The sequence below is a fragment of the Ambystoma mexicanum genome, chromosome 1q (genome assembly GCF_040938575.1).
Source record: "Ambystoma mexicanum isolate Mex_15411 chromosome 1q, UKY_AmexF1_1, whole genome shotgun sequence".
NCBI classification, from domain to species: Eukaryota; Metazoa; Chordata; class Amphibia; order Caudata; family Ambystomatidae; genus Ambystoma; species Ambystoma mexicanum.
The window spans coordinates 1,338,966,131-1,339,110,309 of NC_090922.1; positions in this window are offsets into that span (position 1 = coordinate 1,338,966,131).

The window sequence follows — 144,179 nt, forward strand, 5'->3', positions numbered from 1 at the left end:
TGGATCTTTTCTGAGACGAAAAAGTAATCCAAGATAGATTTTTGTGCGAGTCGTCTCCATGTTGGTTCGGCAGGTATGTCGCCGGCGGTGTTTCCGTTAAGCATTGCCAGGTCTCTGGCTTCCATTTCCACCATCCATTTTGCGGCCAAGTTATCCAGTGCATTAAGGACTTCGTTGTTTTTCCGTTAAATGTCCATGCAGTTGATGTTCAAGTCTCCACATATAATTATGTTGTGTGACTCATTTTTAAGCATTAGGTCGTCAATTATTGATGAGACTTGATCTATAAAGGGAATTGTGCCGGCCTGAGTGTGGTTCCAATATAGATTCAATAGATGGAAATGAATCACATTGTCCGGTTTAGGCCCTGCCGAAGCTATTGTTGTTACTTGAATAAATGGCAACAAATTTGAAGTGTTTATAATACGGCATCCAGACCTTTTTTTGACAAGTGTCAGCAGGCCTGCCGTGGGTCTTCCTCTGGTTTTTTTGGAGGCCGGATTAAATGCCACTTCATAGGTGTCCACGGTCGGACAGGTAGTTAGCCATGTTTCCTGGAGACAGACCACATCAAGCTCATCCGGCCAGGGATCTTCAAGGAGGTGGGAGAAGCCCCTGGTGTGCCAGGATCCAATCCTGAACTCCAGTTGCTCCTCTACCACATGGCATTATCTTCTTGAGGATCTGCATAGCGCTTCCGCCAGCCAGGACCAGTCTTTTTGATCAACGCTTGAGTTTTTAAGGGTTTTTGAGTCACCACAACTTTGTTCAGTGGCACCAGTACCTTTGATAGTGATCTTGATGTTGTCGTCTTTTGAGAGTTTTCCTATGTCATTCCCAGTGAGACTACAGGATGATTGCATTTTCTTATTGTCGGGTCCAAGGTGTAATTCGCTCTCACTAAGTATTTCTGAGTTATGGTACGAAGTGATTTCGGAGTCTCTATTTGAAGAAGACAGTTCTTGATGTACATTATCCGGTTTAGATTTATGAGTTTCTGTCGTATGATCCGTTTTGGCATTCTCAGACACTTCTGAAATGTCGTAGCCCATGGACATGAGTGCAGATGCAGCATACATGACAATATTCAGGACGATTCTAGATCTAAAATGGAGGATGACTTTATCATTTTGATCCTCGTTCTTAAATTCTACGGTCTTGATGTCGTCGGAACGAATCGTTCTAAGAGATGGCATATGCTGAAATAGGCATAGAACGTTTGTTCGATTTAAGATGAGATTGTCGCCATTTTCTATGCGTTCCAACCAGGCTTTGTGAAGTGATAAGCCTTTTTCGCTGCGTCCTTTGTCCATCCTGTTTGTTTAGCGCCATTCATTTAGGTCTAAGCCATGACCTAAATCCTTGGTCTCATGTCGAGCCGGTCTTGATCTAGTTTTGTTCTCTTTGTTAGGATCAGGCCCGTCATAAATTTTTCCTTTTGGGGCGCCATAATTTCTTAGGCCCTCTTACAGATCTAGAGCCCTTTTCGTCATCAGTTTAGAAGTTGGCTGCAAATGCACAAGAGCTTTTCGTCTGTCCTCCAAAGTTTTGAAAGTAGGACTCACAGGGACGGCATTCTGCATCTCCTGTACAGTGGACATTTCAGGTAAAGTACATATTCTTGAGGCTCCAGTTGGTAGTTGGATGATTTCCAGATCGTATTCATCGTTTGTTTTTTTTTGTGATTCAGGGGCAACTGCCTGGACATCTACTCCCGTGTCAGCAGCTAAGACCTCGGAATCCAGGTCCTCATACACAGAGAGATTAGTGAGGTCAATAGAAGTTTTGTCTGCAGGTTCAGAAGACAATGTCGGGATCTTACTCTTTACAGTTGCATTGTCAGTGGGAAGATCTTTTTTTCGGTGCAGGGCCTCGCTTATCTGTGAGAGTGTTGTTAACAGTGACGTTGACAGTTTTTAGGTTCCGGAGAAATTTTCTTGAGTTATTTCCAAGTCTCTGGTTTTTAGTTTTTTGATTTTTTGTTTTTTTTGTCTGTCCTGGTTTGGAGGCCCTTGGGCCTGATTTCTGAGATGTGGTTCCTTTAAATATGTCAAATATTTGACTTTTTGGCTCATCTGTTTGTGGAATTGAGGATACCCCGGACACACAAGGGACACCCGTGTCCGATGTAGATGCTGATGTCGAGGGTGTTTGTGGGTCCAGCGTCGCAGGGTTGTGTGAGCTCTTGCTACTTTCCAAGACACTAGCAAAGTTTGTTTGTTCGAATACGTCGTCGGTCGGTTTTTCTAGACCGAGGGCAGGGGCCTCCAGCAAGGATTTTGTGATGTCAGGTGTTGGACCCTGATTACACCAGATTGCAGGTGCTGAGTCGATCAAACTCCCCGTGGAGCTGGTCGGTTTGTTTGGGACCAAACAGTCAGCGTTTTGTGCTGTTGTTTTTAGAACTTCTGTTGGCTCGCCAGAGAGCTTTGTAGTTCCCAGGGCTTCTATAGTGATTTGCGGCCTCCAAGCTCCAGTGTCCTTATGAAGGTTGCTGGCAGATATGGGGACAGGGAGGTCAGTGAACAATTGCCCATTGTAGTTTTTATGGTGGCCTTGGGGCTCCAGTCTCGCTTGTTGGTTCGTATCCTGATGTAAGACCTGTTGGTGTTTTAGCGCGCTTAGTGCTTCTTTGGCGATCTCAGCCAGGAGTTTTCTGTCCAGTTTGTTGTTTTCTTTCTGATCTGTTAGTGTTTGCAAGGCCGAGGTTGTTTTGGCTTTTATAGTCTCGTTTTCCCTTTTTTCAGCGTTCAAATCTTTTTCGATGTTAATTAGTTTCGAGTTCATAAGCGCCACTAACGTTGACAGGTCCTTCACATTATCATTCAATTGCTCATAGAGCTTTAGAAAGGGGGCAATCGAAATTCCAGTAGATGACATTAATACTGATTGAAGATCTTTTATGCAAGTCGCGTCGAGCCTAACGTTTGAGCAGCAATCTTTTTTGTGTAGTTGAGCTTTAGATCTTCTGACTTTTGGATAGTCACGTTCTATGAGTGAAGAAACAGAAGAGCGGGTCTCAGACGAGGACAAACTGGAAGGGGAAGAATCGCTTGCCACGCCATTTTGTGTACTCATGTGTTTTACACTTCTAGAGTTAATTGGTCGCATTTGCAAAGTGTCATGCCTTTGAGGGGCCCGTGCTTGAGAGCAAGATAAACTGGGTGAAGCCGGACACACAGATTTTTCTTGGTGAGGCGGTGTGTTATTCAGAGTGAGCATCGAGTTTTGGTATAGGGTGGTCCTGTCTGCCCCTAATTGTGCATCGTGAATGGGCACTGAGGGTGTCCACTGTTTTTCTCGACCAGCTGGAGGGCTGACTCTTCTAGTTGCGAGGTTGCGGGCTCGGTTTATTTGTGAAATTCCCTGTAAGATCTTATTTACCACTTCAAGTGAGTCTCTCCTGTTGTTCATGGGTGCCGGAGAGGCGCATCCTTCACGTGGTGTGCTTAAGGGATGTGGGAGCGTGGCCAGGGGACGAAATACCTCCTCTTCCATTTCGCAGTTTTTCTCAGCATTGCCAAGCTCTAAGTCAGTTTGGGCACAAGCTTTCGAAACTGCTTTAAAAGGCGCACAGTGTGGGGGGCACATTCGTGACTCAGAAGTCTCTGACCGATTTAGGTCTAGTCCGCCCTCGATTTTATCAGTATTTCCACCGTTTTTCACTGTGTGGGCACGCCAAGCTAATACCATTAGTTTAGGCAAGGTAACTGTAGGAAGGTTTCCGGCATGGTGCAATATAGAGGGTGGTGAGTAAAGTGTAATCAAACTCGTACAGGGAGCACTGGGAGTGGACACAGCTTCCCGCTCCGTGTCGCACACATCCGACATAGGACTCCTCCAAGGCAGAGGCAGGGGCAGAGGCAGGCGAACAGCAACGGGGAGCAGCCCCGTCCACGTCCACAGATCTGGCCACAGGGCCGCACTCGTCAAGAGCGACCCCGACAGCCCCGACAGCCCCTCGAGCCAAGCCACATGGCCCAAGGTAAGCGGGGTAAGGCGGTCCCGGGTTTTCTGCCGTGTTTTCGGCCGTGAAGCAGTCTTCGTGACCGCCGGCCTCCTTCCCCTCACACCCCCCTCCTTCTCCAGACACGGTAACAACACTCGCAATGAGGGGTCTTTGGTACCCTCCACAGAATTGCATAGTGGAGAGCAAGGGAGAGGGGTGGGCAGGGTGCCAGGCGATGAAACATGCTTTGGGTGAGGGTGGGCACACGAAGACATGTCTGCAGATGAAGGCTTGGAAACCAGTGATGAAGTTAGAGGCTGAAGGGCGTTTTTCTTCGCCGTGTGGTTCTTAAGGCACGGCTGAATCGGCTGAATCGAAAGTAGGCCTGCATCTGCGTGAACTCCAGTGAGACACGCATGGAAGTCTTTTACAGGTTTCGTGACAGTGTCGTTAGAGAGAGTTAGTTTAGTACTTACACGAGATGTGGCCAATAATTCAGTGCAGTTGTGAACTGCCACGGAATTCCAGCGCCGCCGCTGCAGTCTAGTGTGGGGGGGGGCAGACGGTTGATGTCAGCTTTCCCGCGGTGGTAGGACAGAGTTTCTTCCATCGATGAAGAGCTACCTGCCCCTCACCCTCACCTCCACACCAGAACACCAAAACACACTGCGCACACCACGCGCTCCGCGTGTGTTGGGGGTTTTAAACTACTTCCTCCTGGAAGCAGTAGCAGTAATGGTAGACAGACTCCAGGTAACAGGTAAGGCAGCAGAAGAAAGAGCCTGGGCAGTCTCATGCTCACCAAAACACACTGCGCACACCGCGCGCTCCGCGTGTTTTTGGGGTTTTGAACTACTTCCTCCTGGAAGCAGTAGCAGTAATGGTAGACAGACTCCAGGTAACAGGTAAGGCAGCAGAAGAAAGAGCCTGGGCAGTCTCAGGCTCACCAAAACACACTGCGCACACCGCGCGCTCTGCGTGTGTTGGGGGTTTTGAACTACTTCCTCCTGGAAGCAGTAGCAGTAATGGTAGACAGACTCCAGGTAACAGGTAAGGCAGCAGAAGAAAGAGCCTGGGCAGTCTCAGGCTCACCAAAACACACTGCGCACACCGCGCACTCCGCGTGTGTTGGGGGTTTTGAACTACTTCCTCCTGGAAGCAGTAGAAGTAATGGTAGACAGACTCCAGGTAACAGGTAAGGCAGCAGAAGAAAGAGCCTGGGCAGTCTCAGGCTCACCAAAACACACTGCGCACACCGCGCGCTCTGCGTGTTTTGGGGGTTTTGAACTACTTCCTCCTGGAAGCAGTAGCAGTAATGGTAGACAGACTCCAGGTAACAGGTAAGGCAGCAGAAGAAAGAGCCTGGGCAGCCTTAGGCTCACCAAAACACACTGCGCACACCGCGCGCTCCGCGTGTGTTGGGGGTTTTGAACTACTTACTCCTGGAAGCAGTAGCAGTAATGGTAGACAGACTCCAGGTAACAGGTAAGGCAGCAGAAGAAAGAGCCTGGGCAGTCTCAGGCTCACCAAAACACCCAGCATCCAAATATTTTCTGTTAAATATAGCAACTAAGGGTTTGTGGTTGGTGCAAATGGTTAACCTCCTGCCATACAAGTACACCCAGAATTGTGTTATTGCCCACAGCACTGCCAGCGCCTCTTGCTTTATAACTGAATAGCACTCTTCCACCTCTTTAAGTACCCTAGAAGCATATGTAAATGTATGTCATCCTATTCCATCCTGTTGTATCATCGCGCCTCCAAGCCCAAATTCTGAGGCATCGGTATGCACTGTTATATGTGCATTATCTCTGAAGCCTTGCAACACCAGTGACTTCGTGATATCCTTCTTGATTCTCACAAACTCATCCTCACACTTTTCATTCCACTCAAACCGCACCCCCTTTCTCGTGAGCTTACTCATGTTTACTGTATTGCTCGCCAGACCTCTCACAAACTTTGCATAGTATTCAATCATCCCCAGAAAGGATGCTACTTCATCCCCAGAAAGGATGCTACTTCTGCTTTGTTTCCTGGAGATGCCATCTCTGTAATGGCTTTGACTGTTGTCACTTTTGGTGGAACACCATCACCGGAAATACTGTATCCCAGATAATCTACTTGTGTTCTCCTAAACTTGCACTTTTCTAATGTTAATGTTAAACCTGCATCTTCCAATTTTTTCAGTACCTGCTTTAATCTATCGTCATGTTGATCATGATCTTTTCCCCATATCAAAATACCATCTTGTTAGAAGTTTACGCCACTCACATACCCAAAAATATTGTGCATGACACGTTGGAATACACTGGCAGCTGAAATAAGCCCAACAGCATCCTGACACATTTAAACAAACCTGAGTGTGTGATAAACCTAAGGATGTCATAAGAGGAGGGATGCATTCTAACCTGATGATAGGCAGATGTGAGAACCAACAAGGAATACACCTTGGTTCCACTTAAATCAGTAATCATTTCATCGATCTTTGGTAGTGGAAATCTTCTGTGATAATATTCTTGTTAACTTGTCTAAGATCTATGCACAATCTTATGAAACCATTGGGTTTCTTCACAATAACAATGGGACTCACCCACTCTGAGACTTCTGATCTCTCAATTATACCTTCTTTGAGCATCCTTTAAATTTCCATTTCAACATCCAGTTTACATGCCAGTTGAACTGGCCTGAGTTTTGCAGCAAACGGCACTTGCGTTTTATCATATGAATGAAATTCTTTAAACATCCAACACCACTCTGGAACACTTTGGGAGCCCATTTAGCCACAGTAGACTCATTACTCATCTCTACATTATTTCTCAACCCTTCATTAGGTTCCTTTACCACCAAATTGTATCTGTTATACACTTGTTCTTCCCATTGGGGTCTAGTTTCATACGGAGAGCAGCCTGGCAGCTCCAAGACAATCAATTCCCCCCATCATTTGTCACATATCTCTTACTACAAGTAGATTTACTTTTGAAAGACATTTCAACATCCAACTCTACATCCAAGTCTCCAATTATTGTAATGGGGGTTTCACCATAGGCATTTGCCTTAACCTTTGCCTCCTTTAACACACAATTTCCCAAACTCTCCTCCCACGACTTTTTGCTGATCAAGGTGTAATCCGCACGACTATCAACCAACATTTCAATTGGAATACCATTGACATCAATTAGGGTCATGGGTTCTTAATCTCACAGACAGCATCCACCACCTGTATTACATCCAGTTTTTGGTAGACATCTGCTACATCATCAACATCCTCTTCAATAGTTCCTACACTGCCACCCTAAAATCTACAACATTTAGATAAATGTCCCTTCCTGCCACAGCGTCTACATTCCACAAGTATGGCTGTGCACTATTTATCTCTTGCCAGATGGTCACTGTTCCAAAATCTGTAGCAACTCCCAAAGAATCTGGAGCCTCCATGACCACCAGTTGATTCTCTGCAATTGGTTGGTAACCTCTCCCTCTTCCTCAAGACCTCCACTCACAATCTTTGTCTTTTCCTTTCTTCTTCCAGTCATTTTCTTTATCTCTGCTATAAGTATCTCCTTTTCCAGGCGCTCTGTTGCAAGACTTTGCCTTCCTCCCAAAGATGGCCTCTCTCTGCTCAGGGCCTTTCTTTGTATTGTCAGTAGCATCTGCTGCTGCCCTTCTTTGGCCAATCTCATTCCCCCCTCACCCACTTGCTAAAAACACCGAATGAACCCCTTACCTTGGAAGATCAAGACACCTTGCCTTGCGGTCAGGTGTCTGCGCAGGCTATGGCTGAGCTGACGTCCCCCAGAACGTTTGCACGGCTCGAATCATGCGTGTTGCTCGAGTCACTCAAGCTGTTCAGGCTGCGGGGCGAGGAGCTGTCCGCGCTGTGTATTGAGGCAGCCTACCATCGACCCCGAGCAGAAGTGGCGAAACAGCTCCAAACGACGTTGACAGCACAATCAAAAACACCCGAAAAGTAATTAAATACGGCAATGATTGTCAATAGAAAGCGTGGAAACCGCAGAAACCGTGGATACTATCAAACTTTCAAATGAGAGAAACATACAAGCTCCTTTTACTGCCACTATAGTCCCCGCAAAACATGTGGATCAGGCTCCAAGAATGAACAAACCTAAGCACTTGATGATCTGTGATCCTGACATGACATGACTAGCAAAGAAAAGGAGTTTCTCATTAACTGATATGAGCGAATTAAAATCGCACTTCAACTCAAAGATTTCTAAAACGCAGTAGAAAAGCGATTGGGAAACTGAAAGAAAAATGCCCTTCATTAGCCAAAGTCCATCTGACGAGCAGCTGCAAGCTCACTTGGCACCCACAGAAGTTACCGATGAAGATTTACTAAAATCAACAGCAAACATTGAGGGAGAAAATATCACTCCGACTATACCTGTTGTGGACGTGAAATTCACGACTTCTATTCCAATTACACAAGGCACAACAGAGACTACCACGGTAGCGGCCTCCCACGAGGCGGATGAAAAGCTTGAACATCCACATCTGACTGAAAGTGTTGACCCACCTCCTAATGTACTTGATTTGGATACCGTGTCTAAAATGTCAGCCTGTGCTCTACCCCAAACCGACCTTGAACAGAAGGAGCATGAGCAGATGAATAAGGAGAATTTAGACGAACTCCCCACATCAAGTGAAACCTGTGCAAGCAAAGAAATACTGTTTAATACATCAAACAAAGAACAAACTTTGGAAAACTATTCCTGAAGTATCAAAACCACTATTGGGCACAACGCTCAGTTTAGACCAACGGATCTCAAGAAACAAAAATTTGATTTAAAAGAAAACAAACACACCGAATGCTGTCAGGCTAACTGGTCCACTACAGTTGGAGACAGACCGGAGACGAAGACGGCTTCTTGTCTTCAGAACAGAAAATCAATACCGACAAATAACTATAGACTGCCAATTTGTTCATATAGCACCTCAGACTCATTATCTACAGAGAGTTCGGAATCTCAACCTGGATGCTACAGTACTCAAAAAAGAACATATACCACGATAGAAAGAAGACAGTCGCCCCCAAATCACAGACCACAACAAGATGCTGAGGACCACCAAGAAGCGGAAAAATCAAAACAACCCTTCAATAATTTCAGCTCTGACGATTACTCTCGTTACATCTTTAAAGCTTTATGAGACTCTAAGCGACAACTATAAGGACCTCTCAGGTTTGATGGCCCTTATGAATTCAAAATTGATTCATGTGAAAAACTTCACTGAAGCCATGAGAGAGAAGAAAGGAAGAGAAAAGGAACTAGAACAAATCATTTTGAAATCATTCATCGATGCACTTCAAGATGCAAATGCTGACAAAAACGCATTCTTAGTAGAATTTAAGGAAATAGTGGGCCAAGTAAAAACATGGCCCATAACAACTGAAAGAAAATGTGGTCAGTGCTGCGAGGCACCTGCAGAAATTGAACCGCTGACACTGCACACTTCACGAATAAAATTGACACAGAGATTGAAATCCTTGTGGAGCCTTCACAGGTCTGTGAAGATGAACCTCAGACTGAAAGCCAACCTCTGCCACCAACAGAGGGTCACTCGATAAAAATGGTAGTACAAGCCATGGTATATGGAAGCAGTGAGAAAGAATCAACACCAAAGACCCCGATAACAACTATACCTACTATCTCGTTGGAACCTCCAATGGGATCGCGAATGACACAAATGGAAACCCCTTCGCTATCGTCATTCCAAAAAGGCTAAAACACTGGATCAAAGACTCAGTCGATTGACGCCCACCAAACTGGATTCGTGAGTGACATAGGATGCAAATTAAACGTACAACTTTTAGATCTATTGAAACATTGTGCTGCTAAAAACAAAGAAAAAAATCTACCTCGCAAGCGTCGACCTAAAACAGGCCCACAATAGCATCGACCGGACTCTGCTTTGGAGAAAACTGAAAGAAAAGGGATGCCCAGATGTCCTACTGGAAGCTATCCAGGAATTGTTTTCAAACACAACTCTACAAGTAAGACTGGATAGATATGGCAACCTGTCAAAAAATAATTAAACATTGAAGGGGCTAAAGCAAGGCTACCCATTGGCAGCAACCCTGTTTAACTTCTTCCTTCATGATGTTAAAATAGACTTAACCAGTACAAAAACATTTCCACCGAAAATAAATGGTAGAGAAGTGGGATGGCTCCTCTATGCAGATGACATGATCGTGCTAGAGATGACCAAAATCGGCCTACAAAGAAAACTTCTATTACTCAAGTCCTATATTGAAAGAAATCACTTGAAGATAAATGTAGAGAAAACCGTCATCATGGTGTATGGAAAGACGGCCAGACAAAAACATCTAAAAAACATCTAAAAAACATCTGGTGGCTCGACAACATAAGACTCCATGTAGTCAAAGAAATGAAATATCTTGGAGTACAAATAAGCACATATAAAAGTGAAAGTCATTGGACACAAACATTATTGAAAAAGATACGACAGCTGACTGCACAAGGGAGAGCCATGGACAAAAGATTCGGGAAATTCTCACTGACGCCGATCTTGAACTTTTACAAACAAAAGGTAAAACCTGTTCTAATTTATGTAGCGGAAACCTGCCCGGGCATACAGAAAGAGACATGTGACCGTCGGGACGGGCATTTTTGGAAGAAGATCCTACAGCTCCCCCAAGCAATTCCAGTGGCCATCATATTTCACGAATTAGGCCTAACACTGCATGTGCCATAATTCAATGGAATAAGCTTGCACCATATAGGAAAGGGATAATAAAGCCAGGCCCCTTACAATTTAAATTTCTAAACAGCAGAGAGAACAGTGAAGCTGACCCTGTCATTAAGTTCTGGAAGACAGAATGTGATTCTATCATCACTGATATGGGACTATCGAAAGCAACCCTCTGCACAAATCCCATGCTAATCAAAACGAATATACTGGCAAGTGATTGGGATGCTACATCAAGAAAATCACCGATAATCTAAATTAAACAAGACCTTACCTGAGAAAACTTCCAAATAATTTCGACTGAAACTTGCTAATGCGATTCCGGCTGAATGTCCTCCAAAACAAAAGAACACCTTTAAAACGATATAAAAATGAGGACTCTGATGGTTGTAGATTTTGTGAAAAAGAGAGTGAAACATTGAAGCATCTCTGTCTCTTTTGCCCAAATTTGAAAGACTTAAGATCTACCCATTTGCTAACCGTGATATATAAGAAAGTTGGGCTAGATGCAGAACAATGGTGGGATCTCATATGCTGAATGGCTGATCAGAAAGTGAACTATGCCATTGCCAACTTTCTAAAATCATTGTTCCAAAAGTTGGAGTTAAGGACAATAAGGGATTTGGTTCTATAAATTCCCATGTGCACGCTCTGCCCCAAATCCACCACATTCTCACAAATTCCTTCTGGTACCAATAATCGCTGATCCCTATACAGAAGTCCATCCCCCTGAAGAGACTCCTCTACAATAAAAATGTCCTTGACACCTTCATCTCCCTGGATTTCAAGCTTGTCATCATCCAATAATGGTCGCTTGGACAACTCCTCCGTCACAGCATTATCCCTACGATTCACATGCTGCACAACAAATTTCAATCCTTGCAGCCTTGCAGCCTTGTAATCCATTTAGAAAAGCGCCTAAAGACGGCATCCAAATATTTAGTAAAGTTAGTGAGGCCGTCCGGCCCTGGAGCGCTTGAGGCGCTAACATTCTTAATAATTTGAAGTAAATCCGCTTTGGGGAAAGTGAGGTCCCATTTTGTTAGATTTGATGTCATCGGGGACAACCATTTCCCTTTTTTGCTGTACAGATTTTCAAAATGTGAGGTCCACCCTGCTTCTGAAACTGTTTGTCATCAGTGCACTTTGAAGAGCGCCTTCGTTGTTAATTAAGCTCCAAAATTCAGATGAGTTTTTGTTTCTCATCTTTTGCAGCATCAGTTCAGCATCGTTTTGGAGCATTAGAGCCTTGTGAGATCGAATCCAGTTTTTGTAATTCTGTTTTGCAGCATGTTTTCCTTGCAAAAAAGTTGTGGGGTCTCTGAATTTTATGTGTCTGATAGTTGCGCGAAGTTCTCTCTTTCTCCTCATAACCTCTACGTCAAATTTGTGTTTGTTTGCGAATCCAGGGTTTCTCGATCCATGTTTTTTTTCCACAAACAGTTTGAGAAGGTGGACATATTCCACTCCAAGGTCAGTCTTGATAAATGTCTCTGAGATTTTGGCGACTTCGTCAGGGTGGAGTGAGAGCCTCACTCGGTTAGGCTCTACCAAGATCCGGTGATTCCAGCATTTGTCAGGTGGTTGTTTCGCGACTCGCAAGGTTAGAATTATCATCTCATGATCGCTTTGAGTCATCTGCTTTACTACAAAAGACAGAGTTGATTGTTGGATCTTTTCTGAGACGAAAAAGTAATCCAAGATAGATTTTTGTGCGAGTCGTCTCCATGTTGGTTCGGCAGGTATGTCGCCGGCGGTGTTTCCGTTAAGCATTGCCAGGTCTCTGGCTTCCATTTCCACCATCCATTTTGCGGCCAAGTTATCCAGTGCATTAAGGACTTCGTTGTTTTTCCGTTAAATGTCCATGCAGTTGATGTTCAAGTCTCCACATATAATTATGTTGTGTGACTCATTTTTAAGCATTAGGTCGTCAATTATTGATGAGACTTGATCTATAAAGGGAATTGTGCCGGCCTGAGTGTGGTTCCAATATAGATTCAATAGATGGAAATGAATCACATTGTCCGGTTTAGGCCCTGCCGAAGCTATTGTTGTTACTTGAATAAATGGCAACAAATTTGAAGTGTTTATAATACGGCATCCAGACCTTTTTTTGACAAGTGTCAGCAGGCCTGCCGTGGGTCTTCCTCTGGTTTTTTTGGAGGCCGGATTAAATGCCACTTCATAGGTGTCCACGGTCGGACAGGTAGTTAGCCATGTTTCCTGGAGACAGACCACATCAAGCTCATCCGGCCAGGGATCTTCAAGGAGGTGGGAGAAGCCCCTGGTGTGCCAGGATCCAATCCTGAACTCCAGTTGCTCCTCTACCACATGGCATTATCTTCTTGAGGATCTGCATAGCGCTTCCGCCAGCCAGGACCAGTCTTTTTGATCAACGCTTGAGTTTTTAAGGGTTTTTGAGTCACCACAACTTTGTTCAGTGGCACCAGTACCTTTGATAGTGATCTTGATGTTGTCGTCTTTTGAGAGTTTTCCTATGTCATTCCCAGTGAGACTACAGGATGATTGCATTTTCTTATTGTCGGGTCCAAGGTGTAATTCGCTCTCACTAAGTATTTCTGAGTTATGGTACGAAGTGATTTCGGAGTCTCTATTTGAAGAAGACAGTTCTTGATGTACATTATCCGGTTTAGATTTATGAGTTTCTGTCGTATGATCCGTTTTGGCATTCTCAGACACTTCTGAAATGTCGTAGCCCATGGACATGAGTGCAGATGCAGCATACATGACAATATTCAGGACGATTCTAGATCTAAAATGGAGGATGACTTTATCATTTTGATCCTCGTTCTTAAATTCTACGGTCTTGATGTCGTCGGAACGAATCGTTCTAAGAGATGGCATATGCTGAAATAGGCATAGAACGTTTGTTCGATTTAAGATGAGATTGTCGCCATTTTCTATGCGTTCCAACCAGGCTTTGTGAAGTGATAAGCCTTTTTCGCTGCGTCCTTTGTCCATCCTGTTTGTTTAGCGCCATTCATTTAGGTCTAAGCCATGACCTAAATCCTTGGTCTCATGTCGAGCCGGTCTTGATCTAGTTTTGTTCTCTTTGTTAGGATCAGGCCCGTCATAAATTTTTCCTTTTGGGGCGCCATAATTTCTTAGGCCCTCTTACAGATCTAGAGCCCTTTTCGTCATCAGTTTAGAAGTTGGCTGCAAATGCACAAGAGCTTTTCGTCTGTCCTCCAAAGTTTTGAAAGTAGGACTCACAGGGACGGCATTCTGCATCTCCTGTACAGTGGACATTTCAGGTAAAGTACATATTCTTGAGGCTCCAGTTGGTAGTTGGATGATTTCCAGATCGTATTCATCGTTTGTTTTTTTTTGTGATTCAGGGGCAACTGCCTGGACATCTACTCCCGTGTCAGCAGCTAAGACCTCGGAATCCAGGTCCTCATACACAGAGAGATTAGTGAGGTCAATAGAAGTTTTGTCTGCAGGTTCAGAAGACAATGTCGGGATCTTACTCTTTACAGTTGCATTGTCAGTGGGAAGATCTTTTTTTCGGTGCAGGGCCTCGCTTATCTGTGAGAGTGTTGTTAACAGTGACGTTGACAGTTTTTAGGTTCCGGAGAAATTTTCTTGAGTTATTTCCAAGTCTCTGGTTTTTAGTTTTTTGATTTTTTGTTTTTTTTGTCTGTCCTGGTTTGGAGGCCCTTGGGCCTGATTTCTGAGATGTGGTTCCTTTAAATATGTCAAATATTTGACTTTTTGGCTCATCTGTTTGTGGAATTGAGGATACCCCGGACACACAAGGGACACCCGTGTCCGATGTAGATGCTGATGTCGAGGGTGTTTGTGGGTCCAGCGTCGCAGGGTTGTGTGAGCTCTTGCTACTTTCCAAGACACTAGCAAAGTTTGTTTGTTCGAATACGTCGTCGGTCGGTTTTTCTAGACCGAGGGCAGGGGCCTCCAGCAAGGATTTTGTGATGTCAGGTGTTGGACCCTGATTACACCAGATTGCAGGTGCTGAGTCGATCAAACTCCCCGTGGAGCTGGTCGGTTTGTTTGGGACCAAACAGTCAGCGTTTTGTGCTGTTGTTTTTAGAACTTCTGTTGGCTCGCCAGAGAGCTTTGTAGTTCCCAGGGCTTCTATAGTGATTTGCGGCCTCCAAGCTCCAGTGTCCTTATGAAGGTTGCTGGCAGATATGGGGACAGGGAGGTCAGTGAACAATTGCCCATTGTAGTTTTTATGGTGGCCTTGGGGCTCCAGTCTCGCTTGTTGGTTCGTATCCTGATGTAAGACCTGTTGGTGTTTTAGCGCGCTTAGTGCTTCTTTGGCGATCTCAGCCAGGAGTTTTCTGTCCAGTTTGTTGTTTTCTTTCTGATCTGTTAGTGTTTGCAAGGCCGAGGTTGTTTTGGCTTTTATAGTCTCGTTTTCCCTTTTTTCAGCGTTCAAATCTTTTTCGATGTTAATTAGTTTCGAGTTCATAAGCGCCACTAACGTTGACAGGTCCTTCACATTATCATTCAATTGCTCATAGAGCTTTAGAAAGGGGGCAATCGAAATTCCAGTAGATGACATTAATACTGATTGAAGATCTTTTATGCAAGTCGCGTCGAGCCTAACGTTTGAGCAGCAATCTTTTTTGTGTAGTTGAGCTTTAGATCTTCTGACTTTTGGATAGTCACGTTCTATGAGTGAAGAAACAGAAGAGCGGGTCTCAGACGAGGACGAACTGGAAGGGGAAGAATCGCTTGCCACGCCATTTTGTGTACTCATGTGTTTTACACTTCTAGAGTTAATTGGTCGCATTTGCAAAGTGTCATGCCTTTGAGGGGCCCGTGCTTGAGAGCAAGATAAACTGGGTGAAGCCGGACACACAGATTTTTCTTGGTGAGGCGGTGTGTTATTCAGAGTGAGCATCGAGTTTTGGTATAGGGTGGTCCTGTCTGCCCCTAATTGTGCATCGTGAATGGGCACTGAGGGTGTCCACTGTTTTTCTCGACCAGCTGGAGGGCTGACTCTTCTAGTTGCGAGGTTGCGGGCTCGGTTTATTTGTGAAATTCCCTGTAAGATCTTATTTACCACTTCAAGTGAGTCTCTCCTGTTGTTCATGGGTGCCGGAGAGGCGCATCCTTCACGTGGTGTGCTTAAGGGATGTGGGAGCGTGGCCAGGGGACGAAATACCTCCTCTTCCATTTCGCAGTTTTTCTCAGCATTGCCAAGCTCTAAGTCAGTTTGGGCACAAGCTTTCGAAACTGCTTTAAAAGGCGCACAGTGTGGGGGGCACATTCGTGACTCAGAAGTCTCTGACCGATTTAGGTCTAGTCCGCCCTCGATTTTATCAGTATTTCCACCGTTTTTCACTGTGTGGGCACGCCAAGCTAATACCATTAGTTTAGGCAAGGTAACTGTAGGAAGGTTTCCGGCATGGTGCAATATAGAGGGTGGTGAGTAAAGTGTAATCAAACTCGTACAGGGAGCACTGGGAGTGGACACAGCTTCCCGCTCCGTGTCGCACACATCCGACATAGGTGCGAACACACGGGACTCCACTCCAGACTCCACCCCCCCTCAGCGTCCACTGCCGAGTCAGACGCGGACTCCTCCAAGGCAGAGGCAGGGGCAGAGGCAGGCGAACAGCAACGGGGAGCAGCCCCGTCCACGTCCACAGATCTGGCCACAGGGCCGCACTCGTCAAGAGCGACCCCGACAGCCCCGACAGCCCCTCGAGCCAAGCCACATGGCCCAAGGTAAGCGGGGTAAGGCGGTCCCGGGTTTTCTGCCGTGTTTTCGGCCGTGAAGCAGTCTTCGTGACCGCCGGCCTCCTTCCCCTCACACCCCCCTCCTTCTCCAGACACGGTAACAACACTCGCAATGAGGGGTCTTTGGTACCCTCCACAGAATTGCATAGTGGAGAGCAAGGGAGAGGGGTGGGCAGGGTGCCAGGCGATGAAACATGCTTTGGGTGAGGGTGGGCACACGAAGAAATGTCTGCAGATGAAGGCTTGGAAACCAGTGATGAAGTTAGAGGCTGAAGGGCGTTTTTCTTCGCCGTGTGGTTCTTAAGGCACGGCTGAATCGGCTGAATCGAAAGTAGGCCTGCATCTGCGTGAACTCCAGTGAGACACGCATGGAAGTCTTTTACAGGTTTCGTGACAGTGTCGTTAGAGAGAGTTAGTTTAGTACTTACACGAGATGTGGCCAATAATTCAGTGCAGTTGTGAACTGCCACGGAATTCCAGCGCCGCCGCTGCAGTCTAGTGTGGGGGGGGGGCAGACGGTTGATGTCAGCTTTCCCGCGGTGGTAGGACAGAGTTTCTTCCATCGATGAAGAGCTACCTGCCCCTCACCCTCACCTCCACACCAGAACACCAAAACACACTGCGCACACCACGCGCTCCGCGTGTGTTGGGGGTTTTAAACTACTTCCTCCTGGAAGCAGTAGCAGTAATGGTAGACAGACTCCAGGTAACAGGTAAGGCAGCAGAAGAAAGAGCCTGGGCAGTCTCATGCTCACCAAAACACACTGCGCACACCGCGCGCTCCGCGTGTTTTTGGGGTTTTGAACTACTTCCTCCTGGAAGCAGTAGCAGTAATGGTAGACAGACTCCAGGTAACAGGTAAGGCAGCAGAAGAAAGAGCCTGGGCAGTCTCAGGCTCACCAAAACACACTGCGCACACCGCGCGCTCTGCGTGTGTTGGGGGTTTTGAACTACTTCCTCCTGGAAGCAGTAGCAGTAATGGTAGACAGACTCCAGGTAACAGGTAAGGCAGCAGAAGAAAGAGCCTGGGCAGTCTCAGGCTCACCAAAACACACTGCGCACACCGCGCACTCCGCGTGTGTTGGGGGTTTTGAACTACTTCCTCCTGGAAGCAGTAGAAGTAATGGTAGACAGACTCCAGGTAACAGGTAAGGCAGCAGAAGAAAGAGCCTGGGCAGTCTCAGGCTCACCAAAACACACTGCGCACACCGCGCACTCTGCGTGTTTTGGGGGTTTTGAACTACTTCCTCCTGGAAGCAGTAGCAGTAATGGTAGACAGACTCCAGGTAACAGGTAAGGCAGCAGAAGAAAGAGCCTGGGCAGCCTTAGGCTCACCAAAACACACTGCGCACACCGCGCGCTCCGCGTGTGTTGGGGGTTTTGAACTACTTACTCCTGGAAGCAGTAGCAGTAATGGTAGACAGACTCCAGGTAACAGGTAAGGCAGCAGAAGAAAGAGCCTGGGCAGTCTCAGGCTCACCAAAACACCCAGCATCCAAATATTTTCTGTTAAATATAGCAACTAAGGGTTTGTGGTTGGTGCAAATGGTTAACCTCCTGCCATACAAGTACACCCAGAATTGTGTTATTGCCCACAGCACTGCCAGCGCCTCTTGCTTTATAACTGAATAGCACTCTTCCACCTCTTTAAGTACCCTAGAAGCATATGTAAATGTATGTCATCCTATTCCATCCTGTTGTATCATCGCGCCTCCAAGCCCAAATTCTGAGGCATCGGTATGCACTGTTATATGTGCATTATCTCTGAAGCCTTGCAACACCAGTGACTTCGTGATATCCTTCTTGATTCTCACAAACTCATCCTCACACTTTTCATTCCACTCAAACCGCACCCCCTTTCTCGTGAGCTTACTCATGTTTACTGTATTGCTCGCCAGACCTCTCACAAACTTTGCATAGTATTCAATCATCCCCAGAAAGGATGCTACTTCATCCCCAGAAAGGATGCTACTTCTGCTTTGTTTCCTGGAGATGCCATCTCTGTAATGGCTTTGACTGTTGTCACTTTTGGTGGAACACCATCACCGGAAATACTGTATCCCAGATAATCTACTTGTGTTCTCCTAAACTTGCACTTTTCTAATGTTAATGTTAAACCTGCATCTTCCAATTTTTTCAGTACCTGCTTTAATCTATCGTCATGTTGATCATGATCTTTTCCCCATATCAAAATACCATCTTGTTAGAAGTTTACGCCACTCACATACCCAAAAATATTGTGCATGACACGTTGGAATACACTGGCAGCTGAAATAAGCCCAACAGCATCCTGACACATTTAAACAAACCTGAGTGTGTGATAAACCTAAGGATGTCATAAGAGGAGGGATGCATTCTAACCTGATGATAGGCAGATGTGAGAACCAACAAGGAATACACCTTGGTTCCACTTAAATCAGTAATCATTTCATCGATCTTTGGTAGTGGAAATCTTCTGTGATAATATTCTTGTTAACTTGTCTAAGATCTATGCACAATCTTATGAAACCATTGGGTTTCTTCACAATAACAATGGGACTCACCCACTCTGAGACTTCTGATCTCTCAATTATACCTTCTTTGAGCATCCTTTAAATTTCCATTTCAACATCCAGTTTACATGCCAGTTGAACTGGCCTGAGTTTTGCAGCAAACGGCACTTGCGTTTTATCATATGAATGAAATTCTTTAAACATCCAACACCACTCTGGAACACTTTGGGAGCCCATTTAGCCACAGTAGACTCATTACTCATCTCTACATTATTTCTCAACCCTTCATTAGGTTCCTTTACCACCAAATTGTATCTGTTATACACTTGTTCTTCCCATTGGGGTCTAGTTTCATACGGAGAGCAGCCTGGCAGCTCCAAGACAATCAATTCCCCCCATCATTTGTCACATATCTCTTACTACAAGTAGATTTACTTTTGAAAGACATTTCAACATCCAACTCTACATCCAAGTCTCCAATTATTGTAATGGGGGTTTCACCATAGGCATTTGCCTTAACCTTTGCCTCCTTTAACACACAATTTCCCAAACTCTCCTCCCACGACTTTTTGCTGATCAAGGTGTAATCCGCACGACTATCAACCAACATTTCAATTGGAATACCATTGACATCAATTAGGGTCATGGGTTCTTAATCTCACAGACAGCATCCACCACCTGTATTACATCCAGTTTTTGGTAGACATCTGCTACATCATCAACATCCTCTTCAATAGTTCCTACACTGCCACCCTAAAATCTACAACATTTAGATAAATGTCCCTTCCTGCCACAGCGTCTACATTCCACAAGTATGGCTGTGCACTATTTATCTCTTGCCAGATGGTCACTGTTCCAAAATCTGTAGCAACTCCCAAAGAATCTGGAGCCTCCATGACCACCAGTTGATTCTCTGCAATTGGTTGGTAACCTCTCCCTCTTCCTCAAGACCTCCACTCACAATCTTTGTCTTTTCCTTTCTTCTTCCAGTCATTTTCTTTATCTCTGCTATAAGTATCTCCTTTTCCAGGCGCTCTGTTGCAAGACTTTGCCTTCCTCCCAAAGATGGCCTCTCTCTGCTCAGGGCCTTTCTTTGTATTGTCAGTAGCATCTGCTGCTGCCCTTCTTTGGCCAATCTCATTCCCCCCTCACCCACTTGCTAAAAACACCGAATGAACCCCTTACCTTGGAAGATCAAGACACCTTGCCTTGCGGTCAGGTGTCTGCGCAGGCTATGGCTGAGCTGACGTCCCCCAGAACGTTTGCACGGCTCGAATCATGCGTGTTGCTCGAGTCACTCAAGCTGTTCAGGCTGCGGGGCGAGGAGCTGTCCGCGCTGTGTATTGAGGCAGCCTACCATCGACCCCGAGCAGAAGTGGCGAAACAGCTCCAAACGACGTTGACAGCACAATCAAAAACACCCGAAAAGTAATTAAATACGGCAATGATTGTCAATAGAAAGCGTGGAAACCGCAGAAACCGTGGATACTATCAAACTTTCAAATGAGAGAAACATACAAGCTCCTTTTACTGCCACTATAGTCCCCGCAAAACATGTGGATCAGGCTCCAAGAATGAACAAACCTAAGCACTTGATGATCTGTGATCCTGACATGACATGACTAGCAAAGAAAAGGAGTTTCTCATTAACTGATATGAGCGAATTAAAATCGCACTTCAACTCAAAGATTTCTAAAACGCAGTAGAAAAGCGATTGGGAAACTGAAAGAAAAATGCCCTTCATTAGCCAAAGTCCATCTGACGAGCAGCTGCAAGCTCACTTGGCACCCACAGAAGTTACCGATGAAGATTTACTAAAATCAACAGCAAACATTGAGGGAGAAAATATCACTCCGACTATACCTGTTGTGGACGTGAAATTCACGACTTCTATTCCAATTACACAAGGCACAACAGAGACTACCACGGTAGCGGCCTCCCACGAGGCGGATGAAAAGCTTGAACATCCACATCTGACTGAAAGTGTTGACCCACCTCCTAATGTACTTGATTTGGATACCGTGTCTAAAATGTCAGCCTGTGCTCTACCCCAAACCGACCTTGAACAGAAGGAGCATGAGCAGATGAATAAGGAGAATTTAGACGAACTCCCCACATCAAGTGAAACCTGTGCAAGCAAAGAAATACTGTTTAATACATCAAACAAAGAACAAACTTTGGAAAACTATTCCTGAAGTATCAAAACCACTATTGGGCACAACGCTCAGTTTAGACCAACGGATCTCAAGAAACAAAAATTTGATTTAAAAGAAAACAAACACACCGAATGCTGTCAGGCTAACTGGTCCACTACAGTTGGAGACAGACCGGAGACGAAGACGGCTTCTTGTCTTCAGAACAGAAAATCAATACCGACAAATAACTATAGACTGCCAATTTGTTCATATAGCACCTCAGACTCATTATCTACAGAGAGTTCGGAATCCCAACCTGGATGCTACAGTACTCAAAAAAGAACATATACCACGATAGAAAGAAGACAGTCGCCCCCAAATCACAGACCACAACAAGATGCTGAGGACCACCAAGAAGCGGAAAAATCAATACACCCCTCAATAATTTCAGCTGTGACGATTACTCTAGTTACATCTTTAAAGCTTTATGAGACTCTAAGCGACAACTATAAGGACCTCTCAGGTTTGATGGCCCTTATGAATTCAAAATTGATTCAGGTGAAAAACTTCACTGAAGCCATGAGAGAGAAGAAAGGAAGAGAAAAGGAACTAGAACAAATCATTTTGAAATCATTCATCGATGCACTTCAAGATGCAAATGCTGACAAAAACGCATTCTTAGTAGAATTTAAGGAAATAGTGGGCCAAGTAAAAACATGGCCCATAACAACTGAAAGAAAATGTGGTCAGTGCTGCGAGGCACCTGCAGAAATTGAACCGCTGACACTGCACACTTCACGAATAAAATTGACACAGAGATTGAAATCCTTGTGGAGCCTTCACAGGTCTGTGAAGATGAACCTCAGACTGAAAGCCAACCTCTGCCACCAACAGAGGGTCACTCGATAAAAATGGTAGTACAAGCCATGGTATATGGAAGCAGTGAGAAAGAATCAACACCAAAGACCCCGATAACAACTATACCTACTATCTCGTTGGAACCTCCAATGGGATCGCGAATGACACAAATGGAAACCCCTTCGCTATCGTCATTCCAAAAAGGCTAAAACACTGGATCAAAGACTCAGTCGATTGACGCCCACCAAACTGGATTCGTGAGTGACATAGGATGCAAATTAAACGTACAACTTTTAGATCTATTGAAACATTGTGCTGCTAAAAACAAAGAAAAAAATCTACCTCGCAAGCGTCGACCTAAAACAGGCCCACAATAGCATCGACCGGACTCTGCTTTGGAGAAAACTGAAAGAAAAGGGATGCCCAGATGTCCTACTGGAAGCTATCCAGGAATTGTTTTCAAACACAACTCTACAAGTAAGACTGGATAGATATGGCAACCTGTCAAAAAATAATTAAACATTGAAGGGGCTAAAGCAAGGCTACCCATTGGCAGCAACCCTGTTTAACTTCTTCCTTCATGATGTTAAAATAGACTTAACCAGTACAAAAACATTTCCACCGAAAATAAATGGTAGAGAAGTGGGATGGCTCCTCTATGCAGATGACATGATCGTGCTAGAGATGACCAAAATCGGCCTACAAAGAAAACTTCTATTACTCAAGTCCTATATTGAAAGAAATCACTTGAAGATAAATGTAGAGAAAACCGTCATCATGGTGTATGGAAAGACGGCCAGACAAAAACATCTAAAAAACATCTAAAAAACATCTGGTGGCTCGACAACATAAGACTCCATGTAGTCAAAGAAATGAAATATCTTGGAGTACAAATAAGCACATATAAAAGTGAAAGTCATTGGACACAAACATTATTGAAAAAGATACGACAGCTGACTGCACAAGGGAGAGCCATGGACAAAAGATTCGGGAAATTCTCACTGACGCCGATCTTGAACTTTTACAAACAAAAGGTAAAACCTGTTCTAATTTATGTAGCGGAAACCTGCCCGGGCATACAGAAAGAGACATGTGACCGTCGGGACGGGCATTTTTGGAAGAAGATCCTACAGCTCCCCCAAGCAATTCCAGTGGCCATCATATTTCACGAATTAGGCCTAACACTGCATGTGCCATAATTCAATGGAATAAGCTTGCACCATATAGGAAAGGTATAATAAAGCCAGGCCCCTTACAATTTAAATTTCTAAACAGCAGAGAGAACAGTGAAGCTGACCCTGTCATTAAGTTCTGGAAGACAGAATGTGATTCTATCATCACTGATATGGGACTATCGAAAGCAACCCTCTGCACAAATCCCATGCTAATCAAAACGAATATACTGGCAAGTGATTGGGATGCTACATCAAGAAAATCACCGATAATCTAAATTAAACAAGACCTTACCTGAGAAAACTTCCAAATAATTTCGACTGAAACTTGCTAATGCGATTCCGGCTGAATGTCCTCCAAAACAAAAGAACACCTTTAAAACGATATAAAAATGAGGACTCTGATGGTTGTAGATTTTGTGAAAAAGAGAGTGAAACATTGAAGCATCTCTGTCTCTTTTGCCCAAATTTGAAAGACTTAAGATCTACCCATTTGCTAACCGTGATATATAAGAAAGTTGGGCTAGATGCAGAACAATGGTGGGATCTCATATGCTGAATGGCTGATCAGAAAGTGAACTATGCCACTGCCAACTTTCTAAAATCATTGTTCCAAAAGTTGGAGTTAAGGACAGGACATCAGCAACAATAAAAGCAAAAACACAGACACATCGACGGAATGCTGTATGATAGACTGATTGCCATTTAATTGATTTGTTTTTATTTTTAAACTCCCAAATATTGTAAGAAAAACACTTTCATTTTAGTGAAAGATTTGGGAAAGAAGATTAAACTGAATAAAAATTGTAAAAGTTTGTAATAAACTAAATACAATTTTTAAAAAAAGATTAAAATAAATTAGTTGATCACTTAGATGTTCTTCTCGACAACATGGTTTAAATTGGCACTCGACTGCTAAGCCTTGCAACGCTGTAAGAAATTCTTTGATGGTTTCTACTCTCTTTTATTCCCTGGTGGCAAAGCAATATCTCGCTAGGATCTTGTTCTCTTTACTCTCATAGTGTTGGTCCAGTTATGATAAGATTATGTCAAATTAACTTGAATTTGTTCCTTCTTCCACTGTTGTTTCGGGGAGCCTTTTTAATACCTCCTGACCACCATGTCCTAAACAATTAAATAGTAGAGCATCCTTTCTCTCCATAGAGTACTTTGGACCATAAACCCCAAGGACGATTTATAAAATAAATCCTCCTTGTACTCTTTCCATCTAACAACATGCTCTCTGCAACCTTAAGGCAAGAAAAAAGCTGGACCTGTTATTTTTGCCTTGCCAAGTTGTGCTTTCTTGCTGACTTTTAAAATGGGGGTGGTTTGTGGCAGTGTGGTACCAGGCAAATGCCCTCACGCTTCTCAGAACAGTGTTTGGCATTGAAGTGGTTTCAACTTGTCACTGTACTTGTGTGAATGTATTTGCTGTAATCACTGTTGGTTTCAACTTGTAGCTGCAATCTCCTTGAGTGCTGCCTTGAAAGCATATGTGCCTCTTGTTGTGCTTCTTAATTTCAACTTTGTGTGTATTTTTCACCAACTTTGTATTGCATGCATTTTTTTATTTTTTATTTCTGTGCCCCTTAAATTTCACCAACTTCGTGTGCATCAACTTTCAATTAATTCTCTTATTTTTGTGGTGGGGAAGTTGTTATACTAACTCTGTGTATCCAAACAAGGTAGCTCTTCCTCTTCGCTTAGCTCGAAGTGCCACAGAGCGCTGTGCCACTGTTTTCAACAATGGACTAAAATGAGGTTGCTTTGTTAATGCGCGATGCAAAGAATACTGTGCCTGTCGCTATGGCAATGGTAAACACACCAAAAGATGGCCGCATGTTAGTGCGTGTTTGAGGGTCCTTTCCTCTGACACACTCGCGCATTATTGTTCATCCCATGGCAGCGCTAACTCATCCAGCCTTGCGCATCAGCTTCTGTGCACGCACACGCATAATGCAGGTTATAACTGCGGGCCCAAATTGTTTCGTTATGAGTCCAGGGCCAATTTTATGCACTTTACACTATGGGCCTCATCACGAGTTGGGCTGTAGCCCTTAAATGCGGTGGTAACAGTATTACAGCTGCATTTAAGGGCTGGCCCTATCACAAGATGGGTGCTAAATGGGCTGTTTTACCCCCAGCCTTTCTCTGGAGGTCAAAATTCCCTTATTTCGGCTGTATTACCGCCGGCTGTATTAGCCCGCATAATTAGCGCTGAAAATGCCCCATTGAATCCAATGGACCCAATGTGGAATGGGGATTTACCGTTAACACCCAACCCGTCATCCGGTGGTTATACCGCTGGACCACTCGGTGCTAGAGCTATTACAGTCGGGCTGTATTACAGCCGGGATACAGCCTAACTCATGATGAGGCAGCTTCACCCTCCTTAATCAGCCATCAATTGCCCATAGTTCTGATCATAACATTCCGACACTCTGGAGTTCTTGCTCATCTCATAGCAGTGTCTTCCATTGGAAGTGTTACATTTATGCTCCAGTAACTATATACAATATATGGTGAAAGAACTATATACAATACATTACAGAATACACTCAAGCAAAGGTCCCTAGGGAGATCTTCTATATATATATATACCTAACCTCTCAAGGATGATGTCATCGAAGGTACATATAGCACCTGCAGCGACCTTCTGTTTTTACCCATACAGTAGAAATACCTGCATAACCACGGGAATGAGTGTACTCAGCCTTGAAGGAACAAAAGTTGTAATAGCATGAGAAATTCTACTGTGGGGTATTTGGGAGGGCGATGAAGAATACGTGGGAGGAACATCCATTTGAAAGAACGTTACCAGGGGTAAGTTACTTGTTCTTCAAATGGATTGTGTCCTCCCATGTATTCCTCATCTTTGATAGACTCCCAAAGCAGTGTTTGATTTGGTAGGGGGAGTTGCATTTGATTTTAATGATTTTCATGAACCAAGTGCAGGTCTGATTTTCCAAAGCTACCATCCTAACCGAGGGAAGATTCAAGGCAGTAATGCTTTGTAGACGTGTGGATAGTAGACCACGTTACTGCTTCACAAATACTTTTTATTGGTACACCCCTTTGCAGGGCTGTAGAGGTAGCCAAGCCCCTGGTGGAATGGGCCCTTAAACCTTCAGGAGGATCCTTCCCTGCCAACCTGTAACATTCTGAGATGGCCAGAATGATCCATCTGGATAAGTTCAGTTTGGTAACAGCCTGACCCAGTTTGTGACCCGTATAGTCAATGAAACGTTGATCATCAATAAAGAGTTTTGGCAGTCTGGTGAACTGCAACATCACTTATCTTTATGCAGATCTACCTTACTGTTCGCCATCATACAAATTGTTTTGTTCTCACATTCAATAGACAGTCTTTGGACTAGGACTTGGTTATCATTCTGAGGGGTTCTAATCTGTGGCTGGGGTGGAATTACGCTTTGTTTAGGACCAACTCTGCAAACCTTGAAGCCCAAGTGTTCTGTGGAAAGTCCTCAATTGTGACCCGGGCATGATCCCAATCATAGTCAAGGGAACAACACAGAACACGAAATTGAAAGTGTATGTCAACTATTTATTTTACAACAAAATTATGCCAAGGGTTTAAGGAGGAATTCAACTATGACTAAAGAATATTCAAATAAAGCAAAGGATAAGCAGTTCCATCTTGCCATAGTTTTAGTCTATCCCTCTCTTCTGTTTAACTCTGTCTCCTTGTGGTTATATAATAGCAGCACTTGGGGTTTCAAATATGTCCACACATTCTTTCATGGCTTGCTAGTTCGTGACTTGGTCAGGATGTTGGCCCCTTAGGTGGCCAATTCCCCCTGTCGGGACTCAGGGGCCTCCTGGTTCTACAGTCAAAGTTCCAAGCTTGGGCGATGCTGCACCAGACCTGGGAATGGCAAGACTTCCCTAGGCCTGGGAATGGCAAGACCTCCCTAAGCCTGGGAATGGCAAGGCCTCCCTATGCATGGGAATGGCAAGACCTCCTTAAGCCTGGGAATGGCAAGGCCTCCGTAGGCATGGGAATGGCAAGACCTCCCTAGGCCTGGGAATGGCAAGGCCTCCCTAGGCCTGGGAATGGCAAGACCCCCCTAAGCCTGGGCATGGCAAGGCCTCCCTAGGCCTGGGAATACCAATACCTCCCTAAGCCTGGGAATGGCAAGGCCTCCCTAGGCCTGGGAATACCAAGACCTCCCTAAGCCTGGGAATGGCAAGGCCTCCCTAAGCCTGGGAATGGCAAGACCTCCCTAAGCCTGGGAATGACAAGGCCTCCCTAGGCCTGGGAATGGCAAGACCCCCTAAGCCTGGGCATGGCAAGGCCTCCCTAGGCCTGGGAATACCAAGACCTTCCTAAGCCTGGGAAGAACACAGAGCAGCAACCTGATCCCAAAGGCCACCCTGTGGAAATTCTGATGTGACATCCTGCCCAAGATCACACTCTGAAGGCAAAGCCCTGCCGGGATCTGCAGTTTCCACCCTTTTACAGTCCCTTTTATAGACCAGAGAGGATCTTAAGTGGACCTCCCACTGGCCCAGATGGATCAGCGGGGTTATAAACCGCAAAGAGCACACTGCTCTCAGAATATACCTTGCCCTGCGGGACCCAACAACAAGAAGCAACAACAACAGAAGGGCAACGGCTGGTATCCGGTGGAGCAAGAGGTCACCTGTTACAAAAGCCAGTGACACCGAAGAATCGTTCACCCAAGACACATGACTCCCAGGAGCCCCAGGCATATGGGAGTTGCACCGCTGGATCATAGTCTGGCCCCTGGCCCCGCGCAGTGTGATGCTAGACAACTGCACCGCATGCCAGCATCCAGCCACTTAGGTTTCCGACCCAGCACTAAATCTGGCACCCTGAAGGAAGTCCTTGCGTAGAAACTGCCTTTTTTCCTTTAGAATTGTTACCAAAAATGCGAAGAGTTTCGATGTCATAAGCCCATTTGGTCAAACGTGATGCCTTGGGCACCGGCTGACCCTGAACTCTCCGTGACCTTGACTTGGCAGGGTCACTTCCTTAGACATTCACATAACTCCATATAAGAAAGTTATTCACCTGTAATTCTGCATTGTCCTTTATCGCACAGCAAACATAAAGATATATTAATGTCCGTACATCCCTTTATTGAATGATATGAAGTATTGACTGTACCTTTGCAGTGGAAACCTTACAACTATAGTTTCGCCCCATTAGAGTAGCCTTGGGCATGGTGGGGGCGGGGGTCTCCATAAACGAATGGATACATGTAATCTTGTAGGCGCGCTCCTGCAATTATACCAACAAGTGAGTTTTTATAGGCGATCTTGACTGTATGTGATGGATATACCAGTGGATTATTAGTCGGTCAAGTGGCACAACGAGTAGAGCGCTCGCTATGCCACCCCTGCAGAGCCTGCAGACTCAAGTTCGAATCCCGGCAGGGCCAAACTCAGCCTTTCATCCTTCCGAGGTCGATAAATGAGCACCACACATCGTGGGTAATAATAAGCAGGGCTCAGGTACCTGAGGGTTCGTAACGCCATATAAATAAATGCCAATTATTATTATAAAAGTAAATTGTATAGACTGTGTAAGGATGATAATTTAAACATATGCATGCAGGTCAAACAAAGATTAAAGGATGTGAGGCTGAGGCAGTTAGGATGCACAATCCTAATTGGCCTCTCTTCCCCTGACTCCTCTCAGCATTCCCCCTCTGCAATAGCTCCCTTTCTTGTACAGGGATCTGGTGTTCCTTAATAGAAAGTGTTAAGATTCTAAATCTAGGAATGCAGGCAAGCTACTGCCCATGTACCTAACCCAGCTCCTTCATTCATGCTGTTGTTGGGTTGTCATGGCAATGCTAAGCTCTCAAATCACGCTCTGGCATTGCTGCACAAGCCACTTTGCATTCGGGTACAGTTTATACATACAAGGCAACAGGTTACAGGATGCAAACGGTGCAAGAATAAAAGGCACGACTGACTATTTCACAAGTGAAATGGAACAACTTACAATCCTGCCTAAGAGGGTGAGGGCTAAGTCAAGACTCGGGCACCACATGAGACCCTGCAAAGAAGCGTGATAAAGAAACATGCATGTATTCATTTTTTGGCACGGTATGCAGCTTGTAATTACATTTTTTTAATTGAAAGTTGATTTAATCAAGTAAACTTGATTTTTCAACATAAAATCTTGCATTATAAGTTTTAAAATAAAAACACACATCATTTATATATACCAAAAATATTACATGATCTGCTGTAAATTCAAATATACATATTCATAGTTTATGAACCAAATATAAAATATAAGTAACAAATATATAACCTAAAACTTATCTAGTGAGCGCCTTACATACGACTCAATGTACTCACTTTGCCTTGAAGCCCCAGGCTATAAAGATAATTCAATATGGCATATCTGACAATTTTTAGATGACTATGAAGTAGCAGATTCCAACAACGTGTTTGAGACACAATCATGTACCCAGAAAACAGATGTTCAAAATTTGCAATTCGTTTTGTTAGCAACATAGGGCATTCAACACATAGATGCTGCATTGTTTCTGTGGCGAGTTGACAAAACCGACATCGTACATCATTTTGTGTTATAATTCTGCGGGCACAAATATTAAGTCGAAATCTTAGGTAATCATTCTGTTGTCGGGAATGTGGGAACATAGTTAAATAACTTTCTGTTTCCCCATATCGTTTTAAGGCAAACGGGTTATTCTTGAATTTTTGGTACAAGTAGCATGCAGACCGAGTTTTTATCCAGTCGTCTTCCCATATTCGTTTTTTCGCCTTATCAGGATTTCCTAGTAATAATGCCAAGGAAAATCCTATATTGATAATGATTTTTTCAGCCTTACTTCTCCATGATACCGCAAAAGTATCGTCAGATCTTAAAAAGATATACTGATATAAGACCTAACAGGCCAGGTTGATTCACACTCATCATACATTTACGATATAGCGAGCATAGCTTCCACTTATAGATAGAAGTCCTAGCTCGTGGAGTTATTGAAAATTTACAATACTTGCTCCTAATTAGTCTACTTTGCGAGATGGCTGTCGTTAATCGCTGCTTTATATGCTGGTGATTAGCGTGCTTGTGTGTAGAATTACTTATATAGACTCCCAAGTACACATATGAGGAAACTGAAACGAGGTTAACGTTTTGTAGTGGCCATCTATACATAGTATTCTGCTGTTTGATTTTGCCGAATTGCATGATCTTCATTTTACTCAGATTGAAGGTGATACAGTTCCTCTTTGTATATGCATCCAAGGCACTCAATAGTGTACGTAACCCCTTGGGAGTCTTGGAGAAAAGCACCATATCATCAGCATAGAGCAGATATTTTACTTTGATCCCATACATTTTTGGTGAATCTGCCACAGTTATATCAAAGTTTAGACCAATATCTGAAATAAAAAAAGTAAATAAGGCTGAGGCTAACAGACAACCTTGTTTCAACCCACACGCGGTCTTGATTGAGTCAGACAAAAGACCCTCGCTGGATAATTTAATTTGAATAGAGGTATCTGTGTGTAAGTCTATAAGCCATTTTACAATGGACCATGGACATTTTTTATCCATCAATGTTTTAAAAAGGAGCTCACGAGGTACAGCGTCAAACGCCATTTTAAAATCTGTAAAGGCTATATAGAGTGGTTGCTGTTGTTGGAGTGCCTTCTGGATGATGCTCGTGAAAGTAATAGTGTTTACGGCTGTCCCATTACCTGGCAGAAACCCAGTCTGGAACAAATCTCGAAACATATTTTCATCCAGCCAACTGTTAAATTTATTCAGCACTAAACGTGCAAAAATTTTCCCCGGGTAGTCCAGAAGCGCTATTGGGCGGTAGGCAGCTGGGTCATCACGGTTTCCTTTTTTAAATATGGGTAGGATGATGGACTTCCTCCACGAATCAGGTATAACACCTGTCATGAGTATTTGATTGAATATCTGATAGAGAATCCGTTGTGAAGACTATCTGGACCTATTGCCCTAGAACGACTCAAATTTTTAATGCATAACTGGATATCATCAATTGAGATGGTAAAGTGATGAGACCTGTCTGAGGAAACTGTATTTGGGGTCAAATTTGTGAATGGCGAAAAATAAAGCTTGCCACAATAGGCCTTCCAAATCGCATTCGGGATGGCATTTATCTGGACTGCGTCCTGTGTTTTGTGTGTGGTCTCGTTCAGGCATGTCCATATGCCACTAGTGGACTTCTTGAGAATATGGCCCAACATGATCTCCCCGTTACGTTGATAGCGCAAAGATCGCTGGCCCTTTAGCCATGTTCTATAGGAGGCCTTAAGTAGTTTTTTTGCTAAGGCGCGATTGGCCATTGGCAAAAATCTTAAGTTACGTAAGTCTCTACGTAGGTCAGCTTTCCTGCACTGTAATGTAGGATCAAAGGGGTGACAGTGTTTGTGTCGAACGCTCAAGTCCGGCATTTTAAGCTGCTTGAACATTTGCATCACCGTAATATAACAATTGGTTGACCCTGATGACTCCAGGAGCGCATGATGAAACTGTTCTAGCTTATTCGGGTTCCATCTTACTCGTGTACAACTATTATTAACGAGATTTGAATATCCATGGGCATCTACCCTGGGCAGTGTTGCACCTGGGTGTCTCAAATAGCGCACAGCAAGCTTATTATGATCGCTAAGATTAGTTGTGACCATCTGCATGGACTGTACGTTATTTAAAAAATTCTTATGAACAAAGACATAATCAAGGGTTGCTTGCTGAGACCCCCTACTCCAGGTAAAATGAGCAGGAACATCCCCCACAATTGCACCATTCAACATCACAAACCCTCTTTCTTTCATGATGTTTAGCCAATTAAATTCATCAACCGCCCGCTCCTGTGCGCCTTGTGAGATCAAGTGGCGATTTAAATCCCCTTCTATTATAGTTTGACAAATATTTTGCTCAAGAGCCAAGCAGTTAAGAATCAAATTCAAATGCCCAAAGAAGGAATCTGAGGTAACATTTCTTTTGCTCCAATAAATGTTGACAATCACTAAGATCTCGTTATTTCTGTGCAGTCTTACGATCTGGAAATACACAGATGGGGAGACTAATTTCTCACTCACAATTCCTGATGCTTTACTGCTAGTAAAAGTCCACCACTGGGTCACCTCCTTCTGTTTTGAATGGCCAGAGTTATTATAATGGTGTGGCACACCCACATGGGGCATTCAGTAAGCCAGGTTTCCTGGAGGGCTATAAGCTCATATTGCGCCAGATCTTTACTTGCAAGGTCAAATAAGTGCTTATGCCCTCTGGTATTCCACGAAAGTAAGCTGCCTATGCTATCAGTTGCATTATGTTACGATCTTGAATTGAATTCATGTAATGTCGTCATTTTTGGAGCAAAGTTTACAAACTGTTGTGAGTCTCTATTCTTGATGGATTGATATGTCTTAATTTGTGTCTTTTCCATCGCATTACTTGTGATGAGTGGATCTTGGAATAGATAAAAGCCCAGTTCACATAAGGCTGCTTTAGATTGCCACAGAATATTCATCACAATAGTAGAATGGAGATGGATTCTAGCCTCAGATGGATCATTTATATTAGTAAATTCAACCAAATTGACATCTGTTGATGATAGAGCTGACAAGGACAGGATTTCACTGCATATATTCAGAATACTCGCCCGATTTAGTACATATAGGATAGGGATCTTAACGACATCTGATCACCAGACAGTGGTTTCTGAATTTGGTTTGTTGTCTGTTTCCATCCATGAAATTAATATTTGTGCCTTGGGTAATAGTCGAAAAATTAGGTCTAGAGGGTATATCATTACCTGGTACCACCCGATTAGCCGACTGTACCGGCCCCCTCAATAACTGACTCACATCTGGGTATCGCTGCATTTGACTGCTTTCAATACCTCGAGAACACTGACTAGTCTCATCAATATATGCAGCAATTGAGGATTTTATAATATCTCGGAGGTCCTGTGCCATTGGGATCTGAACAGGATTTTCAACCGGAGGCAGCTGAGCATGAACGTTAGTAATATCAGGTTGTTGAAGCAAAGGGACTCCTAAGGTATTTTCTGGTTGCAAGGGCATAGCTGAAAACAAATGTATGTCAGGTGAGTCAACTTTCAATATGGGCACAGGGCATGGATTAGATTCTTGTACAACTTGTATGTGGCTTTCACCAGGAATTACCGTTTTTACATTTCCCAATACAGTAGCCTCTGATCCCACACCAGAGCCCTGTGTCATCAAAGATCCTTCACTGCCCATTGGACCGGGAGGCACCCCTGGAATGTGAGACATGTAGGTCTTAATGGAAGTTCTAATTTCCTCTCTAAGTTCTGCTATGGCCAATTGGCTCAAACACCCATCACTCACTCCAGTAGGCAACCCAGTCTCTGTGTCATTAGGGCCCTCCGTGCATGGTCTTGTGCCATTATTTACGATATCTCCAGAGTCAGGAATGTTTGGTGTTTTTTGATGATTGTTACTCCGTGCAAATTCTGGGAGACTCATACCACCTGAAAGAGTGACCAGTTCATCCAGTGGCCCATACGGCATAAAGGTCTGAGCGGCCTGCTTGGGACATGATGTCACCAGCTCAACTTTTTTAGCATTAGTGATTAGTTCAAGGCCTTGTTAAACTTTCACCCTGATGCCCGTGTTCTGGTACCCCACCCCTTCGTGAATGATTTCTTGGGTATGGATGGAGCAGGGTCAATAACTACAGCCGTGATTTTGCCAGCATTTGTCTTAATAGGTATAGAGGAAAAAAGTGTATAGCTGGACGTTACTGCGGTAGTTACTGCGACCCTCTCCTGGACTTGAACATCAGTTTCAGTGTCGACGCTTTCAATGATATTTTGTTGTTCTGTACCTATGATATTAAGTACACATGTTGCAGGACTGTTAATAGCCAACGTTGGCTGTTGGTTACATCCATCATGATGTACAACACACATTCTTTCGTTGCATCCGATATCAGTCAGAGCACACAATTGTATACATGCGTCAACCTTAGAGCCTAGAAAAACAGACCGGTGAGACCCTTGATTAATAATCGGTCCCCTCACTCGGGCCTCATGTAAATCGGGGGATGACAAGGCACCAGCTTGAGCATCCTCTACATTAGTTTGGGTGGTCACCTGCCTCATGAGCGGAGATTGCTTTAAAGCCGCCAGGCTGCTGCAACATTGTTCTAATAAGGTGGTTTGGTGGTTGACTTTACCATCAAGAACTTCATAGAGTTTTGCTAGCGCTTAAAGTGCAGTGTTCATGGCACCCAGAGTATTGTTAAGCGCAAGGGCTTCCGGAAAAGAAAACCGCTTAGAGCAGTTTTTATTAATGAAAAAATCAGACTCCCGATTGGGTTCCTCAAACCTTGTCCGCCGGGGAGTTGGAGCAATGAATGAGGGTGATTCCTCGATACAATTGGAGCTGGACACTTGATCAGTGTCTGGGGAGGCCTGGTGACAGGTTTGTGTAGGAGTCCCCCCTTCCCCAGACCCAGCTAATTGATTATCAGTAGTTGAGAGGTTATCTCGCTGTAGCTGAATCAGGTCCCCGGTGTTTGAACATATGTATAGGACATCAGCAGAGGGGGAAATGGACCCTTCGGATGTGTTCATAAAGTCCATTGCCTCCTCATCAATCTCCCCTGCCATTGTAAGCACCTCATGAGCAGAACGCAATCGATGTTGGGCAGCCACAGAGCAACAGATAGGCTCCAGTATGGGCTGCATGCCCATGTCAACCAAGGGCAGGGGCTCCCCACAGGGCAGAAGATCCTCTAGGGCACAGGCTGTTACCAGATTCATAACCGTGACTTCACCTGAAGGGCATATCGGACGTAGGCATAGTGTCTCCAATACCACTCTCTCTCATGTTGTTCGCATCAGCTGACACAGTTGGCGCTACAAGCACACCAGAAACCGGCATAATGGCAACACTGCCACTCACAATCACCTCAGTCACTAAGTCATTTGGCAGCTCCGGCACAATCTCTGAACAGCTGGTTTGGGGCATTTAGTGATGGGAGCTCAGTTAGCAAACGCATACCAGAATGAGAAGCACTCTCCTTACTGGGCAACATTTCTTGGGTATAATGTAAGCGAATGTCAGATGAGAGAGACATTGAACGCTAAGGATTTTGTTTCTTGCGGCTAGTTCTACTGGCAATTTTAATCGCCGCGATCTCAACATTAAATAATTGCCTGGGATTAATTGCAGGCATACCTGAGGTTAGTTTACATTTTTTACTAACCGTTGTTGTCATTGTAGGTTAGAGAGCAACACTTCAAAAGGGCAGCCGCAGTCCGCTCACATGCGAGACAGCAAGACAGCCCACTCAGCAACCACTCTTGCAAAACGTGTGCGCGAAAACGTGCGGAAATGGTGGTTATAAGGAGGTTGCTGGGAAAAGGGCCGGCAGGAAGCAGACAATTTTGCCCAAAAATCCTCAATGACAGGGACTGATTACACAAGAAACAGTTCAGCAAAGTCCAGAGTTCACAGAAGCAAAGTAGTTCACAGCAGCAGTTTCGCTGTTGACACTGGAACAGAGTGGGAGACAGCAAGACAGCCCACTCAACAACTACTCTTGCAAAACGCGCCAGCTTGTAATTAATGCATATAGTTAAACAAAAAGATTGAACACCTTTTTTTGCATCAACTGATCAGTGTTAACATTGATTTATAGAATGTGGCCTGGTGGACAAATTATAAGAGGCCACCCTAGGTATAGTGAACAGGGGAGCTCTGGGAGGTTAGCCAAAACCCATTGAAGGTAGCAATGGAGAGCAGTGAAGGCTATTCCCAGGAGAGTTTGAGTGGGGTCAGGGGTCCACTCAGTGGCGCACACAATAATTCAATTTAGACAGAAATTTATGAAAAATACAATATTTATTCAAGACCTCCAACACACTAAAAAATTAAACAAGCAGGTGATATCACTCAGCACTCAATAAGAAACATGTATACACTCATCAAGTAAAGTGATGCAGTGAGATGGAACCAAGTCACAAGTGATATTCCCTAGCTTCAACACTCCAATCCCTAAGAAGAGTGGGGCCTGTGCCCAAATGTCACAATGCTTCGGCCAAGAATGCAACTGATGCAGGTAGGTTACTTGTGTTGGTGATTGTTCAAAAGAAAAGATGCAACAAAGTTATTTGGGTAAGTAAAATGTGTTCACTTTTCAGGGTCCACTGCTCAGATACGACGACCAAAAACCAATGCAATGGAAGGATACAAAGAGACGTGTTCTCAACATTATCCCATGCAGGACAGGGGGAGACAAATGCTTTGTGTTTACTTAGCCCCGTCTCTGATTTTCCCAGATGACTGGTTGTGTCGATTCAGGAGTTAGGGAGGTTGGTCACTGGAGGTTGCATTTCTTGCCGTTGGTTCTGGATCCAGGAGCAGAGTGCAACCCTTGGCGATAGAGAAATGCAGAGTGCACACATCTTCAGGACACTTCACAGGACGGGGAAAGGGGAGTTCCAGCAATAGCCACCACATGCAGATGACAGCAGCATCTGTCCAGTTGCGGTTGTAGAATTTCTTCCAGAGCAGGATCCCTTGAAGTTGGGAGGAGACTTATACCACAAGCTGGCGACCAAAGTCCTAGCCGCAAACACAGAACTGCAATGGTTCTAGCGAGGTAGCCCGCTGGAGAACTTGGACTGGTGGGATTAATCAGTCTCAACGCATTGATGAGCATCCATCATCAAGACCCTTCCAGCAGAAGCTCTCCTTCCTTACCGGAAGATCATCAACAGCTCTCTAACTCAAGACACCGTCCCATTGGCCCTAAAATCAGGACAAATCCTCCCTCTACTAAAGAAATCCACTCTGGATCCTGGCAACCTAGGTATCTATCGCCCCATCACCCATCATCCATTCCCTTTGTAGTTGGCCTTGTGTGGCGCCTCATGTCTATGTGTGCGTTTATGGAGTACTGCAGGTGTGCTAGCTGTGCTCACTTCTAATTAATAAACAGTGTTCTCTGTGTATAGGTCACATGCTAAGAGAGCGTGTATGAAATTGATTTACCTTCTATTTATTAGAACATAAGTTATTATTAACGTGTGTGCTGCCTTTTCATCTGCCACTGGTGACACTCATGAGTTATTCTTCTTGGAGTCTTTTTGGTTACAGTTGTACTGCACCTGGCTAACAAAGAGTGTTTGTGCTCTTATAAAACCTTAATTAATCTGCCAGTATAATGCTTGCATCTTTGGAATTGGTATCACGTGCCTTTGTTCAGCCATACCAATCCTCCCTTATTTCACTCTAACCTTGGCTCTAGTTGCCAGCCAGTCCCTGAGCGCTGCACGGATATGTGTTTTTGTCGATTCTGCCTTTTCAGCTTTTCGAGGAAGCCTTGAGGCCTTTGCTATTTCTGAGACATACTGTTGCTTCCATATTTAAGAAGATGGTTGCCTAACTACACTCTTATTTCTATTTTATTTATTTGCATTTTTAAAGCGCTCACACAGCCCGGGGGCATCGAGGCACTGTTACAGGAATATGTCTCTTAGTTGCCTATTCATAACACGCTTAATACCGGGAGGTTTCTAAGCACGGACCGGTGATCGAACCTGTGTTGCTTCTAAGCATGGACCCGGGGATCGAACCTGTGTTGCTTCGTGTGGTCTTGTTTCCAAGGCGAGCACGTTGCCGCTGAGCTACCCTCCTGGGACTTCTATGTTAGCGAGCTATAATTACGTGTTTTTCATGTTGCATTCACCTTGTACATTGGTTACGTTAGTGTGCTTTATCCCTGTGGATGCCATATCAATATTCTTCATGTTTAAATGCATATTTTACCTATTGCACATGTTTTTCATGTGGAGAGGATGCTTGCTTCGTGTCTAATACATGCGCTTTTACTGTTACAACATCAGTTTCAATGCTTTTGTTATCTTCTGTTTACATTGTCCCCAAGCCCTGTTGTACCAGCGGGGATAAGGGCGGAAAGGCTGTCTCAGGGAGAAACGTCTTTCACCTTTGCAATATTGTTGCAGGAAGGGGCAGAAGCTATGGGTGACTTATTAATTTGCCTTCCAACATATGAATGAGATGTGATGAGTGCAGTGTATATTTTGCAGTCATGTATGGTTAAATTCATGAATGTCTGTGCATGTGAATGACAGTCCAGTATGGATGGTGCAGTGTGCAGGTGTGTGTGTGTGAGTGAAAGAGAAAGCAGTGTGACTGTGTATGTTAGCATTTGTGCGTGACTGGGCATCCAGGAGAAGATGAGTGTGTTCCTGTATGTGTGGTCTGGGGGAGCAAACAGCAAGATGTGGGGGAGGGGAGGGGAGGCTCTGGAACACAGCTAGTACATATACACTAACAAAGCATTTTTACTAGCATTCTTGGCAAAACAAACCTGATGAGAGTTCTTGTCTTGTGTGGGTATGAGACACCATTGGATTTTCTTAAATTGGCATGGCATTTCTTACTGCCATTATCTGCAAATCCTTCATAATGAGGTGCCTTACGTGGCCATACTGGCCTACATCGGTGCGATAAGTATGGACATGCTGTCCCTTAATTGCACTCACACCAGAGTAAATACACCCCTCTAGGGAAGTAAGGCCAAGAGTCTATCTTGTAAGGCTAACACATTTTATCTTTCCAGAAATGAGGAAGGTACCAAAGAACTCTGCTCCCTGAACGGTCTTCTTCTGTCTCTCATCTGTTTCTTTCTCCTGCCAAACTGTCAGGCAGAAGCTTTTATAGTCCAGTCTTGCTGTAGTTGTGTCACTGTATATGGGCTATGGCTTCATCCCAAACCATCCTGCTTCCAGACAAGGGATGCTCCAAAGTCTTCCTTTCTTCACCTTGGAATGGATCCTTTAATAAAACAACTTCTTCTTTGGCTATGTCCTTGCTCTGTTGATTGAACTTTGACTTGTCTCAGGTGCTCTTCGGACATCTGAGAGATGCACCCAGTATCTCAACTCCTTCACACGGATGGTGAGAGGTGTACAGAACACCATCTCATCTGGACCTTGGAACCTGGGATTGTTCCATCGATGCACAACGTTTTTTACGTAGATTGACCCAGGCAACACAGGTCCAGTTGTGGCAGATAAGTTTGCAGTTGCTGTCCCTTCCAATGTGTCCTGTCCCTTGCTCCTCGGTGGCACAATCTGTCGAGAGATATATTTTATAGCACGTGTTGTGCTGTTAAATATTCCCTAAATTCCTCTCCTAGAACCATCGCTGCTTGATGTGCATCTGACACTTTCCTCACAGGGGATATGGGTGTTTGTATGTGCCTGCCTGTGATTATTTCATGTGGTGTCAAATGGTGGTTCTTACTAGGCTGTGTGCATAAACTGAAGAGGGCCAAAGGCAAACAGTGCACCCAGATTTTCTTTAATGTGGAACACAATTTTGACAGTTTACTCTTCAAAAGCCCATTGATACTCTCCACACCGCCATTAGCCTGAGGGTGGTAAATTGAGCAAATTCAATGTTTTATGTCCAATAGTGCTGTGACATGCTGAAATAGCACATTAAAGAAACATGTGCCATTATCTGATCTCAATACTTCTGTCATGATGCCTACCCCCAGGGACCCAGACCAAGTCCAGCAACCCCGGAAGCAGGCATCAAGTTACCCCAAGCAAGCCCAACAACCCCCGCTAGGGGCTATTTGGATGCAGTCCTAGTGCCTATGGCGCCAGGCTCATATGGAGAGTCAGTCCTGGTGCCATAGGCGCCAGGCTCATAGATTAAAACTTACCTGATGCAGACCATGATGCAAACTTACCTGATGCAGACCATGCTGCAAGAGCTCCAAGCCAAACGAGGCTTGGAAGGGACTATTTTACCTAGGGACTATTTTTTTACTCGGGTGGGGCTGGAGAGGAAACTTACCTGGAACTACTTTGGAGGCTATTTAAACCACGCCCGAAGAGCAGCACACGCTTCGCGATATTCTGCATCCATCAGCGTAACGCTCACCGTGCCTGCAAGTCTGCATCCAGTCTTCTGTCACGCCTGCCACGAGTTTGGAGCTCCTAGAAAAAAGGAGAAAGAAGGAGAAAAGGTTAGAACAAGAGCAATACCTTTGATCCTTACCTGAATTCCCGATCCATCCGCCTTCGAGATGGAAGAAAGAAGTTATTTTATGCGCGTCGCCTCGCCTGCTGCAGCGCCGAGCTGAACTCACCGGCCTTCGCAGCATCTTCACATTTCACCGCATCCTCCTGCATGTTCCCGCCGCACTCCGGCACCTAAGGAGAAGACAAGAACAGCAAGGTGAGCCAAGGGAATACACAGAGGAATACCCCCCATAGACTTACCTGATTTTACCACCGGGGGTACTATTCTTCTTCACGGGTCGGCGCAGCTTCCACTGCATCCTAGCCGATCCCCAGCCCCTAAGGGGAAACAAAAGGACAGCAAGGTGAAACAAGGGACTAACAAGGGGAACCCTCCTCACCACAAAAGACTTACCTGATTTTACCGCCGGAGGCATTATTCCCCGAGACTTCATACTTTCTCTCAGCGCCTGAATAAGGGAGAAAGAAACAGGTTACATATGGACATTATTTTATCAAACTGTGTTGGATAATACAAATCCTTACCAGAACATTACCGGTTGCCACGAGGTACTCTTCAGTAGGGTCAAGCTGCAACCTGCAAGGAATCGGACAAGAGTGAAAGTCAGGCATTTGAACTCTTACGAACTACATACTTACAGCATCTTGCAGGGAATATCGGAGTCAATATTGTCCTGGAACTCACCAATTCCTTCGAGCCAGTGAAGCAACTGGTTATCTACGCGCCCCTGCGCTCAATGCAGGATGGAGAGCTCATCTTTTCGGTGAGACTATATGAGGGGACATCCAAGGTGATCAGTGGGGAGAACAGCGGGGTGGGGGGATTTACGCTCAACTCCATGGGTGGTTAATTCCCTTTCTCCATTTGCAGAAGAATATTCCTACGGGCCAAGCAAACAAAGCTAGGTGGGCCAGTCCAATCCGTCATCTCGGCCCTACGCATCACATTGGTGGAGACCGCAGCAGTCCAGTCCAGATCGACGCCTCTGTGGGAGCCAGGTGAGTGTAACAGAACACGAAGCCTACCTACAAATTCCCACCCGGGTGTTATGAATACCTCAAAGACTGACCAATTGGCCCAATTACTAGGGGAACTGAGGGCCGAAGTGCATTCCGCCCGTCAAGAAACCAATGCCCTGAGTAGGGAACTGATTTTGTCAAAGGAGCGAACTGATGACCTTGCTAGGCAACTATTGCAAAGCCAGGCTGGACAAGCACCACTACCTGGTTCCGGGGGAAATCCAGCTCCTGTGTTATCGAGTAACCCAGTCAAATAAACCTACCTGGAAATATTCCATTAGCTCCACCCGAACGCTTTGCTGGAGATCCCAAAAGGTTTGCCGTGTTTATGAACCAATGCCGCTTGCACTTTTCATGCAGACCTGGAGCCTTCCCGAACGATCAAGCCAAGGTAGCCTTTGTATTGTCATATCTCAGCGGCAGTGCAGCTGATTGGTCAATTCCACTAGTTACTCAAGATGACCCAATTCTTTGGGATTTTCAGGGCTTTCAAACGAGCATGGAAAGACTATTTGCCCGGCACTCCCAAGGACAGGCCCTGGATAACAAACTTTTTTCCCTACGACAGGGTAACCAGGACCTTCTATCTTACATCGCGACCTTTAATAGGTTGATAGTGGAAACTGGATGGCCTGAGGTAAAACGAATCACGTTATTTCATCGAGGGCTTCGAGGAGAACTCAAGGATGTCTTGGGTCAAGTCGCGAACCCACCTCAAGACTGTGCTGAATATATAGACTTAGAGGTCCAGTTAGATCACAGACTTCAGAACAGAAAGGCTGATCGAGCCAAGTTTGAGAACAGGGTGTTGGTCAAAACCCACGCTAACCCCAAAGGAGCAGAGGCTTCAGAACCCATGCAAATCGGAGGGGTTAAAGGACCCTTAACCCAGAAGGAAAGAGAAAGGAGACGGCAAATGCAATTGTGTCTATATTGTGGAACTTCTGGGCATTTTCTACGGGATTGCCCTGTAAAACCACCCAAGAAGGTGGTAGGAGCTGCTGATAAAAGCCATATGGAGTCAGACTTGGGAAACAACCACGCCCGACAAGCGTAGAGGTCCGCTTGCCGAGCTTGAAGAAGGATACTCAGACCTCGCATTTCATCATACCAATGGTCCTCGTAGATCCAGGGCAGCCATCGCGTATGCACGCAGTAAGGGCATACATTGATAGCGGGGCCATAGGAAACTATGTGGACTACGAATTGGCTTCCAGGATGAATCTGCCTCTCTGCTGAAAAACCACCTCAGATGTCATCACCACAGTTGATGGAACTGAAATTGCTTCTGGGCCTGTAACCCATTCCACCGCAGAGATGACATTATTGGGTCAGGATGGGCATCGAGAGGCTATTGTGAGGCCCCACAGTTCCAAATAATACTGGGGATACCTTGGTTGGAAACACATAATCCTTGTATTGATTGGCGAGAGAAGAGAATAACCTTCCCGGATTGTGCGCAAACCTGTTACCCAAAAGAAATCTGAGCGCAGGCCTGGCCACAGCAACCACAGCAGTCATACAACTACCTCCTGAATACCAAGAATTCCAGGATGTCTTCCAAAAAGAACAGGCAAACACCTTACCTCCTCACAGATCGTACGATTGCCAAATCGATCTCATACCCGGTGCACAACCCCCTTGTAGCAGGATCTATGCCCTTACGGAACCTGAGAACCTTCACCTACGACAATACTTAGACCAGTACCTTGCCAATGGCTTTATTCGCCCATCTAAGTCCCCTGCATCTTCAGCTTTGTTCTTCGTGCCCAAAAAGGAAGGTGACCTCATAACATGCATAGACTACCGTTGATTGAACCAGATAACTGTTAAGAACCGATACCCATTGCCTCTGATCCCTGAACTACTAGACCAAGTGAAGGACGCTTGCATATACACTAAATTAGATCTCCGGGGGGCATACCATCTGGTACGTGTAAAAGAGGGTGACGAATGGAAGACTGCTTTCCGCACTAAGTATGGGTTATTCGAATACCAGGTGATGCCTTTCGGGTTGTGCAATGCACCTGCAGCCTTCCAATACTTCATGAACAATGTCCTTCGTGAACTCATTGACGTTTGTGTTGTCGTATATATCGATGATATTCTAGTATACTCCTCTTCAGAATCTGACCATGTGAAGCACGTCCGAGCAGTCCTTGAGAAATTGCGCCAGCACAAACTATATGCAAAACTGGAAAAATGTGTTTTTCATGCCACAGAAGTTGAATTCCTTGGGTTTATCATGACCCCAAAGGGAGTCCGAATTATCTCACGAAAGGTGGACGCAATCCTTAAGTGGCCATCACCAAGTTCAGTTAAAGGAGTACAAAGTATGCTCGGCTTTGCCAATTTCTACCACAGATTCATCCCGGATTTTTCACATGTTGTACATCCCATCACAGCACTCTTGCGAAAAAATAAACGCTTTATGTGGACTGAAGAAGCTGAAAATGCCTTCCATGAGCTGAAAGCGAAATTCACGTCTGCACCTGTATTAAAGCACCCGCACCCTGAACTTCCATACATAGTGGAAACTGATGCATCCAGTCTAGCCATGGGAGCTGTCCTGTCTCAAAGGGACCCTGAAACTGGCCAGCTTCACCCAGTAGCTTTTTGGTCCAGAAAATTCTCGGCACCTGAGTTAAACTATGCGGTTACCGATAAGGAGTTATTAGCCATTAAATCCGCCTTCAAGGCTTGGCGGCACTATCTTCTCGGTGCCAGGCATACCATTACTGTGATCACCGGAACTTACAGTATTTAAAGACAGCCAAGGCCCAATCGTCACGTCAATATCCGATGGGCATTGTTCTTTGCCGAGTTAGATTTCGTGATGACCTATCGAACAAGTTGTAAGAAAGGTAAAGCAGACACCTTATCCCGAATAGGGATGGGAGAGGCAGAAGTGAACCCAGAACCAGTACCTATATTTCCCGAACAAAGGATTCTTGGCATGACTACTCTACAGACTTTAGAGGACATTCAGGTAAAGATCCAGCAACTCTTTTATTCTACAGCCTTGCAGGACTGGGTAAAGAAAGGCTCGGACTACTCCATCACCAATGATCTGCCTTATTACCAAGGACGGCTATTTCTGCCACACAAGGAACTACAAGAGCTAGTCATTTCCCGTTATCATGATAATGGAGGGGCACCCAGGTATTGCAAAAACTGAAGCTAAAATTAAAAGACAATTCTGGTGACCCACCTGGCAAAAGGATATTAAATCATTTGTGATGTCTTGTGGCATTTGCGCCCAAAACAAAAGTCAAAAGAAAAAAACAGCTGGACTCTTACAACCTTTAGACATTCCGCCTACACCATGGCACACCTTATTGTTAGACTTTATTACTGATCTACCCCCATGCAATGGATTTAACACATTCTAGTTATTGTGCATCTTTTTTCCAAGATGGCCCACTTTATTCCTTTAAAGGGATTACCTTCTGCTTCAATCCTGGCCAAGGAGTTCCTTGAAAACATTGTTCGCAAACACGGATTTCCGTCCGTATTTGTCTCTGACCGGGGCAGTCAATTCATTTCACATTTTTGGAAAAAATGCTGTCAATTGGCGCAAATCGATGTGAGGTTATCGACCAGTCACCACCCCCAGACCGATGGTCAAACGGAGAGGACCAACCAGACTCTCGAACAATACCTGCGTTGTATGTTACATCAGACGGAGAGTAATTGGAAAGACATTCTTTGGATCGCCGAATATGCATACAATAATTCAGTACACTCTGGAACTGGACAAAGCCCCTTTTATACCTTATATGGGCACCATCCTCGAACCTCAGACCTTGACTCACTCCAAGACTTAGAAATGCCCGCAGTGGACCATCTGCACGTTACGATTACACAAGCCTTTAAGGAAGCAACTACACATTTAAAACAGGCGAAAGAAAAATACAAGAAATATGCTGATCGGCATCGAAGTGATTCTCCACAATACCAAATAGGGGACCAAGTATGGTTAGCCACAAAACATATACCTCTAAAGGGAACATGGACCTTTAACGCCAGATATTTGGGACCTTACTCTATTAAGGCCATTATCAACCTGGTGGCTGTCAAGTTGGACTTACCTGCTAATATGCAAATTCATCCCGTCTTTCATGTGTCACTTTTGAAGCCAGTACAACCAGGAACAAGACGAACCAAGCCACCAGACCCCATCCTTGTAGATGGAGAACCTGAATTTGAAGTTAAGAACATCCTGGACTCCAAGCTGATAAAGTCAAAACGTTTTTATTTAATCGACTGGAAAGGTTACGGACCACAGGAAAGGTCATGGGAACCTAGTGACCATGTTCATGTACCCCGATTGGTGAAAAAATTCCACCGAAATTTCCCAGACAAACCGAAACCACAGGGAAGAACGACTTTAGGAGGGGCCTTGGGGGTGAGTGCTGTCATGATGCCTACCCCCGGGGACCCAGACCAAGTCCAGCAACACCGGAAGCAGGCATCAAGTTACCCCAAGCAAGCCCAACAACCCCCGCTAGGGGCTATTTGGGTGCTGTCCTGGCACCTATGGCACCAGGCTCATATGTAGAGTTAGTCCTGGTGCCATAGGCGCCAGGCTCATAGATTAAAACTTACCTGATGCAGACCATGCTGCAAGAGCTCCAAGCCAAACGAGGCTTGGAGCCCCCTGGGGACTTCCAAGCCATTGCTATGGTTTTCTTCACAAGGATGCAGGATAAGTCCATTAGCTTGACTATATGCTTGTATTTACTTATTCTGGGGTGGGCTCCTAATAAGCAATCCTTCGGGTCCCATTTATATCTGGTAATGCCCCAAGTCGTGCAGGTCTGCTTGACTCTGGACCAGAGTTTCTTTGTCTTATTACAGGTCCAGAACATGTGGATCAGGTTGGCTGAGTCGTTGCTGCACCAGGGGCAATTTGGTGATGCTTTCTTGAAGCTAGCTACCCGCTGTTGGGTCATGTACGTTCTGTAGAGGACATTCATTTGTATCTGCCTGAATCTGGCACTGCGAGACTGCATATACTACTGCATATAGTAGTATTCTTTCCCATTCTTTGTCAGTTAGTGTAGTGGCCAGGTCGGTTTCCCACCTTTCCTTAAGTGCTGTGCTTTTGGGGTTGGGTTTGTCCATCAGTCGGCTGTAGAGCCGGGTCACCGGTTTCCAGCCATCAGCTAGTTCATACATCTCATGTAGTAGAGGATCTGGAGTGGGTTCCTCGGGCCAGTTGTCCCATTTTCTTCTGGCAATCTGTTTGAGTCGATGATACCACAGGAATTGGCCACTAGAGAGTCCCTCTACTGTCTGCATTTATTCCATGTCTCTGAATTTGTCCTCTTCAAACATGTCCCCCCATACGTAGATCCCAGCTCTCTCCCAGCTTCTCGCCACCTTGAGGTCTGCTGTGGTTTTGCATGCATCCACCAGGATGGGAGTATTGGGTGAATATGGATGACTCGACTGTAGGAGGGAGCGGGTCCTAGTCCAGATCTGTCTGCCCAATTTCGCGATCATGGGGACATCCTGTATCTGTTTCAGTGGGTTCCAGAGTGCCTCTTTGGGGAACAGATTGGAGGGTATCTGTCTTAATAGCTTCTCGTCTTGAAGCCACCTCGTCACGTGGCTGAGTTGCGCAGCTAGGTAATACATTTGAAAGTCAGGAAGCTGCACTCCACCTTCTTTGTGGCACAACGTAAGAATTGATGGGGGTAGTTTGTGTCTGGATGGGCCCCATAATAAGTCTTTGATTAGGGTTTCTAGCTTCTTGAAAAAGGACAGGCGGATGAAGTAGCAAATATTTGTGAAGAAGTATAAGAAACGAGGGAGGATTATCATTTTTGCAATGGCTGCTCGACCCATCATTGCGAGTGGTAGTTTCGACCAGAATTTCATGGAATTATGAAGTCCTTTCATTGCTATTTCGGTGTTGTGGTTGTTTGTGAGTTCCAGAGTGTGATGGATGTTGATTCCTAGGTATCGGAATGCCTCAGGCTGCCATTTTATCCCCACTCCTGGTAAGTCGTTTTTCTGCCAGGCCTCCGAGTTGGCCCAGCGGGAATGCACAGGATTTCGATCTGCTAAACTTGATCCCTGAGTAAAGTGCGTAGTTGTCGAGGACGTCTAGTATGACTTGTGCGTTTACATGTGGGTCTTTCATATACAAGAGTACATCATCCGCGTATAGGGATATTATGGAGTGTTGGTTGCCCAGTTCGATGCCTGCATCAAATAACTGTTTTCTAAAATAGATAGCGATTGGTTCCAAGCCTAAGATGTATAACATCAGTGATAATGGGCATCCCTGCCTGGTACCTTGCTGTATCTCCCAAGGTTTTGAGATCATTTCTCCAGTCTTCACTCTTGCCATCGGCGAGTTGTAGAGTAGCTTGATCCATCTCACAAAGCCTTCGCCAAATCCAAACTCTCTCAGCAGCTCAACCAGCCATTCCCAGAATATGGAATCGAAGGCCTTGATGGCGTCGAGTGAAAACACTGCAAGATCTTTGTCTCTCGTGTAGGTTTCCGCCATAGTGTGTTGAAGTCTTCTCAGGTTAACCGTGGTATAGCGTCCCGGGACAAAGCCGTTTTGGTCATCATGGATCAGGGTTCCCACCACCTTTGCGAGTCTATTAGCTAGAATAGTGGTCAGGATCTTGCTATTATAGTTTAGCATTGCTATTGGGCGATACGAGTCGCAATCCGTGGGTGGTTTGTTGGGCTTGAGCAGGGGGACTATGATTGTCTCCTTCATTGTGTTGGGGAGTATCCCATTCTCGTATGCCTCCATGAAGACCTCGTGCAGTATTGGGGTGATGGTAGCTTCGTAAGCTTTGTAGAATTCGGGTGGGAGGCCGTTGCTACCGGGAGTCTTGCAAGTAGCCCGAGACCTGATAGCCTCTGTAACATCTTCTGTGGTGATCTCCATTTCTAATGCCTCTCTCTGTTCCTCGGACAGTTTCAGGAGCCCAATCTTATCTAGGGTGGCCTTGATTTCTTCCCTGGGTATTTGCTTGTCGTGGGAGTATAGTCTGGAGTAAAACTCTGCGAAAGCGTTGTTGATGTCCTGTTGTCCCACTTTCGTCTATGATCTCTGTTGGAAAGTGCCTTGGCTGTTCACGTTTGCACAACCAGGCTAATAATCTGCCTGGTTTATCGGCTTCTTTGTGGGCCTTGGCGGTATTCGTTGTGAAGTCAAAATTGGCTAGCCTGTCCCAGAATGTGCGGCATTCATCGCAGATTTCTTGCAGAGTCGCTTCTAATTCCGGGGAGGCGTCAGAGCAGGTCCCAAGGTGCGATATTTCGGCTTCTCGTTCCTCTAGTGCCGCCATCAGGTGCTTCCGGATGCCACCAGCCCCCGATAACACCTCTCCTCGTGTCACTACCTTCATAGCCTCCCACAGCATACTCCAGCTTGATACGGATCCCTTGTTGTTATCTATGTAGCCCTCAAGTTTGGCGCCGAGGGCTTCCCTGAATTCATGATCAGTGAGAGCTGCAGTGGGCATTCTCCATGTTGGGATCGGTGGTCTGGGTCCCCTTAATTTCCATTGCATGATTAACGGCGAGTGATCAGAAATCGATCTGCCTAGGTATGCTGTTGTGTCTACCATTGAGGTTTGCTCCTTGTTGATAAACAAATAGTCAATCCTTGTGTGGATCTTATGTGGGGCCGAGTAGTATGAGTAACTTCTCTCAGTGGGGTGTTGTTCTCTCCAAATGTCTATCAGGTTGAGGTGTTCCAGCATATCATTAAGTGCTTGGGTGGCAGCGTTGTGTGGTTGATGAGGGGGTGCAGATCTGTCCATGTTTCCATTTCTGACGCAATTGAAGTCACCAACCCATATGAAGGTACCTTCCCTGTGGTGTGCCATTTTGGCGCATAGGGCTTTGAGATGTGAGGGAATTCTGTGTTGCACAAAGTAGGAGTTCACTATGCAGACCGCAGTATGCTCGATGGTTCCCCACATTATTAGGTACCTGCCTTCTCTGTCAGCATCCGAACCCAATAGTTGGAATGGTACGTTCGGGTTCACCCACGTGAAGACTCCTCGAGCATAGCTAGAGTAGGGTGCTCCTTTCGCGGTGCCTCCCCACTGTTCTGTCAACTTGGATGAGGAATCCTTCGACAAGTGGGTCTCTTGAAGCATTGAGATCGAGATCTTCTTTCTGCAGAGATAGGATTGAATCCGATTCATTCTCAAGTACGAGCCCATCCCTCGTACATTCCACGTTATCACTTTCAATTGTGTTGCCATTGGGATAGAGTGGTGTATCCTTTGTGTCTACCCATTCTGTTATTTCTCAGCGCTCTCTGATTTTCCCCGGTGGTTCCCAGTTCTCGGTTCTTAGTTTTGATCCTGTTTAGGGTCTGTGTTAGCCCTGCCCTCTGCCTTGCTGATTGTGGTGGTGTGAAGACTGTGTAACTATTGGAACATTTACCAAAACTGGAACTGGGGCGCCCAGCGACTGCGTTATCCTCGCGGTTCTCAGGCGCTCTCGCGCCGTCAAGACCCATCCGGGTATCGGGCTCGAACGGGGTCGGTCAGCAACTGGCCTGTCCTAGTCTGTTCATGGGGGTTAAATCCTGTGCCTGGTGTGAGGCCAAGCGAGAGCCGCATCTGTTTAGCTTAACTGTAGTGTAAGTTACCTCCTTGGTTGCAGATTGCTCATGTTTGCATTGGGGTTGCGGTGTGGCAGATACTTGTGTTTCATGCGTACCGGTGAGTGGGTTTCATCATTTGTCCTTGTGGTGGGTGTCTCCGCCCTCTGCAAGGTTGTTGTCTTCCATCCACATATTGGCGGCTGCTGGGGACTCTAAGAAGATCGCACGACCCTTGAAGGTGACCTTTAGTCTCGATGGGTAAAGTAGCATATATTTCAGGTTTAATTGCCGAAGCCTGGCTTTAATCGGCACAAATGAGTTTCTCTCGCTTTGTACCTTTGGGGTATAGTCTGGATAAACAGATATTTTGGCATTGCCCCGTTCTATGGGGCCATCCTCCCTGGAGTACCTCAGGATGGTTTCTCGGACCTGGAAATTGAGTATTTTGGCAATTATCGGGCGAGGATGTAAGCCTGGGGGGGGGGTTTCTTTAGGAGGGACCTGTGCGCCCTTTCAACTGCGAAGCCTTGTGTAAGTTTTTCTGCGCCAATTTCCTGTTGCAGCAGGGTCTCTACGTATGCTGTTGGGTTTGGGCCCTCATCGCCTTCCGGTACTCCCAGTATCCTGATGTTGCCCCGTCTAGCCCGTACCTCTGCCTCCTCAGCCTTGCCTCGAGGATGGCGACCTTCCTTTTGAAGTCCACAACCTTGGCTTTTAATTCAACAGTGTCTTCTGTCGTCTCCTTTATGGTTGCTTCGGAGTTCGTCACTCTTTCTGTTAAGTTCCTGGTATCTTGGCGCACCAGCTGGATGTCTGATCTGAATTTGTCTATCTTTGAGTCTATGAATGTGCGCAACGATGCAATGGCTTCTAGTACTTGGGATTGATTCTCAGCGGAGTCAGCTCCTTTTGTTTGTGTAGGTTCAGGAGTAGAGGGGTGTGAGTTGACTATGTTCTTTGTCTTGGTGGTGACATGAGTGTCCATTGTGGCAGGTTTCGATTTACTTCTGGCGGCCATGCTGAAGTCTGTATGCTGTGGCGCTGAGCTTGTCTAGAGAGGATCGCACTTCAATTCCCACTGTTGGCCCAGATGGAGGATCTTAGGGTCTGGTAGATGCGTGGGAGTTAATCTTTTGCGGTTCCCCAGTGAGTTGTGGTCCGCTTGTGATTTGCGGCGCCTGCGGTGTGGTAATTTGGATGTGCCAAATGGTTTATATGTCCCCTTATTTCTGCTGCATGGTTCAGAGAGTGCCCATTACAGGGGGACAGGTGTTTCCCACAACCGTGTGGGATCAATATCCTCTTACCCCTAGTGATCTCTAGGGGGAGCACCGTGGGCTTGTGGTCAAGGTGCCATGAGGCACGGAGCGAGGCGGTGGTTCCTGTAGCCCCCTTTGTTTTCCCAGATTATGCACCCCCCAGGCCTCCTCACCTCAGGGTCTTCGGTTTTAGTCCCCTCGGGGCTCGGCGATGCAGCAGCTGGTCGGGAGGTGAGGAGACGGTGCAGCGTCTCCTCGCGGATTTCCCGGTGTCGCTCGTAGGTGCAAGCCTTTCTGTAGCCCGGTGCGCTCTGACACACTCCGGTCAGCTGTGGTCGGCTGAAGGGGCAGTCGTGTCTGACTTCCCCGGCTGTGCCCTTCGTTGATGCCCGGCGTGTTACGGGCGGAGTTTCTTCTTCCCTCGGGGGCGGCCTTCGATTGTAGTGTGGTGAGCGGTCTAAGTTGCTGGGGTTAGGGGAGCCCAGCGATCTTCGGTGCCGCCACAGGGGTTCTCATTCACCGTGGTCTCAGTCGCTGCCCGTCTCTCCCTCTGCGGACGCTGCAGCGGGGGTTGCCGACTGCTTCGTCTCGGGTTGTGGCGGCGTCATACGATGGCCGCCATCTTAGGTGCAGGCGGGGACATGGGGGGCAGGGGAGTACGGGCGAGTTTATGGACGTTCTGTAGCTCTGATTCTTCAGCTGAACCGTTGTCCCATGCTGGGATTCGGTTCCTACGCCGTGGTAGTTGATTGCCACTTCAAAGGGATTCCTGCATTCAATGGAAAAGGATCAAGATGTGGCGTCTCGGTCGGAGCTCGGCGCCTCAGCCTCTATCCACCATGAGCTCCAGGCCACGCCCGCCAAGCATCCCATTATAATGCTTGTGGCCCACCGTACTCTTTTGGGTCAATACTGCTGTCAAGAGCCGTCCATCAGAGTGGGAAAACAAATAAAACTCCTGTGTGTTCTGGAGTTGCTAAAACAGGGGCCGTGCAAATAGCTTCTTTCAAGTCCACAAATTATCTAGTCATTTCTTCAGTCCATTCCAATTTACCATTTTTTGTCTTCTGTCCTTCTCAGAGACTTTTTAACAGCAGCCTTGTGTAGGCTGCGTAGTCTAGGATCCATGCCCTACAGTAATTACATCAGCCCAGAAATTGCTGCATTTTCTTGACATTAATGGGCCTAGGGGTGGGGTGTACTACAGACGCCCTATCTGGTAATATTGTTTTCCTGTTTGCTGAAATAAGTTGTCCCAAGTATAGTACCTCCTGTTGGTAGTATTGTAGCTTCTTTTTATCTGCCTTGTACCCTTTGTGAGCCAGCAATTGCAATAATGCAATAGAGTCCCTCCTGCACTGTTGTTCATTTTCACTACATACCAGCAGATCCTCCACATGCTGGATGATTGTGATAGGCACCTGACTAGTTCCCTAGTCGGCATGCAGTACTCTATTGAACATACTGTTACGCTCACCTGGTTCCCACAGGGGCGTCGATCGAACCCGGACAGCTGCGGTCTCCATCAACGTGATGCGTAGTGCCGAGATGACTGTGTGGACTGGCCCGCCTAATCTCGTCTGCTTGATCCGTAGAAGTATTCTCCTGCAAGTGGAGAAATGGATTTAGCCACCCGTGGATATGAGTGATAGCTCCCTCCCACTGTTCTCGTTCACCCTTCTTGTCACCTCCGATATCCCCTTTTATGAACCTCACCTTATGTATTTAAATGATGAGCTCTCCATCCTGCGTGGATTGCAGGGGTGCGTTGATGCCAGTTACTTCACTGGTTTGAAGGCGTGGGAGAGTTCCGGAGAGTATTGACTCTGAGGTTTCCTGGCAAAGTTCGGTAAGTATCAAGTTCATAGAGTTCAATATGTCCGATGATTCACTCTTGTCCCCCCTTCCTTCCTTGTCTTGCAACTAAGATTGTGAGAAGATACCCCTCGTGGCAGTTGGTGGTGCTCAGGTAAGAGTCTGTATTACCCGACGCCGTCCGGTAAATGTTGCCGGTGTTTAACGTGTTGTTTTCTCTCCCTTTGCAGGTGCGGCACAGAATAATGCCTCCGCTGGTAATCACGTAAGTCTATGATGATAAGTGTTTTATTTGTTGGTTTTCTCGGCTCACCTTGTTGTTTTCATTTGTCCCTCGTGTGCCGGAGTTCGGCGAAGAAATGATGGAGGCAGCGCCGAATCGAAAGATGCTCCGAGGACTGGTGAGTATGGCGCGGCACTGTAGCTGGAGATGCAACGCGTGCAGAAATGATGTTCCTTCCATTTCCGGAGGCGAGATGGATCAGAAATCAGGTGAGGAATTCGAAATAGTTTGTTTTCTAATCTTGTCCTTTTCTTTCCTCTTGGTTTTAGGAGCTCCAGGTTCGAGTCGGGCGTGGCAGAAGACTGGATGCAGACTGCAGGCACGGTGAGCGTTACGCTGCTGGATGCAGAATAACGCGAAGTGTGTGCTGTTGCTCGGGCGTGGTTTAAATAGCCTCCAAAGTAGTTCCAGGTAAGAAGTTCCCTAGAACCACGCCCGAGTAAAAAATAGTCCCTGTAGAAAAATAGTCCCATCCAGGCCTCACGTTGGCTTGGACACACTAGCAGTATGGTCTGCATCAGGTAAGTAAAGTCTATGAGCCTGGCGCCTATGGCGCCAGGACTGATTTCCATGATGAGCCTGGAGCCTAAGGTGCCAGGTCTGAACCCAAACAGTCCCCAGCTGGCGCTGTTGGGGTTTTAAAAGGTATCTGGATGCCTGCTTCCGGAGCTGATGGGCTTGGTCCTGATGCCCGGGGGTAGGCATCATGACAGCACTCCCCCCCAAGGCCCCTCCTAAAGTTGTTCTTCCCCTTGGCCCTGGTTTGTCTGGGAAGTCCCGATGGAATCTCTTCACTAACCGAGGTGCATGAACGTGGTCACTAGGCTTCCATGACCATTCTTGTGGTCCGTAGCCCTTCCAATCGATTAAATAAAAAAGTTTTGATTTAACCATCTTCGAGTCCAGGATATTTTTTACCTCAAATTCAGGTTCTCCATCTATCAAGATGGGGTCGGGTGGTTTGGTTAATCTTGTTCCTGGTTGAACTGGTTTTAAAAGTGAAACATGAAAGACAGGATGAATTTGCATATTAGAGGGTAATTTCAATTTGACGGCCACTGGGTTGATAATGGCCTTAATGGTGTAAGGTACCAAATATCAAGGGTTAAAAGTCTGAGTTCCCTTCAGAGGTATGTGTTTTGTAGCCAGACAAACTTGATCCCCAATCTGGTATTGTGGAGTTTCACTTCTATGTTGGTAAGCATTTTTCTTATATTTCTCTTTTGCTTGTTTCAAATGTTCTGTTGCCTGTTTAAAGGCTTGTGTAATAGTAGAGTGCAAATGACTAACTGCGGGCATTTCTAAATGTTGAGGCGAATCTAGTACAGAGGTTTGAGGGTGATGTCCATATATGGTATAAAAGGGGCTTTGTCCGGTTCCTGAATGTGCAGAGTTATTGTATGCATACTCGGAAATCCATAAAATATCTTTCCAATTACTTTCGGTCTGGTGTAGCATGCAATGTAGGTACTGTTCAAGGGTCTGGTTGGTCCTCTCCGTCTGACCATCGGTCTGGGGATGGTGACTGGTTGATAACCTCATGTCGATTTGCGCCAATTGACACCATTTCTTCCAAAAATGTGAAATGAATTGACTACCTCGGTCAGAGACCAATATGGAAGGAAATCCGTGTATTCGAACAACGTTTTCGAGTAACTCCTTGGCCAAAATTGAAGCAGAAGGTAATCCCTTTAAAGGAATAAAGTGGGCCATCTTGGAAAAAAGATCCACACTAACTAGAATGGTGTTAAATCCATTACATGGAGGTAGATCTGTAATAAAGTCTAAAGATAAGGTGTGCCATGGTGAAGGTGGAATATCCAAAGGTTGTAAAAGGCCAGCTGGTTTTTTCTTCTGACTTTTGTTTTGGGCGCAAATGCCACAAGACATCACAAATGACTTTACGTCTTTTCGCCAGGTGGGCCACCAGAATTGTCTCTTAATTTTAGCTTCAGTTTTGCGATACCTGGGTGCCCTTCCATCAGGGTGTCATGATAATTGGAGATGACTAGTTCTTGTAGTTCCTTGTGTGGTAGAAATAGTCACCCTTGATAATAAGGTAGGTCATTGATGACTGAGTAGTCAGGGCCTTTCTTTACCCAATCCTGCAGGGCTGTTGGATCGAAGAGTTGTTGGATCTTTACCTGAATATCCTCTAGTGTCTGTAGAGTAGTTATGCCAAGAATACTTTATTCTGAAATTATAGGCACCGGTTCTGGGTTTGCATATGCTTCTCCCATCCCTATTCGGGATAAGGCATCTGCCTTGCCATTTTTACAGCCTGGTCGATAAGTGATCACGAAATCGAACTCGGCAAAGAACAATGCCCATCGAAGTTGGCGTGACGATTGGGCCTTGGCTGTTTTTAAATACTGCAGGTTTTGGTGATCGGTGATTACAGTAATGGTATGCCTGGCACCGAGAAGCTAATGCTGCCAAGCCTTGAAGGTGGATTTGATGGCTAATAACTCTTTATCGGTAACTGCATAGTTTAATTCGGGTGCCGAGAACTTTCTGGACCAAAATGCTACTTGGTGAAGTTGACCAGTTTCAGGATCCTTCTGGGACAGGACAGCTCCCATGGCTAAACTGGATGCATCAGTTTCAACTTTGTATGGAAGTTCAGGGCGTGGATGCTTTAAGACAGGTGCAGAAGTGAATTTTGCTTTCAGCTCTTGGAAGGTCTTTTCAGCTTCTTCGGTCCACAAGAAGCGTTTTTTTTTTGCAAAAGTGCTGTGATAGGGTGTACAACATGTGAGAAATCCGGAATGAATCTGCGGTAGAAATTAGCAAATCCGAGCATGCTTTGTACCCCTTTAACTGAACTGGGTGATGGCCACTTGAGAATTGCGTCCACATTTCGAGAGTCCATTCGGACTCCTTTTGGAGTCAGGATAAATCCAAGGAATTCGACTTCCGTAGCATGAAAAACGCATTTTTCCAATTTTGCATATAACTTGTGCTGGCGTAGTTTCTCAAGGACTGCACGAACGTGCTTCACATGGTCTGATTCTGAGGAGGAGTACAATAGAATATCGTCTATGTATACGACAACACAGACGTCAATGAGTTCACGAAGGACATTGTTCATAAAATACTGGAAGGCTGCTGGTGCATTGCACAACCCGAAGGGCATCACCTGGTATTCGAATAACCCGTACTTAGTGCGAAAGGCAGTCTTCCATTCGTCGCCTTTCTTTACACGTACCAGATGATATGCCCCTCGGAGATCTAATTTAGTGTAGGTTCAAGCGTCCTTTACTTGGTCTAGTAATTCGGGGATCAGAGGCAATGGGTATTGGTTCTTAACCGTGATCTGATTTAATGCGTGGTAGTCTATACAGGTTCTGAGGTCACCTTCCTTTTTAGGCACGAAGAACAAAGCTGAAGATGCTGGGGACTTGGATGGACGAATGAAGCCATTAGCAAGGTATTGGTCCAAGTATTGTCGCAGGTGATGGTTTTCGGGTTCCGTAAGGGCATAGATCCTACTACATGGAGGTTGTGCACCGGGTATGAGATCGATTTGACAATCATATGATCTGTGAGGTGGTAAGGTGTTGGCCTGTTATTTTTGGAAAACATCCAGGAATTCTTGCTATTCCTGAGGTAACTGCACGACTGGAGTAGCAACTGTGGCCAGGCCTTGGTTCAAGGGTTTTTCCGGGTAACAAGTATGTGTACAATCCGGGAAGGTTATTCTCTTCTCTCGCCAATCAATACAAGGATTATGTGTTTCCAACCAAGGTATCACCAGTATTATTTGGAACTGCGGGGCTTTGATTAAATGAAACACAATAGTCTGTCGATGCCCATCTTGACCCAATAATGTAATCTCTGCGGTGGAATGAGTTACAGGCCCAGAGGAAACTTCAGTTCCATCGACTGTGGTGATGATATCCAAAGTGGTCTTTTTGCAGAGAGGTAGATTCATCCTAGTAGCCAATTTGTGGTCCACATAGTTTCCTATGGCCTCGCTATCAATGTATGCCCTTACTGCGTGCATGCGTGATGGCGGCCTTGGATCCACAAGGACCATTGGTATGATGAAGTGCGAGATCTGAGTATCCTTCTTCAAGCTCGGCAAGCGGACCTCTACGCTTGTCGGGCGTGGTCGTTTCCCGAATCAGGCTATGTTTGATTTTTATCAGCAACTCCGACTACTTTTTTGGATGGTTTTATAGGGCAATCCCGTAGAAAATGTCCTGAGGCCCCACAGTACAGACATAATTGCATCTGCTGTCTCCTTTTTCTTTCCTTTTGAGTTAAGGGTCCCTTGACCCCCACGATCTGCATCGGTTCTGGTGCATCTGTTCCTTTGAGGGTAACGTTGGGTTTAACCAATACCCGATTCTCAAACTTAGCTCGATCAGCCTTTCTATTCTGAAGTCGGTGGTATAACTGGACAACTAAGGCTATATATTATGCACAATCCTGAGGTGGGTTCACAACTTGGGCCAAAACATCTTTGAGTTCACCCCGAAGTCCACGATGAAATAATGTAATTCGTTTTACCTCTGGCCATCCGGTTTCCACCACCAACCTATTGAAGGTTGCGATATAGGTTAGTAGATCCTGGTTACCCTGTCGTAAGGATAAGAGTTCGTTATCCAGGGCCTGTCCCTGTGAATGTCTGGCAAATAGTCTCTCCATGCTCAATTGAAACCCTTGGAAATCCCGAAGAAGAGGGTCATCCTGGTTGACTAGTGGAATTGACCAATCTGCTGCGCTGCCACTAAGGTATGATAGTACAAAGGCTACTTTGGCTTGGTCATTCGGAAAAGCTCCAGGTCTGCATAAAAAGTGCAATCGGCATTGGTTCATAAACACAGCAAACTTTTTCGGGTCCACAGCAAAACGTTTGGGTGGAGCTAAAGGAATGCTCCCTGGTAGAACCATTTGCACAGGATTGCTTGCTGAAACAGGAGTTGGATTCCCCCCGAGCCCAGGTAATGGTGTTTGCCCAGCTTGGTTTTGCAGCAATTGTCTAGCAAGATCATCAGTGCGCTCCTTTGACACAATCAGTTTTCTCCTGAGGGCATTAGTTTCCGCCCTAAGTTCCCCTAACAATAGAGCTAGTTGGTCGGTTTCTGAGATTTCCATGACGCCCGGGTGGGGATTTGTAGATAGTCTTTGCGTTCTGTTATGCTCACCTAGTTCCCACAGGGGCGTCGATCGGACCCGGACAGCTGCGGTCTCTACCAACGTGATGCGTAATGCCGAGGTGACTGTGTGGTCTGGGCCGCTTAATCTCGTCTGCTTGATCCGTAGAAGTATTCTCCTGCAAGTGGAGAAATGGATTTAGCCACCCGTGGATATGAGTGATAGCTCCCTCTCACTGATCTCATTCCCCCTTCTTGTCACCTCCGATATCCCCTTTTAGGAACCTCACCTTATTTATTTAAATGATGAGCTCTCCATCCTGCGTGGATTGCAGGGGCGCGTTGATGCCAGTTACTTCACTGGTTTGAAGGCGTGGGAGAGTTCCGGAGAGTATTGACTCTGAGGTTTCCTGGCAAAGTTCGGTAAGTATCAAGTTCATAGAGTTCAATATGTCCGATTATTCACTCTTGTCCCCCCTTCCTTCCTTGTCTTGCAACTAAGATCGTGAGAAGATACCCCTCGTGGCAGTTGGTGGCACTCAGGTAAGAGTCTGTATTACCCGACGCCGTCCGGTAAATGTTGCCGGTGTTTAACGTGTTGTTTTCTCTCCCTTTGCAGGTGCGGCACATGAAGATGTGGAGAGTTATAGAATAATGCCTCCGGTGGTAATCAGGTAAGTCTATGATGATAAGTGTTTTATTTGTTGGTTTATCTCGGCTCACCTTGTTGTTTTCATTTGTCCCTCAGGTGCCGGAGTTCGGCGAAGAAATGATGGATGCAGCACCGAATCGAAAGATGCTGCGAGGACTGCTGAGTATGGCGCGGCGCTGTAGCTGGAGATGCGACACGTACAGAAATGATGTTCCTTCCAGGTCCGGAGGCGAGATGGATCAGAAATCAGGTGAGGAATTCGAAATAGTTTGTTTTCTAATCTTGTCCTTTTCTTTCATCTTGGTTTTAGGAGCTCCAGGTTCGAGGCGGGCGTGGCAGAAGACTGGATGCCGACTGCAGGCACGGTGAGTGTTACGCTGCTGGATGCAAAATAACACGAAGCGTGTGCTGTTGCTCGGGCGTGGTTTAAATATCCTCCAAAGTAGTTCCAGGTAAGAAGTTCCCTAGAACCACGCCCGAGTAAAAAATAGTCCCTGTAGAAAAATAGTCCCATCCAGGCCTCACGTTGGCTTGGACTCACTAGCAGCATGATCTGCATCAGGTAAGTAAAGTCTATGAGCCTGGCGCCTATGGCGCCAGGACTGATTTCCATGATGAGCCTGGCGCCTAAGGCGCCAGGACTGAACCCAAACAGCCCCCAGCCGGGGCTGTTAGGATTTTAAAAGGTATCTGGATGCCTGCTTCCGGAGCTGATTGGCTTGGTCCTGATGCCCGGGGGTAGGCATCATGACAAATACTTGGACTTTCACAGTACCCTTGAGGCAATCTCGTGTGCTCAAAACGCCATTGACCATGCATAAACACAGTGAGATACCATGAATCAGGGTGAAGTGGGATTGAGAAGAATGCATTCTTCAGATCCATGATCGTGAAGTATGTTGCTGTCTTGGGAATGCTACATAGGATTGTCGCCTGATTGGAACTATTAGAAACTCCTACTGCACCACATCATTAAGAGGACGTAGATCCTGGATCATCCTCCAACTATCTCCTATTGCTTACTTGACTGGGTGTATGGCCGTATTACACGGGGACGTGGATGGCACAATGATCATTTGCTCTTATAGAGCCTGAATAGTGCCATTTATCCCTTCCTCTGCTTCCCTTGACAACGGGTACTGCCGCACACTCAGCAGTACTACTCCTGACTTCAATGTAATCTGTACTGGGGTCACATCTCTCAATAACCCAACATCATGTGGATTAACAATCCATAATTGTGCTAGCACATATCGCATGTTCTCCTCAAAAAATAAAGACGGGGTCACCACTGCCATCAGGGGGCACTGTACCTTCATATACTGCACCATGATATCACAGGGGATGCAGATTTCCAAAATAATCTCCCTATTTTGCTCACTGTCCTCAACTAACTCCTCATCAGTCATTTCCTTCAATTGTACTGTCGGGTCTACAAATAGTACTCTGCGCCACTCACACCCATCCTGGTCTGTTCCAATGAGGACTACTCTTTTGTCTGACACTACTAGTCCTTGCAAATCTAATGACAATATTGTACCTGGCACCATTTGTCAGAAAATAAAATCTGTGGGCACTCGCCAACATTTTGTTGCGATTTGAGGCACTGCTTTTGCTAATACCTTGATACCATAGACAAATATGCCTGGGACCACAGGAACCCCATGGACTACTGACTTCTTTGCCATTGCATTGATTATTACCATTGCTCGCGCTACACTCTTCCTGGAGTGGAACACACTACCCCTTGATCTGTGAAGGATGTATTTACATTTAGTTTACTGAGCAGATCCCTACCCAACAAGTTAACAGGTAAACTCTCTGAATATAACAAGGGGGCTCGTACTACCTTCCCTCCCACTTTTATATCCAGCTCCTCAGTGTATGGAATTGTAGAAATAGCCCCAGAGAATCCCTGCGTTTCAATAGTTTTACCTGATAATGGAAAGTTCCCCTCCATAATGCATGATTTAGTTGCACCTGAATGAACCATAAATATAAATTGCTTATTTCCTATTTCTGTCTCCACCAAGGGCTCCTCTTCAGGATGTGCGGTTGTCAATAGGATTGGACACGCAATTGCTCTCTGTGGTCTGTCCTTATCAGAATATGTATTTGTCCTGGGGAATGAAAATGGGCCGCCCCCGCCATTGTAACTTCTGCCGCAATACCTGCACTGTGATGTTCCCAATCCTCCTCCCCAGGGCTTTATCCCCCCAACGCCTCCTGCTATTGCTCTTGAAATACTCCTCTTCCCCTTGATGCTCTTTCATATTGCCACTGTGGGTTGGGGTACTGTCCCTCCAACCCCATTGTCCCTGTCCTTCTTTGCCCCATGGTACCGTAATTGTGGCATTCACAATATGTTGAGTGTCTCCTGTCCTTTCCTCCTGACCAGTTCTTTTGGGTGACAACCTTATTTAGTTTCTTTTCCACTAGTTTTGCCTTGTCTGTTTGCTGCTTCTGGGCTGTCTTCCTGTCCCGCTCCTTGATTCTCTTACAATGGTGGACTATTATGCTTTGTATCTCTGGCCACCCTTTGACTTCAACTCCCACTATGATATCTAGTGCCTTCTGAGCCATTTTGGTAATCCCCTCTTTACAATAAAATAGAAAAATGGTACTGAGCGGTCCCATTGCTCTGCTGTCTCAACTCTCCACATTTCCTGTAACTTAAGAATAAACCTAACTGGGTCCTCATCGTCACCCATTGTGCACTGCATTAAAGAATGTAAGTCAGGGGTATCTGGGTACATCCTTGGTAGGGCATCCCATACCCTTGCCCTTACTTCATCAAAGGCTGCTCCATCATGTTCATTATCTGCAAGACGTATCCCAGGGTACCCAGCCCTTGCCCATATTTCCCCAGCTTGGTCTCCAACTATGGTGACCAGTAAACTCTTAATGTCTCCTAGCGCTAAGGATACCCCTGCTGTTTGTTTTTCAAATTCATAGATCCATTTACTGGCTCCGGCTGTAAGCTTGGGGGAGAGCTTTAATCAAATTATTTTTGGCCATTTGAGGCCATGGCACATACTGCGTTATCCCTACTCCTTTATGCATAAGAGGCATCTACATGTCTATTTTGTTTTCAACCCCTTTTTTAAAATATTTTTCTTATCTTGCACTACCACCATTAAATCTGGCCGATTTCTTGATCTATCCCTTCTCACTGCCTCCTCTGGCGGGGACGGGTTTCTTGTCGCTTTCTCTCTTTGATCTCTTTCTTGCCCTGCCTCTTCATTATTTCTAGCACCTTGATCTTCCCCTACATTTTCCCTTGGGCTTGTTCTACTTCTTGTCCCAGGACCGTTCATACCCTCTGCCCATCATCTTTTTTCGACAAACATTTCTCATTGCCCCAGGGTTGAATCTAACCAGAAAATCTCCTGACTTCCAATCCCCTATTTTCTTCACTGGTACCCTTATTTCTGGTGATACTTCTCCAGGTTCTTGTAACTGACTAACCTTTCCCGCAACGCTCTCAACTCGTTGTTTATATCTGCTTGTGGACCCCCTGGGTACACTGATCCTATGGGCATGTCGGCGCTTGTGGATGGGTTATATGGAGATGGAGGTGCAAAAGCACTTGAGTCCACCCCCCCAGTTGCTAATCCTGATCAATCTGTTGATGACATACTCTCTACCACTGGAGGCTTATAGACTGGGTTTGTATACCCTACTGCAGGTTTAGGCGTTATGCGGTATAGCCCCTTACATTGGATCTCTTTTTCATCTTCCTGTTCTTCTGTACCTTCGAATATACGCCAGATATCTAGAACCTCTTTTCTTGTTCGGAATTTTCTCTCCTTATATTATGCTGCTAAAAAGATGGACATTTGTTTTTATTTTTTTTTTATTTTTTTATTTTGCTGGCTGGTAAAATCAGCCTTTCAAATACAAAACACATGTAAACACATAAACATTTCCAAATACATCTGCCGTTTTCATTTGCACAGTTATTTTAAATAAAACCACAATAATTATATGAGATGCAAAATATAGTTATTTCATTGTGTGATTAATTTTTGTTGTTGTCTCAATAATAATACAAATCATATAATAATTAAAATATGTATGTTCCAAATTCCAAACAATGTTAATCAAATTTACTATTTGAATTATTACTTAAGTTCATTATCGTCCTTTGAAAAAATGGCATCTAGGTAATGTATTACGGCGATCCTAATCGCCAATTTCTTACTCCTGAACACTCTGAGCCATATTTCATTTTCATTCATTGGGACGTACAAACATAACAACTTGCTGAAATAGACTTTTCTCATTGAAATTAAAGCTGGACAGATCACTACTTCATGCTGTAGAGTTTCCTGACAATTCAAGTTATGACAAAATCGACAATAATCTCATTCTTTAGAAAGAATTCCTCTCCTTACCATTATTTCTGTTGTTGGTAGAAGATTGAGTTTAAATCGCAAGTACTGTTGTCTGATGTAAGGTGAGGGGAACTTTACCAAATAATCTGACATTACCCGAATTTATTTTTTAACCAAAATAGCTGTTCATCAAATTCCTTATAGGTGCAACATTTGGCTTTGTTACATATGCCAATCATATTGGTATAACTTCAACTTTGTTCGATCTGGGTTTGTTAACAACATTTCTATGGGAATGGATGCATCAGATAGCGCATCCAGTACACATCTTCTCCATTTATGTGGGAAGGTGTGAGCTGAGCCGACAAGATGGTACGCTACTGTGCTTAAGATGTTATTGTTTGCAGAACCTAATAACCATTTTCGAAATAGACTGCACATCTTCCATATTAGCTGCGCAAAAAGCGATACTAGACCCAGTTCAAATCGGATCATGGGAAGCTGAGTACATTTCAGAAGTTTTAGCACAGATTTCCAGAATTGAGCTTAACACAAATCCCAGATATTATGTTTCATTGGAAGTTTTGTCTCGACTCCCTACAATAAGATAGGCACGACTTTGGCTTGATAGAACGTCATTATGTGATTATACGAGAATTTGCCATATTTGAACACCAGTATGTTTGCCTGTGACTTCAAAGTTTGCAATTTGAGATTCAGTGTTGTAATGTAAGCAGCTTCAGACAGTATGTTATACATTGTTAGACCTAGATACTTATACTCTGGGACATTCAATTATTCTGTGTTTTGCAAGTGCCATTTGTATTTTCTTTGGGGAGTGTTTCTGTTTTCATGACAGATAACAATTTGAGTCTTTTCCAAATTAATGACAAGATTGTTTTCCAATGAATATGCAGATAATTTGTTCAGTAAGTTTTGAAGCCCACTAGGGGTTTGTGATAACAAGACAAGATCATCCACATATAACATGCAGGCTATGCACTGGGTGCCCAATTTTGGTGCATCACTTATGATGTTTAAGAATGATTCGCCCAGATCGAGAATGAACAGATTAAATAGAAAAGATGCCAAAATACAGCCCTGTTTGAGGCCTCTCCCTGTAAAGATTAATTTAGAGAGTAGGCCTTCCATTTGTAAGTCGAACTTGCAGGGATGTGTTGGTGTGTAGTTGCTTAATAATCGAAATCAGAGAGGAGGGACAGTCATAACAAGCTATTTTTTTGTATAGTAATTCACGATCAACAGAGTCAAAGGCCACACGGAAATCAACAAATGCCAAATATAATGGCTGGTTCCAGGTGGCACATTGAGATTTTAACATGTTCAAAATTATATTTGGTGATGTCCCTAGTCCAGACACAACACCTGCTTGAAATGGATCTCTGTTTCTTTGACTAGACGCCCAATTGTTCAAATCCCTGAGAACAATGCGATTAAAGATTTTTCCCGGGGCATCTAAAAGGGCAATAGGCCTGTAGCTCGCTGGATCAGACCTATTACCCTTCTTATAGATCGGCAGGATAATGGAGCGTTTCCATTATTGAGGTAATATTTGTGTTTGATTGATGTTAGAAAACAAGTTGTATAGTACGTCAGACCATATTTCCGGGTGCTGTTTTAAAGTGAAGTTCAAGAGACCATCAGGCCCTGGTGCTCTCGACTGGCTTGCTTTATTTATATACTAAAGAATGTTCTCTTTATCAAAGGTTAGGAAAAAAAAACTTGTCAGCGGTCTGTATTGTGCTTGGGCAACATTAATTTTTTGGTGGTGAGTATAAGTTTGAGTAATGTTTAACCCAGCCTGTTCTGAAACATTCGATTGGTGAGCAATTTGATGCCCTGAGGTTGATTGATTAATGATGGCCCAGATTTGTGCTGTGTTCTTCCCTGCTAATGCACTCAGCATTTTTTAGCCATCATTTTGATACAGTTGTCATGATCTCTGCTTCCAAAAGGTCAGGGTTTTCCCAACTCCCTTGGAAGCAGATCCATAACCCAGGTTCCGAGTGCCAACCAGTCCCAATTGGGACCTTTTGGACCCAGTCCTGGCGCCAGTGGCACCAGGCTCATAAATATGCCCAGTCCCAGCGCTGGAAGCGCCGGGCTCATAATGCTTGGGTGGACTTACCTTCAGCAGACCATGCTGCTTACTTGCCTGCCAGTTGAGCCTCTGATCCTCTTCTGTTTGGAACTACTTTTCCTGTTGGGTGGGGCTGGAGCCACTCCCTAGATTCAGAACACTGGAACTCTTCTGGAAGGCAGGAACTCTTTTCTTACCAGGAACTCTTTTCTTACTTAGGCGTGGCTGTGGAAGGAGACACCTAAGCACTACAGGAGGCTATTTAAACCACACCCGGTGGGTGAATCTTGCTTTGCGTTATTCTGCAACCTCTGCAGCAGAACGCCCATCGTGTCTTCTGCATCCGGTCCTGGGCCTAGGAAAAAGGCTTACCATCCTGAATCCAGTCTTCAGCAACACCTATAAAGACAAGAAAGAACAGGTTAGCATTTCGGCATCTGAAAGGCAAAGGCTTACCATCCTGAATCCAGTCTTCAGCAACACCTATAAAGACAAGAAAGAACAGGTTAGCATTCCGGCATCTGAAAGGCAAAGGCTTACCTACTCTTCATGCGCTCCGGAGGTCTTCACACTGCATTCCGGCATCTGAAAGACAAAAGTTTACCAACTCTTCGCACGCTCCGGAGGCCTTCGGCGCTGCATTCCGCATCAGAAAGACAAAACAAGGTGCGTTTAAAGACATTGGGGAACTTTAATACTCACGTGCCATTACTCCTTTCCACATCTAATCCAGTGGGTATTCCGGCACCCTGCAGCCGCTCCGAACTCGTACCTGCAAAATAAAAAGACAGTTAGAGCGCATAGTGAAGCAGGCAACAAGCGCTTACTTACGTGCTTCCAGGCGCTTCTATTCATCACACGGGCTCCATCTTCAACTCACTTCAGCCCGTCATCCGCCATCGCCGGAACCCTGCAAAACAAGAGACATCATTACTAAAGACTTTAAAGACATTTGAATGACTCGAAACTTACCGTTCGTGCAGTAAACGACGGACAGCAGTCCTCTGAAGTCAAGAGGCCTGCGCTACCTATCCAGTGAAGAAACTGGTTACAGCACCCTGCCCCGAGGCAGATGGAGAGCTCGGCATTCACTTACCTAAGGTGAGAGCGTTAACCTTTGGGGGTCTACAGGAGAGGAGAAGAGGAAAGAGATAGGGACACCCCAATAACCCCAGTTCATTAACCCCATATTTTCTATCTGCAGACATCTTACTCTACACGTCAGGCATACAGTGCACAGAGGTCCAGCCCAAAGAGCCAACCGGGTGCTACACATCACCTTTGAAGATAAGGTAGTCGCCCAGTCAAGACCGGCGCCTCTGCGAGAATCAGGTGAGCGTTACAGAACGCAAAGCCTACCGCAAAACTCTCGCCCAGGCGCTATGGAAACCTCGGATACTGACCCCCTAGCCCGGTTACTTGGGGAACTAAGGGCAGAAGTGCATGCAGCTCGTCAGGAAACGAATGCTCTAAGAAGGGAACTAATTATTTCCAAGGAGAGAACAGACAATCTTGCTAGACAAGTGCTACAGTCACAAACCGGACAGACCCCGTTACCCGCATCAGGGGCAAATCTTCCTTCAACATCCTCTATGAATCCAGTGCAGATCAACCTACCTGGGAATGTACCTCTGGCTCCGCCCGAACGATTTTCTGGTGACCCAAAGAGGTTTGCAGTATTTATCAATCAGTGCCGGTTGCACTTCTTATGCCGGCCAGCAGCCTTTCCAACTGATCAAGCAAAAGTAGCTTTTGTACTTTCGTACCTTAGTGGCAATGCGGCAGACTGGTCGATCCCTCTAGTTAATCAAGATGATCCGGTTCTCCATGATTTTCAAGCCTTTCAGCTTAGTATGGAAAAACTGTTCGCAAGACATTCACAGGGGCAGGCCTTGGACAATGAGCTTCTTTCGTTGCGACAGGGTAATCAAGACCTTTTGGCTTATATTGCATCTTTCAATAGACTAATAGTGGAAACTCAATGGCCTGAGGACAAAAGGATTACGCTGTTTTATAGAGGTCTACGTGGAGAGCTCAAAGACGTTTTAGCCCAAGTAGTGAATCCCCCACAAGACTGTTCGGATTATATAGACTTGGTCGTTCAAATAGATCACAGGCTGCAGAACAGGAAGGCCGATCGTTCCCAGTTTGATGCTCGAGTATTTTCCAAACCGCCAACTCCTTCCAAAGGAGTAGACTCCGGGGAACCCATGCAAATAGGGGGTCTGAAAGGTCCTCTAACACAAAGGGAGCGGGAAAGGAGGAAACAGTTGCAATTATGCCTATATTGCGGAAACTCAGGGCACTTTCTTCGAGACTGTCCGGTGAAACCTGCCAAGAAGGCAGTAGGAGCTGCAGTTACCAAAGTTACAAACTCTGAGCAGGGAAACGACCTCGCCCGACAAGAATAGAGGTCCTCTTGCCGAGCGTGAAAACCAGTTCCGTGACCTCGCATTTCGTGATACCTATGGTCCTCATTAGCCCTGATAATCCGGATCGATTACATGCAATTGAAGCTTACGTCGACAGCGGTGCCATCGGCAATTATGTGGATCATGAAATGGTTTTGAGGATGAATCTAACTCTTTGTCCCAAGGCTGTAAAGGACGTCATTACTACGGTGGATGGTACGGAGATAGCCTCCGGGCCAGTAACGCATACCACTCAAGAGGTGACGCTAGTAAGTCAAGATGGACACCATGAGAAGATCGTGTTCGATGTGATCAAGGCCCCTCAGTTTCAGATTATTCTAGGAATACCTTGGTTAGAGAAACACAATCCTCTGATCGATTGGCGAGCAAGAACGGTCCAGTTTCCAGAATGTGTCTCTACTTGTCACCCTTCACCTGGTGTTGCACTGGCCGCAATTTCTTCAGAGACTCCCCAGTTACCTCCCGAATACCTAGAATACCAAGATGTTTTCCGGAAGGATCAGGCTAACTCTCTACCTCCTCATAGGTTTTATGACTGCCAGATAGACCTGATACCTGGATCTACTCCTCCTTGTAGTAGAATTTATGCCCTCACCGAGCCTGAGAACCTTCACCTTCGACAATACCTGGATCAATACCTGGCAAATGGGTTTATTCGTCCTTCCAAGTCCCCTGCTTCTTCAGCTTTGTTCTTCGTTCCAAAAAAGGAAGGAGACTTTAGAACTTGTATCGATTATCGCTCCCTGAACCAGATCACCGTTAAGAATAGATATCCGTTACCTTTGATCCCTGAACTCCTGGACCAAGTCAGAAAAGCATGCATATATACAAAACTGGATCTTAGAGGAGCTTACCACTTGGTACGAGTAAAAGAGGGCGATGAATGGAAGACGGCCTTCCGCACCAAGTATGGGCTATTTGAATATCAGGTCATGCCCTTCGGACTTTGCAATGCCCCGGCCGCCTTTCAATATTTTATGAACGATGTCCTCAGAGAGCTCATAGATGTATGTGTTGTTGTTTACATTGACGACATCCTCGTTTATTCTTCATCGGAATCTGAACATCGGAAAGACGTGAAAATGGTCCTCGAAAGATTGCGTCAACACAAACTTTTCGCTAAATTGGAAAAATGTGTTTTCAACGTGACTGAAGTTGAATTCTTGGGATTCATATTATCACCTGGCGGAGTGCGTATGGATTCAAAGAAGGTCGATGCAGTTCTCAAATGGCCATCACCATCCTCCGTAAAAGGTGTGCAAAGCATGTTAGGCTTCGCTAACTTTTACCGCAGGTTTATCCCCGAATTCTCTCGAATAGTCCAGCCCATCACTGCCTTGTTAAAGAAAAACAAACGTTTTGAATGGTCTACCGAGGCGGAACAAGCTTTCCAGGATTTGAAGACTAAATTTATCTCTGCACCAATCTTAAAACACCCTCGCCCCGAACTCCCCTACATCGTGGAAACTGATGCTTCAAGCCTTGCCATGGGGGCAGTTCTATCACAAAAGGACCCGGTAACCAATCAGTTGCATCCCGTGGCATTTTGGTCCCGCAAATTCTCGCCTCCTGAAATCAATTACACGATTACTGACAAGGAACTTCTGGCTATCAAGTCTGCCTTTAAGGCTTGGCGGCATTATCTGCTGGGGGCCCGACACACCGTTACTGTGATTACGGATCACCGAAACCTGCAATATTTGAAGACCGCAAAAGCCCAATCCTCTAGACAACTCCGTTGGGCATTATTCTTTGCCGAGTTTGACTTCATAATTACCTATCGACCTGGTACAAAGAACGGTAAAGCCGATGCCCTTTCTCGGATGGGAGTGGAAGAACACTTGGTCAACCCTAAACCTGTACCAATCATTCCCGAACAAAGAATTCTGGGTGTAATCGCCACAGAATCCATAGAGGAAGTTAAGGATAAAGCCAGGCAACTTGTAACTCCAGCAGACATACAGAATTGGCATCTGCAGGGAAAGGACTTTGCAGTAAAGGACAACTTATTGTATTTCCAAGAACGATTATACCTACCCAGCACAGATTTACAGAAAAAAGTAATCTCTTGTTATCACGACTCTTTAATGGAAGGTCATCCCGGTATAGCCAAGACCTCAGAAAAGATCAAGCGCTACTTCTGGTGGCCGTCTTGGAAAAAAGATATCAGAGACTTTATAATGTCCTGTGGAGTATGCGCCCAAAACAAGAGTCAAAAGGAAAGACCAGCAGGCCTCTTACGCCCTATTGACATCCCACCTCGCCCTTGGCATACGCTTTCTATGGACTTCATCACCGATCTACCTCCATGCTCCGGATACAATACGATTCTAGTAATCGTGGACTTATTCTCCAAGATGGCGCATTTCATTCCGCTCAAAGGCTTGCCAACAGCAGCAACTCTGGCCCGAGAATTTCTCGAAAACATCGTCCGACTGCACGGTTTTCCTTCGGTTCTAATTTCGGATCGAGGTAGTCAATTTATTTCTCATTTTTGGCGAAGTTGCTGTCGGTCGGCTCAAATTGATGTGAGACTATCGACCAGTCACCACCCTCAGACCGACGGACAAACCGAGAGGACCAATCAAACTCTGGAACAGTATTTACGCTGCATGCTGCAACAAACTGAAAAAACTTGGAAAGATATCCTTTGGATAGCCGAGTATGCCTACAATAACTCTGTCCATTCGGGAACTGGGAAAACCCCGTTTTTTTCTTTTGTACGGCAGTCACCCTCGAACCTCGGAGTTGGATCCCCTCCAAGATCTTGAAACACCAGCAGTAGACTACCTGCATTCTACAATCACCCAAGCCTTTAAGGAAGCTGTTTCTCACCTTCAAAGGGCTAAAGAACAATACAAGAAAGGAGCAGATCAACATCGGAAGGAAGCCCCTCACTATCAAGTAGGGGATCAAGTCTGGTTATCCACCAAATATCTATCTCTAAAAGGGCCACGCACATTCAACCCAAGATACCTTGGTCCCTATTCCATCACTACCATAGTAAACCCAGTAGCGGTCAAGTTGTACTTGCCCCCGCACATGAAGATACATCCGGTCTTCCACGTCTCTCTATTAAAACCCGTGCAACCTCAAACCCGACTAACCAAATCTCCAAAACCTATCCTAGTGGATGGAGAACTCGAGTTTGAAGTCAAAAGCATTCTGGACTCCAAGATCTCCAAATCTAAACTATTCTACCTAATTGACTGGAAAGGCTACGGCCCCCAAGAGAGATCCTGGGAACCTGCTGAATATGTCCACGCTCCTCGCCTAATCAAAAGATTTCACCGAACATTTCCTGACAAGCCAAAACCCCCGGAGAAGCCCGGTTTGGGAGGGGCCTTGAGGGGGGGTACTGTCATGATCTCTGCTTCCAAAAGGTCAGGGTTTTCCCAACTCCCTTGGAAGCAGATCCATAACCCAGGTTCCGAGTGCCAACCAGTCCCAATTGGGACCTTTTGGACCCAGTCCTGGCGCCAGTGGCACCAGGCTCATAAATATGCCCAGTCCCAGCGCTGGAAGCGCCGGGCTCATAATGCTTGGGTGGACTTACCTTCAGCAGACCATGCTGCTTACATGCCTGCCAGTTGAGCCTCTGATCCTCTTCTGTTTGGAACTACTTTTCCTGTTGGGTGGGGCTGGAGCCACTCCCTAGATTCAGAACACTGGAACTCTTCTGGAAGGCAGGAACTCTTTTCTTACCAGGAACTCTTTTCTTACTTAGGCGTGGCTGTGGAAGGAGACACCTAAGCACTACAGGAGGCTATTTAAACCACACCCGGTGGATGAATCTTGCTTTGCGTTATTCTGCAACCTCTGCAGCAGAACGCCCATCGTGTCTTCTGCATCCGGTCCTGGGCCTAGGAAAAAGGCTTACCATCCTGAATCCAGTCTTCAGCAACACCTATAAAGACAAGAAAGAACAGGTTAGCATTTCGGCATCTGAAAGGCAAAGGCTTACCATCCTGAATCCAGTCTTCAGCAACACCTATAAAGACAAGAAAGAACAGGTTAGCATTCCGGCATCTGAAAGGCAAAGGCTTACCTACTCTTCATGCGCTCCGGAGGTCTTCACACTGCATTCCGGCATCTGAAAGACAAAAGTTTACCAACTCTTCGCACGCTCCGGAGGCCTTCGGCGCTGCATTCCGCATCAGAAAGACAAAACAAGGTGCGTTTAAAGACATTGGGGAACTTTAATACTCACGTGCCATTACTCCTTTCCACATCTAATCCAGTGGGTATTCCGGCACCCTGCAGCCGCTCCGAACTCGTACCTGCAAAATAAAAAGACAGTTAGAGCGCATAGTGAAGCAGGCAACAAGCGCTTACTTACGTGCTTCCAGGCGCTTCTATTCATCACACGGGCTCCATCTTCAACTCACTTCAGCCCGTCATCCGCCATCGCCGGAACCCTGCAAAACAAGAGACATCATTACTAAAGACTTTAAAGACATTTGAATGACTCGAAACTTACCGTTCGTGCAGTAAACGACGGACAGCAGTCCTCTGAAGTCAAGAGGCCTGCGCTACCTATCCAGTGAAGAAACTGGTTACAGCACCCTGCCCCGAGGCAGATGGAGAGCTCGGCATTCACTTACCTAAGGTGAGAGCGTTAACCTTTGGGGGTCTACAGGAGAGGAGAAGAGGAAAGAGATAGGGACACCCCAATAACCCCAGTTCATTAACCCCATATTTTCTATCTGCAGACATCTTACTCTACACGTCAGGCATACAGTGCACAGAGGTCCAGCCCAAAGAGCCAACCGGGTGCTACACATCACCTTTGAAGATAAGGTAGTCGCCCAGTCAAGACCGGCGCCTCTGCGAGAATCAGGTGAGCGTTACAGAACGCAAAGCCTACCGCAAAACTCTCGCCCAGGCGCTATGGAAACCTCGGATACTGACCCCCTAGCCCGGTTACTTGGGGAACTAAGGGCAGAAGTGCATGCAGCTCGTCAGGAAACGAATGCTCTAAGAAGGGAACTAATTATTTCCAAGGAGAGAACAGACAATCTTGCTAGACAAGTGCTACAGTCACAAACCGGACAGACCCCGTTACCCGCATCAGGGGCAAATCTTCCTTCAACATCCTCTATGAATCCAGTGCAGATCAACCTACCTGGGAATGTACCTCTGGCTCCGCCCGAACGATTTTCTGGTGACCCAAAGAGGTTTGCAGTATTTATCAATCAGTGCCGGTTGCACTTCTTATGCCGGCCAGCAGCCTTTCCAACTGATCAAGCAAAAGTAGCTTTTGTACTTTCGTACCTTAGTGGCAATGCGGCAGACTGGTCGATCCCTCTAGTTAATCAAGATGATCCGGTTCTCCATGATTTTCAAGCCTTTCAGCTTAGTATGGAAAAACTGTTCGCAAGACATTCACAGGGGCAGGCCTTGGACAATGAGCTTCTTTCGTTGCGACAGGGTAATCAAGACCTTTTGGCTTATATTGCATCTTTCAATAGACTAATAGTGGAAACTCAATGGCCTGAGGACAAAAGGATTACGCTGTTTTATAGAGGTCTACGTGGAGAGCTCAAAGACGTTTTAGCCCAAGTAGTGAATCCCCCACAAGACTGTTCGGATTATATAGACTTGGTCGTTCAAATAGATCACAGGCTGCAGAACAGGAAGGCCGATCGTTCCCAGTTTGATGCTCGAGTATTTTCCAAACCGCCAACTCCTTCCAAAGGAGTAGACTCCGGGGAACCCATGCAAATAGGGGGTCTGAAAGGTCCTCTAACACAAAGGGAGCGGGAAAGGAGGAAACAGTTGCAATTATGCCTATATTGCGGAAACTCAGGGCACTTTCTTCGAGACTGTCCGGTGAAACCTGCCAAGAAGGCAGTAGGAGCTGCAGTTACCAAAGTTACAAACTCTGAGCAGGGAAACGACCTCGCCCGACAAGAATAGAGGTCCTCTTGCCGAGCGTGAAAACCAGTTCCGTGACCTCGCATTTCGTGATACCTATGGTCCTCATTAGCCCTGATAATCCGGATCGATTACATGCAATTGAAGCTTACGTCGACAGCGGTGCCATCGGCAATTATGTGGATCATGAAATGGTTTTGAGGATGAATCTAACTCTTTGTCCCAAGGCTGTAAAGGACGTCATTACTACGGTGGATGGTACGGAGATAGCCTCCGGGCCAGTAACGCATACCACTCAAGAGGTGACGCTAGTAAGTCAAGATGGACACCATGAGAAGATCGTGTTCGATGTGATCAAGGCCCCTCAGTTTCAGATTATTCTAGGAATACCTTGGTTAGAGAAACACAATCCTCTGATCGATTGGCGAGCAAGAACGGTCCAGTTTCCAGAATGTGTCTCTACTTGTCACCCTTCACCTGGTGTTGCACTGGCCGCAATTTCTTCAGAGACTCCCCAGTTACCTCCCGAATACCTAGAATACCAAGATGTTTTCCGGAAGGATCAGGCTAACTCTCTACCTCCTCATAGGTCTTATGACTGCCAGATAGACCTGATACCTGGATCTACTCCTCCTTGTAGTAGAATTTATGCCCTCACCGAGCCTGAGAACCTTCACCTTCGACAATACCTGGATCAATACCTGGCAAATGGGTTTATTCGTCCTTCCAAGTCCCCTGCTTCTTCAGCTTTGTTCTTCGTTCCAAAAAAGGAAGGAGACCTTAGAACTTGTATCGATTATCGCTCCCTGAACCAGATCACCGTTAAGAATAGATATCCGTTACCTTTGATCCCTGAACTCCTGGACCAAGTCAGAAAAGCATGCATATATACAAAACTGGATCTTAGAGGAGCTTACCACTTGGTACGAGTAAAAGAGGGCGATGAATGGAAGACGGCCTTCCGCACCAAGTATGGGCTATTTGAATATCAGGTCATGCCCTTCGGACTTTGCAATGCCCCGGCCGCCTTTCAATATTTTATGAACGATGTCCTCAGAGAGCTCATAGATGTATGTGTTGTTGTTTACATTGACGACATCCTCGTTTATTCTTCATCGGAATCTGAACATCGGAAAGACGTGAAAATGGTCCTCGAAAGATTGCGTCAACACAAACTTTTCGCTAAATTGGAAAAATGTGTTTTCAACGTGACTGAAGTTGAATTCTTGGGATTCATATTATCACCTGGCGGAGTGCGTATGGATTCAAAGAAGGTCGATGCAGTTCTCAAATGGCCATCACCATCCTCCGTAAAAGGTGTGCAAAGCATGTTAGGCTTCGCTAACTTTTACCGCAGGTTTATCCCCGAATTCTCTCGAATAGTCCAGCCCATCACTGCCTTGTTAAAGAAAAACAAACGTTTTGAATGGTCTACCGAGGCGGAACAAGCTTTCCAGGATTTGAAGACTAAATTTATCTCTGCACCAATCTTAAAACACCCTCGCCCCGAACTCCCCTACATCGTGGAAACTGATGCTTCAAGCCTTGCCATGGGGGCAGTTCTATCACAAAAGGACCCGGTAACCAATCAGTTGCATCCCGTGGCATTTTGGTCCCGCAAATTCTCGCCTCCTGAAATCAATTACACGATTACTGACAAGGAACTTCTGGCTATCAAGTCTGCCTTTAAGGCTTGGCGGCATTATCTGCTGGGGGCCCGACACACCGTTACTGTGATTACGGATCACCGAAACCTGCAATATTTGAAGACCGCAAAAGCCCAATCCTCTAGACAACTCCGTTGGGCATTATTCTTTGCCGAGTTTGACTTCATAATTACCTATCGACCTGGTACAAAGAACGGTAAAGCCGATGCCCTTTCTCGGATGGGAGTGGAAGAACACTTGGTCAACCCTAAACCTGTACCAATCATTCCCGAACAAAGAATTCTGGGTGTAATCGCCACAGAATCCATAGAGGAAGTTAAGGATAAAGCCAGGCAACTTGTAACTCCAGCAGACATACAGAATTGGCATCTGCAGGGAAAGGACTTTGCAGTAAAGGACAACTTATTGTATTTCCAAGAACGATTATACCTACCCAGCACAGATTTACAGAAAAAAGTAATCTCTTGTTATCACGACTCTTTAATGGAAGGTCATCCCGGTATAGCCAAGACCTCAGAAAAGATCAAGCGCTACTTCTGGTGGCCGTCTTGGAAAAAAGATATCAGAGACTTTATAATGTCCTGTGGAGTATGCGCCCAAAACAAGAGTCAAAAGGAAAGACCAGCAGGCCTCTTACGCCCTATTGACATCCCACCTCGCCCTTGGCATACGCTTTCTATGGACTTCATCACCGATCTACCTCCATGCTCCGGATACAATACGATTCTAGTAATCGTGGACTTATTCTCCAAGATGGCGCATTTCATTCCGCTCAAAGGCTTGCCAACAGCAGCAACTCTGGCCCGAGAATTTCTCGAAAACATCGTCCGACTGCACGGTTTTCCTTCGGTTCTAATTTCGGATCGAGGTAGTCAATTTATTTCTCATTTTTGGCGAAGTTGCTGTCGGTCGGCTCAAATTGATGTGAGACTATCGACCAGTCACCACCCTCAGACCGACGGACAAACCGAGAGGACCAATCAAACTCTGGAACAGTATTTACGCTGCATGCTGCAACAAACTGAAAAAACTTGGAAAGATATCCTTTGGATAGCCGAGTATGCCTACAATAACTCTGTCCATTCGGGAACTGGGAAAACCCCGTTTTTTTCTTTTGTACGGCAGTCACCCTCGAACCTCGGAGTTGGATCCCCTCCAAGATCTTGAAACACCAGCAGTAGACTACCTGCATTCTACAATCACCCAAGCCTTTAAGGAAGCTGTTTCTCACCTTCAAAGGGCTAAAGAACAATACAAGAAAGGAGCAGATCAACATCGGAAGGAAGCCCCTCACTATCAAGTAGGGGATCAAGTCTGGTTATCCACCAAATATCTATCTCTAAAAGGGCCACGCACATTCAACCCAAGATACCTTGGTCCCTATTCCATCACTACCATAGTAAACCCAGTAGCGGTCAAGTTGTACTTGCCCCCGCACATGAAGATACATCCGGTCTTCCACGTCTCTCTATTAAAACCCGTGCAACCTCAAACCCGACTAACCAAATCTCCAAAACCTATCCTAGTGGATGGAGAACTCGAGTTTGAAGTCAAAAGCATTCTGGACTCCAAGATCTCCAAATCTAAACTATTCTACCTAATTGACTGGAAAGGCTACGGCCCCCAAGAGAGATCCTGGGAACCTGCTGAATATGTCCACGCTCCTCGCCTAATCAAAAGATTTCACCGAACATTTCCTGACAAGCCAAAACCCCCGGAGAAGCCCGGTTTGGGAGGGGCCTTGAGGGGGGGTACTGTCATGATCTCTGCTTCCAAAAGGTCAGGGTTTTCCCAACTCCCTTGGAAGCAGATCCATAACCCAGGTTCCGAGTGCCAACCAGTCCCAATTGGGACCTTTTGGACCCAGTCCTGGCGCCAGTGGCACCAGGCTCATAAATATGCCCAGTCCCAGCGCTGGAAGCGCCGGGCTCATAATGCTTGGGTGGACTTACCTTCAGCAGACCATGCTGCTTACTTGCCTGCCAGTTGAGCCTCTGATCCTCTTCTGTTTGGAACTACTTTTCCTGTTGGGTGGGGCTGGAGCCACTCCCTAGATTCAGAACACTGGAACTCTTCTGGAAGGCAGGAACTCTTTTCTTACCAGGAACTCTTTTCTTACTTAGGCGTGGCTGTGGAAGGAGACACCTAAGCACTACAGGAGGCTATTTAAACCACACCCGGTGGATGAATCTTGCTTTGCGTTATTCTGCAACCTTTGCAGCAGAACGCCCATCGTGTCTTCTGCATCCGGTCCTGGGCCTAAGGAAAAAGGCTTACCATCCTGAATCCAGTCTTCAGCAACACCTATAAAGACAAGAAAGAACAGGTTAGCATTTCGGCATCTGAAAGGCAAAGGCTTACCATCCTGAATCCAGTCTTCAGCAACACCTATAAAGACAAGAAAGAACAGGTTAGCATTCCGGCATCTGAAAGGCAAAGGCTTACCTACTCTTCATGCGCTCCGGAGGTCTTCACACTGCATTCCGGCATCTGAAAGACAAAAGTTTACCAACTCTTCGCACGCTCCGGAGGCCTTCGGCGCTGCATTCCGCATCAGAAAGACAAAACAAGGTGCGTTTAAAGACATTGGGGAACTTTAATACTCACGTGCCATTACTCCTTTCCACATCTAATCCAGTGGGTATTCCGGCACCCTGCAGCCGCTCCGAACTCGTACCTGCAAAATAAAAAGACAGTTAGAGCGCATAGTGAAGCAGGCAACAAGCGCTTACTTACGTGCTTCCAGGCGCTTCTATTCATCACACGGGCTCCATCTTCAACTCACTTCAGCCCGTCATCCGCCATCGCCGGAACCCTGCAAAACAAGAGACATCATTACTAAAGACTTTAAAGACATTTGAATGACTCGAAACTTACCGTTCGTGCAGTAAACGACGGACAGCAGTCCTCTGAAGTCAAGAGGCCTGCGCTACCTATCCAGTGAAGAAACTGGTTACAGCACCCTGCCCCGAGGCAGATGGAGAGCTCGGCATTCACTTACCTAAGGTGAGAGCGTTAACCTTTGGGGGTCTACAGGAGAGGAGAAGAGGAAAGAGATAGGGACACCCCAATAACCCCAGTTCATTAACCCCATATTTTCTATCTGCAGACATCTTACTCTACACGTCAGGCATACAGTGCACAGAGGTCCAGCCCAAAGAGCCAACCGGGTGCTACACATCACCTTTGAAGATAAGGTAGTCGCCCAGTCAAGACCGGCGCCTCTGCGAGAATCAGGTGAGCGTTACAACAGTACAGCCTTATGAATTCGTAACCAATTCTTATGCCTGGTTTTTAATTGAGTTATGACTGCTCCTCTGATGTTTAATGGGAGTTTCAGGACTTGTCATTTTTTTTAACGAAACAGTGTTTTCACTTCCTTATTAAATACATGTAAAGTTGGAGCTTTAGTTACCATTGGTTTGTTTGTCTGACATTGAAACAATTGCATTAGATCATGATATACAATTTGTTGACATTGGCCCACATTTGCTTTATGCAGCTCTAGCGCGTAGAATTGGTTAAACCTTTTCAAGGATGTTTAACTCCATCGCAATCTTTTACATCCAGGATGAACTGTTATAAGGTTTGCCGGGCATTTACCTCTGGTGTCATTTACAAGTTCTGGTACATTCCAATTCATTAACAAGCTGTTATGATCGCTCAGAGTTGTGGTACTAATACGCAATTTGGTGATTTCTGCAATAACGGGCTGATTCACGTAAATGTAATCAATAATTGCTGAGGTATTATCTGTATACCAAGTCGGTTGTGGGGGTATGTCATCTGAAAAAGTACCAATCAACATCTGGAGACTGTGTGATTCAACAAAATGATTCCATAATGTTAGTCTGCTACTAGGCTTAGATGTTCCTAGAAAGGCAAATTGAAATCCCCAGCTATGATTACATAAGTTATGGTTTTGTCAAGGCAAATTAGATCCATTAAGCAAGTCACGTCTCTCATAAAATTATGGTCAGAAATGCCAACAGGGTTCCAATACACGTTTATCAAAGCATATGATGTACTACCAATATTGCGCTTTATCATCTGCAAGAACGGATTGGGGGATATCCAATTCTCTGTTTTGAACGCCAAATTTTGTCTAATAGCTATGAGTAGCCCAGAGGTTGTTCTGCCATGCTTAGATTTTCGAGCTGGATTTAGGTGTATAACATATTTATCCCAAATTGGGGCCGTAGTTAGCCACTTCTCTTGGAGCAATGCTATGTCGATATTCTCAATATTGAGGTTGGAGTTGTTTATAAGATGTTGGACCCCTCTTGTATTCCAACTGATAAGCGAGACTAGAGTTTGCTTTGTAGACTGGCTTAGTTAATGGACATTTTGATTAGAATGACAATTGCAGGACTTTTTAGCAGATTCTCTCAAACTCAGGTCAGCATTATGTATGTTACCCCTCCCTTGATTGACTACAGAGAACAAGGGATTTGCTGAGGGAACTTTTGAAGTTGAGGTGTTTACATCTATAATAAATCCTAAATCATGTAAACAATTTTTTGCCAACCAAATCGTGTTAAGAACAACTCTAGAGTTTATCCATAATCTGGCCGAGGAGAGTATTTGTGCATCTTCAAATTCAACCAAGTGAATCTTGACAGAATTTATGTCCTCCAATTCTGGGATTTCTGAAAAAATTGCAAGAATAGACTTACGTTTTTGATTGAGCTACGTCCGACCTGACATTGGTAGTAGGAGGTGTTGCTAGAGTTTTCAGGTCAGTAGAGTTTGTGATGGCTGTTTCTATTAACCGATAAATCTCTGGGGCTAGTGCCGAAATTATATTTGTGCCTCCAGGTTCAGAAGTCAAGTCTACTGCTCTTTCTCTAGGTGGCAGCACAAATTGCATTGCATCAATGCGAAAGCTAGGTTGAGCAGAGATGTGTGTTGATGGTATTTGAACTAGAAGACATCCTGAGGGATCATTGGATTGCTTTGAGGCCAGATGTGAGCATTTTGGGATTGTATCTATTTTATGTACTGAGCAATCATGTGGATAAAGATTACGGCCAGTTTCACAATAAGTGAGATGTTTTTGCATTGGTTGAGCAGTCATATAAGCGTCAACGGCACGCCAGATCTCTTGTCTGTGTGTTTCCAAAATCTGCTATGAGGACCCATGTAAAAGAACGTCATGTTCATTTCGATCTTTGTTTTCTTGAGAGGACACAAATGGAGCAGGGCTGGTTCTATTATCAGCTGGCATAACTGTGGCCTCAACTGACTCGACATGAGGACCATATGGTGAAGAGATCAAAGCAGTGTTGTTCTTGGCATTATCTTTTTGGGCCAATGCCTGTAGTTGATATTTCTTAGAAATGGCATTTGAAACCAGTACTGCACCTTTCTGAGGGTGAGTTATTGTCTTAATGAGTTGTTTAGTTTTCAGCAAACAGTCATTTTTAGAAGTAGCCATGATTTTTATTTTCTTCGTTTGACCTACTGCCTTTTTTTGATTTGTGTTGGATTGACATACTTGTAGGGCCAATTTTCCCTGTACAGCTGAGGACCCGGGGTCTGGATTCCGTTCTTCTTCCAGCTCCTTGGATTTTTCCACTTCCGACCCATTTTCTCCCAGGCTCCTGAATTTGCCTTCACCAAGTTTTATTTCTACCACGTGATGGGGAAATTTATTTTGTGGATGGGCTTGTGGCCTTTTTAAGAAAATATAGACAATTTTTTGGTGTGTTTTTACTACTCCAATATTTACATCCTTGACTGGTTGTAGCACTACACCCATTATTGGTCTTGCCTTGAGAAAGACAGGGGCTATTTTTGGGCCATCCTTCAGATTTGGTGAGGTAGTAGCCATGGCTTGCTCATTCATCAATTTTTCCGTTTGTGAGCCTTTTGATGTCTTAAGGCTCATTTTTCTTTCTCCATCTACAACTTCTTTGGAGGTCTTGTCTTGTTCCGGTTTATTTCTTTTGGTTTCTATTTTTGAGTTGTGCGTTATATCCAGTTCAACAATCACATGATTTCCCTCTACTGCTGGAATTTGTATATTAACAGGTTCATCCAGGAGGGAATTTATAGTAAATTGTTTTTTTTAGCATTCATTTGATTTTGTAATTTGTGTTCCTGTTTTTTTTAAACTATTTTTCCTCTAAGTCTTTTCTGCCTCCTCGCTTCTCTCTTTCTTTCTTTTTTTCCACCTAGAGATGTACTTCGTGGACAAGCTTGCTTTTCCTCTTCTATTTGGTTTCCCATTTGGCCTGGGGAACTGACTGATAGATGTTTGTTTATTGGATCTTCATCTTGAAAATCTTCCCCCACATTGGCCAGTCTCTGTAACTCCTCCAAGACAGACTCTGAGAGTGGAGTATCGTCCATCTGTGAGTTTTCTTCGTCCACACGAGCCTTTAGGCCCGTTTCCATTTTTTATTTTATTCAAGAATTGTAGTTACATCAAAAGATCTTGTTTCATGGTTCTATCTGCCTCTTCGAGTTTGTTTTCGGATGCCAAGGATCTTTGAATAGCAGAGAGGTCCAAACCTTGTTTCGCTGATTCCAGCTTCAGCTCCTTTAGTTGTTGCATGACATTTGTATTAATGACATTACAGCAGCCAACCAGCGCCCCCTCCAGTGAGGTTACTTCCTGTGTCAATTCCAGCAGGGAGCCAGTTTGCGACTGGACTTCACCCTTCAACAATTCGAAGACAGAGACCAGCAAGTTTAATCCATAGTTAAGTGCACTCAAAGTGTTTTTGTTTGAGTTAGCTCCAACTTGAGCCACTTCTGCTTGCTGATCACTTGTGTCCAAATATGTTTGTGCTTCTGTTGGATCTTCGACTTGGCCAAGATTTGACAGCTCTTGATTTTTGTTCGTTTCAGAAAGATTCAGCTTCCTCAGCAATTGATCACTTGTATCCAGGTTCAATGATATCCTCGCAGAACAACTATTTCCTCTAGGTCTTTGATTAGGACTAGACGTGTACTCATTGTCTATATTCGGGTCGACTTCACTCAGCAGTCTTTTCTTCCCAAAGTGCTCTTCTATTTTCTTTTGTATTTTTGTTGTGGTGATTGTAAATTCCAACCCTCTTTTCCAGTTTTCTGCCAAGGTAAATTCATCTTCCTGTGCTCCAGTAGTTCTTGCAGGTGTAGAAAGGGAGGAATCTATATGAATTTGCACATTCACCTGCTGTTTCCCAACAATTGGCAGCAGATCCCTCTTAACAGCCTCTAAAGAGCCTTGTAGGCTACCAGCGAGGGGACTGCTGACTATGTTGGGCTCCTTCCATTCTGGGGCTCTGAGATCGTCTTGAATTGGGTTACTTCGCAGCTTCATGGCCGCTTCTGTCCTTAAATGACAATACGTCAATTAGTTGATAGGTTTAACTCCTTTTATTCAATTGCAAGAGAGCCTATATGGCCCCCAAGTAACAAATGGGTGCCTAATTAGATGGATATAAGGTTCCTTGATTTTAAATGCTCTGTGGTTTCAGGGTTACTGTTTTATTTTTCAAGCGGCGGAATCAAAGGAAGAAAGTTCCAACAGTCTTCCGCCGCGTGATTAGAGCACTATAGGGACTTGCTCCACATAATAAACAGTTGACAACTCGTGCGGCTCCAAGGCTACGAGCCAGGAGTCACCGCACAGATTTTCAGTCAGCCCCCATGAACGCAATACAGCTTTTGGATAGCGGGCATGGTTTGTTCAGATTTAAGTGTTCAAGCGCTGAGAATCACAATTCACATTCACAAGACCTCCAACAGATCGTCCGCCTGACACTGGCAGAAATTGTTAATGTAAATAATGGCAAAGGGGTCATATGAGGAGTGAATAATGGAGGACTCCCAGCCCGGTCCCAGCCAACAGTGCAATGCGGGTAATACCAACTACGTCCACACTCAGCAACCCTTTGAGATATAATAGGTCCACAAATGTAAGTAGAGGTGCAGTGCTTTACCTTATATACATGTTGTAGTTATGGTTCTGTGTTTTTAACTAGGGCAGCGTCCAATTCCAGCTCCAGCAAAGCAGCAAACAGCGAAACAGTAGACAATGCACCCTTGACAAGCGCAAATTTAACACTGCAAGGGCGTTACAATCTGCTTTTTGTATTCCGCTTCCTGGAGGGGGCGGAGCTACAGACTTTGCACTCCTTAAGGCAACAGTGCCCAGTTGAACATGCTGTCTACGATGTCCACGGTCACACTCACAAGGTCCAATAGAGTTCAATGCAGATTCAGTGCAGCTCTCTGCTCACAGGCTCCAATGCCACGATACTGGTAGTGTCCAGTGAAAAAGTAGACGATGCGCCCTTGACTAGCACGGACAAACGCCGCAAGGGCGTTACAATCTGCTTTTTGTATTCCGCTTCCTGGAGGGGGCGGAGCTCCAGACTTTGCACTCCTTAAGGCAACAGTGCCCAGTTGAACACACTGTCCACGCTGTCCACAGGCACACTCACAAGGTCCAATAGAGTTCAATGCAGATTCAGTGCAGCTCTCTGGTCATAGGCTCCTATGCACACAAGACTGTTAGTGTTCAGCAAAACAGTAGACGATGCGCCCTTGACTAGCGCAGGCTTAAAAGATGGACATTATTTCTAGCATGTTTCTGTTATAGGAGCCCTGCTCTGGCCAGGAGCAGAACATCCCCCCATCCTTTATTTCCAATACCCATTGTTTGTGATATTTATCTATCCTGTCACACTACAGTGACAGGACCCTATGCATGTGTTTTATTGGAGTTTCTTCCCCCATAAGGTTGTGCACGTTCCTAATGCTTCACTTAGTCCTTACTACTATGCTGTACACGCTGCTGCTTGTTACACAGAAATATAGATCAACCTACTTTTCCCCCAACCCCCTTTTTTCGTTTCCACTTTGATTGCACACACACACACACACACATCCACCTTCCTTCCTTTTTTACCACAAAAGACAGCAAGATAAGATATACAAAAATAATTGACTAAAATCCAGGCCCATTCCTTATACCAAGCCACTACTTTTTTCCCTTATATCCTTGTTATACCACCTTCCCAGCTTTTTTGAATACGCTGAGGATCCCATTGCTTTTATCATCATAAAAGAATAATGGGCGGTACTACCTTCTCAAGCTATTATGGCCGAGGCTCCCTTTCCACTGTCTTTATACGCTGAGGCTCCCTTTCCTCTCAGTCTTTATATGTTGAGGCTCCCTTTCTTCTCAGTCTTTATACGCCGAGGCTCCCTTTTTCCATTATAAAAAGTAGAAAAACAGAAATGCAGGACAATTTCAATACATAAACCACCTCCTATACAATCTATTCCTTAACACATCACCTGAAATCCTATCCAATCTATACCATAACACATCACCAAAAGGTCCTATTCAATCTATTCCATAACACATCACCAAACGTCCTATTCAATCTATTTACCTCGTACATCCAACATACTGTCATACATTCATACATACATGTCCCCTTGTTGATATCACTAGTAAAAGTATACTCACTTATGTGTGTTCACTCGGGTTGCCTCCGTTACGAAGTCCCAATGCTGGCCTGTCTTTCTCTCTGGAGCCACGCCCTGCTTCAGTGAGTGGAGAGGATTTCTTTTAAAATGGCTCCTACTAAAACTATTTCAGGAAACACGTGTTTTTTGATTTGGGGACCGGTCTCTCTAGATAGGCGTAACTCCTTCCTGGTGACTTTAGGCCGGGGCTTCACAAAGTACAGGGGCGAAATTGAGATCATGTCAGGAAAGTAACCACTGTAAGGGTGGCCCTAATTATAAGGGTATCCCTAATTATAAGGGTGTCGCTTAATTACGCTCAACCAGAGTAAATACACCCCTCTAGGGAAGTAAGTCTATCTTGTAAGGATAACAAATGTAATCTTTACAGAAATGAGGATGGTAGCAAAGAACTCTGCTCCCTGAACGGTCTTCTTCTGTGCATCATCCGTTCCTTTCTCCTGCCAAACTGGTGCCAGGCAGGAGCTTTCATAGTCCAGTCTTGCTGTAGTTGCGTCACTGGATACCGGTTATGGCTTCATCCCAAACTGTCCTGCTTGCATACAAGGGATGCTCCAAAGTCTTCCTTTCTTCATTGTCAGCGATTTCTGTCAGACCATGCTGCTGTACATTTGCTAGCTTATGCAAAAATACACTGTAGCTCATGCTTTCCTTCATTTTACTACCTATAAATATTTATTTTCTAAAAACATTTTCCCGTTATTCTCTCCATATTTCGCTCACTCTACTTATATTTTTGTCTGGTCCTGTAATCTCCTTTAAACCTTATTTTCATAATTCTGCATGTTGTGCATCAAACCTTAGCCTGCATGGGTTTTGGACAGACAGCAAACAGCTGGTGAGTCACTTCGTGTGCTGCACATTGCGAAAGCCAGTAGTCTTATTTTTAGCACAGGCTGCATTCTTTCTGGGAGAGAGCTTGCCTGTACTGTGCTTTAACATTTTAGAAATGCATAGCATTTTGACATTTACAAATCTGTCCAGCTAATAGTTAATTGTGCTTTCTATTTTAAACAATAACTGCCTTCTTTAGTGCCTGCCCATGTCTGTGTATATGATTATATTTACATGAGAGAGCTTTCCCATTGCCCCTCCTCCCCCTGGTCCCTTGTAGTGCCTAGATGAAGTCAAACGAAGTCTTGCCTAATACTAAAGTGCTTGGGGGTGAGCGAGGACACTAGCTCCTTCCCAACAAAAGCCAACATGAGTGTTCTGACTGTTATATCTTGCTTCAGCCAGCATGGACATGGTAGGGCAGAGCCAGCATGAAAATATTTCTTTGTGCTGGCATATATTCAATGTGTTGGGACATGCTCATGTGTTTCCTTACAAAATCCCTTGTAAACTGTGTGGCTTTTTACCCACTTTTTGCCAGAAAGTATGATATAAAATGCACCATTTTAACACAGAATTTAAAAAGACGTATAGCGGGGAGAATCCTGGATGATCTATCCTCCAGGTTTCCTATTGCACCCATCCTCTTCCAGTGAGGGGATGTCTGTTTGGATCTCAAGTTGGTTACCCAGTGCCCATGACCTTGTAGGGATGCTCCTTCCCACTTGGGCTTTACTGGTCATCCGAATTTCCCTACTCCAGATCAAGTACGCATTAAACCAGCAGCACTCTTTCCTCTGCCGCAGTTGGTCTCATATGCTATACTGGCCATGGTTCTTTCTTCATTGGAATTAGCCATTGTCAGTATTATCTGTCCACAAATTCTAGTGTAGTGATCAATAATGTTACATTTGCCTTTGAACAGATTTTTCATTCTCCCAGTCTGGGTACACTACACATTCCGGCACTTGCTTCATCTATAGGGACAAAGCTTCCCCTGGTTGCCCATCAATTGGGGAGGGAGTTATTATATGGGGTATATTCTACCCGCAGTGCATCACACCCCCACTTTTCCCGCTCAGTCCCATGTTAGGAGAAGCACTGCCTGGGGAAACTTTGTTGCAGGGGTGGAATATTTGATACCAGCCCCTGGGGTTAAGCTAAATAGAGACGGTTTGACACAGCAGTCACAGCTAGTGGAGGATATTGCAAATGCCATTGCATCCTCCTTGACTTTGTTGTCCCCTGAACAAGTAGCAGTCTGAACTATGGTGCTTCAGAACCGTATGACTCTAAATATTGTTTGGGCCTCACAAGGAGGCGTCTGTGGAGTCGTGAAGTGCAAGTGCTATACTTTCATACCAAATTATGCAAGCAGTATTTCTGATATCATCACCCACATTTGTCATACTATAAGTCTTCTTCACACTAGTCCAGAGGCTACCTGGACCTTTGGGTCATGGATTGTAGCTCTATTTGGGACCCTTGGATGTGTCTATTGCTCAGATCTGGCTTGCAGCCTTAGTTATAATTCTAAGTCTGTGCTGTTAGTCAATGGTTTGTAAGTGCCTCTATTATCCTTTATGCAGTACCCGTTCTGAAGTTTCGCAAACTGCTCAAGTGCTTTACTGTCATGCTACTGAAGATGCAATTTGTTATGATATGCCGGGTTGTGATGTTTGTTCCCTTGGAGATGTTTGTAATGAGACTGAAGTGAATGTCTCATAGGAGGAGACTGTTTTGGAATGTTTGGGTAGGAAGTGAGAATTGCACCCCTATTGCATATTACTGTATTATTATGTTGAGTAGGTGCTGGCAACTGCCATGTTTAAATAACTGTTTCTTGCTTGAGTGAAGCGAGACTGGAGATTGTACTGCACGTGGCTTTGCAATGAAGGCCCCTCGCTTAGTGTGTAGGAGTGCTTTTCTTCACTTCTCTTGCTTATAATGGGTTTCCCTTTTTGCACATGTGTGTGTTAAGCTCCCGCTTTCTTAGGAAAAGTTTCATTATTAGACGGTGTGAGAAACCTGAAGTTGTCTCACTTATTAGTCCACGGTGATCTGTCATACAGGTGACCAGGACACGGCCATCGCTATTGGATCCAGTTCCTGGAGGGTGGACCAGTGCGGGAGGACACCTGGAGGGGGGTCCTCGGGGAGTGGAAGTGGGACACTGATGGGTGAGATGCGGTATTGCCTTTTTCATTACCTCTTTTCCCCATCCTACCCTGTAGGATACTCAGACACTCTACCCCCACCCCTTTTGTGACACAAACACTTTTGCACACCACGAAAGAAAACGGACAAACACCAGAGCCGTTTACCTGACATGTCCCACCACAAGGGTCAGGCAAAGTCAGGCATTGACCAGAATCGCACTCACCTGACGGCCCTTTCCCTTCCCCACAGGGATAAAAGGTGGAGCATGAGAGTACACTACGAACAAGGAAGACCACACAACTAGAGTGCTTACTCAGCACGGCAGTTCAAGAGGAGGATAAAGATGGAGGAAATCAAGAGGTTGACAAAGAGAGACGCAACCTTGCCCTTTCCAAGCCAGGCTCATGAAACCTCCACAGAATGAATCGTAAGACCAAGAATAGCCAGCGTGTGTTGCAGCAGATGTCAACGGTACACAGGGCCCTCCTCTGCTGATAACCAAGCCAAGGAGAGACGCTTTCCACTGTGGTAGTGGCCTTGAAGGGCCCAGCCATTCATCACAGCCTGTGAGTCGAGAGGAGAGACGATGAGAAACGGAACTGTGTTGAACGAAAGTTGAAAGCGGCTAATTGGAGAACGTACAAAGAACTGTTGATACGAAAGGGGAAAACCAGCTACAGAGGAGTCAGGCACCACGTGGGTTATATGATATTTCTTTTATTTATATTTATTTATTTATTTATTTTGGGTGCTCACTCGGGAAACTCTGGGCGACTGTGCTGTTGGTGAAACTACCGTTATCAGAAGGCCTTGGGAAAGGGCGCGAGAGAGGTTGAAGTGGTCATACCGGGGGGCTCGTGAAATCACCTATACAGTCGAAAATCTTTGACTGATAGATGATTGTGAAGCTAAGGGAAGGGAATCCGTCGTCAAAAGAACTGTTCAAGAAACTGTGTGATTAACAAAGTTGGCAAGAGTAAACCCGGCAGAGGGATGCCGATAGAGAGGGGGCGAAGCCAAAAGTCCCAATGAATACTGTGTTGTCAAGAGTGAACCCGGCAGAGGGATGTCCACAGTGAACTGTTTAAAAGGACATTAAACTTTGTGAATCTCACAGAAGAAATTGTGTTGAAAGCCGTAGTGAATCCGACAGAAGGAAAGCAAACAGTCGAGAGGGGTCTGAGCACAGAAGAGGGGGATCTAGGGGTGAGAAGCCATTACCCCACCGACACGTGAATGTAACAAAAATCTTTTGTAATACAAGCCAGGATGAACCCGACGGAGGGAAGCTGATATTCCAGAGGGGTCTGAGCCCGGAAGAGGGGTCCCCATGGGTGAAGAAGTATCACCTCCAGTGCAATCAGGAAAAACTGTTGTTTTATTATTTTTGTACACCATCAGACCCTCGGAAGCAAGAAAGTTAACCACCGAAGGTACTGATATTACAAGGAACTCTTTGGTGGATCTGAGCCCAGAAGAGGGGTATCCAGCGATGAGAAAGCATCACCCAACACAAGAGGCGAAAGGAACTTTGGTTTGTTATTTCTGGAATATATCAGGTCCTCGGAGACAAGAGACTTTTTGTAGAAAAGAGACTTAACCAAAGTCTCTGATAGCTGAGAGCGGAACTGTTGGCTCATGATGGTAAAGCTCGAGCGTGTGCTGCTCAGGAGTCCTGCCTTGTACCATGCTCAAAACGTGGGGAAGGGAGACCCTGACTACCGCATCCCGATTTATCATTTGTGAACACTTTTCTTTCTTATGTACCTCATCCCACACTCTTTGTTTGTATTTAGCGTAAAGATTGGCAATAGATTTTTCTTAGTATAGGCCATTTAATTTTGACAAGACGCCACTGGGACTGCCTTATTATTATTTGATGGTTGTAGCTTGCTCCCATCTTTGATTTTGGTTTAGATTCAGCGTTTTTCCAACCCGCATACACAGTTTAATAAACACCCTTGAACTGTGATCACTTTTGTCTGTCTTTACTGTTTCCACCATGAGTTCCTTACAATGGACGTAGTCATATTACAAAAGTTCTCGCTTTACTCAGAGCGTGTGTGAAGCTCTACGGAGTATATTCACCGTGACTAAATATATTACGTTATGCTGCCCTCCCCAATAACACTAACTAGCATGACAGAGTGCAACTGGAATCAAAGGCTTGTATAATGAGGCTTTGTTCTCTGCCAGTAACACTGATTACAGGTGAGACATTGCCCTGTTAGGACCACGACTTCCATGTGTACCTTTGGTTATAAGAGAGCGGTGCATAGAGTTTACGGGCGGGTTGGGTGGTTTAATTGCTGTGGTGCTAACATTTCCAGATGTTCCAAATTTGGTCAACATATTCTCATGTATACTGGTCACTGCTAGATGGTTCAAAGTAATACATCTGTGCTTTCTTTTCAGTCCCCATGCACCTCCGTGGGCAATGTTTTATTGCATTTTCACCCTTATTTTGACAAACAATTGGGGCTGGTTTACCACAGGGATACATGGAAAGCCCAATCCTTTTTAGCCATGACTTCAAAGAAGTTGTTATATTTGTTCAAATGGTTTGCGAGACACATTGGCAACCTGCAACTCCCTATTGATGTTTCCTATGAATCGCTTGACCATGCCATTGGCCTGAGGCCAGCGGGGTGTGATTTTGCAGTGCTTGAAACCCCTGTATTGTGCAAAGTTGGCAAAATGTATGCTGGTAAATGGCAGGCCATTGTCTGATTTTTGTAATGCCATATGCCATCAGTATGCGATCCAGTGCTGGTATGACAGCCTCTGCTGCCATAGAGGAGATGATCTGTACCGCCGGGAATCTTGAGTATTCATCCATCACCACCAGTGCTTACGTGCCATCCTGCATTGGACCAAAAATGTCAATCGCCACTTCTTTCCATACTCCTTCGGGTAATGGTGACATCTGCAATGGATTTGGTTGGGGAAGTGGAGCTACCACGCAAGAAACGGCACAGTTCTTCAGGGTTTCCTCAACCTGTGGGCCCATCCCGGGAACCATTTCTTTTGAGGAAGCAGTTTCTATGTGGACACCCCTTCCCTATGTTCTGCATGTGCTAGATCCACAACTTGCTGACACAGTGACTTGGGAAGAACAATGTTGCACCCTTTCATGATGACATGATCTGCAGTGACTGTGGGCTCATCCTGCACCATCATCATGCGTGCGTATGACATTGTTCTTAGCAATGGCATCTAGTTGTTTTTCCATTTCCTTGGCATTACTCATCTTTCCCTGGCTAAAGCACTGAGTGATGATGGCAAGGGCTTTGTCTGTTGCTCATTCATGTTAAAGCATCCTCTGCGCTACCGGGAACGGCTTTATTTGATGGATGACGCAAGTCTTCAACATGAGGTGTTCCAGTCGGGTGACGTGAGAGATTATCAGCCATTTTATTTTATCCTTGCCAGGTCTGTGTCAGATAGTGAACTTGCAGTTTTGTAATTGGAGGCCCCTTCTCGCTATGGCGGAGGCATCCACGCTTCCGGGTTCCCGTAAATGGTGAGAAGAGCCTGGTGATCCATGGCCACAGTGAAAGCCTTGCCAAACAGGAATAGATGGAAGTGCTCACAGGCCCAGATGACCGCCAGGCTCTCCTTCTCAGCCTGTGAGTACTTTTGTTCTGTGGATGTCAATCTGCGACTGGCATAAGAAACAACTCTCTTAATGTGTGGTGTCTTAGGGTCATATTGAGCCAAGACTGCTCCAAGGCCTATGGAGCTGGCTTCGACCGTCACCTCTGTCTCTTTGGAAGAACTAAAATGCGCCATGTTAGTGGCAGATGTGATGTTTGCTCTGATGGTCTCAAAACTGTACCCACACTCCGGGGACCACGTGAAGTTCTGGTGTTCTCTGGTCAATTCTCTGAGTGAGGCACTAACTGTGGCATAATTCTCCAGGTACCAGAGCAATAGCTTGCAAGACCTAAAAATTATCGGAGATCTGATATATTTGTCGTACTTGGGGTCTCTTTTAAGGCCTTAACTTTGTCAGGGTCGGGCGAATACTGTTAAAATGGAGTTCTAAACTCTGACCTGGTGGCCAGATGTTTAGGAGGCCACCCTAGTTTAGTGGAACAGGGGAACCTTCTGGACAAGCCAGCCCAATCTAGGTAGCTTGACAGGTGGTCAGGACTAAGTCTCAGGAGGGGTGAGAGTGATCAGAAGCCCACAATGAGCACACACAGTAATGAACCATGAATGACTCTTAGACACGTGCATACAAAAAATATCTATACATTTATTGTCGGACAGACCAATAGACACAAATAGACTTCAATTATGTAAAAACAGATACCACACAAACGTTATACTAGATAACATATATACAATACATTTCCTAATGCGACAAAGAAGTAAAACACAGCCACCACCTGTAAAGAGAAGGGTGAATGAACACACTAGGAGCACTAGATAATTCTTCAGAGTCGTTCCCTAACTTTCGAGTCCAGCTCTAAGAAGTGATGAGTCTTGTGCTCAACAGTACACTTGTAGAGGAGCTACTGGATGCCTCTTCAAGAAGTCCAGCCCCCATCCTTCCAATATGTTAGAAGCCAGAAATCACATCATTTACAACACCAGTGATCATGCATATCCCACGAAGAGTCTTCCAGAAAAGGTATCCATTGAGAAAACCCTATCTGATGTAACCCCGTAGAGATGACAACCTCTTGGAGGAGATCCCCGAAGGAATATGAAGATGAGAGAAGGAGAGGTTGGTGATGTCCCAAGAAGCAAGCTTGACACACTGAGAAGAGTGGCTGAAGGAGAGAATGTATAGAACTTATAGAATCTGATGACAAAGTAAAATAATCGAGTAACTTTCATGTGCAATGTGAAGATTACACGTGTGAAAAGCACTGCAGAAAATGTGTAGTGTGCCGCCCCGCACGCTGTGATCCCTGCGATGTCAGCTCCTGCCACTAACGTGGGTTGGAGCTGATGCTGCAGTGTGCTTTTCTTTTTTTTTCTTCCGTGTCCCCCGCTTTCCGAAATGCTAAGCGGGGGACTGCCTCGGAACCCCCTGCCCCCATTACTGCACCGAGGTGGAGCGGGGGACACCCCCGCAACCCCCGCTCTGCTTGGGTGCAGTAAATGTCACCCTCATTCTGTGCACCTCCAAAGTCGCAGTGACTGCGGGGGTGCACAAATGAGGGCGACATTTTAGTACAATACCTTAAAAAAGCTTCTGAGAAATGGCAACATAGTCGAAGACTTAGGGAAACCATAGTTTCCCAGTACTGACATCTGAAGGATGAGTAATTTTCCCGTAACAAGTGAGCAAAAGCCCAGGGGAGCGCAGTTGAAGGCTGTGCTTCACTTGCAAAAATCAGGATAGGGTAGCCAAACAAAAGCAAAAGGTTTGGGGGGGGTTCATAAGTGGAGATACAATTACACATTGATGACATCTTTTCTAACACATACCTTGGTCAGAAAATATGTGCCCAAAGAATTTTAGAGTGCTTTGTTTGAACTCACACTTGCCATTATTTAAAGTCACCCGGGCGGCTTCATGTGCCATGCAGACTTGGTATAGGGTGCAATTGTGCTTCTGAAAGGTCTTGCCACATACTAGAATGTTATCACTATAATTCAAACAGTTTGGGATATTTTTTATGACCTTATGAATTTCCTCTTGGAATATTTAAGCCGCCGAGGATATCCCAAAACCCAGCCTCCAGTAGCGATAGAGCCCCATGTGAGTTATGAAAGCGGTGATATATCGTGACGTTCCAGCTGGTGGTAGTCTTTGTTAAGGTCCAGCATCGAGAACACAGTCGCTCAGTTGAGAAGAATTATGTCAGTGATTCTGGGAGCCTGATATCACTCTCATTGTATCGCCACATTTGGATGTTGCATGTGTGCACAAAGTCAGATGGACCCTTCAGCTGATTTCTCCGGGACGGGTACAATGGGTGATACCCGTGGAGTGGGCCCCACTGCCGGCTCGATGATGTTGAGATCCAGTAAGCGATAGAACTCCTCTTCTACCTGCTTTTGGATGTTTATTTTTATGTCCCTATAATGCTGTGCAATGGGTTTGACTGTTGGGTCAATGTGGAGATGCACCTTACAGTTCTTTAGTTTTCCAATGCCTTTGAAGAGATTGGGGAATGCCCTTCACCACATCCCCGTCCGGGCAAAGATATTTATGAGCCATTGATGTGGACCTGGCCCATGCCCATGCGGAAACTTAGGATGCACCCACTATTAGCTTTGGTGGCGAGCACATGTATTTGGATGCCAGCTGTGTGGGACTTGTGCGTGCAGACTATGTGAACACTCCTTTGCACTGCAATGGGTTGTTGGAGCCGTATGGGTATATGTCCACTGCCGATGTTCTTAGCTTTGGCGGGTGTGGCAGTCGATTGTATGGGCCTCATCACGACTTGGACGGTAATGCCGGCGCTATTAGCGCCGGCACTATCTGCCCTACCGCCGAACCCCCTGGCGCTAATAGCGCTGGATCACGAGTTCGGTGATAATGGTATTCCCCATTCAGCCCATTCGGGAATGCCCCATTCCCCATTGGGCTCAATGGGGAAATTTCGCGCTCATATCGCCGGCGGATTTCCCGCCGGCGGTATAAGCGCAAATTTTCGGCGGATTTCCCCCCAGCTCAGAGCTGGGGCGAAATCCACCAAAGCCCTGATTTGGCGGACCCTTAAATCCGGCGGTAATAGCGCTACCGCCGGATTTAGGGCTTACCGCCAAAGTCGTGATGAGGCCCTATATGTCTTCACCAAAGTCGCTCACTTTAAATTCACCTGAGCCCCCTCATTTGCACAGAGAAAGCAGAAAAACATGTGTTGTGATTAAGGAAGCACTAACGAGAACAAGTTACCCGATGAGCGTCTTATTTAATATTTTAGTGTCCTGCTACTATGCCACCCTAAAACGAAGAACTCCTTGGCGTGCCTTAACGTCAAGGTATTATACACCCCGCCACTGGGAACATGGAAAAGTCGTCCGTTTTAAATGCTCTAATATTTATTGTTTAAGGTAACGTGAACAGATGAAATAAACACTGCTTTAAAAACATTCATTTTAAATTTTAAATGAGTTTTCCTTTCAATATGTGCTACCTTGGTTGACCGTTAGATGGCAGCGTTCGCTCGTTAGTCGCGCCACGTCTTTCTGCATGGTGAGAATTTTTGTTTCTTCACCGAAGGTGGTCTTAAAATGGCAACATAGAATAACTTTTGTGACCCCAAGGGTAACGGCGCAGGAGACCCTAAATTTCTGAGGGCGCAGCCTTGGGTGAGGACGGCCTGTTGCTACTGAAACAAGCAGAAAGCAAAATGCTCAGGTCTGAACATCAGATCCATTAGTCGCTGAATATGCATGACACATTTTTGCCGTTCCATTGTAATACTTTTGACTTGAGGAGCATTTTGCAGGATCACAGCAGGGAAGTGCTCTTGTAAAAAAAAAAAAAGAAAAAAGAACAAAAACCTCCAGTGTAGAATGGTGGTCAAACTCAGACCTTCCAAAAGAGTATCTACATTTATCAGTCAGTCCAATGCAGGCCAGTGGAGTAAGTGACCAGCACTAGCCTTTCAAGGCTTTAATGGGCCCTACAATGCCCATCTAGGCTCAACTTTCTGTTCAAATGTTTTGGACTGGAAGAATATTTTTGAAGGTCATACCCACAGTAGAATCGTGAACTTTGTTGTCTCTGTATATATATTATGCTGACATGGTATTTGTATTTTTTTGTATTTGTTTAATATTCATATCGCGCATCAAACCCTGAGGTAGCTAGGCGCTTGAAAGCTTAGGGGTTACATACATAAGAAGGCAGACAAAATACAATCAGGTGTAAGGACAATAAATGGGACCCTGGTTACAGGTGGGTCACATCAAAGCCATAGATAGCAGAGAATCGATAACATACAGCAAAGCGATATCATACATAGTCAAAGCAATATCATACATAGTCAATGAACGGTATCTTAATGGTGAGGCGTGATGCTCAGCCAATTTCTTATGCTGGCTTTGAAGGAGAGGAAGGAAGGTTCCTGTCTGAGAGGGATGGGGATGGAGTTCCAACGTTTCGCAGCTTTAGCAGGGAAGCTAGCACCTGCGGCAGTTTTGAGATTGAACCTTGGTACCACCAGACTATGGGATAGGGAAGATCTGGTAGTGTGTGTAGGTTTGTGTATACACATTTTGTCTGCCAGATATTACGGGCTGAGTTTGTGAGGCATTTGTGCGTGATGGCCAAGGGGCCTAGTGTGATTCTGTCACGGATGGGCAGCCAGTTGATGTTGTGTCTAGGAGTGGATATATGACAGGATTTGGGGAAACTGAGTGCAGCTCTCAGTGAGTTATTTTGGAGTACCTGGAGCCTATTTAGTTTTTGTTCAGAGGAACCAAGGAATAATGTATTGCAGTTGTCCAGTTTAGATAGAGCGAGAGCTCTAGCTAGCGTTAGACAGCTGCTTGTGGAAAGATAAGATTTACAACTGTAGATCAGTTTGTTAGTGTAGGCCGTGGAAGACGCAACACTGCTGACCTGCTTTTTAAGAGAAAGAGTTGAGTCAAGGTAGACCCCCAATGTTTTTATCTCTTTGGAAACGTGGATGATGTTACCGTCAATGACGAAAGAAGTGTATCTGGTGCCTGAGTGCCGACGATCATTAACTCGGTCTTATTGTCATTGAGGCATAGACTGTTGGTGGCCATCCACGCTTGGATTTCACTGTAGATGTTGTTTAGCAATTTCGAGTCGTGATCATAGCAGCCAGTGAGTGGGATGAGGACTTGGGTGTCATCTGCATAGTTGATGTAGATGACACCCAGGTTGTCCAGGCGGTCAAAGAGTAACTTTGTAAATATATTGTATAGTGTGGGCGACACACAGGAAACCTGAGGTATGCCATAGAGTATTGGTGTAGGATCAGCTGAGGCAGACGGGGAGAAGACTCTTGTAGTCCAGTTTGAAAGGAAGGATTTAATCCAGTCGGATGCATTGGTGGAGAATGCTGCCACTGTTTTAAGGTGCTTGGTAAGAATTTGGTTGAAGGCCGCAGAAAGTTCTAGGAGTAGGAGGACTGCTAGCTTACCTATGTCCTTCATCTCGTCCATTTGGATCTTTAGATCTAGGAGGGCTGTCTCAGTTCCATGTCTGGGTCTGAATCCTGATTGTCTGAGACCAAGGAGTTCATGGATCTGGATTTGCAGATAGGCCACCCGCTCCAGAATTTTTAACAGAAACGGGACGGTGGTGATGGGCCTATAATTAGTTGGGACATTAAGGTCGAGGGTTTTTTTAGGTTGTTGGGTACCTGATTGGATGAGAATGAGGAGTTATCAAAGAGTTGATGAAAGGGGCTAGGTTTTTAGCTCCCTCTTTAATGATGAAGGCTTGGCAAATATCTCCTTGGCAATGGGAAGGTTTTAGACTCTTTATGATGTCTTCAACTTCCTTTGGAGTCACTTAAGAGAAGGTGAAGGGAGGGCAGGAATGTGGGGTTTTCGGATGGTCACCGGCAGTGTGAGGATCGATAGTGAGGCTTGCTTTTTTGGCTTTGATCTTATTTTGGAGTAGAGTAATTTTACCTGCGAGGGCTTTCTGGATTTTGTACACCATTCTGCATTTTTGATGCAGTCTTGTGTAGGTGGTGCATGGGATTCGAGCGCTTTTAAGATACTGAAGAGTTCCTTAACACTGGATTTGGCATTATGGATTCTGGAATTATATGTTTCTTTTTTTGCAGAAAGGATAGCTGCTTTGTAGATAGTGGAGATTGACGTAAATGCAGTTTTATTGTTGATAGTGGGTGATTTGCGCCAGGTGGATTCAGCAGATCTTTTAATGTTTCTGAGGTTTTTTATTTCGGGGGTGAACCATTTATTGAGGTGGGCCAAGGGTTTGGCCTTCCTGAGTTTCAGCAGAATCCATTGCTGACTTAAGAGTATTGTTGTAGAGGTCTACAAAGTTAGTAGGGTCGAGCTTGTAAATTTGAGGGGTTGGATGCTGTCTATGGTGATGTTGGAACAGTTTCTAGAGAGTGAATGCATTAGCTTTCAAAGTCCCATAGACGTCTTCATTAGATGTTAGTGACATAGCTAAACATAGTACACATACACTGGACAATTCTACTAAATGTTTAATTTAACCTTGGTGGGTGGCGATAGAACATGCATGGGATGTCCTGCATAGGTATACATCTGGCATAAGGGGATGGCACACTTTGAAACAAATTCACAGTTCTAGCAGTGATGGGGCTCACACTTCAACAAGGAACATGTTAATAACAAAAATGTGTCGCACATAATATCCCTACAACAGTAGACAGGTGTTTTGCTGCCAGGTTTTTTTCCAATTCGTTTTTTAATGAAAAATAATAATTGAAAAACTCATAAAAAAAAAACAGCTGGGGGTGGGGAAGGGGATAAAAAGGTTAGGCGGTTGGGGATCAAATAGGAAAGGGGGTAGGGGGGCCCTAAATATAAAAACAAATATTTCAATGAGATTTTCCAATGAAAAATGTTAGTTATAAATCGAATCGAAAAAAATAAAAAACCTGGTGGTTTAAGAACATAGAGCCCCCTGCAACAATTAGCACACGCAATCCCTAACGTGGGCCCAGTAAGTTCAAAACATTAACGCTTAGCCATGTTACCCTAGAAACACACACAACTTGAAGTCAGGGTGCGCTGCTTCGCATCTACCCCGCACAGGGACTAAAGACAGATCTGTGTACAATGAATTGCTGCAGGCAGCCTACAGCTTTTCTAAAAAGCATTTCTCTATATCTCCTTGACAACCCCACCCAAGCAATCGTCTGCAGAGACTTGAATGTCCACTCAAACCTTAGAATATGTGCAATACTCTTTATGCTAAAGCATTCATTCAGATATAAGCGCGTGGTCTGCAGCCTCCATGCAGTATCAGGACCCGGCAGTGACTTCACTAGAGTTCCTCAACCTTACTGGATAGATACAATGTGACCACTACAAAGTAGTTCCCAATATCCAACGCTAACTCAATGAGATTTATACTTGGTAATGGCGTACTGGCTTTCACAGAATGTGGAAGATTGAAAATATGTTGTTGGGGCAAACTCCCATGTATGCCAGAGGGCCACTAGGAGTTCGCCGACTCTTAGAAGTCCCAACAGCTTCCTCAGGATAAATGGAGGACTCAGTCAACGGCAAGTTCAAACGGTGGTTTATTACAGACAAATCAAACAGGGATCATCACAGGAACAGGGAAAGTCCATGCACCTCACGACTTCTCCTGGCTCGCAGGCCAGTTTTGATGCAAAATTACGTCACTGATCCGTCATTACTGGGCCTTTCTCTAAAAATCTATCGGCCCTCCTAATTGGATACTGAGCCTGTTAGCACCTATAGTGGACACTATACATGTTATTCTACTGGCTCTCTCATGTCAAGTGGCTCTGCCTGGTCCATCCCCAAGTCACTTTCTATAACAATGTTGCAGTGTGGTGGGCTTACCATTGGTTCTGACCCGTTGCTACCCACCCCTAGGATACTGAGCTGTGGTTGACTAGAGCGGACGACCCCAGGCCTGGGATCTGCAAAGGTTGTAAGAATGACTATTTGTCTGCATTGTAACTTGTGTGTACCACAGTCTATGAGAGTGCTTCTTGGCTTGGTGCAACTCTTCTCTCATATTGTAGTATATTTGTTGCAGTCTTCTGTCTGGTAGCCTGAGATCAGCTCTCTTTCCCAGCGCTGGCCACTGTCTATTGTCTGCTTCGGCCGGGTCACGTGTTCCGAGACTAGAAATTTAAGCTGTGCAGCTCTGAATTGTGAGGAATTATTCATATTTAGTGCAGCTGGTGCTTTTGTCGTCTAACTAATGGAATGTCATCCGTATCTTGTGGTCTTGGCAGCGGGTCATGTCTCACACGTTTTGCTCTTTGTCCAGCCTGACTTCAGCTCAGCTCAGCTCTTGCTGAGAGGCCTGTGGTCTGCTGTAATCTTCCTAAACCATTATAATGCGGTTTCTACAATATCCATGCTACACTACATCCTCCATAGGTTAGTCAGGCTTGCTTCTGCCAGGTCCCATGGGTGCTCCTGCAGTTCCATAGGGTTATTCACATGTAAGCATCTGCAAGCCTTGCTCAGGATCTCTTGCGGTTTCGGCGTTGCTGCGTTTAGCTAATGGCAAAAATAATAAAGCAATGACAGTATGTATATGTGTCTGTCCTCCAACTATAGAACTGTAAACTCGTGTTCTTCATGTATTCAAGTGTGTGTTTTTGTTCCGGAGTGCGGATGGCGCGTGTGCTTCATGTCTAATGCTGCTAAGTCGTGGTGTCTCTAACGATGTCAGCAATCATGGCTTTTCGGTGTGCTCTTGGTCTGAAGGGCTGGTTGAGGGTGTATGGCTGGCTGAGGTGGTATCTCTCGACATACATGTCAACCATTGGTCCTTTGGGAATTCGTCCAAAATAGAATGGGTGATTGCAGTGTTTCCTGGCCTGCTTGCGCGTCATGAATTTTGTAGGAGGGGGTAGGCTTCCCCATCCGTCTTCAATGTTACCACTGGATGAGTGGCGCAAAGTCCACTTTTCTCTTACTTTGACTCGTGATTCATAATGGTTGCCAACCATTTGAGCTAGACACCCCAGATCGCCGTTGTCAATATATTGTGTCCTTGGCCATGAGGGGTGCTGAACAGTAGTGCCCCACAGCCATTGCTGAGAGGTCGTACTAGCAGGATGTGTTTGGGAGCTATTAAAGTGATTGCCTTGGCAACCCTGGCCATAACGTTGGTGATAGTGTGTTGTAGATCCTATATCTGTATTCAGACCTTTGTTTTATTGGGTTACTCATCTTCATCCACGTAAACTCCCAAGTGCTTCTGGTATTTGTGCAGCCACCGTTCAATACCATCATCTCGGATCCTGTAGTGTGAGCCTATTCTGTGTAAAGTGTCCGTTTTGTGTTTCAAATAGATCAATCTATGAATGTTCTTTCTTTCTCGCAGCGCCTGGCATGTGGCATCAACAGGGAAGAAACAGTCATACTGCAATCCTTTTTTCACAAAATGTATATTTTTAATAACAAATGGATAGTATTAGTGGGGATAGAGCACCCAAGGCATATTAAAGACACAACAATACAAAATGAGTATGGTCCAGTATGGACAACTGGATCTCAATGTGATAACACAAATGGTATACTGCTGTTTTAGGTGGATCAAAAACAGTTATGCAGTCACAGAAGTAGAACATAAACCCACATCAATGGACATGTATACAAAAGACACAAAAACAATGCTTCCAATGTACATTGTTTGAATAGTAATATCGTCGACACAACGGTGTTTCGGCCTAAAAGGAGCTGTGTAATGCAGCTATGTGAGCAGGCCTTCATCAGGACGTGTGGTAACCTTGGAGGTAGTCCTGGAGTCTCTATCTAAGAACAAAAAAATAGGGAATTGTCAGTGGAACTGTGACCTCGAATTAAAATGAAAGATTGCAGTATGACTAACTGTTTCTTTCCGGTATTAGATTGGAATTGTTGCTTTACCTCCCACCCTGAAATTTTGGTTCAGTTTATTTAAGTATTCCCTCCTGGGTTTTTCAGGGCTCTGCCAGGTGCCCTTTATTTAATTTAATGTGGCATCAACATACATCCCTTGTGGGCATTCCTTGCAATTAATGAGATGTACAATACTGGATGATTTGCAGTTGTGTGTCTCTTGTATCTGTATTGTTTGGTTCTGTGGGGCTGTTCTGACAGATTCAGTGCCGATGTGTTGTCAGAGTCTGCACCCCCTAACATTGCACAGGTGTGTTCCAATTCCCATTTGCTCTTGATCTTGTGGAAATGCGCTACTGTGCAGGGATCATGATAGATGTGTTGATTGGCTGTATGCAATTGACTGGGAAATCTCTTTCTTCTCATCATCCCTGCTGAATACAGGCTGTATGTCCTTAACAACTCTATTCAGCTGAGTTAGTGCTGGATCATAGGTGCCTACCAAGTGTATTTGTTCTGTAGCTCTGCTGACTCTGTATTATAGTAGGTCATATCTTGGTATTTACAATGTACATTCAAATTCCTTTCCTGGCTGAGTTTTCTTTTTGTATGAAGGATGTAGAGGGTGTGGCGAGTTGAGAGTCCCTTGGCTTCCTGTTGGAACATATGCATTGGCACAGGGAGGACCTGGCTGTTGATAATAGGCTGTTTTGTGTGGCTTGAAAGAAGGCTTGTCCTCTGAAGGTATTTTCGACTGTATGTTGGTCTACTGTATATAGCTGTTTCTAGGTGTCTTTTCCTTCCAACAGACACAGTTTGCACTGGCCATCATACTTTGCACTGGCCTTCATTCTTTGCACTGGCCTTCTTTCTTTGCACTGGCCTTCATAATTTGCACTGGCTCCCGATAACAAAAACATCAGCTAGCCTCCAAGACTATGTGCATAGTTTTTAAAAGTCCCTCACACCCCACAGCAAACCACCTGTTCCACAACTAAGCTCCTATATCTCTTGGCGGTCAACAAGATTGAGGCATGACAGGATATTGAAAATGCCATTTAAAAGGAGAGAGAAACTAGGAGGTCGCTCCTTCCCAGTCAACGCGATCAGGATTTGTAACACCCTACCTTTGATCTCTGTAGAAAATCCAACTTATTATCTTTCCGGAAAAAATGTAAGACCTTCTTATTTAATTTGTCACCATAAGTAGGCCTTTCCTTTTCCTTCTCATGCATAATACCTCATTTCTATAGCGCCGAGATACAAACACTGGCGACTGCTGCGTTCTGTAAACCCCCCACAGAACATCACATCAATATCACCCCTCAGAGTCATGATCCAATGAATTGGCTGCATATTATGAGGACAATGATACTTTAAACATGACACTGCGGATGTTAGTACATAATTTGCACAGACCACAGGTTATTCCAACATTACAGTAGGAAAAAGGTACCCTTACAGCTTTCGGTAAATTGGCACCAAAGTGAGGAACTTTATGGACTACGTTGAATGACAGATGGGTGTTAGTGATCCCTCAGCAGGGAAAGGTATTTTACATTGGGCCAACGGTTCCGGGGGACAAGAGCGGGCACAGGTTATAGCGCATGGGATGATGGAGAGGAATTAAAACAGATTGGGAGGATGAGCATTGAATTTTCAGCCTTGTTCGAAACATGACATAGAAAGGTTACTGTGATGGATCTGGATAATTAGTCCCTTCTCCCCAGAAGGGAGCCACCCCCTGTGAGGCTAGGGAGGTGAGCCCACTCCACAAGACCCTCCCTAGGGCTCTGGGCAAGTGGGACATCACTAGGAAAGACTCCTCCCTCGGGGACGAGTACTCCCAGTCCAGTGAGGGCCTCTCTGAAAGAACCATGTCATCTGCATACATGGGATTGGAAAACACTGCATGCTCCCTGTGCTTTGTTACAAGTACCAGCAATCATCCTTCCTCGCTAATGGCCTCAGGTAATGCTGACTGGTATCTTAGAGCCGCCGTAAATGAAGGACACATTGTTCTGATTGTGATGACGTATGTTGTTAGGGAGAATTCTCATAAATGTGCTAATTCCCTTCACCTTGGAGACCCCCAGCAACTTTGCTGGATTTTGAGGACTTGATTTTTTTTACCTGGAGAGAGTGTGTTCTTTGATTGTGGAGTTTTAGACAACTCCATTGGCATCATCTTTTCATATGTGTCACACGGCACCCTCAGTGCAGTGACACAGGGAAGCCTTTTAGGCTGTTCCAAGGTTTAAATACCTTCTCTGGGATACACTACTGTTTCCCAGAGAAAGTAAAGTGAAATTGACTTTACTAGTCCTTCCAAATTCTTAGACCCAGCACACACCATCTTACAATGGAGTGCTGGAGGGGTTACATAGTATCCCCTGTGTTTAAACACTCTTGTAGCAGTCCAATGCTACCCTTTCCTCTTGAAATGGCTGGTGGCAGTGGTTTTACAACGAACTACCATGATTTTTCCTGACCGCGAACACCGGTAGTGTTAAATCGCAGGAGCCATGTTTTTCAAGATGGCGTCTGAGCACCCTTTGTTTAAATAGGGCCCCGTCTTCTTTTTTCGCCATTTGCTTTTGGAAAGGTCCTTCTAGAGTTTGTCTCTACGTGCTAAACCAGGTTTGGTCCCATTGTTCGTATGCCTTTGGCAAGCTTCAGGACTGATGACCGCCTCTGGCGCCCGAGTTTCTGGGGTGGGCCGGTAGTGATGGAGGTGCCCGAGACTCCCTGTGCTTAGTCTCCTAGGAGACCCAAATGCACTCTGGCGTGATTGGCTGGCTGACTGTCCTTTGAGACTCCATGTGATGGGAAGCGCTGAAGCACCAGCTCCATTGTTATCAGTTCCTGAGCTTCAGTGAATTATCTGTCGGTAGGGGCCTGAACTACTGGCAGGTCAGGCCTGCCAGTAATTCACTGCCCCTACCGGCAGCCCTGGTGTGAGCCGGTCTGGAAACAATGCCAGAGCTGGAATTACCGGCTGTTTTACTGCCATTATTTCTGGACTGGCTCACTTGTAATAACCCCCTAAGTGTTTGAATTGAAGTCAACAAACCTACCACAGAGTCGCAGGACTTTAACCAGTCCCAGTGCCATAGGAGGTGGCATCAAAGAGAACACTTTCCAAAAGGATCCTGAAAGGATTTTTACCCCTGAAGGAATTGGTAAACCACGCAAAGAAATAAAACACAAGGAATTGCCTTTTGTTCCCCAGAGAGGGGGAAAACACAAACTGTATTTTAACTGACACACTATACTCAGGACTGGATATCGTGTAGGGGTATCCTAATTGATGTTTTGGGACTGAGAGAAATACTCCAAGAGCCAGGCAGGCGGAAGTACATGCCCAGGTGATTCTGCAAGCATCCTTTTCTTTCTAGAGTCTAGGTTTTTCTAACGTGGTGTAGGGCCAGTTAGGAATGTGGACTCTTTATTTTGGACTGCGACGAGCACCCTTAGCTTTTGTTTTTAAGGCAGGGAATTTCCCTCATAGTGATAGGGGCTGTTCGGCATTTTTCTTTTGTTTTGAAGTAACACCTATCTGCTGCGGGACGTTGTTGTCCCAGTCCTGCTCCTGGTTCGCCACAGCCCCTTAATTCAAAAAGGGAGGCTCTGTGGCAACATTTCATTCGTTTTTCGCAGAAACTCCATGGATTGAAATATGTGTTGTTTATAGGGTGTGCTTTCAGCAGAGGACCCGAGGCATTCCCGGCTAGACATTATACTGCATTGACACTGGTTAAACACTTATTTTCTAATTCCATTTGCCTCCTTCCTGTACCCTCTAGCGCCAAGATGCCTTCGGGCGCATGCTGCGCTTTATAAGTCTATATAACGTAACATAACTTATTGGATGATATTCTCACTCAGTTCTGAATTCCCAATAACATTACTTCCGACAGTGGCACACATTTTACTGCAGCATTCCAGGCATTATGTCATTTGATGCACGTAGAACAGAAGTCCATCTATGTTCTCCTGCAGGTGGAAGGACAGGGAGACAGGCTCAAGCAGGAATTTAGGGAAGACAGGCGTAAAATACTCTGCGAAGAAGAGGACCAAAGGCATTTGCATTTACCTTTTAGTTTACATACATTAAGAGGAAGAAAACATCCTGCCATGAAGTATTCCTCTTTCAAAGTATTGTTTGGGAGGGACATGCAGAGCACCAAATAACTATTGCCTCTAACCCAGGAGGTTGCAAAGGGGGTCATGGGGATTATATACAGGAATTGGTGAGGGGGTTACATAGCATTAGACAGGAGGTGTGGCGGAATAAAGAAACATCTGACCAGGTGACAGCACATTGCACTGAGAAAACAACAGACGCGAGGGGAAAGGAATTAAGAAATGTGGTTATTTCCCAAAACACTGGAAGACAGAAATGACTGACGCAATGCCTCCACTTGTTTGCAGCAAAGATATGTGGGAAGGGCCAGGAATGTCAAAAAGCTCATAACACGGCTAAAAAGACTGAGGGTTGCAGTGAACAGTCAGATCAAGATGCCAGCTGTGGGCGAGAAAGAACACTTTGTGTACCATGCAAACAGGGAAGATGATTGAGAAAAAAGGAGCATTTACTGACCATCCTGGGAGGATAGTTCAGGAGCAACGTGCTCGCCTTGGACAGGTTCGATCTCCGGGTCTGGAGCATTTACTGACCACCCTGGGAGGATAGTTAAGGAGCAACGTGCTCGCCTTGGACAGGTTCGATCTCCGGGTCTGGAGCATTTACTGACCATCCTGGGAGGATAGTTCAGGAGCAACGTGCTCGCCTTGGACAGGTTCGATCTCCGGGTCTGGAGCATTTACTGACCATCCTGGGAGGATAGTTAAGGAGCAACGTGGTCGCCTTGGACAGGTTCGATCTCCGGGTCTGGAGCATTTACTGACCATCCTGGGAGGATAGTTCAGGAGCAACGTGCTCGCCTTGGACAGGTTCGATCTCCGGGTCTGCGCTTCGAAAACCTCTGGGTATTAAGCGCGTTATGAATATCCAATTATCATTATAATCTTGAGGATTTTGTCCACAGCAGAGGCTGGGCATGGAGAGGAACACAATTGTTGGGCCATTGAGGCTGTTGCCGATTGTTATGGTTGTGACCACCTTCCCTGCTTGATGACCGCAGTGGGGATGGAAAGTATACAATGGAACTATCATTGTGATTCTGTGTCACGTTTGACTCTGGTGGCAAAATGTATAATGCAGAATGAGACCTTCACAGTGGAAGAAAAGGTGTTCCTAAGTTTATTATGGGGACTATCGCCTGAATAAAGGGGGGATTAGCTTGACATAACCTTAACATTTTAATGAATTCAGGATGTACATTTTAGACCAAGAGGCAGATGGGTGGCCTTGGGAATGACATTAATGGCTTTCAGGGTAGCGATAAGGTTGAAGGAGAAAGTGCAGGAATAGAATAGTGGAATAAACTTCCAGCAGGTGTTAGGATGTGGAATGATGAAGATTATGTAGTTTGATGGACGACAAAAGATGTAGTAATAGAGTATGAGAAAAGATGGAAATTCAGAGTGTGCATATGTAGTTTGTTCAACCTTATGATGCCAGTGAGAACAGTAAGTCTACTTAACAAACCAACACTTTTTTAATTTCCCTGCAGCATGGGGCCAAAGAGCTTGTGCAGAGAAGCAAACATGCTTTATCTCTGCTCACCACCATTTAATACTTCCATGAAGAGCAAGCATTGGCCTAATGGCATTTATGAACAAGCTGAAGGCTTTGCAGAGCCTGGGGCGGCCGCTTCCCCAAAGCTGATTTGAAGGAAATCCAAAATGACAGAGCAGCCTTGTAAAGAGGCCTGGCTTTGGTCCCCAATGTCCCAAATCAAACACAGGTGAATCTATTGAAAGTAGTTAATTGCAGCCCTTCATATATTCACATCCACAGGTGCAGACCTTCACAGAAAGCCCAACCCAGGGAGAGTGGTTACGTGGTATGTCGGCTCAGCATCCCAGCCAGGAAGTTTAGTGTTTGGAAAAGGGAGAGGTGAGCTGATGATTTTTACAGGAGGCCAAGGAAGGAGTTTGGAGAGACAGTGAGAGAGAGGCAGTGGTCGGGGATGGGAGGGGAGAACAGTCGTCAGGGGGAGGTAGTTGGTTTCGGACAGCAGGAGGAGGGTGCAGCAGAATACCAGGAGGAGGATGGCGCTGAACATGACCAGGAAGTGGTTGGAGCAAAGAGGCAGGAGGACTTGCAGGAGGTTGGTGAGCTGATAGCAAGCCAGATCAGGAAGGAACGGCAGAGAATACTTGACCGAAGGCAGGGGGTACAGAAGATAAGTCTGTGTGGGGGGGTTACGATCCCATGGTAGGAGGAGGAATGATAATGTGACCTGCTTTGAGGAGGAGCAGGATGAGAACAGGAGTACAGAGGCTGCAGAAAGGGAAGAAGTTTGGATTCTAATGAGCGGGATTGATAAGGCCCTCTTGGAAGCCGAGGGAGGCCATCTCAGCTAGCTCTGCCTTTAAGTTAAAGAGAAGCTTCACGTGAAGCTTTATTTCATGTCTGAGCCTCAGCAGCATCTATGGGAGCTTGGGGGATATCTCAGGGGTAAGATGCTCACCTTGGGAACAAGGCGGTGCGGTGGAACATGAGTACAATACCTGTCCATGCTTGGAAGCTAAAGGAGCCCGACATGAAGATGGAAATAAATGAACACTACAAAAAGTTACAAATAACAGAGGAACGGAGGTAGTTGCCTCCCACCATCAAATAGAAAGGAACAGGAGAAACCCGAGGTTTTTTACACGAGTGACAGGATTACGCTGAACCCTGGTGAACTTTATGAGGGAACCGTTGTACTGTTGAAACTGTTGAGTAGTGTAATGGTCCTGACAGCTGTGACAAACACACAAAGTACATAGCAATGCTTTACTGGAATAGAAATTGGACACATAAAGCATACTGACATTTTGAAATGAATGTACCAGTGTGGCTGCAGTGGAGCAAGCATGTTTGGGGGAAGGAATGGTGTGATGTGTTGAATATTTATTATTTTGAACAAGTGTATGACACCAATACAACACAACTGCAGTATATTGGAGACATGAGGTAGTTATTGAACAAGGAATCAGGAGCCAGATTATGGATGTTTGTAAAAAACAGTACAAGGACAGCTCCGGAAGGGACACCAAGTGAGGATGAGGTACTGATTTTGAGGGCTACTATCAGAAACAGAAATGGCAGTAATACTGTCCAGCCTTAAACCCACCGCATGCAAGGGGGACATCTGCCCAGCAGTGAATGTTAAGGCTTGTGCGGCTCAACTCCTGGCAATAATAATGACATTTCCCAGTTTCATAAAACATGCATGGATCTCCTCCCTTTTAAAGAAGGCATCTCTTGATCCAGCTCTGCCAGAGAACTACCGTCCCATTACAAGCATAGGGTAGCATATATCCAGATTCAGGGTCTTTTGGAAACCCACAATCTTCTAGGATGCACATAGTCGGGTTTCAGAAAATCACACAGCATGGAGTCCACTCTACTGGACCTTCATTCCAACATCCAACATCATTTCGAAGAGGGCAGTACAGTTATGCTTCCAGCCTGCTTCCCTTCGCATCATTTTCGTCGATGCTCCGCACCTCGGAGCATATTAGCTGAAATTACCCGTGCGTTTACATCTGGCGCCCTACCTCTTCCTGTGAAGCCCACTAACCTTGGGGCAAGGCCTCCACGTATTGTGCCGAACTCGGCCATTGATCTGCTCTCTTCAAGATGGCCGCCCGCATCCTGTACCTGGCCCATCTGCAGTTCAATGCTGCAGGACCCAAAGCCGAGTTGCGATTGGCTGCCGTCTAGCATTAATCTGCCAATCCTGAACCGGCAGGCGAAGCCGGCCTCTCTCGAGCAAGGCCCGCGAGATTAAGGCTCTTTCCTGTCCTGAGCCTGTCCAGGGCCAGGAACTCTGCCGGTGTGTCTGCACCTACACTGAACCCCCCAGCAACTTATCAGACAAGCGGTAAGAAGCCTAGACCAACCGCCAACTACGGAGAACTAGCTTTCGTCTTGCTCGCACCCTGAATGCACGCAATGTTAATTCAGTCTACCTTCTCCTTGGCTACCGCATGCTGCGCTCCCTGCGCCTCATCAGAACTTTATTAGCACCTCAACTTTGTCTTCCCGCCACCCGTTGCGGCTGATATTCATTACATGCTGTAGTCATTCTGCATGTTTACCTAGCACGTACCTGATGTGATTATTACTTACTCCGCAACTGCACTGCAAAATTGACTGGGCCTCATTCCGAGTATGGCGGTAAGGGATAGCGGCCACCGGTAACGAGACCGGTGGCGGTATTCCCTTACCGCCATACTCCGAGTTCCCTCTGCGCCCTCGCCTTTAACGCCTGCTTTGAGCAGGTGTTAAAGTCGAGGGCGCAAAGGGGCCTCCAAGCCAATAACGGTGACCGTAATGAACGGTCACCGTTATTTGCATCTTCCCCATTCCCATTGAGCCCTATGGGGGCTCATTTGGGAATGGGGAAGAGCCTTGGTGAATGGGGAATTACCGCCCCGCCAACCTTGGAATGGGGCGGTGATTCCGCCATCCACCAAGGCGCTGCCGTTCCGGGTACGGCATCAACCAAGGCGTTAATAGCGCCATTGGTTAGCGCCGTACTCGGAATGAGGCCCACTGTCTTTCTATCACACAATGCCCTTGCTCTGCCCTACAAGCATACCTAAGCCATGCTTCTCTAAGATTCACTATTTAACATACCTACTTGCTAGGTAATTCCTCGTGCTGCATAACACCTACTGCCTGTATACTGCACTTTATTCCTATGCAATTTATCAATCTAGGTGAACCTTTATTGCCTAATTGCATCTACTTGAAAATGCCTTTTTAGCCTCTATTGCGAATTTTAGAATATTGGTGACCCTTTACTGCGCTATTGCAACGATTTGCGGTATTATGATCGCCTAGAGACCACTCCTGCCACTAATGCTTACACCCTATGGTCGCTCCCAGACCATATTGTAATCCTGCTTTGCCCTATGGTCGCTCACCTGCGCTCTTGCCAATGCTGCTCGCAAGCTATATTGACATCACTTGTAGTCCACTGCAATCTATGAATCTAGCCGAATCCCTATTGCTCAAAATCATCAGTTTGGAAATGCCTTTTTAGCCTTTCTTGTGATTCTTGAATCTAGGTGACCCTTACTGTGCAATTGTATTGGTTGCTGCATTATGGTCGCTCCTAGACCACTTTGTAATTTGGTTGTAACTTTTGGTCGCTTAGGGACCACTCCTGCCATTATTGATTGCGCCCTATGGTCGCCCCTAGACCACACTGTAATCTTGCTGTGCCTTATGGTCGCTTAGAGATCACTCCCGCCATTATTGACTGCCTCCTATGGTCGCTCCTAGACCACACTGTAATCTTGTTGTGCCTTATGGTCGTTTAGTAATCTTGCTGTGCCTTATGGTCGCTCCTAGACCACACTGTAATTTTGTTGTACCTTTTGGTCGCTTAGAGACCACTCCTGCCATTATTGATTGCGTCCTAGACTACATTGTAATCTTGTTGTGCCCTATGGTCGCTCATCTGTGCTTTTGCCTCCTGCTGCTCGCCAGCTACATTGACATCCCCTAGTACCTTAGGTTGCCTTCTAGCCCTCTCAGAACCTAACTGTTCCTGCACACTACAGGCTAGCACCACCCTACCCAACCTGACTGTGCACCCCACCACCCACAGCCATTCCCAGCATACAATCATGTTCCTAGCTTCCTGCAAGCTCGCCGCTACCACCACCACGCTGCTCACTCTCCTTGCAACACTCACTGTACTCTAACTCTACACATCAATCTGTCCCCTCGCACCCACACCACTTAGCCCACTCCCCAATCCCACACAACTCGCTGCCCTGAATACCTCACAAACTCACACACCTCGCGCAGACGCACCCTCTGCTCTCTGTGTGGCAACAATGTATAGACTGGATAGACTTAGAGCTCGCACACAGACCACTAAATTCAGCACACAACCCCCTCCCATAGAATACAGAAACTAGAGACTGAGCTCCCGCACCATTGCCAAATACATTCCTCACACCGGACACCCGCAATCACACAAACAACCACCCACTAACCAAACCAAACCCCACATTATCACCACACACAACATATCAGATAGTCCACCACCCACGCATCCACAAACAAACGTCACACTCCTCACATCAAATGTGCCCTCCTCAATGTCCGCTCCCTCCCAGCTTATGCATCTGATATTCATGACCTCATAGCCAACAACAACATTGACCTACTAGCCATCACAGAAACATGGTTACATGAAGCATCAGGCCCCGCCGTCGCACTTTCACTACCACCTGGGTACATCATACTCAGACAAGACAGACCTGAATGAATAGGAGGCGGAGTAGCCATCATCTACAAGGAGAACCTCCAGCTCCGACTTGTCAATCACTCCTCGGCCAACAACTCTGACCTCTTATCGGCCCAACTCTCACTATCACCCAACAGCACCATCAACATTCACCTACTATACCACCCCCCAGGCCTCACCCCAGACCCTCCGGAAAACATCACCCACATCCTCAGCAATGATATCAAAAGCTCCGCCAAAACCCTTCTACTAGGTGACCTTAATCTGGGATTCAAAGATACTAAAGACAAATCTGCTGTCACCCTCACCAAAGAACTTAATGACCTTAGGTGAGGGTGACACCCAAAAAGAAGAGAGTCCTACTCACGACAAAGGCCGCATTCTAGACTGGATCACAGACCACAATTGTCTCTCCATGATCACCTCTAACTCCTCACTGCCTTGGACTGACCACAACTGCATCAAATTCTCTATTCCCATCACCAAAAACCACAAAACTCTGACCCCTGCCTTCGCTGCACAAGCCACAAGCTCTAAAAAACTCAAAGAGGATAACCTGCGCCCCTACCTCAACATCCCCGAACTAGCACCCCCATTTGCTAATGACCCCAGTATTCTAGCTGACATCTACAAAGATGTCGTTACTAAAGCTATCAATGAAATAGCACCACTCGAATGGAAAAAAGAAAAGAAATCACTACACTCCAACTCATGGTTCACGGAAGAACTGCACTCAATCCGCTCCCACAAAAGAGCAGAACTAAAAAACTGGCAATCCAACCCCTGCAGTACCACCAAAAACATATTCAACTCAATCTCCCACCAATACAAAACAGCCATCGCCACTTCCAAAGCCAACGCCTTCAACACACGAATCTCTAAAGCCAAATCACACGCTAAAGAGATCTTCGCCATTTTCAACGAGCTCATCCCCCCCCCCCAATAAACCAGATGAAATAACCAAAGATGAAGCCTGGTGTGCCAGCATCCAAGCTGCCATGCTACACAAAATTGACCTTCTCCAAAAGAAAATCAAAGACCATTGCAAAGCATTACCCCAACAGACAGGAACCAAGCCTACTAACGCCCCACCCACCCTGTCCAAGCCCACCATACCTGATTTCTCCTTCAGGGACATCACTGAACCGGAAGTTATCAACTTACTAAAAAATCTCAAACCCTCCCCCTGCAAAGGCGATATCTGCCCACCAAAACTCGTCAAAGACTGCGCAGACTGCTTTGCGCCGCTCTTTACAGCGTTCATAAATGCGTCCTTTAAACCAGGCATCATCCCAGCAAGCCTCAAAGAGGCCTGGGTCCGGCCCCTCCTAAAAAACACTACCCTCGACCCGCTACGATCCAACAACTACAGACCAATAACCACAGTGCCATTCCTCCTGAAATTACTGGACAAAGCCGCACATTGCCAAATCCAACACTTTCTGGAAACCCACTGCATCCTCGGGACCAGGCAATCAGGCTTCCGGAAAGGACACAGCACAGAAACAGCCCTGGTGGATCTGAAGAATCAGACCACTCAAATCATGGACAAGGGCAAGCCAGCCCTTCTGCTCCTTCTAGATCTCTCAGCCGCTTTCGATCTGGTTGACCACAAGACCCTCCCATCACACCTCACTCACTCAGCCAACTTCTCGAGAGAATCAGCTCTCTGGGTCACTTCCTTCCTAGAGGTAAGAGCCATGAAAGTCTTCTCGGACATTGCCAATGCCACCCCCACGGCAAGCCATTGCGGGGTCCCTCAAGGAACCTGCACTGCACCCACACTCTACAAATTGTTCACTAAGCCTCTTTTTGACGAACTCGACTCATGCGGTATCACATTCACGAACTACGCAGACGGCACACAGGTACTTCTACCCCTCTCAGGCTCGTACCACGAAGACGCCAAGGAACTCCCCACAATCTACTCCATCATCCAGGATGGCAGTTAATGGCCTCTGCCTCAATGTAGACAAGACCGAAATCATGATATTAGGTCAACAGAGGACCTTAGACAAACTGGACAAACTGTACGCTAACTTCTCCATTGACAACTCCACCATCCCCGTATCCTCAGCTGTAAAGACACTGGGAGTATACCTAGACTCCTCACTATCTATGACCAGGCAAGTCAGCGCAATCACCTCCTCATCTGCGCATACCACCAAACTCATAAACGCCATCAAGCCATACCTCTCTAAACCCAACTGCCTTTCTATAGCTAGAACAACCATTGGAGCCAAACTGGACTATTGTAATGCCCTCCTAGCAGGCCCATCAGCAAAAAACCTAAACAGACCTCAAGTCACACAGAACAATGCTCTCCGGGGCTACTCTCAGCATCCTAAGAAGAGAGCACATCTCCCATACCAGACACTCAGCCCAATGGCTCCCGGTCAAAGAGCGATCATGCTCAAAATGCTCACCCTCACACACAAATGCCTCTCTCTCTCCGCCCCGTCCTATCTATCAGAGACCATCTCCAAACCCTCCTCCTCCCGTCCCACCAGAACGCAATACACCAACTTACTCTACATCCCACGCATCAAAAAAGCCAAAGCCGGTGGCCTAAGCTTCCCCTACATTGCCCCCAAGACCTGGAATGCCCTTCCTGCAGACATTAGAGCGGAAATCTCACTCCCGAGATTTCGTAGGAAACTGAAGACCTCTTTCCTTGCTCAATAAGATGTGTCAATCGCGAATCTATTCAAATACACTGCATTGCAAATTTGTACCAATATCATATCTGCCACTGTAAATAATGTATTTTATGTGAACAATGTATTCTATGGGCCTCATTACACGTAGTGCGGTAAGGGTTTACCGGTACCGGTAAGGGCACCGGTACCGGTAAACCCTTACCGCCTTACTACGAGGTCCCTTTGCGGGTTGGTACTTTAACGCCTGCTTTTTAGCAGGTGTTAAAAACCAACCCGCAAAGGGACCAGGGTGCTAATTACGGTACCGCAATTTGCAGCACCGTAATTAGCGCCTTCCCCATTCCCATAGAGCCCTATGGGGCAAAAATGGGAATGGGGAAGGGCAATGGGGGAAGGGGGAATTACCGCCCCGCCAACCTTGGAATAGGGCGGTAATTCCCCTTTCCTCCAAGGCGGTGCCAGTATTTTACCGGCATGGACCAAGGTGCTAATAGCACCTTGGTCCACCGCCTACCGTGTAATGAGGCCCTGTGTAACTAAGATAGTAACAAGCGCCACAATGACCCCAGGCTGACGTGCGCTCTACAAATCTGAATAAAATAAAATTAAAATTAAAAAAATGCTTTTGCTGCTTGATTTGTCCTCTGCGTTTGCCGTGGTGGACCATGGTATATTGGTGTAGAGACTCTGTGATACTGCTTATTTCCCCCCAACGTGGCCAACTGGGTCAAATAATTTCTTTCTGGCCGAATGACTAACGTCTTCTGTAATGATGCCATGGCCGAGAGTTATCTGGTTACATGCAGGGTGCCTCAGGGGGCGTGTATCTCGCCCATGCTGTTTAACATCTTTACCATCCCTCTCTTGAAAAGGCTTGATGAGGAAGGCACCCTGTATGCAACTATATTTACGCCACTCAGTGCCTGATCCGCCTCACAAGAACTATGCCAAAGACACCATCTCGGTCAACCGCATATTTAGCCGCATTGAATCCTGGATGAGGGACAATGGGTTAGCACTGAATGCCAAAAATACGGAGCTGATGATTTCTGGCGCTTCTGGCCAAATTAGAAAACTTGGGAATAACTACCAAGCCTTTACCATCTCAGGCTGTAAAATCAAGATGCTCAACAAGGTAAAGATATTGGCGTTGGTACTGGACCAGAAGCTCTCCATGAAAGAACCCATTAGTGGCCTGGAGTCTAGTACAGGCTACTGTCTGAAACTATTGACCTAAATAAGACCCTTCCTCAGTAAACCCAACTATGCACAATCGCAAGAGCGATTATTGGGGCCCATATAGACTATTGTGCCTGCCTTCTCCAGAGCGTTGGTAAAGGGGAGCTGGCCAGATTGCATGTTATCCAAAATAATGCTGTGAGGGTGGTGGAAGGTCTAAAGAGATCCAACCACATCTCTAGTGCAAGACAAACTCTCCACTGGCTTCCAGTGGAGAAGAGAGTAATATTTTGGACGCTATGCATCACACAGCAATGCATGCATAGAGATATCCCCAGATATCTTGCAGAGAAATTGGTCGGGTTGCCGGAGAGGAGAGTCCTGCGATCTAACAACTCCAATTCTTTACTTATCCCAAAGGCAAGACTGGTTGTTGTTGCATGGAACTCTTTTGCCCACACAGCGCCAAGGCTTTGGAATGATCTCCCACCGGATCTGAAAGCCTACACTAGCTTCGAGAAATGTAAACGTGACCTCAAGACGATTCTCTTCCGCTAAACCTCTCACCGTCCGATCCTGCTCTGCTCTCTAATCCGGATTGTGTCTACTGGTCCTGTCTATGCGCGTTAGAAATAAATAAATAAATTGCAGTTGTTGGACGGTCACCAAATGCGTGCACCATTCATAGCACACTGGCCATCCTTCCTGGCCGAGCTTCCTCTCCCCCCACCTGTGCCTGACGCACATTACGGTTGCTTCGGGAAGCTGGAAAGGAATATCCACTCTATACGGTCTCGCTCAGCACAATGCAAACCCTGCACTGTCGAAGGCCATGCCCAAGTGGTGCAGTATTCTTCAATTCTACTATGCAGAAACACAATCAATACGATTTCTCTTAACTCCGAATTCCGTCTTATACACTTTAAAATTCTTAATCGACTACACCATATCCCATTAAGAATCAAATTGTTCAATTCGCCTGGAGAATGCCCTTGGGTGGTAGTGGTGCGCGGTATAAATCAACATAACAAAACATAACAATTAATTTGTGAGAACAAATGCCCCAGGGGCCTCTCCCTTAATGCAAGGTCAAAGTATATGTTCTGGGCATGTCCTGAAATGACCTCCTACTGGAGAAAAAGTATGCCAGCTATTGCCTAAGATCACAGGATTTCAGGTGGAGGTGACCCCTCGTACTTGTATATTTGGGGTTGCTGGGAAAATATCTGTCGTCACCCGCAGATTTTTAATTCTGGAGCTGCTACTGAGATGGAAACACATATTGTCCCCCCCACAGTGGACATGTGGTTCACAAACGTTTTGTGGGTTAATGACACAGAGGAACTTTATGTAACACTTTATCCCGGTAGATGTCGCCATAAGGACCTATGGTCGGCCTCCCAAGAGTACTTGTGGGTCTCCATGAGCACATGGGATCTCCCTCTCTTTACATTAACACCAGAGTGTATGGAATTGGAAAGGAAGAGAGAGTATACCTTGAATTCCGATATAATGCTCTCCAGTTAGTTATACATTTACCCACATGATCAGGACTCTTTTACCAGTAACTGTGGCAAGCCATTTGTGTACACGGAAAAACACCATGAGAACATTTGGAGATTCCACTCAACCACTCATCGCATAGTGATAGTAGCCAATAGAATGGTGACATGCTAGTGGGGTATCTGGGGGGATTATAGCCCCCAGTCTTTTGGTTATAGCCCCAGATAGAAGTTCATTGCTACAACCAAAGTACTAGTTACCCCTGATTCCCGGCAGTCCGGACATTAGTGTAGCCCCAAATCTTTTCCAGACCTAGCAACATCCCTGCTGACAGAAGCCTTTTGTAAAAAGAGTGGCAAACAATAGTTATGTACTTGTGCACAGTATGAAGGACAATAATTGGACAATCAATACATGATAATGACAATCGATCCAGAGGTTGTCCTGCAGAGTCCAACTCCATAGAAATGGGACTTCATCAATGCCAGGGGAAAATCCAATAATTCATCACACCTCAGGCAACTGTTTAGCAAAGGAGTTGACGAGAAAGATGGAAGGAGGGTCTCCATGATAGAGGTCCCTTAATTGCACATGGGTGTGTACGAGTGACGGGATGCACTCATTAATAAGTGCACCCACTGGATACATGTTGAAGGCTATTGTTCAACCATAAGGTCAGATATAATGAACCCTTCTCGACATCATGATATGTTAGGTACAAGAAAGGACTATATTAGCCTTGAGATCTCTGACAGATACCTGACAGCAGGGTCGCTATAAATAGATATGAGGACCTACCCTACATCCAGATAAAGGCTCTCACCCCAATGCAACGCAGAACCGCTGTCATGGACGAGAATGATGTATATAATAATCAGGGTAAAAGTAGACAGTTCAGGGGAACACGACCCAAATCATTATTTCTACTGAACCACGGTTAATACCGGACCAAGGTGCCGTTTTCTCATCCACTGAATCTAGAATTCTACGATCCCACTCATGGAACAGGATTATCACAATTCTTTTAGTAATGTGGATTGACAATAGGACTCACCCTGTGAGACAGTAGTCTACCCTTTCAATGGCATTTATGTCATACAATCCAATGCTTGACGATCAGAATTGGGTGGATTTCCTCAGACAGAATGATATCATTTGTCTACAAGAGATCTAGGCGACAAAGGCAGCCATTTTAGAAGACAATGTAAACTTTCATTGGTTAGCTACTAAGGGTGTCAAGGGTTGACCCAGTGGAGGAAATATCACTTGGATAAGGGTATGTATATCTCCGAACATTAATTTATTGGAGAGTGAATCCAATGGCATTTTAGCTGTTGCCCTAGAGCTATCGGCCGAACTGCATTTAATAATTGTTAACATCTGTAACAGATCTTGGAAAATTCCAGGTATGACAACTTTGTACACAGTGGAAAACATTACTAAAAAATGGTCCGAGCTGTTAACGAAAAAGGGTGAGTTGACATGCCTGTTTCTTGGAAATCTTAGTGTCCAGTTTGAAACTCTTGATGTTTTGAATTAAATCTTTGATGAAGAGGATTTCACCCAAAAACATTCCTGATACGAAGACCCTAAAACCGAAGAAAATACATTGTTTGGCCTGGGAAGTTGACCAAGTATGGCTGAGAGCAGGGATGAGAGTGTTAAATTTCAGGCTTAAAGACGACATCCCTGCCAGGCCCACATATAGCGGGTGGGGCCTTCACAGTTTCATTGACTATATCTTGATTAACGTCTCCTCCTGCCACCTATTCAAATCATTTGAAGTCATATACGTCCTGGGAGTGATCACAATGACTTATACACTGTCCTAAAAACGCCCCAACATGTCTAGCACTGAGCCGCTACATTCAATGAATTCCAATGGAGTAGATTGTTCCTACCATCACAAACCAGTGACATGGGACAAAGTAGCTTTGGATATTGTATTCCCAGAATTGTAAGACCTTTTATTGCCAATCATAGAAAGTACATTACTGGACAATTGGGTAAATACAGAAATAGTGGTGGACTCTTTATCTAAACTATCAGATTGTGTTTGTATATTTCTTTCAAAACCACAATTCGAGACAAGAAATCTGATTATTGCTAAGAATTCATAGTACGATAAAGAATGTTAGAGCTTGTTAAAACAAAGTATTAATAATTACTATGATTCCTGGAAAGAGGAACAATGATCAATTATTATTGGTTCAGCGGGAATATAAGGAACGTATACTACGGAAAAAAGAACTGTTGCTGCAAATTATTAGGAAACATTACAATCTACATTGAAAAACAATGATTCAAAGGGTTTTTGGGAGCTACTAAATAAGGGGATGGAGGGATCTTGTATTCCCATACAAGGTTGCATCCATGACTCGATCTAGTTTGAAAATTTTGCCAACCTTTATTAGGAAGGTAGAGAGCAATTTAAAGAATGACCAACTATTCTTGATGCAAATGATGGGAGTGCATGTTTAATGTTTACAATACTGGAAATTGTGAATGAGCCAAAAATTAGGGAAATCCCCGGGTCCAGATGGGATACCTATCGGTTTCTTTAAAAATGTAGATAACTATCTTGACTCCATGTCTCTCACAACTTTCAAATCCAATTACCACTTCCAAATTACCGCCTTCATGGAAAGATGCAGAGATTATCCCCCTTTTGAAGAGAGGGAAAAGGGAGCATCCAACCATATATCAACCAATCTGCCTTCTGGATATGGTCGGAAAAGGTTTTGGTAAAGTACTAGTAGGCGATTTGGAGGAATGGATGAGATTTAACAAAATTATCTCTACAGTCCAGGCCAGATTCATCAGGCATTTTAGTTTTATTGATTTTGACTCGGTCCAGAGCAACACCTTATGGCGTGCCCCAGCAAATTGATCTTTTGAAAGCAATGATGCTCCTCTATAACAACAATAGGGCGAAGTGTCGCCATGGTGCAGGAGATGAGAGGACAACATCATTCCCCATTGATAAAGGGGGAATGCAGGGGTGTGTTTTAGCACCTGCTTTATTTAACTTGTTTAGTAATGACATAGCCCAGAGAATATTAGAATTGGCGTGGATGCCCCTAGCTTCAATTACAAATCAATGGGTATTGTATTATTTGCAGACAATGGGCCTCATTCCGAGTAGGGCGCAAAGGGATACCGGGCACCGTTAAGGACATCGGTGCCAGTAATCCCTTTGCGCCCTACTACGAGTTCCCTTAGCGGGTCCCGTCCTTAACGCCTGGTTTTTACCAGGCGTTAAGGACGGGACCCGCTAAGGGAAATCAGAGCCAATAACGGTACCGCAAATTGCGGTACCATTATTAGCTACTTCCTCCTTCCCATTGAGCCCTATGGGGGCTCAAATGGGAAGGGGGAATGGTGTGGTGAATGGGGACTTACTGGTCCCCCCCAAGGTCGGACCGGTAAGTCCCCATCTCACCAAACCGGACACGGTACCGGTATGGGAGGTAGTCATGGCGCAAATAGCGCCATGACTACCTCCATACTCGGAATGAGGCCCAATGTATTTTTAATCTCTAAAACCAAACAGGGGCAAAATAAGCTTGTTGAGGAGTTGTGCAATGCTAAAGGCCCTACTATATATTATAATAAAACTAAATGCATGGTCTGTTGTGGCACCAAAAGGAAGACTAAAAGGCTCATTATGAGTGTGCCGGTTTGGTAAAAATGCTGGAAATAATGCTGGTAATACCGGCTCTGGCATTTTTACTGGACCGGCAAACTCAGAGTTTGCCGGTAGGGGCTCTGATCCACCGGCAGGCCTGACCTATCAGCAGTTCATGCCCTTACTGGCAAATAATTGCTGTAAACACCGGCACAGGTGGCGGTGATTGCAGCAAACCCATTTCTTGAAGTCCTATCCGACTCCATGGAATGGGAACTTACCTCTGTTGCCAGCACCCGTAATATCGTGCACCGGTAACGGTAAGGCAGGTTTACCCGCTGGAATTGCAGTTGGGTTACTTGCAAACCCGTAATTTTGTATTTGTTTATTATTTACATCACGCACCGAACCCTGAGGTAACGGGCTCTGGAAAAAAACCTAGGCGTTACATACATGTAGCACAGTAAAAGAGCAGGACAATTGCAATAAGAAGGACCAGTGGTTACAGATAGGTCTGGAGGCAAGAATCATAAATATCATAACATAAGCACAAATGCAATCAGCAATCGTGAGGAGGAAGTTTAGAGGTTGGGGTGGTATCAAGCTGCAGTCAGATGGGTCTCATTGGGGAGGCTTGTTGCTTAGCCAGTTTTTGATTCCAGTTTTGAAAGTCAGGAAGGATGGTTCTTGTCTGAAGGTAAGAGGCATGGAGTTCCAGTGTTTGGTCGCTTGGACTGGGAAGCTGGCTCCTCCCACAGTTTTTATGTTGAACCTGGGTACTGTCAGGCAATGAGAGAGGGCAGATCTGGTGGTCCAAGGGGGTTGGTGTTTACTGATCCTGTCAGACAGGTATTTGGGGGCTGAGTTCGAGAGGCACTTGTGCGTGATTGCTAAGGTACGGAAAGGAATTCTATCACAAACTGACAGCCAGTTGACATTACATCTGGGTGTTGAGATGTGGCTGGATCTGGGTAAGTTAAGTGCTGCTCTCAATGAGTTATTTTGCAGGACCTGAAGATTGTTTAGGTTGAGTTCAGAGGATCCTAAAAAGAGTGTGTTGCAGTAGTCGATTTTTGATAGTGCTGGTGCTCTGGCTAGCGCAAGGCAACTACTGGTAGACAGGTATGATTTGCAGCTATAAATTAATTGGTTAATGTAAGCAGTGGCGGCCGCCACAAAGCTGACTTGTTTTTTGAGGGATAGTGTTGAGTCGAGAAAGACCCCCCGTGTTTTTTATTTCCTTAGAAACCTTGATCATGTTACATTGATGTTGAAGGATGAATAGCTGTGGTCGAGCTTATTCAAGCATGCCTGAGTGACGACAATCAGGAGCTCGGTCTTATCATCGTTGAGGCATGAGCTGTTGGAAGCCATCCAGGCCTAAATTTCTAAGTAGATATCATTGAATAGTTTAGAGTCTTGATCATAGCATCCAGTGAGGGGGATGTGGACTTGGGTGTCATCTGCGTAGTTGGTGTAGATGACACCCAAGTTGTCCAGATGATCGAATAGGAGCTTTGTGAATATGTTGTATAACGTGGGTGACACACAGGAGCCTTGAGGGACCCCGCAAAAAGTGGGGCTTGGGTCTGCTGACGCTGATGGAGAAAAGACCCTGGTAGTCCGATTGGAGAGAAAGGAGTTGACCCAGTCAGATGCATTGGTGGAGATGGCTGCAGCTGTAGTAAGGTGCCCAGTTAAGATTTGGTGTACGATAAGGTCAAAGGCCGCTGGCAAGCCTAGGAGAAGGAGGATTGCTAGCTTGCCATTGTCCTTTGCCTCGTCCATTTGGGTCTTCAGGTCTAGGAGAGCTGTCTCCATTCCATGCATAGGCCCAAAGCCAGATTGTCGAAGGCCTAATAGTTTGTTTTCCTCTAAATGCTTCTGAATTTGCAGATATGCAACTCCTCAGCCCAGGATTTTTAGCAGGAAGGGGACGGTAGTGATGGGCCTGTAATTGGTTGGTGTATTAGGGTCTTGTTTTTTTTTTTAGGAGAGGCATAACCCAAGCTTCCTTGAGGTTGTTCGGGATTTGGTTAGTGTTGAAGGATGAATTTATTAGGGTGGCGATGAACAGGGCCAGGTCTTTAGCTCCATGTTTAATGATTGAAGCTGGACAGATGTCACCTTGACAATGAGAAGGTTTTAGACTTTTGATGATGTTTTCCACCTCCTTTGGTGTTACTTTGGAGAGTGTGAAAGGTGTGCATTGTGGAGGACTATTCATTAGCACGGAATTAGGACGATGACAGCTTGAGAGGCTAGACTTTTTGGATTTGATCTTTACTTTGTAATAAGATGATTTTGTCAGCTAGTGCTTGCTGGATTTTTGTGCACCAGGCTACGTCCTTGGTGCAGTCCTGGGTGGGCAGTGCTGGAGATTCAAGCTTCTTTAGTGTACTAAAGAGCTCTTTAGAACTTCATTTGGCGTTATTGATTCTAGTATTGTAGGCTTCTTTTTTAGTGGATAAGATAGCCATTTTATAGGTAGTCGCGGCTGAGGTGAACAGGATTTTGTTGTGAGGGGTGGGTGATTTACACCATAGTGTTTCCACCGATCTTCTGGTGTTTCTTATGAGTTTTATTTTGGGTGTGAACCACTTGTTGAGATGGGAGATAGTTTTAGCTTTTCTTAATTTGAGAGGTGCAGAGGTGTAAAGGACTGATTTAAGAATAGTGTTATAAATTCAACCAGTTTATTAGTGTCAAGGTTTTTGAACTTGGAAGCGTCCAAGATATTGTTGATGAGCGGCCAGAGACTATCGATGGAGATGTTTTGGCAATTTCTTGATAGGGTGAGGGGGGCTAGGGTGGTACTGGGGTGGGTGGATCCCTGGATGGAAAATGAGATGAGGTGGCAGTATATACAGGTTTGTTTTGTGTAATTGTGATGGAACAATTGAGGTTGGACACCCAGTCCAATATTTGTCCTTTGATGTGTGTCGGTGCTGTGACTCTGTGTTTGAAACCCAGATGGGTGATGAAGTTATCCAAGGCTAGGGCGTGAGGGTCTTTGGGGTCCTGCAAACCTAGGTTGAGGTCACCCAGGAGGATGATTTGGGCTCCCAGTTTGGTATTGGTGGAGAGGAGGTTGGTGATATCTTCCTTCAAGGATGAAGTCGGGACTGGGGGCGGTAGACAAGGTGCATAAGTACGGTTTGGGTGGGCGAGAGAGTAAGTTTAACTGACAGAAGTTCTGCAGATGGAAGGTTGGTGAGGGAGGTGGCTCTAAGGCCCAGGTGAGTTTTAGTAATGAAGGCCACTCCATCTCCTTTGCCTGAGTGTCTGTCAGCCCTGATAATCGTAAATCTCTCTGGTAGGACTAGTGAAAGAGTGGGGCCGGGAGCCTGTGATCGAGCATTGATAAGTTCACCTTTGATGGTAGTAGGCCACGGGACAGTTGTGTTCTCCTATGCTCTGATTAGTAGGGGGTGGTGGGATGGTGGAATGGGGAGTTTTACAGAAGGTCGAAGGGTTTGATATTTGAGGAGGCTTACGCGCTGCTGCTAGGCGGGCCGATTGGTTGTATTTTTTAGGGGTGAGCACGGTGTGTTGGATACTCAGTCTTAGAGTGATTTTGTGGTTAGGGAAGCGGGAGCCTAGTCTCGAATTTCTAATGTGGATTGGGCATGGGATAAGAGGCGTGGGAGGTGTTGGAAAACGCTGTATCAATTCGAGAGGGCTGAGAGGGGGGTTGGCTGGAGCTTTTGAAGGGGCTTCATCAATGATGATACTTTTTTTAGGGGAGAGGAGAGGTGGTAGAAAGTTGGTTGGGGTGATGGTCTGGAATAGAGATAGGAAGGAGGCCATGGCGTAATAGCCCCTAAGAGTTTCATTTTACATATTATTGACTCTCCAATTGATGAAGTGCCTTTCTTTGATACTCTTGGCCTCAGACTGAGCAGAAAGGGAACTTGGCAGGATCAATTTGTGAAATCAAACCTAATTTTAAATAAAAATGCTGGTGCGGCATTGAAATTTGCTTCTGAAAAAGGTAAAAGGCCAATTAAGCTGGCTCTTAGGTGGTTACATGTCTTTATATCGAAACATTATGTAAAGAATGAACATATATCGAAACTTTTATAATGAAAAATATAACTAATGATGTCTTTTTTTGGGGGGTCCACCCCTAAACCCTTGTTTCCCACCCCTAAAAACCCACCAAATATTCGATATATGTTCATTCTTTATAAGATTTTCGATATAAACACTGCATACCCAGACAAGCCTGGACCTACGATGTATACATTTGGGGCTTTGCCAATAGGAACATTATGACGGTGAGCGAATATACATTCTTAAAGCAGTTGATGTGACTCCCCCTTTCCGCTTCAAACGTTCCTGTTCATTATAAGTTAGGATGGTCACCGATTGAACCTTCTGTTTTATTAAGGCTGGTTTTATATTGGCTTAAATTGAATACTGATAGGGCATTGATATCTTATACGGATACATTGTTTGACCTTCTGAAGCAACCAGGAATCCTACAATTTTTATAGTTTAAACATGGTAAATCTGTCCTGTATGAAATTAGAGAGTTGAATTGTGCGACAATCCTGGGAGTATTATTAGAAGTTCTGGCACGCTGGTTAAAGAAAAATACATGACTTGGTATAAGGCTAATGGTCTTTCCATTTGTGAAAATAGCAATCAATTTTTAAATGACTTGGCTATAAAAACATGCCCTTGTTCTGAGCTGCACCTTGACCATATACATATTTTCTCAGTCAGAAGTCTCTTAACGAAATTAAGAATGGGCATTATTCCTTTAGCTACTTTAGCGAAGAACAGAAAGCCAGATTGCTCTGATCTGTGTAGAGGATGCAACCAAAATACCGAGGTTATCTCCTAACATATGACCGATTCTTCATAGACCTAGTAGGGCCCTCATAGCCTTATTTATTGCAATTGCATTACTATATTAATCTGATGATCTAATGCTTTGTGCCTTGCTTTTGAATTGTATCGTTGCATGTTTAAGTGTATTGTAACTTTTTAATATGGGTGGAACTATGACGATGAACTGTTGATATTGCTGCTATGTTTAATGATGCTTTTATGATGATTTGTCGAAATAAATTTAAATGAAATGAAAACATAATCCTACCCCCAAGCCTGCAACGTTCGGTGGTGCATGGGTTAACACCCTATCTGCCATGGTTACCAGTTTTTACATTAATAAAAAAATAATAATACTGCTCGAAGTGGTCAGTGATGAAGCTCCAACATCCACCAGTACTGACAATTGGTAATCCTATGACTTTACCTGTTGAGAGGAACTTGGGCTTAGAGTCATTCAGTGAACAGCCGCAAAAATTGCTGAGCAATGTTATTGAAAATATATTTTAGAACATGCATATGGTGGCTGTGGCTGAAAGAGCAGACCTGAAGTGAAGACAAATCTTATATTGGAAGCACATGCCCTTTTGAAAGAGGCTCCTGCAAAATAGCAAGCAGCTCATGATGCCGCATATAGACCTTAGTAGTCGTGGTGTCTAAGACTTTCACGTTACCTTAAATTCTTTGTATTTTTAAAGTAGGACATATTTGATTGTTTGTAGTACGTTGTGTCATGACTGCATTATGATGGATGATATATAGGAAACTGGTGGAGCTGAGAGATTCTATGTCTCTTCGGTCCAATTGGAAAGGAGAACAGTGGGATATAAGAAAGAAGATATAGGTGTAGCCGGTGTTGGGGAAACATTTTTGTGCAGTAATCTATATGTGCATGTACTCATACATATAATTTAGGCATATTGAAAGGTGTGAGCTTAGGTTACAGACTTAGCTTTGCCAATGTTTGTGCTGTCACATAACACTGTTTTATTTTATTACTCTGAGGTGCTTCGAAGCCCCACTTTAATTTTCTGTGAGAACCCCACAGGTCCTTTATTTAGAACTAGTAGAGAATGCTTCCTCTGCACATTAAGTGGGTAGCTGACTAATACAAAAACTTTGGGTTATCGATCTTGGCAAAGTCTGAGATGAGACTGCGTATGACTTGAATATTTGAAAGCGTAAATAATTATTGAATTGATCTCTGGGCAACTTCAGGAGCACCTCAACCATGTTCACACGCCCACCAACAAGGAATCATTTTAGCAGGGAATCCCATTGTGTGGCCGGTGCAGGGTGTGCATGGCTGAGGAAAAGTGCCTGGGTGGAGGCGCATGAAGACAAAGTGGGGAGATACCTGGATGGGCCATGGTGAGGAGAAAGTTGGGTAATATGGGTGCAGTTGATCATGGATCACCCTCCTGATGCCTCAACAGCTTCAAGTTCAAAAGTGGGTACAAGCACCTCTTTGCTCTTGGCCAGCATGTCCACAGTGTTACTGAATTGATCCACAAAAGTCCTCTGCTATCTGAGTGTGCTGAGTGTGTGTGTGGTGGGGGTGGCAAAGTTGTGTCTTCTCTCCCCTCTGCTAGTTCCTTTGGCACTTCTCGCCCAACAACTTTGTGGCCCTCTGGGAGGATGGGACCATATAGGGTTTGGGGCTCTTTCTCACTCTTGTGCAATACAGTGACTCCTTCCCTAAATTCAAGGCCACTCAATTGTAGGGTTACTGTAAAGAAAAGAAAACGTACTGCAAGCACGAGAGAGAGAGAGAGAGAGGGATCCATATATATATATATATATATATATAGAGAGAGAGAGAGAGAGAGAGACAGAGACAGAGTGAGGGAGACAGAGAGGCTGAGATAGAGTGAGAGACGTGAGAGAGAATCTAAGAGAGGGAGACCTAAAGAGCAGCTGAGGGATAGAGAGACAGACAGACAGACAGACAGGTATAGGGTGAACTTAGTGGCTGGAACAGTAAAGTATGTATCATGTGCAAGGCAGAGCTGAATGGCGCTGTCAATGTCCTCCTTCTGTTGGTAGATTATGGACAACTCTGGGGGGACTTTTGTAACAGAAAATATGTATAAACAATGGATTCTGATCCACTAGAGCACCTGGGGATTATTCAAATGGCAGGGGTGTGCTGCATAAATCCCAGTAACATAACATAGCATCACATAAGCGGCTAAGTGATCGTCGAAGTGGTTGTGCTGCAGTATTTTTTCCAGCTCTATTACTTGGAGGAGTGGATGTGGACTTTGAACTGCTGCAAAGACCTTAAAACCCTCATTAGAGCCGCAGGACGCGGATCAGCTAAGTGGTTGGTGAAATGGTCTGTGGTGGTCTGTGGGAGTTGTGGGCGGAGTGACCCCAGATCCCTTGAGAGAGACGGCACGGTCTTCTGCTCCGACACAGACAGTCAAGTGAAGCGAAGCAGCATTCTGATTAGTGCGTAGCCGTACGTAATAAAAGCGTGGAGGTGACTGCGGGGCTGGGCACTTGGGCCTCCTATACCGCCTATTACAAATGTGCGCGTCTGTGACCTTACATTTGCGCACCCCCCACGTGTCAACCTACATAATTGCTCTTTGAACTGTAAATCTGAAAGTGTAATTAACCCGCCACAGAGACCTCTGTGTGATTAGAACAGTGCCACACTTATAGCTGACCTTTGTAGCTGGTCTTTTGCATCTTCGTTTGACATTGAGATGGTTGTTTGTCAGGCATAATGGCAGCACCACTAGATTATGTAGCCAAACAGGAGGGCCTGGGGATGCAATTTCACACCCACAAGAAAACTTGTTCGAATTAAACTCTTGATCTACCAGAGAGTCGATTAGTAAACCTAGGAGAAAAGACCTACCAGCTGTTCCGCCACAAGATATACATAAACCCGTAATCAATGGCCGGTCACAGTCATGACCTGGAGGAGGAACCCCTAACTCGTTGACTATGATGGTAGCAGCTGCTCAAGCAGAAGGTGAAAGACATGACGTGGAGGAGGAACCCCTAACTCGTTGACTATGATGGTAGCAGCTGCTCAAGCAGAAGGTGAAAGGCTGGGAGCTCGATCCAAACACAGAAAAGGGACATTAAAGGCTTCCGGGAGTTTCTGTGCCCATAGTTCTTCCCTGCACCCGTCCCCTGGCCCGATTGCGGACAAGACTATCCGTGAACTTGTTAATGTGTTCCCTGTGATAAAAACGGTGGTGGGGGTCAAAACCACGGCATGCCTAGATAGGACCCACTTCAATGAGGTGCATGATTTGAGCCTAATTGAACATAAGGAATCCCTACAATGCAACCTGTGACCCCTCGACTCAAGGCTCACCACCTGACCTCATTGTCTTCTTGGGAAACAGAGGGGGGGGTGGCAGGGAGTATGAAGGAACAACAGAACCCTGATATAGAAGACACAAGAAACCTTGGGGTCATCTTCGACTCTGCACTCTCCTTCTCCCCTCACATCCTCTGACGTCTCTAAGAAGTCACACTACCAGCTGCACCTCCTTAGAGGTATTCTTCCTTCCCTATCCTTCCCCAAGAAGCTCTCTGCCTCCAGAGCCCTGGTCCTCTCCAAGCTGGACTACTGTAACAGCCTCTATCTAAATCTTCCTACCTCCACTCTCCGCCCTCTGCAACTTATCCAGAACAGGACTGCAAGACTTGTCCTTGGCCTCAAGCCCAGAGATCGTATCTCTCCCGGACAGAAATCTTTGCACTGGCTCCCAGTGGCTGCGAGGATTAAATTCGAAACCCTCTGCATTGTACACAAGGCCTTCTGGGGCCGAAATACCTTCAACTCTCTCTTCCTAAATACCTTCCTTCTCGAGCTCTTCGCTCATCTGCCTCCAACTCCCTCAGGGTCAGTCGCTTCTCCAAGCAACGAGTTGGTGGCAGATCACTCTCTTCGGCAGGGGCCTCTCTGGAACAGCCTTCCTGCCTCCTTGAAACTCGAGGAGAACCACCTCCGGTTACGAAAACACCTCAAAACCTTCCTCTTTGCTTCTGCTTTCTCTCCTCCCCTCCCTTGCTTAACTCCTGACTGAAATTACACTGGTTACCTGGCTACCCTTCTGATCTCTGGCCCAGGCCCTGTCAACTGCCCACCTGCACTGCCTCCCTGGCAACCCCTGCACTTAGGGACTGTTTTCTGTATCCCTTTAGTCCCCTTTCCAGCACTTTGGCCGCACTTCCATGCACTTGCCTGTTTTTTATGTGTTTCATTTATCTTATTTATTCCACCTCCTATGTACTGCACTTTCCCCTCTCCCTTTCCCCCCTTGCACTCTTCCTTTCCCCCCTTCCCATGCACTTGCGCGATCTGAATGATACCTGGCCTAGTAAGATCGTTGTCTGTCCTCCCTTTGTTCCCCTTCTTGCCTCGTCGCGCCTTGAAACACTTGTGTATAGGCACGGTTATAAATGCCATATCATATCATATCATATCATACCAGTAATATGCATCATACGCTGTGAGAAGTTGATGAACACATTCAATTTATGTCCCCGACTTTGTCGTCTCTGAACATGGTATTGAGTTCATTTGTCACCCTGTACGACAGTATTTGAGACGAGGTGTGGGTACATTCCATTATGCTGGTGAATATTAGTGCGAGGGTATACGATTTAACCATGCTGCAGTATCCCCTACAGGGGACCACACAGGAAGTAGGGGAAGAAGCCTGTGTTTGGGTGTCTACGAAAGAAACAGTCCCTCCAGCGATCCCTATTAGTATGGATGAGGGCTATGAAACAGAAGCGATCAGTAGACCGGAGTCAACCATCAGCAAAGCTTTGAGCCAAGAGCAGTATTCAGTGTCTAACGCTGTACCACAATCGGTGGAAATAAACCTCCCTAAAATGTCATCCAAAAAGAATAGAGGACCTACACATGGAGGGAGAGGAGCAAAGAAATCCAAAAAGAAAAGCTGTAAAACAAAGAACGCGTTGACACAAACCTTTTTTAGGAAACTGTCTTTGGTGGCCTTTAAGGGGACTGGAAAAGAAGGAGGCTCTGGAAGAAGTGAAGAAGTGTGGTTGCCAGTCACATTAGTACAGCCAGTGACTAGGGATCTGTCCCTGATAGAACACAGTATGGCTGGCAACTCAATGCCCAATGGCAAGAAACCGGAGAAGGAAGATGCCAGACGGGCAGACCCCGTGCCGAAGCAATGCATGAAGAGTGTACAACTTGTAGACACGCAAGGGGGGGCACGATCAAGACAAGATCGACATTAACCAAACTTGTACTACTGTATCCATGTCAACCCAAATGGGTTTAGATCTTGGGGGCCTGAACTGTCCAAGAAGTCGTTCCCCTATAACGCATGCCAAGGACAAGTTCTTCCATGGACAGGATGCTGTGGGACGAAGGTAAGAAAAGGGTAGTGGGAATATAAAGTTTGATATTCCGAATAATGCGTGTATGCGGGAGAAAGAGTCGGATGAACGGTGGTTGGAAGTCCAAAGTGCGAGAATGGAGGTAAAAAGTGGGAGAGGGAAGGAGTGAGATGATCAAAGGCAGCTGCCCCAGGAGGAGAGGATGAGAGAAGGAAATGTTCACAGGGACAACCAGATTGCATGGGATGAAAGATATGTGACAGCAGAATACCAGGTAAAAGATTGTCGGCCAATGAATTGCAGCGGTCCGACGGAAAGAGATGTTGTAAGGTGGTTGGGGGAACTGGAGTTCAACCAATAAAAGAGCTGAGAGAGGGTCAGTTGATAGGTCAAAATTATGATGAAAGAATAGCAAGAAATCCTCAAACTCAGAGAGAACTCTAATTACAAGGCGGACAACAAATGTAGGTGATTTGTTAAAACACATGTATAAACCAATTGACATTGGTTATAATAAAGGTCAGGACCTTGATGCACAAGTAACGCAACACTGGGTCCATGGAAGGGAAGAGCATGGACAGGAGAGAAGGGAGAATGGAAAAAATAACTATACACCACAAGCAGTGAATTCAATACAGTGCGGTATAAGTGAGAGTCATCGAAGAAAGTACATACAATTGATGTTTACTCACACGTTTGGAAGGTATAGTATTTGCCTAAATAGAGGTAATGTTCTGCTCATTCTAGCACAGATACCAAGTTTGAGAACAATGTGCACAAGGGACATTGTGAGAGTGGAGTTTTCTGACAAAAGGGATTTCAATTGTTCGGTTGTGCGCTTGAACTCAAATTTGGTACTGGATCTAGTTATTTCTGAAAGTGAGATACTGCAGATCCAAGGGGTTGTGGTGACTTTAGTTGACATCGAGAAAGATCCAAAAATGGGAAGCAGTAGGAGGAGAGGTAAGGGAAAATCAGTGTCCTTTTAGCAGGAGAGATCGAGGGAGCGCGGTCAAATTGACTGGGTAAGAGTAATTGAAGCCCTTGATCAGGGGCCGGGGAGTGGATATAAGTCCTCAAAGGTGAATCGGACTCTGTAGCACAAAGAATTCAAACTCTAGGTTCAGCTGCAGACCGTTGCACTAGTAATTGACATTAGGGGTTTTGGTAAATTGACAGTGGATACGCAGGTGACAGATCAGTTAAAAGTGTTTTCTTATGGTATGCCTACAGGAAACATGTGCGATGGAAGTACTACTGTGGGATGGGTATTCATGCTTCGAACAAATGGCCGATAGATCCAGTGCAGGTTCCCCATCTGGGGGTTTGTGTGTTCATCAAGCAGGGGGTGGACATTAAAGGAACTTTGATCGCCAATGACCAGAGAGGTATACTAGTGATTCAAGTGGAATTGAACTAGAACCTGGTGTGCAAACACATGCTGTTGATAAATATATATTGGCTCAATACTCATTGAGATATTATGGTTATGATGGCTGCCTTGGATGACATCATGGGAACCTTCAAAGCGCAATATATAGATTCTGAAATGTTAGTGGTTGGCGACTTCAATTCTTACTGTTTGCCCCAGACTCTACAGTTGGGAGGCGTATGGAGGGGTGAAACTCCTCATGCATTTTAACAAGTCTCCCAGGGGACAAGGTGGAGGGAGTACTGGGAAGGTTGGGGATTGTCAATTTTAAATGGTCACATAACGGGGGATATGCCAACAAAACCACCATGGCACAGCAATGAACTCAAAACTAGGTTAGACTATGAAGTAGCCTGTAAAGGTCTAGCCCGTGTAGTAACAAGGCTTGAAGTAGTCAGCAGCCCGGTAAGTGACCATGATGAAGTAACCCTAAAAATCAACCTTCTGATCCCCTGCCAGTCACAACTAATTGCAAAAGTCTAACCATGAATAACCAAAAGAACAGGTTAGGCTGGAGCCTAATCAGGGAGTAGAGACCTTCCTGATATTTGTGGAAGAAGAAACAGCTTCATGTGCCCAGTCCAGGAAAGGAGGTGTATACTCTAATTGCCCGCATGTGTATGTTGAAGCAATTCAAGTGAGGAAAAGGGAGATGAGAAGTGTGATCAGGAAAATAAAAGCTACCAGGTGTGAAGAGCCAATCAAAAGGACAATGATAAGAAGTGCTAAACAGGGATTTAAAAACGGTCTTAAATGTAATAAGTGCCTCATATTACAGAGAGATGGTGAAGTGATGCTTGAAGCAGTGCTGACTAAAAACAGCAAAGACTTCTGGACTCTCGTAAATCAAAAGAAGGGGAAACAGGAGCTAGTAAAGCTAAACAGGATTTTGGAAGATAGTTGGCTGAGGAACTTTTCTAAGTTGTATGGAGGAATTCTCTCAAAGCAGAAGGATTCATGTAATACAGAATGGGATTTAGACATCTCGGTAGAGACCTTTGAAACCATTATAAAAGCTGGGTCTAATTCCTGTGAACCAGGTCCAAACGGCCTGTGTAATATTATTCTGTAACAGGAAGCGAGAACATGGGCAAAGGTACTTCATATCTTGTTTTGCAATATTCTCCAAACTAACACCATCCCCATAGCTGAGTCTCTGTCAATAATTGTCCCCATAGACAAAAAGGAAAACCGTAGCGACCCAATAAAACTATCGACCAATAGCCCTAATGGAAATTGAAAGTAAGATTTTCTCTAGATTTGTCTTGAAAGAAATGGAAGTGTGGTCTAGAGACAAAGGAATTCTTTCAAAATTTCAGACAGGCTTTAGGCAAGATACAGGGACAGACGCAAGTGGGTTAATTATACAATTTTTAATCAACCAGGCATGGAAGGTTGGGGGCTCCATTATGCGTTGCAAGTATAGATCTGAGCTTGGCGTTTCATTCTATCGATAGAGCAATGCGGTGGGTGAAGCTCGCAGATTGGGGTATGCCAACACATATCCTGGACATGCTCATTCAATTACACAAGGGTACAATGATTAAAGTAAGACTGAACCAGTGGGGTGACGTGTCAGTTCCAATAAGTACTTATTGTGGGTTGGGACAGGGATGTGTGGTGGCGACTTGCCTCTTCAATTTGTATCTGGCCAATTTGTGGGAATTGTTGGGAGGAGCCGCTTTTACCTCTCCCAAATTCAAAGGTGAGAGATGCTTCTGTGTCACCTAGGCTGATGATATATTATGACTGGAAACAACAGAGGTTGATATTGCGATTTGAAGAATATGCCAAATTAAACAGGGTGACAATCCAAAGAACTCCTGCATTATGTGCTATAAAGGAGACAGATACAAATTGAACACATTTTGATGGGCACTGGATGGACAACAAATTCCAGTTATAAGGAATACTAAATATCTAGGTTTTCTATTAGTGAGACCAACTGCAATTAAGGTTTATAGGGAGGCTCAATGATCGAAGGGGCAGCAAATAGTGGTGCAAATGTCACACATTGCAAAAAATATTGTCGCTTCTCAATCAAGCCGCTTGTGCAGTTTTATCATTCCTAAGCTATCAATGTTCTGACGTATGGCTTAGAGATGTACTCCAGGATGGAGAGTCTCGAACTCGAAAAACTTGAAGGCTTGATATGGAGGAAAGCACTAAAATTGCCTAACTGTGTCCCTATGACACTAATCCATTTTTAGTTGAGGTTGAATTCTTTCCTGTCCATTGTACAGTTGAGGACCATTTTGCTATTTCGCAAGTTATTGGTGGGCAGGAGAAACTCAATCTACAATGTATTATCGAGCCAAATGGAAATTGGTAGCGGGGGAGGCTTACTTGTAGACTTTAAGCGACAGTGTGAGTTCATATTGGAGCAGTATGAGTTGCCCTTAGAACTACTGAGTCAAAACCCATGTCAAGCGACACAGAAAATGATGGAAAAAGACTGGATTGTGACCTGCAATAAAAGGGCTCAATATAGCCTGAGTAGACAAGTAAACACTGAATGTAAAAAAAAGGAACACTTCAGAAATATTTAGCAGTGTCTCCTGACAGTCGTTATAGAGACCCCTTACTTAGGTTTTGATTCAACCTCCTCCTGACCGGAGAGATCAAATAACTGTGCAGTGTTGACACTGTGGAACAGCATAAGAAACCCTTAAACACTTACTGATTGAGTGTCGGGCTCTGCAGACGCTGAGAGAGGAGCTCTTTTCCCAATTTGTTTACTCCATAGACCCGTTGAATTCAGTGAATTACTGGAGATACATTGTAAAAGTCTCTACCTCCTCCTTGGTGATTAGGGTGGTGAACATTTTGAAACTGAATAACATTATTGACTGAAAGAAGCAACAGCTAACCTTTCAGATTGAAGCAAAATGAGAATGTAGAAATTCAGCAGGACATGAGTGGAAATTGTTTGATTAGTATAGGTTAAGTACATTTATTTATGAGATTGTAAGTAATGGTCTCAAGAAGATATAACCCTTAATGAATTGTTTGATCTAGCACGAACTGTGTTTTCGCCATAGAGTAAGTGGCATCAGGCTGAAATAATTAGTCATTTAAGTAGCGATTTTTAGGAATGCGCAACTCCTAATGACTTATTTAAGTTGCATGAATTGTAGGAATCGCCTTTTATTGAGTAAGATGTGTAAGGTTTGCAATAAACCATTTTTTACAATAAAAAAATAACATAAAATAATGAGCACAGAGTAGGCAGAACATACTGGAGTAAGATAAAGAGGAAATGGAGAAATGTTGCTGATGTAGAGAGAGAGACGGATGCACAGAGATGACAAAGAATGCACTGTGTGTGAGAAAGCTTGAGAGAGAGATGCACACACAGAGTGAGAGAGTGTGTATATATATTCAGTGAAAAAACTTAGTTAAAGGGACGTTATGGTTAAGTTGCACTAATAAAAACAGCTAAAATTCTGTGAAAAAACGTTGTTGAAGGGACGTTATGGTTACAAGTAAAATGGAAAACCCTTGAAATTCGCCAGTTATGGTAAGCAACCATAACTCGTGCCACCACTGTGCACTGCTAAGACTAAAACCAACGTTTTATTGATGAGATCACTGACGACATCACATATATTGGCCACTTGTTTTTGTTCACTAACATATCTAGGGCAGTTTTCTTTCACTGACAGTAAGAATTTTAAAACTGAAATGGTGCTTAATATCTAGAGATTGTTAGCTATTTATTTCATGTTTAACATTAGTCACAACTCTGATAGGGTTACATTTATTATTTTGGTGGCCAAAATTACCAGATTAAAAACGCTGTACTTCTATGGTGCATGCTACAGCCATCGCCTATGTGCATGTAGGATTAGGTTCCTGTATTAACAACAACACTCCAATATAATGTTTTGTTTAGATGAGTACATTTTTTAATGCATTAAGTGGTTTATAGTCATAATATCGACTGAAAAAATGTCGAAAGTCATAAAATCGAAAAAGAAATGTTGAAAAAAAAAATCGAATTTCTTTTTTTAATATGTTTTATAATCGAAATGGGGGGGGTTTCCCCCCAAACCCCCCGTTTTTTTTTAACCTTATTTTTTTACATCCCGAACCCCAAAAAAATATATATAAATAAAAAAATAAAGAATTCAATTTTTTTTTAACATTTTTTTTCTTCGAATTTATTGTAATTCAACATTTTATTTTCGATATTATGACTGACCACCGCATTAAGTAGTTCATGAGACTCCTCCAAATCACCCCTGACATATTGTTACCAACATTGTAAACACAATCCCTTGTAGGGACTTTTCCTCAAAATTAATTTCTTATGAGATGTCATCAGTGGCATTTGTTATGTCATCTTTGATGTCATGGGTGTTAGTCTTAGCATTTCAGGGTGGTGGTGCGAGTTATCGTTACTTAGCTTACCATAACTGGTGAATTTCTGAGGTTTTCCGATTTTGCTTGTAAACATAATGCCCCTTTAACAAAGTTTTTCCACTGAATTTCATAGGTTTTTATCACACCTCTCTTAATTTAATACAAGTTTCTTATGGCATTCTAAAAATTCCAAATTCTCCCATTTATGTTTCCCATTCCAATACTCCATCCCTTTCATAAATACTTTTATTTCTTATCCTATAAATCTGTTTATTCCGAATAAAAGATATGTTGATTGATTGATAAATGTCTTGCATATTTTTCTGCAATCGTTTTTTTTTGCAAAAAAACTCCAGTTGGTAGTCAGCGGACTAAAGGAATGTCCAGGTTAGCAATGAGTGATGTTCGCGAAGGTCCTGTGGTGTCCAGGGGGATCCGGTGCCGGGTGACGCACATTTAAGTAGAGACAGTATTTCAGATTGCGGACATCCCTGCACATGTGCCTGGCATCTCCCGTCACTGAGGTCCGCGGATGTCATCACGTGAACACACCTGCGCAGCGCGATGACATGTCCGCAATCAAAGTCTTTGCATCACAAACCTTTTTAAACTGCTTTTGTGCCGATCTAGGAAGTTTCAAGTGAAAACTGTGCCATTCCCCACCTCCTAGCAACATCCTTAACACTTTTATCAACTTTCTACACCTTTTTACACTGTGTTTTTTTTCCACCGACATTCGCGAACGTATGACGAAATCGTTCGCAGACTTCCACAGTGGCATCACGTGACCGCGCACATGATGACGTGTCTACCAAATCTTCTGTGCTTCGCAACATATTTTGAAAGTGCATTTCCAGCCGACCTATGAAGTTTCACTTTTAACGTTTACCTTTCCACATCTCCTAGACCCATTCTTAATTAGTCTCCATCTGCAATCCAGGAGAGATCACCTGCTTGGACGAGTATTGGTAAAAATGCATCAGCCATGGCCATCCCTCCATCAAAGGGGCCACCACCACCACCACCAACACCTAGAGGGCCTAGATAGAGGAATAGGTTAAATGCTGCAGTGGAAGATCAAGAGGATCAGGAAAATGAGACAGAGGAAATCCCTACCTTTAGCAACCATAAGGAATCATGGGTGTGGCGGTTCTTTAAGACCGTACGAGGGGTACCTAAGGCTTGGGATGCCCATCTTGAATGCATTGAGTGTGGAATCATACTCACTCGTGGATAACACAGACATTGGTCTTTTGGTACCACTTACATGTGCCACCACACCTGCTCAAACCACCTGGGTGTTCTGAGAAAGGCAGTTCCTTTCTCAGGAACTAGTAGGCTGTCTTTCTGTACCTCATCTTTCTCAACCGCTTCTGCACCACACAGGCTACTCCTGTGGGGCAGAAGATCCCCCCACCTGCCTGCAAGCCATATAAGAGGTTTTTTATCCATATCTTTCCAAGACAACAGTACTCTGTATATGCTGCAACACACCACTCTGCAGGGAAGAGCAGTTTCAAAGTGCTTTCAAGGCTGCAAGCCAGGAGCATGAGAAATACTGCTCCCTACCTTGGATTTAAGGCACACCCAAAATCATCACCTATCCACCTGGCTGGTGCCCCTTCTCTCATTTCCTTCCCCCACTTCACTTCCTTGCCTCTCATGCAAAAAACAAACAAATCCCCCGACTCCATGTACTGTACATTTTTCAGAAAAGTAGTTAGACTCAATATGATCCTCCAAAATTCCAATTAGCATTTTGAACTATGCTAATGGAAATAATGGACAATTTTATACTAGAGAAAAAGAAAAAAGGAAGAAACAATTTTCTTTCATGAATACTTTTCTCTAGCATACAATAAGGACCATAATCAGCAGACCTTCACAACTATCTGTGGTTTCTGCAGTACCCTTTTCATGCCAGGCATCATTAAAAAGCCCAGATGGCATGTGCACACCATCGCACAGGACAGCCCTTCTTCCCTTTTTACTTTCATCTTTGTAACACTCCCTCATTGCCTGCTTTCGAACAGTCACGCATCCATCCACCAATCACATCCAAAAATTCTACGTGTAACCCTGCCAACATATTAAACTTTCACAGAGCAACTGACACTTAACAATATTCTACAAATATTATGCATCTGCATTTCCCTTACTTATACACAGGGCATTTTCCATTTTTCCTTCCATATAGATGTCATACATTCCAACTTTTCTCATTACCACCCTTATAGTGCCACCGTTCTCCACCTGCTGACACACGTGTGCATACTGCTAATGTATCTATATACAGCACTTCTGCTCACATAAAAAGTACTGTACTTTTCCAACAACTACTATAACACACCATACACAGCTCCAACTACAAACTACCATTCCATTACTACTAGGCCACAGTTGCCCTATTCTTTAAAAACACTGCAACAAATTACAAATACAGCATTCACACTCTTTCTATTCCTATCTAAACATTGTTCTTCATTCAATACACCTCCAATTCCTTACTGCCTAACACCACATCCATCTCTCATCAAAGATTATAACACAATTTTATTTCCTTACTTTTCCATTCCCCTATCACTAAACACATTAGCCCACATATTCTTGGGAGGATAGCTCAGCGGCAACGTGCTCGCCTTGGAAGCAAGACGACACAGAGCAACATGGGTTCGATCCCCGGGTCCGTGCTTAGAAACCTCTGGGTATTAAGCACGTTATAAATAACCTATCATATCATATTAGACATAAACACAATTCCTCACCCCTTTTCAATTACAACCACACAACCCTTATTCCTATGCACTATATCACACCATTATAACAACCACTCTTTTCCTCAAAACATCATAATACTCCTACTTATTTCATCACACCACCACTGCCTCCCTCACTAATACCACTAGTAATCAACACATTCTACTATCAATACTGTATTACCCTTTCCCCATCATATAAATAGTTATTTTATACATCACAGTTATTGTTACTACAATACTTCTTGTAAAATCCAATATAGTTAGATTACCCCAATGGGTATCTACCTACTTTCAGCATGCCCTTAATTGCAACACACTTCAAACAAACATCCTATCACACTTACACTCACATAATATACCACACACATATATTATGTAACAGATATATTCTTTAAAACTATGTAAATGCCAAAAACTGTGTGTAAGTACAGTATGGATTTTTAATCCACTATAGATTCTTTTCCCAATCATTATTTCATTTTCATAAAACAACAGTGTACCACACACTAATGTTGTAGCAAACACAGTACATACAATGTGCTATGTTTGAAGGTCCAAAAGGTAAATCTTTATGTACAATCGTGTGCAATAAAAGGTTTGAAACTATCTTATTTAACAAATTATACTGTTGTTTTTCCCCAGAAAAAGAACCATAGATTCCAACTTCATCACCATATACAACTAACCAATAATACCCAGTATTATACAATTTGTTTCTTCACAAAGAAATAACTACAGATTCAAGAAGGAAGCACTATCCTCAATTGTACTACAATCATAAATAGCATATACACTTCAATTACATCCTTCCATCATATTACAAATACTTTATACTCCCTCTATGGTACCTATATTTACTATCTGCAAAAGCACACTTTCCAAACTAATGCACCACTCCTCATACAAGTTTGAAAAAAATCCATACAGCGGTTTAAACAGTAGGTGCATGCAACGTTTGTTTCCCATTAGCAACATACCATTCCGCTATATGAAATCTTGTGCATAGACTGTACTATGCAAAAAGTCCTGCTCTACAAGACTTAACAACCAACAACCTTTCACCTATTGTAACAGCCCCCACAGGTTTAATTGCCTACAATATAGGAGGTGTAACTTTACACCAACTACTGCTCCTCACAGTAGAACATCAAAACAAATCACAATACTACAAGTTATCAGCAGTGCTGCTACTGAAGTGCGTAGCAGAAGCTGCTACTATTACCGCAGTGGTATTTGCGCAGCACTAATAGCACCACAAATGGGTGGAAAGTGGAGAGTTTTACCTCCAGCAAAAGCAGGAGGTAAACCTCCAACCATCCGCCCAAACTCGGGATTGGGCGGAGTGGTGATGCAGCGGTAATAGCCTTACTGCTGCATTTTTGCTGCTCCGCCCAACACCTGATGAGGCCCATTGTCCATTGCACTTAGCATTTAGGCCTATGACACTCCAAAGCTTTCCTAGCAGGCATCACTGAATTAGATTATGTCTTTGTTGCAGTGTAGGGAATTAAATTGTGTCACTATTGCATTAGGACAAGCTTTTTGTTAGTGTTGCGTATATGACTGAAGTGCAAGGTAGTGCAAGCATTAAGTAGGGCAAATATTGATTTTTATTATCATAAGGGCCACCTGCCACATTAGCCGGAGCCTTGCCATTTTGAACTGGACCCAGTTAGAGTTTGCAGTGCTCAATGGGTAAGCAGAACTCTGCTGAATTGCTGAGCTTCTGTCCCATTATTTAGATTGTATTCTTGCTTCCCCCAGCCGACTGTTCAGATATCCATGGTCCCTGGTGGAAGGGGGAAGTGCTGTGCAGATATTGTTTAATGTTACAAGGCCCTAACAGTTCGTGAAACACCTGCTTAGACAATGTTAGATAATTCTGCAGCAGTTCAGGATGATACTGTAATATTTCAAAATTACATCTTAGTGGTTCTACCACTGCTTCTTCATGACTTTTCACCACCACACACCAGTACTTAATCAACCTACACCTGGCCCACTCACCTACATCTGGTCCACTCACCTGCCAGGCCTACTAATACAAAGTTCTCTGCTCTGGTGTACTCTCCTGCCAGAACAGAACAAATTGTTACAAAGTTCTCTGACCTGGTATACTCTCCTTCCAGGCCAGAATAGAACTACTAACTATAAGTATTTCGGTGGCAGAGGTTAACTTCCAACAAATTAGTAGTGCCTACTACTTCATAATATCAAGTTTAAGAATGTTCTTCTGGGGAAACATTAACCACACTGGTGCTGTTTGTCACACCTCTGTGATTGCCACAAACAAGGCAGATTATGCTCCACTTCCTCTGAATGCCTTTTATTAGAAGGACAGCCCTTCTGCCACTCTTGTCTCCCCACATCTACTCCACAACTTCAAATTCAATTATTATTTTTGGGGTAAATGAGAAACACGCTGATGCTGTTTGGTATACCCTTGTGTTTGTCCCACACAATGCAGGTTAAGCTCCACTCCTCCTGGGTGCTTTCTATTAGAAAGGCAACTTTTCTGCCACTTTTGTTTCTCAACTTCCACGTTAAACAAATGCTGACAATGATTCTGTCTCACTTTAACACTTCTTTGGCTTTCGCACTATGGGTTTAAGCCAGTTTCTCTTATGAACTTCTTTAGATATGGGTAACAGGCTTTACAAAAATTTGATTTGTGAATTGCATTATTTTGTCTTTGACAATAGTTGTTTGTATTGGTTTATTTAACTCTCCCCCTCTCTTGTTGTTGGCTTTTATTTTGTTCCATACCACCATATCCTTCTGGTCTGTTTGTCAAATTCTGCCACCTCCTCCTCTTTACATCAGCTTGGTTTTTAAATGGTTTGGTGTTCAGCTTTACTTCATTTCGGTATTCAAAATATGCTTGGTTTTGCCACTGCACTTTCATTACAATAGGTTTAGGATTAGGGCACCCTGGATCGGCAAGTGGCCGATAACGGAATGCTCTAGGGTCACAATACCATAGTGAATTCACTGAGTCTGGCATGCGCGTCTGCGCGCTCCGCTACCTAAATTTCTTCTGCTTCTTTACTTAGCCATGCAACCTCCTTCTTTCGGCTACCTGCTGCCTGCGCCACTCGCAAACTGAGCCTTCTCTGTTCCGGAGGCTCTCTGGTGCTCGCCAGCCACCATAGACCAGCTCAGCTGGGAGAAAGCTTTCAACATTTACGCTTCCTGCTGCACAACCTCTGCAATTAGAATTCCTAGAGGAAGAACCCCTCTCCAACCGTCAACTGATCAACCTCCGACGGTGGTCTCAGCATCTCTGCTCTCCTCCAGTTTCTGCTTCAGATGCAACGTTGAGAGACCACTGCCACTCCACCTCTTGCTGCTACTTTCCTCCTTCTCCTTCCTCGTGGCCTGCATCTAAGGGTGCGTTTTAAGCCTCTAACTCTCCCTCAGACGTGAGTCATTTTCACTAATTAAGTGCACTTTTCAGTTTCGTGCCTCAACAGCCCTATTCTTTGTTTCAGTACTTTGGGAATTGTGGTACTTGGAGTCCACAATGTGAAAAGCAATTTTTCTTATGAGAATATTAACACCACATTAATTTCTTCCTTTAATTATATTCCCCAAACGAGTATTATAATGATTTGATGAAAGATTTAGCTTTACAGAGGAATAGAGATCTTCAGGCCTAAATTGGGAATATTTAAAGACTAATCTTTATGATTACTCTGGGAGTCATGGGAGATTTCCCCTCTGAGTTTCCTTGGTTTTAAAAGGGGTTTTATTTCTCCCAATGCATAAGAGTTTAAGAATATTTTCACACACCTTATGATAGTAAACTTGGGAAGTTAAAAGCTCTCTCTGACTGCGAACCATTACATATTTTGGCATTACTGATATTTCTTCCATAGAGGAAGACAAAAACTGTGTCCCACCTAACGGAGTCCACCTGATCACCTGGGGGCCATTCTCCTTCCAGCGGATCCTCGCCGCTAATACCACCCCCATGGCCAGGATCAGGAAGAGTCTGCCTTTCCCTCGCCACCTGAGAGGAGACTTTCAGTAGGGTCAGAGGACTCCGAAGGATTCATACCATACCCTTCGCCTAAAGATCTGACCTCCCGTTTCAGGCTCTTTTACCCCTTCTAATCCATTAGCCTTCCCCATATTCATAGAATGTACACATGTTTTCCAGTCCCATCCTGGATCCTCTGAGAATGTCTCTTCTTTAACCTAAGAATTTTGGGGAGAATACAAAGACGATATTTTCTCTGTTTGTTGGTCAAAACATTTAATTGGCTTCAATTATATCTGTGCCACTAAAAAAATCATTTCAACCAAATGGGGAACTTCACTTCCTAAGATCATTGGGGTAGGAAGATTAGATACCACTACCACCAATACCGATATTGTTTTACCCAGAATGGAAGGTTCCATGTAATAATGTCGCCACAAAAATCTCGCCATGCAAAAATATCGCCGAAAAATGGCCGTTTTTTGTGGCGACATTATTGCATGGAACATGCGGGGGACACCCCTGCAGCCCCTAAACTTTTTTTTTTTCTTCTTTTTTTTTTTTGTTTTGCCCCTGTCCCCATATATATGGTCACCCATATAATATCGCTGCAACCTTTTCCCGGCTATATTATTTACGGCGACCATATATATGGGGATAATATTACCTGATACCGAATGGAAACCTCAAGTTTAGTAAAAGGATGTACATCTGCCTGTCTGTGAACATAGCCTATACTCTTTTGACCTATGGTTTCCCAATTTGTTGGAAGAATGCCAGCTTATACCGCAGAACCTCTGCTTCCCGTATCTAATAGGGCCCAGA